Here is a 121,896-nt window from a genome sequence, read left to right on the forward strand (position 1 = left end):
GGGAAGCAATGATGGAAGCAGCTGTAAAAGAAGGGATGTGTCCAAAAGGAATCTTTTCTCTTCAGAAATGGGTTGTTCTCAAAAAGTATTTGAAAACCTTGCAGCACACTGGATTTAACCCGTCCCAGAAACGCCTAACGGTCTATACAAAACAGTGGACTTCTTGGGGCTATAGCAGGTCACATAATATCAGTCCCCTCCACTCTGAATGAGGCAAGTTAGAGAAAAAAGCCTGGATGATGCAAATGCCAGAAATTTACCCTCTGGTTGCTAAGTGCCAAAACAAGTGACAGGGTGAATGTCTAAATTCATCCTTTCTATCCTGTATTAAGCCCATATGCATATATGCAACATACACTACCCACTAGCCAACTGGAAGTCAACTCACTGTCAATATAGGTGAAAAGGTTTGGAAGAACCATCTATCTAAAGACTGCAAGAATAGCCATGGCTTGCATAGTCAGTGTACAATTTGCTTTGCTTTCAGGAATACAGCCTACTGGAATCATTCATCAGAAACAAATTAGTCTGGGTTTTGCAAGCCTTTATCTTGACTGAAGATTAAAAGAGTTTACAATATAGTCAAGTCAGCCAATCAATATTCTCCCCTGTGATTCACCTTCACAGAATTGCATAATTCTCACCTAGATTCACCATCTCCTGGAAAGCAAGGATTCCTTTTTCACCTGGAAGGCGTATCTATTAGTGTAGCATCCACAATGGGGGAATAAAGGCAAGCCAGAAACCATAAAGCACTATCTCATATTAACAGTCTCCTGTGGTTCAGAGGCCAAGTACTGAGCATTTCCATTGCATTAAATGAATCAAATATTCACAAGTCACAACAGCTACGGAGGAAATCAGCCAACACACTGGTAAATACACAATTGGCATTGCATACCACCAGCTATACTGCAGCTTCCCGCCTTCGTACCTATGGTCTGTGCCTCTAGGAGGCACTATCGAACTACAGTCCAGGGCACCTAAGGCATTTAGAAAAGCAGCCACAGACATAAATCCTCTTTTCACACGTTGTTGTTCATTTGCTCTCTATGAGGAGATGATTTATTTCTGTGGTAGGGAGCTACTCAAAGGAAAGCCTCAAAACATCCTAACAAGGATAAGTGTGACATATGTGTTATGTCAGCCACTACCCATTAGAAGGCCTATTTCCTAGAACTGACATAGATGCAAGCATTTTCTGTAAAACAGTCAAAGTGCTGACACCTATTCTGATATTATGGAGGTCATTGTGAACTAGGAAATGCAACTTCCACAGATCTTCTTGTTTAGTCTAAATTTTCTGAACATTTTTTATGAAACATGTCATGTCAAGATACATCATGTCATGTACGTGATACACATATCATGTGATATACATTCTCCATCTCAGTACTCTGGGCCAAGCTTTTCTTCTCAGTCTTGATTCTTCATGACATTCAGCCAATACAGCCATTAAAAGGATCCCCATGGACAGTAATTCTCTTTCGACAGTGAATCCGTACTGCTCATCCTCTGCAAGCCAGCATTCTGGTGAGGGGCAGAATAAGACCTCTTCCCCTCAGATAGTATGGGTGGTAAAGCTCCATCTTGGCTCAGTTGAACGAAGCTGGTGCAGAACTGGAGTAACATAATGGTGAGTCAGGCTCACTATGCTTGCCCATGGAGTATTTCATTGTGTTCTTTTTCTTTGTGGTTCATGCACATAATCTAAAAGGTCATTCTACACTGAAAGCAGTTGTTTTGCCTTTTCTAATGGAAAAACAATTTCCCATCTCACAATCCATGACAATAAAAATAAGAACAACAAAACCCCACCCACATGAAAGAACCAGCCAGCAAGAACATCACATTGCACAACATCTCCCCATCTCATAGAGGCCAACCCTTTCCAATTCTCCCTAGATATCTGTTCAAGAAGCTGGGCTATAAAGCATGCCCTGAAGGTGAACAGCTCCAAGAGTTCTTGGTCCTTTGCTTGATCCAAGCAATTACTGTGACTCATTGTTCTTATTTCATGAGTGACTTTTGTTTAAGGTCAATATGACAATGAGGTTGTCATGCTTGGACAGTAAATGATACATAGAAAACAGATGTTAACAGGTGTCCACATGCTACTCCCAGTTGCCGCTGGACTTACATGTTTACTGAACGTTATGGTGCAGACAAAATTGGACTCTGAGATAATTAATTTGTCTTTAAAAGTTCCTCTTCAGAACTGTTCTGTTGGAACTCTACTTTTATTGAACTGGTGGCAGTCAATAAAACTTCATGTGTTTTTTTTTAAAGTCAAATATGCATAAAACATATAATTTAACTGAAAATTAGAAATATCTCAACTGAAAAAAAACAGTGTTTCTCAATAGCTTTTAACAGACATTTGGTTTTGACAGTTCTCTTGTGATTTTTCTTCTCTTTTGCTTTGGTTTTTAATCAAAAGTGAGTCCACAAACTCTCAAAAGGGAAAAGATATTATTATCTGGAGATGAGATGGAAAGTAAAAAAAGGTCCAATTTTTTATCAGCTTGGGAGCAAAACTTCAATATGTTCTCACTTCTTCCTCCCCAAACCTTCCATTTACAACACTAACAGGGCTGACGTACAGCACTAGCAGTAAAGCTTAAATCTCTTTGGCGAAAGGCTTTGGGTCTTTATCAAAACACTGTCAAAGCCAGCACTACGTACTGTGAGGCAGAGAGCCCAAGGTGAAGTCCAAACACAGCATGGAGATCACTCTGCACCAGAGGTCTGAATTGCTGCTTGTTCAGACAGAATTCTGCAGTCCCTTCATGGCATGTCTCCCTCCCTTTCCTCCATCGGGGAATGCTTTGCCATGACACAAATCAAACTCCTGAGCTCTTCATTGCAAATCAAAAATTAAGACAGCTTAAGGCATATAATTTGGGTTATGATTTGCAATATTCATTAAGAGAACAGCCAATTCTGCCAAAGAAAAAAATGCCCTGAGGTACAATAATGAATACAGGGTTTGTTACAGCAACAAGACTGATGGTCTCATCCATAATGATTTGACAGTGGCTGCCTTTATATGGTACCTTGTTTTGATTTTCATATCAATAATTATATTATGTGCCTCAAAATATTTGGCTGGCTGGCTGACTCGATGCATGTTAAAACCATCCTGTCTGTGGATATGCATTGGAATAGGAACTATTACAGGATCACATAACAGATGTCAGGAGCAGTAATGATTCGTCAAAATTTTGTGCTACACCAGGGCCAGGGAGCACTCTCTGTGGTCCCTTCTGCCCTTAGAAATTATGACTTGAATATGTGAACTGAGCCTCCCAATGCCAAATGAATGCACTAGAGCAAAAACTCCTCTTTGTGCGTTTCTCCAACAGCTTCCCCAAGACACAGAGTCAACACCTGAATTAGAGCTCGCTGCATGGTGTCACCTTGTCACCTAATACAAAGTAGAGAAAGAATTTCTGCTGCACAATATCCTGGCAATTCCTGGCTAGTATGGTCATGCTGGGTTTTAACTTTCAAATAAATTGCACTTATCTTTTGGCTGTGAGGGTTCGCATGGCTGCCCATTCCAGGAATGTTGCAAGTCCTTTCCAACCATGAAGATTCCATGATTCTGTGATTTACTACTTCATGTGGGGCCTCAAGTACATATCAGCCAGCCTTTAACTAGGTCAACCTGTCTAAAACACTACCATGGATTTGCGTGGCTTTTTCACCTCTTGGTATTAAATGGATTCAAACATCTTGGGGGACTAATGGATATTTCTCTAATTTAATTTGAAATTATGATAAACTGTTCCTTCATATACAGAGCTACAGAATCTCACTGTGAGTTAACGTGCAAGGAAAATTTAAAACAAACATTATAAAGAAAGTCTGTCCTTCCTTCTCTGCTTTCCTTACTTCCTAGACTCCAACCTATAGTCTCAGAACAGCTTCTTTTGATTGGTTTTTCAGTATTTACCACGTGTTTTATCTGCTAGTTCTAGGACAAAAGCACAGGTTTGTGTAGTACCAGCTTTTAAGTATTTCCTGACCTAAGTGCAAAATGTAAATTTGCAAAACGGGCCACACCTAAATCATTATGTTATTTGCTCTTCTCTTGCAAGAACTGTTTCTTCTTAAAATTGTCAAATTTGCCAGACCAACAATTCTAATTCTCTTCACATTTCATGGGGGAGCCATAAAGTGAATGGGAAAGAAGGAAAATGATCTCTGCCTACTTTACAAGACATCTTTTAAGGTATTTTCAAAAATGTCTTCCACATTTACAGCAGAAGTACTCTGAATATGCAGCCACATGCTGCATGTTCTGGCATCTCCATTAAAACAAATACAAGTAATTACACAGCTCAGCACAGTGTACATGGTCATTTGTGTTTGCCTGAGGTTGTTATCAAGAAGACTTGTGGGCGTTTGGCATTCTGCAGCATCTGAGCTACCTTGTACAAGTCACTACCTGACATGCTTCCAACAGCCGCTGTGCACGCATGGGCTGCTTCACAGGACACGGGCAGGGGGAGCACACTTTAGGCTCACAGAGGTACCTTGGAGTGGGCTGAGCAAAGGCTGGGTTTACATTGTAACCATGCAACACTGAGCTGATATATTGGGAGAAGATATCATTTGACTGGAATTTACCTCATTCCTCTCTACAGTAAAAGCAGCAGCCAGGGAGGAGATTACTCTCAGGATCACCAGTAGATCCCTGTTCTGGCACCAATGGCATCAACTACTTGGGGCACAAGGCAGAGACACACATTAGCTCTAATGGGCTTCTCTCCAGGACTTCTCTGGATACATCATTCAGCTGGTGGACCAACAATCAGATATCTTTTAATATAAACTTATTGCTAGTTCTAAAGTTTGTCTGAGTTCTGATTTCCAGAGTAATTTTACAACATAAGGCTTGAAGAGTTGGTGTTTTCTTAAAGGACAGTTTGTGGATCACATATTAAGAAATGGTTTATAGCCATTCAAGTCAGGATTCTTTCCACCTTTTTTAAAAAAAAAAAAAAAAAAAAAAAAAAAGACACATGGCTTTTTGCAAATTCACAAGCTTCTGCCATAGTCTCTCTGATCCAAATTGCTACTACTCCTCCAGTATATTTTCCACTGCCTATCCCCCACTTCTCCCTGTACCCTAAGGTCAAATTATACAAATGAATGTCTTGAGTTTTATGACATGGACATTGTTGAGAAATGTCACCCAAAGTCCCATTAAGTTTTTCTTGCTTCAAGTTCCCTTACAAACTTGAAACACAGTCTAAGTTTCTCAAAAGCTCTGCTAAGATACGAGGATCCTCCAAATAAATTCTAATGCCTAATAAGGCAAAGCCAATACAATATATGGATTTGTAAAGAGAATTGTGGAAGTCATGACTTTACAATGATCATTTAATTATTTATTTTTTCATTATCTTTAGTTCTGGAAGGGTCTGGTTGAGCATGTAGAGGCAATAAAGCTTTTCATTTAAACTCCTTAACATACAAAAATTGTCAATTGCCATGGATGAAGTCTTAGGAGCCTGATTCACTAGACCTTAATGTTCAAAGGAAATGAAAGGTCCTGAGCCCAGAAAGATTAAAAGCAAAGAAAATCCTAAGCCAGCACCCTCCTCTGAAACTACAGAAGACCAAAGGACATATCACCTTGTCAATATTTGCAGGGCTACATGTAACCACCTGACTTTGTTGTGCAAATCAATGATATAAATTCACAACCCCTAGCAGACAGATGCATTGAAATAACTGTTTACACACATACCTATATATACACCTACTGGGGGGGGGAGGAGGGGCGGAATCAGGCTAGCAGAGCTACCAGGGGTTTCGGTACACAGTTAGAAAGAAACTAAATGTCATACAGAAGTTATAACTGAACCTTGACTTGTTCAGAGGCACAATGCTGCTGAATTGAGCACTTGTGCTACCTACTGTAGCCCTCTTATTACCATGTTTTTAAATGTGGTTTTCTTTAAAAGGCAGTTTAACTTCCTGGAAGGACTTTCCATTCCAGCCATTATTCAGTGAGTAGCCCCACTGAAATCAGCTTGATTTGTATTTGCAAAACTCAGAGCAAGACCATGTTTCAGTAGTGAAATTAAGAAATACCTGCACAGAGAACCTGATCCTGCTTGCCTCCTGGACGGAAACAGCTTAGTTAGGAACAATGAAACCACTAATACAGCAGAGGCAAGAAGTTCTCACCTGAGAGGATTAGTAAGAAGTCACAGGAAAAAAAAGTTTAGAAAATCCATTCCTAATGCCCAAGGTATGAGACTATTGTATAATGTCATCAAGACCATTAAGAGTAGCAATCAAAGACACTTGATATGCTCTAATTGAATTGCAGATTACTGGTTGCAATTGGCAGTCTGTTATATAAGTCAGGAAAGAAGGCCATAAAAGTTATCTCTGATCTTAAATACAGCTGAGCCCTATCAAAGTATTATGTGCAGCTCTTTTTCTCACACTCCTTAGTAGCAACAGAAAACACATTTCAGCTTACCTCTATATCTCTTGAGCAATTTGCATCAATTCCTACCTATCTACCTCATTGAAACCACTGCCTCCTTCCACCCTTCAGACTACACAAGTAAATAGTCTAAGTAGTAGCTGGCTACAGGTGAGATATCTTCCAGGATGCAGATGGACTGCAGTGGTAGTCTTAGTATTGAAGTAAATTTTAAGAGTTAAGTTGCATGTACCATTCTTGATGGTCATTATTACTTTAATATTGTATTCTGGAGTTAATCAGTTAATATTCTGTCTGGTCACTGCCAGCTAGGGATGTCTGAATATCAGAGAAAAGATGTGTCATTCTTCCAGGACGAAGGTCACGAGGTTTTGGGTTGGGGGATTTTTGGGTTGGTGGGATGTTTTAATTTTTTGAGACAAACAAATTTGACCCATCATATAAACACAATTAAATCAATAATAAGTAATAGCAATTCTTTTCCTCGTTAGCTCTTCACTGTGATGTTTTCCGGGATACTCCACTTCACTGCATTAGGGCAATTTTGTTGTTTTTCCAATTCCAAAGCAGAACAATAATGACGGTAGCATCCAGAAAAGTTTCTTATAATTGCCTAAATCATATAACACCTTACCAGGATGTGAGGAAAACAGCCAAAGAATTTCATATTACAAAACTGGGCATATGATCTGATATAGCAATTTTGAGCACATTTTCAGACTAGTCAGAGTTTACAAGCTTTCCCAACTCCAGTTTAGCCAAAAGTCTTTCATGGACCATCTGGTTCTAATGATACAAACCTAGAATATTTGGTGTCCTTTTCACTATGCTACATTAAATTAAAGCTTAAAACATCAGTAAAGTAAAATCCATTCTTTTTATATTATGTTTTTTAAATTAAACGTTAAGTATTTTGGATAAGTAAACGTGTTTATTTTTGTAAAACTGTACTGAATATACTATATAATACAGTCAGCGGAATCTTTAGTTCAGTTTCTCTTGCATACTCCTGGTCCACAGCCCACTGAGGCAAAGGGAAGTGTTTCCACTGACATCAGTGGGCTCCAAATGAGGCTCCTACTGTGAGTGACACCACATCCTTACTCATCCCAAAACACGTATGAGGTTTCAATACTTCTCCCATGAGAAAAGGTTCAAATTATGCTTACAGTAGCTCTTCCTAAATTAAGTAATAAAAGGACCCAATTGTGCATTCCATGCCCACTTGGTAACTCAATTGAAATTCAGTGAAATCAAAATATTAAGGATGTGATAAGAGGTTTTATAGTGGAAAGGCATTGTGAACTATATAGTCTTTGTATGCACTGTAGCTAGCTATAAAATAGGCTTTTTGGGTGCAACTTTCACAAGTGCCTGCAAGACTTTATCTTCCAGCAGTTGTTGAAAAGCAATGGAGTTTTGAAAATCCCACTCTAAATGTAGCTCATCACTTCTGAACTCAGCCACAGCAGGTTCCAATTCCTTGCACTTCACCACTAGTCTTAGACATTTGTTCTGCATGTGGAAACAGATCGAGATTTTGGAAGACGTAGGTCCAAAGAGGTCAAACCAATCTGGAAGTTGGAGCAACCATGAAGGTCAACCAGCCACTGCCTCAAGAAGCTGACACCTTCCATGCATCAGCTAGGGTCAACCAACAGCAAATATGATGTCTTACTTCTAAAATCAGTTTATGTTTTACTGTAGCAAGTGGCCATCATCTTTTTCCTGTGTGTTTTGTCTGTCTTTGTACTTCCTATCACTATAACCCTCATTGCGAAGTTTCATCCATCTTGTAGCAAACCAATAGTAAATATCCCACTGAGGTTAAACGAGATACCGCTATTATCCGAAGGGGACATCACAGCCTGTTGCGTTCTATACGCTTCCGCGAATCCAAATATGCTAGTAAGGTAGTCTTCATTTTGTTTCTCCTTTCTTTCTGCCATTTTCTTCTCTCTCCATGGTAGCTTCCATGTTATTATTACAAAATAGTTAAAACGTGTAGTTCCAACCCTGAATTCCTTACAAAGCCCCCTAAACAGGAGTTTTTCTGCAGTAAGAAAGGACTGAGAGAGGACTGCATGAATTGGCCCATACGGAGTTACATGCTAACTGTTGTTATTGTTCTCAGAGAGTGCATTTAAGGTTTTGGGAACAAACAATAAAACGAACAGCTGAACAATTTTAATCATGGCCCAGTTCCTAGTTACAATTATTTTTAAGCTGTCTCACCATTAGCTAGACTCTGATTTTTTTTTTCCCCAATGAAAAAACATTATGTAAAACTTAAAGAAATACTGTTTTTAAATGACAGTAAAAGAAAAAAGATTCTCAGATGTGACATGCTATGACTTCTGTTCTTAGATCAGCATTTGTGTATGAGTTACACATAATTTTTTTAATGTTCCATTCTCTATATATTTCATATACAAGCCAATTCTCTAGGTAAATATACTTTCCCAGATAATCTAACAGAGTGGCCTCTGAACTCTATGAGTGGACAGAGAATATCAGATTTTGACCACAGACATGTCTGAGCAAAACTAGAATGCATGCTCATATGAAAGCATATTTCATGCATTCTGTATTTCAAAACGTTACAGCAGGGACACATCAAATCAGAGTAAGATGACAGCTCACACAAGCAAATGAGAACGGGAGAATAAAATGGCACAAGGATGTGAAGACATTTGGAGAGACTACTGACCAAGAATATCCTTTTAAGATCCCTTCTTCATTCATTCAAGGCCTGATTCAATTACTTCCACTGGAGTCAACAGGAAGACTTGTGGTCTTCAGTGTCTGTTATTGTGGCTCATTACTTGTTTTACAGTAGCACACTGAAGATTCAATTAAGCTCAAGCACTGTAATACCAGGTGCTATACAAACACCCACAGTGTCATAATCCCTTTTTACCAGAGCTTGCATCAAGCAAGACCTTGAATCACACAGGGGGAAAAAAAAAAAAAATAGGCAAACAAAACATGGGAAAGAATCCAAAAGGAGCCCAAGGGTTACAAAAACAGTCAGTGGCAAAGCAAGGAAGACTTTGGTTGCCTGACTATACCCAGTGTCCCATCTATTAAACCATTCTGCCTGCTGATGGACTTTAGGCCAAACCTGCACTGTACAGTATGAATGATAAGTGAGTGAATGAAGTAAAAAACCTACCTGCTAAATACAATGAACAGCTGTCACTGCCACAGTGTTTCTACTCCTTGAAGATTACAGGCACTGCAGTAAAACTACTTTGTGTGCAGAAGGCAGGAACCACCAGTGCTCCACTTGCAACTCTTGTTTTTAATAAAAATTCTGCAGGAAAATGTCATAAACAGAAACACAGATTCACTCCAGAGGTTACCCATTTTCCCTCCTCCCACACTACGGCAGGCTCGGTTATAACCATGTCTTTCCTAACAGATGTTTGTCTCATCTGTTGATGGATGCTCCAAGCTATCATTAGGCAATCTCTTCCAGCATTTCACCTCCCCTGCCATTAGCACTGTTTTCCTTACTTCTAATCAGAACCGTTCTTGCTACAGCTTATGCTATTAGTTCTTCTACCACATCCTCTCTTTTTTAGGCTGATCAAACCAAACACATCAAATCTCTCCTTTTAAACCATCTTGTTGACTAACATTCAGCTTGACATACACTGTAACCTTAGTGCTTTTTCTACAATGTTCTTATTTCTGTTGTCTACCCTGCATTTACACAGCTTATTCCTGTCTAAGTACAATAACTTGCACTTGTCTATCAACAGCCCTTGAACTTTATTTCTAAATATGATTTTGAATTCTAATTATTTTCTTTAGTATATAGAGTTACTGTCAACTGCAAATTTTATAAGCCTGTTCAACACCGTCATGAAGGACACTACTGAAAATCCTGAATACTGGGATGCCTCAACAGATACTCATTCAACACATCAAAGAATGACTAAAAAGTACTATTTAGACACAAGTTAGTAAGTCCATTTGCACCCACTCTACACTAGTTTAATTGAGAACTTTTGCCTTGATTTATTATTGGAATGTCATATAAAGCAATGTCAAAGATCTTACTAAAATCAGGACAGACTTGCTAATTCTTCTGTATCCAGAGCCTGCTGCTCTGTTGTGGATTGGCTTGACACGGTTCGACAACTGACACAATTTGTTTCTGACTGTTACTGATATGTTGGGTGTTGAATATTCAACTCTTCACCTACCTGTTTAAAATCAGGTTGTTTGTCATTTGTCCCAGAATTTTGTGGGGAAATTTATTTATATTGATCAGTCTTTTCTTTCTAACTGTTCTTTTTCCTCCTTTCTAAAGGTAGTCACTACCTTGTTCCCTATCTTCAATGAGTTATCAATTACTAATTATTCTGAGACTGTTTTTTTAAAATATCTCTAAAGGTGGTACATAAATTCCAGGCAATATGAAACAATTAACTTAGTTAAATACCATGCAGTTAAAATCTGTACCTTAATGAAAGTACACAGGGGAGCATGAAGGCTCATTTTGCAATTTCCTGAGTTCTTTCAGTGTTTTACTTTGCAACGTTAATTGCCCCTTCAATAAAACCTTTTCTCCTTTTTTTAAATAATTGGGGGAATTGACTGGTTGTTTTTAGCAACATGTGTTATTGCCTAGGAACAAAGACATACAGATTTGGTCTTACGGCTACGAGGAATAAATGTCCTGTTTGGATTCTCTGATGACTAAAAAGGGATGAGTTCACATCTTCACTTTCCAAACAGTATAGCACCAGGCAGAAATAGCAGCTGAATTCTTTAAGCAGAGTAGATGCATCAGTGAAATGCTACGTCTAAACCAATTAAACCTATTATTCTGCAGAGCTAGTTATCCCAGTCAGAAAACAATGTCATAAGCATCAATGCTTTCAGATGGGGAATAAAATGCTTCAAAGATAGTTCAGGGTTTTTTTCTGCATAGTGCTGCAGAGCCAGATCAGATTCAAAAATGGCAGTTCCTTCCACTACTGCCTTTCCCCACCAAGATAAGAAAATGCAACGCCAAGGTTCATCTAAGTATATTCTTGAAGACATGAAAATGTTGCTTAGACACTTGTATACAGCCTTGACACCAGATTAGTACTAAATTACATAACTGTCCAAAAATTTTGAGTCCAAAAATTCGTACTTACCTTGTTAACACAACCCATAAATTGAAACTGGAAAAAGAATAAGTAGAGATAGTCATAGTCATTCTGATCCTCATTGTGTACTCCATTAGGTCCTTTTTCACTCAACATTCAATGTGGAGAGAGTAATTTGACAGGTCACTTCTTATTTCTTAGTGACTTTACATTCCCAAGAATTTTAAGAAACAAAACCACAGTTTGTTGTGAAAACATAAATTATTGTCATACTGTATAGTAAGAATACTGAATGGGAACTGCCTCATTTGCTATATTTTTTTTTTTAAACTGTTGATAAACACATGTCTAATGATTCTAAGTTCTGTGAATCTTCTGCCCACTAACCACAAACTTTCAATGCAAGGTCCAAACTTTTTAACAGCATCCCTGTAAGTACAGTTGTTTTCAAAATAAGAGATCATGGAATAAACTCTGGGCAGGAGGACAAACCTATAAACAACTCAGACAGTTCTTTATACAAAGATTGGTTGGAATATCAAACAAGCTGCCAGAAGTTATGCAGCCAGCAGTTAAAGTGACTTGTGTACATTAATTCAAGAAAAAGTTGGATTATGCTTTGGAAAAGAAGGAAATACTACAGTGAAGCAGCCACTAACTTCTTTTTTTTTTGTAGTTGGAATTATGGTTAGACTGTTTCACATCGTTAACAAATATTACAATGACAAATATTAAAACTACAGTTACCAAACTTTCTCCTTTCATTTTCTGTAACCTGCAAGAAAGTTTCCCATGGTTATACCAGACTGACCACTGGGTTCCCTTTGCAGGACTACCTTTATAACTTTACTTGCTGAAATAAACATGTCTTTTTTTGGCTTAAGAATGCCTAGCAGCGCTTTAAAAAGAAATTGAAGCCTGAAAAAGAGATGAGGAAGACAAGATCAAATAAGACATCTTAACGAGTACACAGATGACTAGATAATTCAACGGATACCTGGAGAACAGAAAAATTGAAACAAAAAATATCTTCACCTGTTACATGTTTCTGTCATGTCCAACCCTTTTGTGGTCATCAGGACTTATTACACATCAGGAAAAATAATCAGATACAGGAGAAATAGTTCAGGGAAAAGCAAAACATGAAAAGTCAAATGCAAATTCATTTTTCACCGAACTTTTGTGTCATAATAAAACTGATAAAAAATTGTTTTCATTGGAGGAAAAGTGATTGCTACAGTTTGCCAGAAAACTAAAACACCAAGATAATCACCAAGACTGAGCAGCTGGGATTATTTAGTCCATGTAGCAGAAGGCTGGGGGAATTTTACCCGTGTATATAAATACCTGCTGGGAGGTTGCAAAGAAGAGACAGTCTCTCCTTCTTGGTGTCCAGTGAAAGCGCAAGCAGCAACAGGCACAAACTGAAATACTGCCAATCCATTTAAAGATAAGAAAAAAGCTTCTTACTGTGACAGGGGTAGAGCACTGGAACAGGTTGTCTAGAGAGGATTAGGAGTCTCCACTATTGCAGATATTCAAAACACAACTGGACACTGCCCCACACAACCTCCCGTACTTGACCCTGCTTTGAGCAAGGAGCTTGGGCTACATGATGTCTAGAGGTCCCTTTTAACCTCAGCCATTCTGTGATTCGCTGCTCCAGGTAAAGCTCTCATGAAATTTAAATTATCTTACATCTTTCAAAAGTGTTTTGCTTTCCTCAAAATCTAGTAAAAAGGAAGATGAAGATGCGGAAAGCAGAACCCTTCTTACTACATGCACACCAATTAGTAAATGACCCAGAATCAGAACAGGACAAAGTCTGTCATGTAGCTGTAGTGCTATATCATCAGAAGATGTTCCACATGCTGGAGATAAAAGCTAAGAGGTTTAAATTAAGACACGGAGTAGATTTACTAGAAAGCTTTTGTTTTCTTGATCCAGGCATTTATCATCATTTTAGACTAACAGCTGAAGTTCATCTTTTGTAATGATAAATTATGGCTGGATGAAACTTGTCTGGGCCTGCCCTTTATTTCATTCTTAGTTGCATTCCCTTGGTCTTTGAGGAACAAGTAGTCAAATTAGGATGTTACAAAATGGTTTGCAAGAAAGCAGGGCTATTTCTGTAAACAATGGGAAAGTCCAGTTGTTGAATATCTATGTATGAGAGAGGAAACGAAAATGGGGCTATTTGACCAAAAAACATCACAAGTCATACCAAAGGGTCTTCACAGTGATGGTGATGCCACAAGTGACAGTTGTGATCTACCCTGGCATGAGGTAAACAATTATACGTTGAAGTTCCAGGGAGTAGAAGATTCACAGTAACTCACTCATGATGCTACCAGAAACCAAGTCTTGGAAGAAAGTAAAGATCAAATACTAAACCGCAGACAAAGTTCATGGAGGAAGACAGCATTTCGAAAAGAGAAAGCCTGAGATAATATCTGTAAGCAATGCTAGTGATAAGGAAGAAAGGGAGAAGAATTGTGCCTGTACATATTTATCATTGCCAAATAGGCTGAAAAAACCCAACATCACTACTATGGTATTTTCTTCACTAGATCTAAAGGACAGCAGCAGTGGAATCTGCTGTTTGTGTTAAAGTGTCAGGAGGGGAAAGAACAAAGACATGGAAACATCTGCTTTTAGAAGCCACTTGAAAAATAATTATGCAATAGCCTGTGAAAAACATCTGTTAAAAAAGCTGCTGTCCACCCATCACATAGAAAGAAGACACTTAAGGAAAATATAAGCAAGACCAGGAGAAGATCGCGGCTCATTTTTCTCTTGGAACACCCATTACCCCAAATCTAAACTGAAACCCAAGGGTAAGTTTAGCAAGAGAAATATATGATGGAAGCAAGCAGGATGATATACCACTGCCAAACAGATGGTACAACCTGCTGTTGCATAATCAATACAAATTGAACCAGAAACCATGCTTAGCGTGTGTACTCTTTCTGAATACAAAAAAATTGCCTCCTGAGAATTCTCAGCCCTCCCATTCACAGAAACTAAGACCTCGCAATTAGTCATGGAGCTCTGTTCTACACCAGCGAGGCTATTCCAGCAAAGAGCCTCCCTGCCCATCATGCGGAGGAACACGAGTTTTCTGTAAATCTCATCACACCACATCTCATCTTGTTATACATGATGGGTTCAACATCCAAACCTTCCAGGTGGACTAGTGAGTCCAATGCAGTGTTGCGTCAGCACAATGCTACCTGAATCCTAAAGAACGCTCTCTCCTTATCACTTTGATGTGTTGTACACGCTTAATAGTTTATTCAGTACTGGTTTAAATGTCCTGATGTAGGTGATTTTATTTAAAACATTTCAACCAGCAATTGAGATAGTGTGCATGTGCTGTTCCTGTGGTCCTGCTGATGAGCAGAAACTGGATGAAGGACAACGTTTAACCTTGTTAAATGTTATACCCTGTGCCTACACCTTTAGCCAAAGTAAAGGAAGAGTTCACGTTTTAATTAAGAAGGCTTACATGAGCAAAAACACAACACCTGACACTTTCCATCTTCTGTATTGAATACTGAGCACAGCTAACTTCATCTACAGATCCAATGGCATATTACTGACGAGATTCTACATTGCATGTCATAGAAAGAGGCTGGATGTGACACCACTGCCTCTCCTGTATCCTCAAATTCAGTTGCATAAGAAATTCTGCTCTTCCTACCAAAAGAAATTCCCCTCGCGCCTCAGAACAGACCGCTAAAATTCATTGCCACATGTTGCTGTATTTGCTTCAGAAGTGGATATTTGGCAGTAGGAAGCAAAGCACTTCCTATAAATACAATATGGTTTGTAAAATGCTTTGAGATCATCAGTGGTAAGGGACAAGCTAGAGTACTGTAAGAGGATATTCTTTTTATATCAATAAAACAGTGATTCCAAAATATAGTCACCTTGCTGCTTAAGCTGTCAGAAGATAATAGACTAAAGGGGGTAGAGGCGGTGGATTTAAACATGCCCAAAATAACTGTAAACCAGATTTTAAATTCATTGAAATTCACAGGAATTGTATTCTCAAAACAATGGCTTCTCAGAAGCATCATCGCAATGTTTGCTCTGCTTATTTTTGTAAATAAAGAATTTTTTATGGAACATTTTAGCCTCTATTAGTCTCAGTTCTTCCCTGAACTATCAACAGTGATTAATGCAGATGGTTTAATGAATGTTTTCTTTTCTCTGTATATTTTTTTAAAGGATCATTAAATGAGCCCAAAAACTCAATGCCAATCTTCAGGGTTTGGTAAAAGCCATCCGTGTTTTGCTGCCTAAAAGCATTTACAGATGAGGAGTAAAACTTACTGAGTATGACAGATTTAGGTATTTGTCAAGGAGTGGGAGGGCAGGTGGGAGAAATCTATGAGCGTGTGCTCCTGTCCTCAAGTGTTTCCTTGAAATCCACAGACTCTCAGTAGTGTTTCAAAACAAGATCAGTGAGCCAAACCTTAAACCTTCACTTGCATATAGAGGATCTCTCATTTAATTCCCATGGAAGAATACATGTTTTGGAGATCCGGGACAGCAATTTATGAAAATACAGCTACACAGCAAGAGCTTTTTATAATTCCCCAGGTTAAAATGACATAGAGGAAGAGGTCTGCCTATCACTGCACTTCAAATTCACTGGCAAGGACAGAAGACATTGAACTATATTGCTCTCTGAATATTTTGCTCAATTAAAGACTGCAAAATTTGGCTCAAATAAACCATCTTCAAATTCCTGTCTCCTGCAGCTGGAATGCAGTGAAGCCACCAGAATGAAGACCAAGCTAAATATTTTAACTGAGCAAGATACATTCTGGTTTTGTGCTCCAAACTACGTGGAAGTCTATATTATGAAATGGGATTATAGGATTAGAGCAGGTTTGCCTTTGGCATCCGGAAAGTGTGGCAATTGGCTTCAGTATAGAATTTCCCCAGCTAACATAGGTCACATGGGTCAGACCAATTTCCACGTCGGTGCAGGACCCGCATACACATAGAAATGCCATATGGTTGCTACCTGACTGTAAATGATGGAGTAATAGTTCATTACAATGCTGCCACTAACTTCTAGTGCTAGTTAATTTAACACTTAGTGTAATCAAAACCTTGGGTACTGTGTAATCTGAATTAAAAACAGAAATTGCCCTCTCTAGTGACTATTACCAGTTCCTTTGGATGGGGGTGAAGAAATAACTATGCTTACTAATGCCTTTTTTTTGGGGGGATTGGGGGGGAAGAAACTAGTAAAGGAAATTCAAGGGTCTTGCAAGGTATGAAGGCTCACCTATACAGAGAAGCTACTTTGGATTAAGGTAGAGTATGAATTTAAATGTAAATCTTCCTGATTAACCCCTGATGAGATAGCAACTTCTGGTATCATTTGTCTTGCAGTCTTACCTGAGAATCTGTGCGGGAAATTAATCCAGGACAATCTATCAGGAGGAGCCACTCTGAAATAATTTCCTATGAGAAAATCCCTGGGACTGATTGTTCAAATGCTGTTAGGCTGTACACTGAAGTCCTCTTCTATACCTGATCTAGGCTGTCACCTACATCAGTTGCTCAGTTCCACTGGACTCTTCTCCCCAAGGTCTACTAGTGAAGGAACAAAAGTGTGATGGATGTTACCCTGAGCAGAGGGTCATACCAATGTTTTCATCCAGCAGCATTGTCTTTGCAGTTCATAGCTGAACCTCATGCACATGGGCTAACACAATTCCTAGAAGACACTCAAGTAAAAGCATTAACTACTTTCTCACATGTCAACAAGATGCAATCAACACATCAGTGACAGAAATTGTGTAATATCTAACATACTGAGCAGGGATTGCTCCTGTCCAGCAAATGGACTTTGGCCCATGCTATAAATCAGTGCAAGCAGTGAAAACCCTGGAAAATCTTGGCCTCTTTGGAAGGAACATAAGATTTAATCTGGTATTCAGACATTTGGGTGAGGAAAATACAATCCCTTGCTCTTTTGAAATGTGTAAAGCTGTGCAGATAAGGCAATAAGCCACGTGTATTATGTCACATACTAAAAGCAACACCTGATCGTTAAATGTACATCTTCTGGGTCTCAAAAAATTATTTTAAGTTAATCAGCCTTCAATTGATATTATGCCCATTTCCACTCAGAAATCTTGCAGGATTTTCCAGCTTGTTCAGGTATGCTCCAAAATCATCCACTTTATAGCTCATCACCTAAAGAACAATGGCTTTGTCACCAAATTTTCTCATTACATTTTTGCTACTAGCCACCACACAGATTAATTTAGACGTTTTTGCTACAAATCCAGCTGCAATAAACAAAAATATGTAGTTCCTTGTCTGGGGAACTAAAGATGTGAACATAAATTTTTCATAACACTTAGAATTTTGTGGAAACTATTACAGGGTAGAATAAAACCGTATGTACGAATGGAGCCTTGCCAGGACACTTTTGTTCCCCAAGTTGACAGGTAAAATTTAAAATAACAGCATTCAGAATTCAAAGACAAAATTTGAATCTCAGTGCAGTTTTTGAAACACTTTTGCTATTGTTTCCTAGTTCCACGCACCATTTTAAGCCTCTTTCCACTGATAATGCATGAGAACAGTACTTCTCTGGATATTCTAAGTAACCTGATTACTGAATTTTAGTTTATTTGTACATCATGAACTGAGTCTTGCCAATGGGAAGGTAAAAACATTAAGAACTCACCGTTTTCTTCCCTCAAAATTCTCCCTCTAGTCCTTTTTCTTTTTCATTAAGGCTGAAATAGAGCTTGCAAAAACAAAAGCACAAGCCTCTGCAATTTGAAATAGAGCAGTAACTGTATTCAGTTGTACCAGTACCAAAGTCTTGTCCTCTGTGGACTACACATTATCTAGCATCACAGGTCTGCAAGAGCAGAATTATAATGAGCTAGTTTTATCAGATCTTCTACACTTCATAGCTATAGCAGTTCATTTCATAATACTTGTGTTATTGCCATACCTGCACACTGCTATCATGTGTGCTATAGATCTGTTTCAGAAAGCAACCAACTCTTGATTTAATGGTGGAAAATGCACCACAAATCTAGGTAAATTGCTCCTTCACTTTTAATTACTATTGACATTAGCATTCTAGGATGTTTGTCTGGTGGACAGAGGAAATAACATCTTTAACACAGATAAATTCACAAAGCTCATTTGTCAGAGACTTATGTTTTAGAAACTCTAAGATCGCTTTGTCTATGTTAGTTCAACCCTTCCGACTTCACTGTGAAAATAATGATTATAGGATTGGACACAGTGTTTCATTAGTGGTCTCCCTGATGCCACATCCAAAGGCAACATAATCATCTTATTCTATTTGATAAATCCCTTTACATTTATCCAAGCACCAGTTTTAGCCCTTTCAGTAACACCACCACAGGGGATGCTCATGTTGAATTAGTTATATACTTTTTATTCTGAATATTATTCAAGAACATTTAATAGCGAGTTCTATCTTCTAAGCATAGCAACATTTGTTGTATTTACATATATGACCCTTAGTTTACTTATATTGATCTATAATGTTCAGAAGTGCGCATTTATCAAGCCTTACGGTTGTGCATATACCTAAACTATCTCCATTATCATCACAGTTCCTTATATTAACGGCAGCACAATGTGACCAGATCCATGCTCCGCAGACCTGCACAATGGCTTGGCTAGCATTTTAAAGACAGAATGTGGAGGAAAATCTAACACAACTGCAATTATAAGTCATATTTTCTTCTCTGTCCTTTTTTATTCTGTCTTCAAATTCTACCAGCTGTAACATATTTTATTCCAAAGCCTTGATAAAGAAATTGAAAGCCAGGCTGCACTATAAATGCTCTCCTCAGGGAAGAATTCCATAATTCCTTTTTATGACCTACCAGCTAACCAGTTTTTAATTCATACAATATGGACTACACTGATTTTGCATGGTGCTAATCTTTTTTAAATCAGAATGCCATGTGTAACTCAGTCAAGTGCCTCACAGAAGCCTGAGTACATCATGGTAACCATCAGTTAAATCCACTATGTTATTCATTCGCCCCATCAATGGAAATCCATTCTGTGTAGCTCAATACTATAGAAATTCAAACTGTATTGCGATTTTCTCTTTCCAGCAAGCAGCAGCGTACAGTGTGAAGAAGAGAGGAGCTCTGGACATACACTTCCACACCCTGCCCTCTGACCCAAGGGACCAGCCACAATACATTTCTTTGCCATACAGCAGCAATTCTCACTTCTTCATGGCTACAGACAGTTGTCATAACCAATACGATTATCAAGTACGCGGCTGGGCTGCAGTGGACTCTTTCAGCGGTTGCAGTGGATTAAGTTCATGCTGTTTGCTGTCACAGCCATTTTTAGATCACTGTGTCTGGTGGACACTGTATACTAGGAGCAGCAGCAGCCTGTCTGATGATATTATACTCTCAGAATATGTCGAAGAAAGGTTCCGTTATTTTACTACATACAAGCACTGTTGTTACCTTCCTAGTACTACTTATTAAATCTTAGCACTACCAGCACCATCTCAGTACTACCCTGCCTCCTTCCTGACTGCCTTTTTTTGGTTTTGTACTAACTAAAACCTCAGGAAGCTCATGGATTGCATAAATAATGCTTTTAAAAAATTATTTCCAACAGACATAAAAAATGTCCAACAGACAAAAAAAATATAGGCTTGAAACGTGTTACCTTCTAACCTTTATGGCATCTGTCCACTTTCCTCTCTACTTGTCTGTGGAAGAAAGACAGGCACCAGAGCAGATATTTTTATGAAGGATTTTTTCCCAGACATAGTTGTGCCAGCTTCTCTCCTAAACAACTGAAAATAGGCTCAGTTCTATAAAATACCAGCATTCACAACAGTGAAAATATAATAAGCTGAGGCTGACCATAATAATGCAGAGCAAACTCATCAGGCACTTCATCACACAAGACACATAGTAAAGTTCTGTTTCTAAAAATTAGTTGAAGTGTGATGGCAATTTGTATCTCCCAATTTATTCTAGAAAAACCTAATATACTACAGCATATATTCCTGCAAAATTATCCATGCTGAGCACTATGGATTGCAAGACTTTACACTTGTCCTTGTTGAACATCATAAGATGGTTCTTAGCCCACTATGCTGGTTATCCAGGTCTTACTGCAGGGTGTTCTCATTTCCGAAGTGTCTACTTCCCCACTCAGTTTGGTATCATCAGCAAACTTCAGCAGCGAACACTTGATCCCATCATCCAGATCACTTATGAAGTTACCAAACAGCGCTGGGCCCAATATCGATCCCTGGGAGACCCCACTTGTGACCAGTTGCCAGTTTGAAAAAGAGCTATTTACCACCACCCTCTGGGTGTGGCCTGCCAGCCAGTTCCCCACCCGCTGCACAGGACACTTGTGTAGACCATAACACATCAGTTTCTCTAGAAGGAGGCTGTGGAGAACCATATCGAAAGACTCAGAGAAATCCAAGGACAAATCCTTTATCCACCAGGGAAGCTTCCCACAGAAGCCCTCCCAACTGAGCTCTAAGCGAGCTGAAGTTTGCTCTTCTAAAATCTGAAACCTTTGTCTTAGTACTAATGTTCAGAGTGCTCAGCAGAATCCCAAACACCACAATATTGTGATCAGGGTGCAGGTACTGCAGCCAAGGCTGTCACTAACCGAGATACTACAAAGCAGGTTTTCTTGGTTTGTGAGTAGCAAGTCCAGCAGTGCTTCATTCCTGGCTGGCACATTTAACAATTGTATGAGGAAGCAGTCCTCTATGCAGTCCAAGAATGGATTGATGGATGACACATGAGCTGCTGTATTTTCTTCCAACAGATGTCTGGGTAGTTGAAGTCACCCATAAGAACCAGCTTCTGTTGACCCAAAGCTTGCTTAAGTGACGCAAATATTGCTTCATTGGCCTCACTGTCTTGGTTTGGAAGTCAGCAGCAGAGGCCTACTGTAAGATCAGCCTTGGAGACAAACCCTCTGATCTTGACCTAGAGGTATTCAATAGGGCTTCCACACTTGCTGAAACTGACCTCTATACATTCAAGGTTGGCCTTAACATAGAGTGCGACAACTCCTCCTGTTCCTCCCTGCCTGTATTTAAGAAACAGCCTATAGCCTTTGCAATCCTCCCACCATGTAGTTGTCCCACCATGATTCAGTTATTCCTGTCATAACTTTCTGACTGGGCACGGAGCACCAGTTCCTCCCGTTCATTCCCTAAGCTGCATGCATTTGTATAGACACACTTGATGTGGATGCGGGTATAGCAATTGTTTCATACCACCATACCTCCAAGAATGGATTGGAAGCACAGAGGATCATTTCATTACATTTTAAAAGACCAGAAGATGTGGCCAAAGAGAAGGGATTCACTGCCTTTTCTTTTTCTTTTTTTTTTTTTTAAGCCAGTAGAATACTGCAAGCTAAATATAAACCATATTGTAAGTGTATTGATAGGAGATCCCCAAGCCTTGATCAGGGAATTAATTTGTTCCTTCATCTGGCTGGTGGAGCAAAATATTGCATCAAAACTACATTTCTCTTCAACTATCTCATGTCTACAGCAGAAAGAAACCATAAAAAGAGGAGGCCTCTTTGCAGACACTTGGAAGTTAAAAAAACAGGAGATGGAAATGAAAGTAAGAGGTAATGGATTTATAAGTTTTTTGCCAATGTTGAAATCAGCAAATCTGATGGGATCCTCCAGTTCCAGTCTGATATTATTTAAGTTAGCATTAATAAAGAGTAATTCAACCACTTCCAATAAACACACCTGAATATAATCAACAGGATCAAGACAAATTCAGAGACAGGCAGCATGCTAAAAGAATCTCTTACAACTGCTTTTAACTGGTTGAATTATTCAACCCTGGTATGGATAGACAATGTGGTCTACAATAGACATTGTTAGAAATATAGAGTACATATCTCTAATAAATAATAAATGAAGTTGGAAATCCTATTACATTACAGGAACAAACGAGAGGCCTCCATTTTGAATGAAAATGAAGATCATGTTTTGTGAATTCCATACGACCAGTACATAGGTGACAAGTTGATGTGTAGCAACTACATTTAAATTCCAAAAAGGGATGTAGGTTGCAGGACAATTAGTTTATGACTACCACCTTACTTTAGAAAGGGAAAAGATAGCTCAGTGTTCAGCTCCACAAAGACAACAGCACTGTGGAGCATGTGCATTAGCAGAACGTTGGGTTCTCAGCCATCTAAGCAGCCTCAGCAGTGCAAAGTCTCTGTGTCTCCGCACAGGGTGTTTGAATCACTCCCTTGGATTTAGGTACCTAGATTCTGCCTAAATTTTGCTTTAGGCATCTAAGTGCTTTTTTGGATCTCACTCTAAATTCTTACTTAACATAGAACCTTTTCCAAATACTCCATTAATTTCTCCAGCAATTATCAGAAGACCGTGAGATTATTTTACTAATCAACAAAATAAAGAAAGTATTAAATTGCTTTTCTGGTTTTAAACGAACTATGAAAGAAAACACATCTGCGAAGTAAACTTAAAACATGGGGTTGTGTGATTAAAGCACTTTGTAATAAAATATATTTGTAGTGACTTCTGAGACCCTACTGCTGCAGATCATAAAATCTATTGCTTAATTGTTATCAACAAATTTATAAATATACCTCATTAACCAGTTACTATGCATACACCTCACTTGTCCACATGAAGAAACAGAAACACTGCACAAAACTCCAAATCTTTGCAATGCCCTACACACTACTGGGAGATTACTCAGCATCTGCATGAAAACACACTCCCTCTGCAAGACAACACAGGATTAAATAAACACTGTATGATCTAGAAACAGCAGGACATCTAATCCAGGCAAGTATAATGACTTTGTTGTGTTTTCTTGGGAAAGACAAATACTCTCCTTCCCCCTTTCACAACCCCAGGATGGAGATAACCAGTATCATTTCACAGGGCTGGTGTAATGCTCATAAATTTTAACTAAATCTGCATGTTGGAATAAGAAGGAATCCATACCCATACGGTTTAATCAGGCCATTCTCCCCTTCTCTTCACTATGTAAAATAAGAGAACTCAAAAGGAAATTGCAACTCATCACCCTTACAGGAAGTATCTCTTATTCCTCCTGGCAGACTTTTAGTACTCAAGCTGAAAGATGTGGGTTCTACTTTCATCTTCTTTTGATTTATATAATGATCCTGTTTGTTTGTGTTGAGCCCAGATTCTTTATGAGTTCAGTATACTGTCAACAACAACAGGACTCTCAGTTAGGCTTTGTGGATGCCGATGCTGAGTTGCAATTGAATTTATATGGCTCTGAAGACTGTCTGAACCACAACCTTCAGATTCATGACCAAACTTAGGATGGAATTAGACTCGTGTTCTGTCCCAGAGCCATTCTTCTTCTGCAAGTGTTTAATTCACTTAAAGCTCCAAGGATAATGTCCCACAGGAGGGATGGAGATTTCACTTCTCTCAACAGCAGAACAAATCTATTACTGGGAGACACATGCCCCTTGGAGTTGAAAAAGGATAGATATACACACAGTATCAGTCCATGTTTCTGACCTTTTCAAGAAATGTATCAGATATCCAACCTCTATGTCATATCTCTAACCACAAAATTAAATTACAATGTTAGCATTTCGCATCAGTACTCTATACAAAAAAAAAAAAAAAAACATAAAAGGTAAACTTGGAGCAGAAAAAATTAAGGTCACATGCAAGATCTGTAAAAAGTGTCCTCTTAGAGGAAAATATCCATTAACTCTTTATTAGTCATGGCTCAGACTCACTTTTTAGGATAAAGTTCTGTAAATGCAGAAAACAACTGAAAAAAATACCACAAATCAGGGAAGTCCTTGAAGCAGCTCTTGAAAACATACAACATCCAGGTACAGACCTCAGGAACTATGGCCATAACTGCTAACATAGCTAAACTGTTGCTTGTACTAACTACAACAGAAGACTTTCAAAGACCCCTATACTCTCAGAACACCTACAGCCCCATCAGGAGGCTCTACCAGCATTATAAATAAAATTACCATTGTAATTTAACCTAGCGATAAAGTCGTGGCAAAGTTCACTGTGATGATATTAATGGCTGTGGATACATTTGTTAAAAGAGGAACACAAAATACCTTTCAAGAGCAGGTGCAATATCAGCAAATGGAATTCTACGCTCTTCCAGATTGCAGCACCTGAATACAAAAAAAGCTCTTGTTTAGCTCTTTTGCTAAAGAGCATTTCAAGCACAGGTTCAATGTCTTCAAGCACAGCTTTCATATGGCTTCCCCTAAGTTGGGGGCCACCTCCCACATAATTCAATAGCATCAAGAGCTAGATCTTCAAAATGAAAAGAAAGGTTTATTTCTTACGTTACAAAATGCTTCAGTTATCATAGGATGATCATGTCCATGTGAAACGAAAAGTTTTATCTCCATTCCACATTCAGCTCTGGCACATCTCTAACATGCTGCATTTACTCTCAGCTTCTAAAATGTATTATTTTTTAAGATGAGGGGTGTGGGGGAAGCAGATAAACAGGGCAGGCAAGGCTAAATTAAGATCACAAAACCACGCCACATTTTCAGCAACTAGCTGATCTCCTATGAAACAGGATTTCAAACTTTCTTTGGATTCCTTAATAAACAAATTCCCAGGAGCTTCCTGTGTATGATGATAGCCAACTTTCCTTTTTTTTTTTTTTGATGATTCTTCAGAAAGGGCACAAACTGATTCCTTGGAGAGATAGCGCTTTTTATCTACTGGGACTGTAAACAAATTGATCCAGATGTTTTTCTTTAGAACTCTCCAGACATAGTAAATTATTCCTTACTACATCAACACTTCATTTCCTCTGTTTGCAACTAGCATCTCAAAACAGACCACTTTTCAAAAGACAAATAATTGAAATGTTGAATTAGCATTAACAGGATCATTTGGAGACTTTCTTAAATAAAATCTGTCCTCTATATATGGATGCATTTGGTGCCATAGAACAGTTTCCAAGAAGGATCAACATCAAATATATTAAGAACATATTTGTATCTTTTTCCTAAACCACTGAAAATTTATCAAAGAAATCTTAAGAATTTAATTTTTCCTTTCTTTTGTTACATGATTTACCATAATTATCTTTAAAAAAAAAACCCTAGACTTGTGGGACAGTAATGGATTCCAAAGTCTGAGTTAAAAAATCAGTCAACTAGTCTATCCCATTAGGATGCAAAGTGGGAAAAAATAAGAAAGAGAGGGAATAGGTCTATGGACTAGGTAAAAGGATATTTGACAATATAGGCACATATACATTCAAAAATTAATGAAGAAGAAAGAAACCTGCTCCCTGTGTTTCTTCGTGGCATGCCCAATAGGCTATTCTTCAGAAATGCATATATAGATTTTTTTTCTCATTTCATTTTTTTAAAAAACAATAGCAAAAAGTGTTAATTTACTTTAAAGATATAAGGGACTTTCAGAAATAAGAACAAGACAAATATATTACCCGTAAAAAGGCACTATCAAATATATCCCACTGAATATACTGTATCAAAACACATTTTAGCTGGTTTCCCTTTCTTTAGATGTTTTTCTTCTATTTTACAATGATATGACCAGTTTCTCCATAGCATTGAAGTAATTTTTCCTAATTACAGGCTTTCTGAAGGTTACATGCTGACAAATATAGCAACCAGCTTTCCATTCTATGCTTCCTGAATTAGAATATTTGCTTTAAAATGAAATCATTGGTAGCTTTCCAGTTAACTATAAGGACAGCAGGATCAACTGAGTGCACAGTAACAGATTACGAAGCAGGTGGCTTGAGGCTAAATCTAAACAGTTTCCTCACATAGCTTTGTAAAGTGGGGTGCAGATCACTCCTAATGAGTGTTAAGGGCTGTCTGGTCACTTAGTTGTATACAAGGTCTAGACAGGTCAAGGTCTAAGGATCAGAGCTTCTAATTACATTCTATTAAATACTCGTTAGTTGTAAAAGATGTCACCAGGAGACCCACCAGAGCTATAGTGTCTAATTATTAAATAGTAGTGCCCTTATAAGACCCTCCGGACTTGAAAAATTATAAGATACTGAAAGAGAAAAAGAGACAGCCAAAAAAGAGGTGAATCTGAGGACACAGCTGAAAATTGAGGTCATTGTTCTATATCACATTCCTCATGTAAAAAAGGAATTTGAAACTCATCGTCTATTGAATCAGTCGGTATTTGGCAGCATCAGTTCTAATGTTGAGTTAAACCGTTTAGGAGGCAGATTTGGAGAGCCTTTCATTTCAAAATGAGCAAATAATGAAATACACTTATTTCATAACCTGTATTTGTTACAAACACAACTGACTGAGATGTTGCTCATTCCCTAAAAGCTAATAAAAAGGCGAAATTAATATGACCAAAGCCAACATTTTTTTACTTCCTTTAAATAAAAGCCTCGTATAAAAGCTCTTGTGGTTTGGTGATACTGTGCTGTTGCTGACTGGCAGGGCAGGATTTGGCAATGCAACCCCCTGAAGACTGTTGTTGTGCTGTTTTTCTCCCGGTACTCATACTGGGAGAACACACCAAATCAGACAGCTAAAAGGGGAGAGTACCTGGTAAGCATGAATTCTGCAATGACAGGTTTCAAACCAGCAACAATCCAAGCGAGTTGTAAAGAGATAACAGGCTCAAGCTTTGGCTAATGAACAGGGCCACCCACATGCACACACCCAAGAATGCTTGCACTCAGCTGCGTCATAAGAAAAGGTAATGTTCATGTCTCGGGTCAAGGAATGCAGTGCTAAGGACTGATCTTGCCCAGCTGGGAGGATGATCTTAGGAGCCAGAAAGATGGTCCCCCAGGTCAGGCGACAAATTCCTGAGGTTCCCTTTAAAAGCAGCACAGCAGTGCTGGAATAACTCCTAAGTATTCTGACATTTCCCTTCTTGTCTGTCTTTCTCTTTGAGCACCCCAAAACATGGAACTGTTCAGACCTCCTAGATCTATGAAACATTTTGGAGAATGAAAGATTCCAGGTTTTATCATGAATTCTCTGATGCTTCTCAGCCTCCTGACAGCCCTCAAATTACCTGGACTGCAGCCTTCCTTGCAATGCCTTGGCTTTGCTGTTCCCAGTATGCCTGGAAACAATTAATGCATTAGCACCAAAAAAAAAAAGAAAAAGGAATTAATCATCCTTTTCTGAACCTCAAAAGATTCAAATTTTGGACAGGCCTTTATGGAGATGGGGTAAGATCTGAACTGAGTTACCCCTTCTTAGCTGACGGAAAGTCTTGCTATTTATTTCCCTTCTTACCAGACGGCAGCCACAATAAGTTGTGGGGCTGCATGTATCAGTCTTTCTTCCCTTACCTCTGTCCCCTACAGCACCCTGGGTAGAAGCTGAAAAAGTGCACCACCTTCTACTCACACTCTCCCTTTCTCCCTCCCAGGATGCAGACTGTCCAGTCAAGAACCCCCTCTTTGTCATCATCTTTTGATGGACCTTTTTGGCCCCAAACCTCAACATACCAATGCCAACAGGAACCTGCAACTTCTTTTACCTCAGTCATAAACTGATTACCTTCCTTCTGCCACCCAGGTGAATCTCAGAACCTCACAGATGTCTTCAGTTCCCTCTAATTCTATCTATACAGAGAAACACCTTTTGGTCCAATTCCCTTCCCTTGCCACAGTTAACCCACTCACTCCCACATCTTTCAGACACAATGCAGTGCTTCATCCTCCCTGGGACTCACAACTACTCCTCCTGCCGTGCCAACCCCCCACCAACCTGAGGGCATCCCTAAGCACATACTAGGGCTGAAAGAGTCCTTAAACTCAAAATCTGAGGATACCCTCACTTCTGACAAGTCTCTGCCTCCTCCTCCCTGTCCCTTCTGTTTCTGGTCCTTGATAAGCAGAAGCCGAGGTTGTAGGGAAAGCCTGTAAAAGCAACTCATGCTAGCAGTGCACCAAACGCTGCCTTTGCTCTACAAAATCAATCTGTAGATGCTTCTCGGGGCCAGAATATTTAATAAACTCAAACGGTGCCCATGGCAGGCAGACAGTAAAATAGGCATGGAAAGATGGGGTTCAGTCACACCTAGTGTCAGGAAGAGGTAGCTCAACATCAAGCAGCTCAGCCACTCTGCAGGCCTCCATGTCCTGCAATTCCAGAATGACCAGATGGCCCTGATTCTGACTACACCTTCTTCTCATTTTTCGTCCCTTTAACAGATTTCCATTTCTGTCCCAAAACACTCCTGTATTTCTTTTTTTACCCTTAAAAACACAAGGCCTGGCTCTTCAATATGCCAATTAAGCAAGAACAGAGGGGAAATGACACATCAGGAGTAAAATGGAGTGCTCAATTCTCTGGCTCACTAATTAGGATTTATGTACTGGAAAAATCCAATTCCTGGCACCGGTGAGTTAATAAAGAAATGAAAAAATGTCTGGAAAATTGGAAAAACTGGTATAATTGTCTAAGAAAACTAGCACATCTGGTCATTTCCCCACACATTGTTATTAGCACCACAATTATTTCAGCAGGAGGCAAGCTGGGAAGAAGTAATACAGGACCAATGAAGAAAAGCAGTAGCAGGACAACCTACAATTCAGACACTGACTCCTGAAAGAAAGCAGACCTGCTGCTAAACAGACACCTCTACTTTAACATGCACTGCTTAAAACTGTGATTTATAGTGTTTAAACTGGAGATAATTATTTCCACTAGGGGTATCGCAACTGCAAAATTACCTGGTGCCTTCTGTGCAGTCATTTACATTGATACATAAATTGCTAATATTCTGATATTTACATGCTTTTTCTAGTGGTAGGAAGGGAAATATGAAGTGCAAGGCAAGAGAAAACAGATCTCCAGACAACAATTCATCCAGCATGCGTGTGTATATGAAGAGGATTCACTTGCATGCTCTTGAGACTCAAATGCTAACCATAAAGATTTCCCAGAGCATACCACTGAATCTGGTAAGCTACTTGTCCTTCTTTCATAATTGTTTTTATGAGGAAGGCAGGAAAAAAATATCCCAGGAAGAATGCCAGTAACAGTTGCGCTTTGTTGATTCTCCTTTGAGTTCTTTGCTTTTAGATTTTTGCATGGTAATATTTTATGATATGAACATTTTGACAGTTTAATGGGGTTCTCTTGCTTCTTCTGCAGCATAATCCTTCAGGAATCTTATACAGAATGAGCCTCTTGCTAACATATCAATTACTAAGACTTTTTCCTTTTTTAAAATGTGCATAAAAATTGCATAAAAATTATCAGCCATGCTTCACTAGTAAAGTATGTTAATTTGCATTGTAGCTAAATTGGACAAGATCCAGTAAGAGATTTAGATACTTCAGTGCTAGGCAGTATAACATCCATCTTTCAGTACCTCAGATCCCACAGGAAAATTCAAAAAGGGAATGGAGTGCCAGGCTCTCTAATTAATTCATAGGTTAAGTTAGTGTCTCAGAATTCAATCCAAAGCAGGCAACATACCATGCAAGCACCTGATAGCAACGTATTCAGGAGGCAACCACCTAGAACTGGCCACAGGCAAATGTTACGAAGAAGAGTATGCCCTAAAACCTGCTCATTCAGGGAGGTAGTTTGAGCCCAGAAGTCTCTACTCACATTACATATCTGCCTCTGCAAAAAAATAAGCACGGTTCATGCTTTTCTATTAAAAACAGGTTGAGAAATTAGATGGATTCCTGTCTTCATATAATCACCCAGTGGTTGCCCAGGCAGTAAAGGATCTCATTTCTTCCCTTCGCTCCAGGGAGCTCAAAGTCACATCCTCAAAAAAGTTTCCTACTTGTAAGTATGCTCAATGCCTCAAACACAGTCAGGAAGCTCTGAGCCAAAACCAGACATCAAAAACTGAAGCACAGCAAGATCAGTAGGTATCTTACTTGTAAGTAAGGAGGCATCCCTTTTTTCCTTTCTACCAGGAGTTTTTCTGTACTGTATCAAGCAGCAATTTCATGCAAAATGGACAATGCATCCTGGGAGCAGCGAGAAGAAACACAGGCCTTTCTGTGTAATCTGAGTGTCCAAGGTGTCATTTTTTCCTCATTTACACGCTTTTCCTCTGACAAAGTGAATAGTCAACTACTGCCTACACATTGGTAAAGCTTCATGGAGTTAAGATGAAGAATGCTCTGCAACACAAACCAAGAATTGTTTACAGCCTAGAAGCTAGGTATAACTCAGTCAGTGGAAGATGCAGGATTTCATCCCATTAGATAGAGGGGACTGAACCGTTATCACTCTTCCTGCTCAAGTATCTCAACCAGCAGGCTGGATGGAACCCCTTGCGGTGGCTTTTAGAAATAAATCAGCAGCTGCCACTCCATTGCTCTGTGAAATGATTGAATTTCTCAGCATGCAAACACCCCTGATAGATTAAGTCCATTGTGAAATTCACAAACCTGCCAGCTTTGCCCTTTCCCACACTGATGTATCATCAAACTCTTTAATTTAAACAACTTCTTAAATGTCTTCTGACACAACTCAAATACCAACTACTTTATTTCAAACTATGCTGCTTCAACACGTTTGTTTTTATTTCTTGAAATTAACAAACCATCCTTCCCTACCTTAAAAAAGTGGTCAACAAAACCCAACTATATTCATCTCAACCATGTCAAAATTTCGAAGTTAAGCATACCAGCGAGACATGGGGGGAGGGGAGAAGGGAAGGCACTTTGACTAATGGACTTGCTGTGCTTCAACTTGGAATGAAAAAAAGCATCTCAGCAAGTCCATACGAAACATATTTATTTGCTGCTTACAGTTAGAGGATGTTATGTTCTCAAGTTCTCATGCACATACAAAACTGATCTACTTTTTTATCTTCTGCACTGGTATGTGAAGACATAAACATAGGAATGCTCTAGTCCTATGTGATTTAGATATTGAGCTGCTTTGCCTTGTCCATATTAAGGTGCATGTACAAAAGACAACACTCAGGCTCCTGGGGAATGTGTAGACAAAAGAGTCAGCGACTGTTGATCCCTGCATTGTGGTGAGTCAAAGTTGGATAGCAGAAGCCCCCTGTTGTTACTGCTTCTTCTACCCACCTTGTCTTTAAATCAATGCCCACAGTGGCAGAGATGATCAAATTGTCCATGAAGCAATTCCTCAATTGTGATTACCTACAATCTGGCATGTTCAGGCACCTGGAAATTTCTGACCACTTCCTTTGCCAGTGACCTTTGGCTCCTCAGCAGAAGCTAGCTATGCACTTTAGCCATTCCTGCCAGATGGACAGCAACTTCCATGAGAAAAGTAGAGCACAGGGGTCAGCTGGAGGTGTCTATCATTTCAACATCTCAGTTTAATCTGTCTGTGTTCATAAATCAATGCCCATGAAATGTAGTAACCTCCAGTTTCAGCTGGGGGCAGAGGGGAGGAAAGAGTTCAAGATCTTTTTTGACTTGGACAATTCTTACCTAAATCCTACTTTAGGAACCTCAGCCCTTTTCTTATCATATATAGCTTATTTTAATTACACTGGATTTGATTTTTTTAATCTTAATAAAGATCATGAAACCATATAGCAGCACTTACCTTAATGTCTGCAGTGCTTATAAATTAACCTTTGGTCTGAGACATAATACAGTGAGTTTTGGAGTCCTGAGGCATTAATTACATGGCAGTTATGCTGCAATTAATTTGAAACTAGGCTCTTTGAGATGTATGTACTAAAGACCTATGCCATTAGAGAGTACCCATACAGCTGAATCACCACATTTTACAAGGGATCTTTTTGTAGTTTGGCCTCCACTGGTGACTGCTACCCCGTTCAGTGTTTACAGACTCTCATCAGCTCATACTGAAAAAACAGCAGTGGCAACAGTAAAAAATGCACTTTGCCCTGCATTACCCACCCTACCATGCCCCACTCTCATCCACGACTGATTATTGGCCAAGATCTCCAAAATCGATCATTGATATCCTCTTCCTCAGAGGTGCAACTGAAAATACCTTTTTTATTTTCCACCCCTTTGGTAACCTGTGAAAAGGAGATGCTTTACAGGGGCAAGATACCGGTATCTAGAATGTTTTTTATTTGTATCACCAAAATCAAACCAGAGTACCTAACGGACACCATTTGGAATGATCAGATTTGCTTTTCCCCCTTAATATCATTTTTTTACTGTCTATACTTCAGGTGCCAACAAAGGCTAATAGGGCTGTGTCACCCTCACACACAAACAGAATCAAATACCACTTCTCTGACACACAGGAAGAATAACTTGTGAATAATTTTACATGCTCGTATCTCAGTGCACTTTGACAAAAAATAGTGTAAGTGTTCTCATCCATACTTTACCTAACAAGGAACTGAAGTACAAAAGGGTCCCAGGGCACATTACATGCAGAGCTGGAAGCACAAGGAACAGCTCCCCTCTAAATATTAGCCCTCCTTGTACGTTTTTCTTTCCCCTTACTTTTCTCCCTTTGTATTAGAAATTCTACTGTCAATGACTCTCATGATTGACCACATGATATTACAAAAGTCAAGAGAGTGAAAACTAAACAACTGGGGAAAAGAAACTGCAAAATGAGACTATCCTAAAGTCTTTGTTTCTTTTTTTTTATTTTAAATTACTCTTTATTTTCAGCAACTAACACAGGCTTTGATTAAGATTTTCTTTGTTAAAGAATCAACATTTTCACTCCTGCTGTTCTGTTGAGAAAGAAATCAATACCTATCCTCTGAGATATCCAGGAAATCACCGGAAAAACCAGAACAGAGCAGACTTAGCATTTCTTAAATTTCTAAGTAAAAATCAAACAGGAAAAAAAAAACATTCAACATTCTTTATAGAACATAAAGCAGCAAAAAAGACTTATGCCAAAGCTTAAAAAAAAAATAAAAAATCTTTCAAATCTTCCTAAAAAAAAAAAGGGGGGGGGAGGGGGAGCATCATTAAGCTGGAATCCATGGAAAGAGTGTTGTTGCGCTTTGGGGTTTTTTTGGTTTGGACTATTTTTTTTAAGAGCTAAAAGAAATTTCAAGGCTTACACTTGCCTTGGAGCCTCATTGCCAATTTTTGTGGTTTTACAACCACAGCCTCTTATTGCCTTTTCTTTTTTTTTTTTCTCCCCCTCCCCCCCCCCCTTTTTTTTGGAGAGAGAGGGAGGAGTTGTTTGTTTGTTTTTCTAAAGTATTTCTCTCTTTCCCATTGTCATTTATGATACCCACACACTAAACAAGGGAAACTAACACCAAAGGGCATGCAGAGAAACTGCCTATTCAAACCAAATGGCATTTTCCCTTCTTCATCACCAAAGTCTAAAGGCTCTACCCGGCAAGACTGCTAAAGTGACAGGGAGATTTCACCTCTTTTCCCAACCTGAGACCCAAGTCCTGCAGGACCTTAACTCCTCCACCAGTTTCTTTTCTATCCCATAGGCTAAGACAGCAGCTGTGCCCAGTATGAAGGAGTTAAAGCCAGTAGTCAAACTCAGCCTTTGGGCAGGGCATGCTCTGCCAGTAGCAAAGGTCTGAGCGTTCGTGTTTCAGTGCAGTTATGCCTGGGACGAGCAGGCCTCAAGTGTTTAGCCCTGTCTGTCTCATGGAGTCCACAAAGAGCAGACAAGACAAACACAAGGGCCTTTTTAGGAGGACTCCAACACCTTGTGGTGGTATGGACTGTGAAATAAGGGAGATGTCTATGAGGGTATTTTATGGGCTGCCACATTGAAGCCAGAGGCACTGCAAGGCTGGCCTCTTGGACATGCTAAGTGAAAGACTCTTCCTGGGCACCACGCCAACACAAAATCCAGACTTAAGTATTGACAGTGGTCCTGCCTGCAGAGATTCTCTATAATATGTAGATGGAATGACCACACACCTGTCCAGTCATATTTTCTGCCATATCCAGTCTTGTTTTCCCCATGTTACTGATGCTGCGTCATTGCCAAGAAGGAATTCTACACAAAATGCATAAAAATGCACAAGACAAACAGGCTGAGGGCAAAAAATAAGAGTATTCATCCCTCCTTCCTTTTATTTCACCTGCAGTTGGGCTATTACTACAGGTACATGACATCTACTATGAAGGGGAATGTGTAAATTATCATTGTCATATTAGAAGTATTTTGTCCACTATTGGCTGGTACTGAGTAAAACCAAAGCCATTTCTGCATGCACAAGTCTTCTCTGGATCCAACTTGAAAAGCTTTACTATGAGGGCAGTCAAGGGAAAGCCAGGTTCTGACAGTGACATTGTGAGCTCCTTCATCTACTGTCCTGGGTAATTTCAACATTTATGAGTTTTATTCTTAAAAACCTCTGTGAAAAAAGAGCAAAGATTTGGGTTTTTCTGATTGCTGCAGGCCCCTCCTAATTTGTCATACTGTGGTTTATGTTACAGTGGGGGGAAAGAGCACATCCTTTGCTGATTTTTACGCTTATGATTTCGTAATCTTGTTTGAAGTTTTAAATAAATAACAGCTTCTTAACAGTAGCTTGAAATAAACAGTGAGTTTGTCCCTGGCCTGTGTACAGTATTTCTTGGGTTTAATGGTGGGGTTTGGCAAGGGGAGGGAGGTGAGAGCAAGATGTTTCCCTCTGACATTCTTGCACACTGCTAGAAAATCTAGTCTTATATGCCCAACATCCCCAAGATTGCAGGGACTACTCCCTTTTATTTCCTGATCATCTCACTGGACCCAAAGCAGGTAAGAGGGGAGACAGACCTAGAAAATAGGCTTTAGAGATGTATCTACTTCAGTCGTGAGACCTACCTGGACTCATTGCCTGGAATCTCTTTGGATTATGGACCTCCAAGACATCCATCCTTCCCAAATGCCAGTATAGGGACAATGTGATTCCATACCACGTTGTGTGGATTGCCTGTGATTCAGACTTGCGTGACAGTCTACACTCTTCTTGCAAGCAACATACCACAAGGGAAAATCTGAGTTGTTGCTGGTTTCTAGTGACTAATTTTTGACAACACCAATAAAGTATTTTGCAGTTTGTTGGAGTTTCTTTCCTAAGTATTTGACTCTTTACAGTTTAAAGTAAATTCTAACACTTTCCACCACAGAAGGCATTCAGGCAAATTCAACTGATGTTCACCACATCACAAACTGATAACCAGCAGGGGTGTTAGTTTCCTTCTGTATTGTAAGGACTTCTCATGCTTTCCATAGCTAACTCAAGGTGGGAATCTCAGAATAGCAGTTTACAAAGAATTAGTTGTTTTAAGACTTGCTGTTTACTTCTTAAGCCCATGAAAAAATTTATTGCTCTAATAAAAATTGAGTGAGAATAAATAAAAGGAGCTTTAAATTAAAGGAGCTTAGGTTTTACAAGTCTGTTATAAACCAGAAAAGATGCAAAGGCTTTGTAAGTCCTCAGGAAAGGGTGTTTTTCTTTTGTGTTTTACAGTATTTTTAAAGTTTCTTAAATATAAGCGATCTGGTTTACTCTCCAACATTATACTTTTTGTTCCACAGTTTGGAAAAACAAATTCCCTTTTTAGTCTTTGATTTTCCTGACAACAGGAAAATACAGACAGTGAATTTAAGATTCATGTTCCTGAAGAGGTATACATGTTGTTATGATCTCAAGTATGCTACTGCTTGGAAGCTTGACTATGCATGTTATGACTGCATGTTGAAACAGTGACATTCTTATGAATTTTCCTCTAAAAATCAGGACTTTTTTTTTTTTCCCCCCTAAAAACGAGGATTCACTAAAAGTGAAAGAGGTTGACTTGCAGCAGTTTACCCAGAACATAAGTTAATTATCGCAGCATTGAAAATCTATAAATAGGCATTTCAGAAGAGAAAAATAAGAACCATACTCTCCCCATTTCTGTCTCCCATTGCCACCCATTCCCATCTTCTGTAACATCTCGCCATCTGTATTCAAGCTCCTGTTTTGCTCCCTCTGTTCAGAAAACCAAGCTCTCAACTTATCAGCCTGTAGTGGAGTGACTACATCACTGGACAAGGGAAGAGCTATGGATGTCGTCTATCTGGACTTCTGTAAGGCCTTTGACATAGTCCCCCACAATATCCTTCTCTCTAAATTGGAGAGATACGGATTTGATGGGTGGACTGTTCAGTGGATGAGTAATTGGTTGGATGGTCACATCCAGAGGGTAGTGGTCAATGGCTCAATGTCCAGATGGAGATCAGTGACAAGTGGTGTACCTCAGGGGTCCATATTGGGACCGGTACTATTTCATATCTTTATCAATGACATAGACAGTGGGATCGCATGCACCCTCAGCAAGTTTGTGGATGACACCAAGCTGAGTGGCACAGTTGACACCCCTGAGGGATGGGATGCCATCCAGAGGGACCTGGACAGGCTCAAGAAGTGGGCCTGTATGAACCTCATGAGGTTCAACAAGGCCAAGTGCAGGGTCCTGCACCTGGGTCAGGGCAACCCCCAGTATCAATACATGGTGGGGGATGAAGGGATTGAGAGCATCCCTGGGAGTACTGGTGGATGAAAAACTAGACATGAGCTGACAATGTATGCTTGCAGCCCAGAAGGCCAACCGTACCCCGGGCTGCATCAAAAGAAGCATGGCCAGCAGGTTGAGGGAGGTGATTCTGCCCCTCTACTCCACTCTGATGAGACACCACCTGAGTACTGCATCCAGTTCTGGGGCCCCCAACATAAGAAGGACATGGACCTGCTGGAGCGGGTCCAGAGGAGGGCCACAAAAATCATCAGAGGGCTGGAGCACCTCTCCTGTGAGGACAGGCTGAGAGAGTTGGGGTTGTTCAGCCTGGAGAAGAGAAGACCCCAAGGAGACCTTATAGCAGACTTTCAGTGCTTAAAGGGGGCCTACAGGAAAGATGGGGAGAAAATTTTTAGCAGGGTCTGTTGCGGCAGGACAAGGGGTAGTTGCTTAAAACTAAAAGAGGGAAGATTTAGACTACATATAAGGAAGAAATTTTTTACAATGAGGGTGGTGAAACACTGGAACACTGGAGAAGTGGCACATGCCTCATCCCTGGAAACATTCAAGGTTAGGGTGGATGGGGCTCTGGGCAACCCGATCCACATCCCTGCTCATTGCAGGGGAGGTTGGACTAGATGACCTTTAAAGGTCCTTTCCAGCCCAAACTATTCTATGGTTCTATTCTATGATACTATGACTCTAGCTTACGTTTTCTGTCTTTTGTTTCCTCACCTCAGCATCCTTTGTTCATCCCTTCTGTTCTCAGTATCTCACCTACACGTTTCTTGTGGAACTGCCTTTGCATTTTAAGCTCATGAGTCAGTTCTCTCTTAACACCAGAGAGGTTTTATGCCCACGTTTTTTCTGGGTGGTGCAAAACCACTAAACCTGGGCATGGAAGCATCTATTACTTACAAAAACACAAAGTTCATCTGCAGGTAACATTCCTATTATAAAGTCATGGAGTTCTGTTCTGCAGTAAGGAATGAGAAAACATGGAGTGAAATTGTCATCTCCGAACTTTAAGACTGGGACATTTTTCTAGATTCACTGAAGTGTAGTCTGATCTTACAGTTTACTTTTGTTCTTTTTATGGTTGTTCATCAGCTGAATACTAGTTCTCTGCAATCATGCAAAGGACTACGTAATCCTAATTGTACTCTGCTTTTTTTAGATTTTGAATATTTAGCTACATTTTTTGCAGGATTTCTCCAGCAGCTCCTGCTGCAGCTGTGAGTAGTCCCACTACCTCTCTTTCCCAGGTGTTCTAGAATTTCAGATAGATGTGTCTCACAGAACCCACAACTCAATCGTCAGAGACTTAATCAGTGTGCTTCCACAGTCCTTTTATACTTTTTTAATGCATGACCTAAAACCTTAGCGCTGAAGATAAGCCACATAATACAAGTGTTCAGTGACATACTTATCTATCACCTCTCCAACAGAAGCTGAGGCAGCAGATGATTACTGGGGTTTTCTCTAGGCTGATGGCTTCTGCTGGATATGTGCTCAGAATCAGTGAGGACTAGCACTCTGACATTTCCTAACATACTGTGGCTTATCTAACCTTGCTTCATGCTTAGGAACACTAGTCAGTGATGAAGATGCATTTGCACTGGGCATTGTGGCAACATAAGCAAAACCCACATCACTCTGCTCCAATGAAATTACATTATGGACATAGAAAGAATGAGAAACAAACACCAAAGGCAGTAACACAACACCAGGTAATCCCACCTGTAGTAAACTACCACTAGCAACCTAGTTTTTGCCAAGGTTTCTTTTAGCTATCATCAAAAAAACAAAAAAAAAAAAAAAAGAGAGAGAGTTTTTAGGGTCTACAGCAAGACTACAGATTTGTTTAGTGGCTGGTTACAGGAAATTCTTTTCAAGCATTAGAAGCAGCAGAAAGGAAAGCACAAAGGTAATTGCTTGAAATCAAAAACAAGAAATGAAGGTTGGCATCAGTAGCCAACTGGAAGGTCAGCTTGGATATAGCATCTGAACAGTGAGACAGAGGCTGAAAAGGCTGCAAAACCAAAGAAAAGTAGTTTGCATTTGCTAGGACAGATCTGGATGAATGTGGATTGATGAGAATGGCTTATCTTAGAGAAGTTCTATAAAAAAAGCATCAAGATCCTAGAGTCATCCAAGATGACTTAGAATAAAGTTTCTGTTGAATATGATTTTCCAGGTCAAAGGGCTGAACAGTAGGCAAGATGGTGATCAAGCAAGGACGATACTGGGAAAGATCTGGGTGAGAAGTTAAAAAGCTCCAGTTTGGCCATAGTGGACTTATGGCTAATACTACTCAGGAATTGTTATATGCAGACTAACATGTTTGTTATCAGCTCTGCTAGAGGAAAATAGGTATGTTATTTGTCCTGAAAAAAATCAGAAGTTAAATTCAACGGTGCATAAGGTATAGGTCCTTCTAATTTCAGTCTGTTAGTTTATAAGACTCTTTTGCCTTTGTTGTAAAGAATATAACTTCTATTATTCTCACCATCGTTACTTTCATTTCATGACAATATCAAAAGGAAACCAAAAAGATGAAGTCTGCTGAAAAGAATAGCCAGTGGACTCAGTAAGGGGGATTTTGCAAACAAGAAGCATGGCATAAATTGGCAGAGCTCCACTGATTCTAAGGGAAACCTGCCAAGCTGTGTCCAAACATCAACTTCTTTCCATGTTTCCAAATAAATGAAGTGTTTCTGACCCATAGGTTAACTCTGATCTTTGCAGTAGTCATAAAAATGATTGATACCCTGGCTTTTTCTATGTCTAGATATGTATGACGATTCAGAGAACTGTATTACAGATGATAAGTAGACAGCCGGATAGTATCTGGAGAAAACTGACAGTTCCAGAAGCTTTCAATGGCTTCTGTTCTTTTTCTCTCTTCAAAATACCTGCCAGGATGTATGGTAGAGAGCAGAAGCTACTTACAGTAATGGGCAAAGATGGTATATCATCTGGGAAAAATCTAGGGGGGTTTCCCTCTTTAACATTTACAGCTTCAGAGATCAAAAAGTGCTCCATATAAACAGAAGAGAAGCAATTACAGTATACTTGATTCTGACGTTGGTGTCTCTCCAAAAAGAAGTAAAGCTTGTTTTTCTTGCAGTGTTGGCATTTTGAAGCTATTACCTTGTGAATGATCAATGGAGCAATGGGGAACAAAAAATGAGAGATTTTTTTTTACCCTTTGTATATTGAACAGAGAGTATGTTTCCCTTCCATTTACTTCAATTTATTTAAATAATAGGGTTCTCCTACTCAGATAATCCAACTGAACAATGTGTTAACTGAAAAGTAAGTTTCATTCACCTCTCAGAATTAATGACCTAGTCCACAGTATATCATGCAGTGGTTTGAGTGGTTTGGAAGAAACACAGTTGAACTATACATTACTAGCCAAACATGAAAAGCTGTCAAAAGCATCTACCAAACGATAAATATTATGACAGGGTGCTTTGCAAGGATTTATGAGCATGGTGAATCTGATACTCCATAATCCTGCATGTTCCACAGTTGTCTACATCTGTGCAAAAAGATTGTAAAATATACAGATAACATCACTTTGCACTGATGCCAATTACTATACAGAATGTAAAGCAGCAAAAAATCAAGCCTTCTGTCTCCCAGTCACCCAATGTGGATGACCAGTGGTGTTTACTCATAGACTGCTCTCCCTAAAACTTTAATATATTTGTAAGAGAACTATATGAAAAACACATTCCCTGATGGCATTATACTTTAAAAGGCTCAAAAACAAATAAATTAATTTAGTATGTTATGAAAGAATTAAACAATACCAACATATTTTCACTGTTCCCATGAGGACTACTTTTTTCTTATGGGCCTGCTCTTTGCCTCTTTCCAAATTTCAAGAAGGCCCCAGAGACTGGCAAGATAAACCTGCTAGTCATTTACGTGAATGACAATTGCCATTTCTGAGCTTACGGCTGGTAGAGGCCACCTTCCTAAAAAGGAAAATGCAGAGTGACATTTCTTCTGACACCGAGTCCTCTGGGAATTAACTACAAACACATTTCCACCTTGTTTTAATATGGCTTTAACAATCAGAAGCAAAGCTTTAATCTTTTTAAAAATATATTTCCTTAATAAAATTAAGATTCTTTTGTGATTGTTCTGGCATTTAAAATAATAGCAGCAACTAAAAAAGAACTATTTAGATCATCCTACAAGATTTTAAAGGGTTTTGTTCCACAGAATCATGCAAGATAATAAAATGTGACTGTATTACTTCTAAACCAATGTGGTGACATATCACTTAGTTAAAAGAACTGGCGTATTTAGGGATAAATTCTTAATCAGAAATTGTAAGATACACCAGATAACATGATGCATCTTCTTATTTGTGTTCCCAGAAACACCTGTCTGTTTCTGTGGTCCAGAAAGGGAGTTTTCAATGAGCTGCTCTTGGCCCCTATGTGAACACCCTCATCCCAAATTCCAGAGGCCCACAGTGCTACTGGAGAAGAGACCTATTTGTCTTAAGACATATTGAAACAATTCTTACAAATTCTGATGCCACCGGAGTCAACAGCAAAACCATCATTGACTTTAACAGGGCCAGGTTTTGTCTCTTTAAAGTCTCTTTACTGCATAGTAACTTTCCCTGCTCATGATCATAATGGCCAACATACTAGGGAGTTCACCCATCTATGAGTGGAATTCTAACATTTTCCATTGTATGCATTACTTGAAACAGGGGTAATTAGACTTAAAATGGGAAGAAACAGTTGGGTTTGTATAGAAGACTCAGCAACATGTGCAGAAGGGTGTGTGAGTCAACAAGGGAAGTATGTTACACCATGATTCCCCCTCCCTTATCTACTCAGCCTGTATACATCAACCAAGTGTCACAGTGGCATTCCATAAGTACATAGTGAAATGTAAATTATCTTATGGAAATGCTGGTTGCAAACAGATTTGTACTTTGTTCTCTAATTCACTTAACTTTGCCTGTTGCGTTGAGAAGATAGCCTTGACATGATAGTTAAACTTTTACTCAGTGTGATTCTGGTAAATAAAGGGCCTGATACAATTTAGGTTTTTTTAACTGGAGATAACGTCAGAGCTACATTTGTAATATACTCTTTTACAAACTAATCACAGAACCACAGGAAATGTACTGTTCATTATTCATGGCATACTGAAACTATGAATACTACATTTTCTTATTTTGATTAGAGACAACAGTTGCTTTTGTAACCAAATACGAATCACAATTGTAGGACAGAGGTGGGAAAGGGAAGCAATACTGGGAAAGTATATTAGTATGATTTGATACATATGTCCTGTAGCTGTTATGAACAGCACTGGTAACAAGTTTTAATGTGATTAATACGTTTTTAAAGGGCTTTTGGCTTTCCGTTGTACTGAATATACAATAATTATCAGAACTAAGTACATGAGTAGAAAGAATATCATCACATGAAGACCTGGATTTCTACAATTTCAATTTGAAACATCATTACAAGATTATGTCAGTAATAGCAGCAACTGAATTTCCTATGCAATAAGATGTATATGATGCAGTTAGAAGTAAAACAAAAGCAAATGTTTATATTTGTGATTATACAAAACACCAAAATAGGAATATTTAAATTTAGAACAAAAATTATGTACTTTGAATCACTAAAGGACTTCTCTTCGCAAAAGTAACTCCTACCTTTATAAAAAAAACATGGTAAAATCAGCTTATTTCTGCACATTAGCAGCTGAGCTCACCTGAGCTTGCAGGTTTTACTTCTTAGATTCTGTCTTTTGAGACTGCATAGATGTCAGGCCTCAGGTACCATTTACAGCACTGGAGAACGCACGGAACAAAAATCAGTAATCCATGTATGTATTTGCAAATATGAAAGAACAAAGAAATACAGAATATTTACACCAGATGGGCACAGGGGAAGAAACTGAATGTATTAAAGTACATCAGAGTGCCAACTCCTCTCCCAAACATTCCTTCACTACAGCAACAGTAACAGAAGAATAGAGAAAGCGCTCTGACTGCAGATGAAGAAAAGGCAGAAAATTGGTTATGCTTCAAAAATATTAACATTTTTCACTGGACATAACATAAGTAATGTGTGCCATATTCTTGAACACATACTTCTCAGGCACTGCAGGTTATTTCTTGCCCAGAGGAAAGAGGAATCGTAATCAATGCAACAGTATGGTAATCCATAAATTAGTAACATCTGAGCACGAACAACTTGATAAACACAGAACCAAGGGGTGTTATGGAGCCAGGAAAACCTCTGCATTTGAAAAAAACATGCAAGACACTGCCCTTCAAAAAAAAACTTGTAAAAACTTTTTTAAACTGTGTGATACACCAAAGCTGCAAGAATTTCTTAGAAATGGACCTTCTGAGTGTTTTGCACCTGGGAACACTAGCAGCTATAAATCTGTCTAGATACCTACATGTCTACCTTATGGATAGGTTCTGCATTGTTGCAAAAGATGGTATAAAGCATTGCACAAATGTCTATGAAATAAATTTTAATAATAAAAGTAAGGGCTTCTATCTGAAAATTTTGGAAATCAGGATAGCTTTGGCACTTCTGAACCATGAAATAAGTTAGCATCAGAACACCTAATGGAGTTCTACTGATTCATATCTTACTAGTTTTTACAGGTTTTGAAATGCTTTAGTTGTTAAAAAATTGCTGTCTACATTAAACAGAAACACTATAAAGTCAATAAGTGAATACTGGTTGATACCAGCATTTATGTCACATCCCGAAGAGTTTTGCACCAGTCTAATAAGCCAGCCTCTAAGTAGACAAAATCTATATTGATAAAATAATAAATGAAAAAAATGGGCAATACGGTGTTGAATCTAGTGACCTGAGCAGGTAAATCCCAATTAAGAAAAAGTTTATCACCAGATTTGACAAGATGGTGGTTACTGAGAATGGAATTAAATGTTCGGGCATTCACTGGAAGACCGTTTTTTTCCAACAGTGGCTACATTTTTGTTGTTAATTCAACAATCCAACCACAGAAAAAGTAAACAATTTAAAGTATTCTTTTGAAAAAAAGCCATCAGCGAAGAGAGATGTACTAATTATTGCAGTTTTCTGCCTCATCCATAGATGTGGCTGCATGATTGAATCCAGCCCAGCGTAAGGAAGAATAAAGAGTGCAAAGGAAAGACACGCAGGAGAGCTGGGCTTGGCTTCACGCCCACCATCATCACAGTCAAACTCCATTTCCAAGATCCACCACAAGACTTTCCTCTTAAGCTTCCTCTGGGTCACAATGACCTTTGTTAAATGCTACAACAAGTGATAAAAATGAAGACTGGGAGTACATTTGTTGCACAGTTTAAATTGAAAGGAACCAGGGGATCTGAACCAGATTGCAGTTAAACGTAATATATTGCTCAGCTACATTCCTCTTCGTTCCAGATGCATGATTTGTTACTAGTTATAACAGAATGCAAGCTGTATTTTGTAGAGACTAAAACCAACACATTACAGAATGCAGAAGCACCATCTATCAATTTTCTAAAAGGAAATTGCACCTGCCTGCAAACTTGTCCTCATTCGACTGAGCCCTCTCAGTAGCACAATGGTTTAATGCAACAGCCCTTCACATTTGAAGGGTGTGGTTCAGCTCTGGCTTCACAGAAATGAGTTTAACAGTCTAAATTTAGCAGGTTGTGAAAGTTTATCCATATAAAAAAAAAAAAGGACAGAAAGAAAGAAAAACCCTCTTCACATATCTGCGTACATCAGTGTAATTCACAGACTGTGCTCTGCCACTTCCCCGAGACTGACCTACATCATTTTTGTGCTTTCAGTCTTGCAGTTCCCTCAGTCAAAGTGGGCAGCATACCCACTGCTTTTCACCAACACTATCCTTCCCACACTTTCAGGAACATTGACCCCTGAATTGTTAAAAAGGAGCACAGGAGTTTAGCCATGTAGCTACAGCCCCAAGTACTGGCCCTGACCACTACAAAAGCAAACAGTCATTTAAAGTTAGTCTGTTAAAATGTTCCAGTTTATCTTCAAGCAAAAATGTAAAGCAAAGCTTTGTTTTTATTTGCTCTTTCCAAAAGACAAAGATAACGGATGCAGTAAAAAGAATGGGACTGCAAAAGGAAACAAGGTCTGCCATTCACAACATCACAACACCAGGAAAAGGAAGACAGGTGACAGCGCAAAAACTGGTTTCAGTTATGATTACTGTAGAATTTTCATTCTTATCTGGTCTCAGTTTCTGAATTTTTTTGAGGATTTAACAGAGTCCTCACCCAAGCAAAATTTCTGTGGGGTTCAGTGACATTTTTGTGAGAGTAACATTACATAAAACAAGGAAGAGCTGCATAGGCAGATGACTATACTCTGGCAGCTGGGTTACACTCAGAGCTGTCTGCTGAAATGAATGGAGCTATTTACACAGCGAGGAACTGTTCAGAAACCTGTGTTGGCGTATTACTCTGCATCCCCAAGTAAACTTCAAACGTACCCATGCTGTCTCCAAATCACAGCAGGAACTACCTGCAACACCATCACAGCTCAGATCCTATCCGTCACAACTGCCCTCCCATTCTGTGCAGTGCTCACACCAGGACAGCACCTTCTATTTTGTGCCCCAGCATGTTGCCACTTTGCAGGGAGAAGCACTGCATGCAAAAAATTCACAGGAACTCAGCAGCAGTCACTGCCTCCTGCAGAGTCAAGAGACTGGCGAACAGCAGGGCTCGCCAAGCAGGGCTCTTGCAGCAACCTACCTGTCCCTTTCTAGAGAGGTGAAGGAGCAGACTGGTTCACGAGGAAATGTGGAGCCCGATTTTGAATTCCCGTTTTTCTTCAGGATGTGTCATTTTCCAAATGCTTCGCTGTGGAAAGAAACAGACAGCTGATCACATATTAGGTCAATAATTGTGCAGGAAGACTGTTGTGGAGCTACTTATTGGGGACAAGCCCCAAAGAGGGCTGCCGGAGGAAACGACATGGGATTGCTTACATCCTACATGGGGCAGATGCTTAAATGGGAACTAGAGAAAGAGACAGTAACTCTGAGAGAATGTGTAAGTCTGTCTTAACCACCAGAGATCAGCTGACTGATGGCATCATGTATTGGTATGAGGCAAGGTCGCCCAACTCTCACCAAACAAAAATCTCAGCAGGAACACACACGCAGGAACCCCTACGTTGAAGAACAAGACACCATGTCCCATTAAGATCCCACGGGGGCAGAAGTTGCTGCATTATATAATGGTGAGTTTGGCTCCTACCTCTCTGCATGGTAGGGATTCTCAGCTCCCAAGGAGTTCACAACTTGGAGGAGCTGTGAGATGTTGCCTCTGGACATGGGTGTGGCTTTAGTACTGCCATAATTTCCTGGCTCTTCTGTTTCTGTTGTCCATGTCAAGTGTTTTGAAGTGGCACTGTTACTTATTTCTAAGTGCAGTTGCCACTGATGCTGAACAGTGATCCATTGTTCCTATTGTTGCTTCCGCACTCAGTGGTTCATAAAAACAATGCTTAAGATGCAACTTCAGCACAGGGAGTCCCAAAACTGCTGACTGTCAGAAGCTGGGAAAGTATACAAGCAGGAAGAATCACTCTGTACTTGCCCTGCTTCTTACACTTCTCCATAAGCATCTTCTGCTGGCTGCTACCAGGAACAAGGTGCTGGGACCTTTGGTACAAGCGTGTATTGCATGTGTTGCTCCCCTTACACTCTTCCTTTGCCATTTCCCTGATCAATAGTTAAGGTCCAGTTATTTCGACTGACAATGCCAACATCCTTTCTACTGTTGCTTAAAAACTGCTGTCAAAGTGTAACACTTTGATTTTCCATGTCAATGTACTTTCCAGATTGTACTGCGCTGACTGAAGTAACCACACCACGGGCGTGAAGCAATCTTTGCTTAACAACAAAGAAAAGCCTGAAATAAATATTGGAACATATTGATACACTCTGTTTTGGACATAACTACCTCAAAAAAAAAAAAAAGAAAAAAGTGAGAAAAAGAAAATCTGCATTCTGTCACCTGGTCCTCATGAAGATCTACAATTTCAACAATAACAAACGGAATCTTTGAAGAAGGGGAGAATTAGGGAAGATGAGATTTAAATTTCACCAGCATTTTTCAGCTTTTGATAAAATGCTAAATGGATGTTTATTTAAGCAAAATTTTTTTCCATTTTGAAATCCTAATTTTACCAGCTGTTTTATTTTTCCCCAAAGGAAAATGAGATAAATGTTTCAAAAAACATAAGAAAGTGGCATTGTTTTCTACCAACAGAATTCCCCATTTCATTAAGAAATTCTGAATCAAAGGGTTTTGTTTTTTTTAAAAAAAAGAGAAAAATTCAGAAATTGTATATTTAAAAAAGAAGTAAACAAGCATTTTTTCCAAGACCCTTTACTCGTAAAAAAGTAATGACATACTGTATGTGGAATGGAATAAGTATTCCGCATATTCATACATGCTCATATATGCTGTGCTGAAGCACAGCAACTCTGAATTTTAAACATATGGCAGAAGAGTATGCAGATTCCAAAGTGAAATAAAGCTCACTGAAATGACCCGTTGATTTTGAAGGGAGAGACTTAAGATGAGAAAAATCAATGCCCACCGGACTCAAACATGCACACCAGACAACATGAAAACTATGGGAAAAAGCCTGCATGGTTTCCAAAGGGAACTGTTCTTTAAGCTATTTAATAAAACAATTGTTCAGCAGATGCTTGCATTTCTCTTGAGTAAAGAGTTACTCCCAAAGGAAATCAAGTTCAATAGGATTCAAAATATTTGTGGATTTATATGTTTTGGACAAACAGAGGTATGAGTTTCCCAAAGAATGGGTAACTTACCTATAAGGAACAACTCATGAAATCTGCTCTATCATTTGTTATCACAACAGATTATGACATTTGATTATACAGTATATTCAAATGCTTTGTCATTGTAATTTCAATAATGTAACTGTAAACTGCAAATGCCACACCAAATTGACTGAAAAAGAAAGCTACCTATATTACTCATAAACTAGAAAAGAATGTTCATTTAAAAAATACGTTAAATTAATGACAAACTAAATCTTTAAACTTATGTAAAGAAGGAATTCATAAATAATCTACATCCATATATGATGTTTTTAAACAATAAACTTTGTAAAACAGATACTTCCAAACAGATATTACATTCACGATTATATTACTGAAGTTGTCTCTGCATCTTTAAACACTTGGAGAGGTTTGTTTCTGGAAAACAATTCAAATCATACGTCATACCACAGTTTTGGATAAACAACAATCAAAACAGACCAGAAGAGCAATCATGAAAGGGCTAAACAACAGAGAGAAACGATAATGATGAAATGTTGATTTGCCCCTGTGTGGCAGATTAAGGAACCTGTACAGCGCGGATGTCACATTTTTTTAGCAATGCATGTACCCAAATTTGCTTTTGGCAAACATTGCTTAACTGCTGCTGTTTTTCATGAAGTCAATGAAGACTGAGTTAGATAATGAGCTGGCATGCACTTTTGAAATGTTTACTGTGTTCCTTAAAGTAAGGGGAACATGCTGGTTCTTAAACTAATTTGTTTTTTGTTGTTGGCATCCCCCACCTCTCCCCTACTACTCTGTTCTCCGCATCTTTGGAATAAACAGAAAATGACTGAATCTTTTGATACTTTTTTTTTTCCAAATGGCAAACAACTGAGCCATGTCAAGAGCCATGTTAATCTCATGTGTTCACTCTGTTGTTAACAACGAAGGAAGGGGGCTGGGGAGGACAAAATAAAATCTGTCTGCTCTGGCCTAAATGCAGGACATGAACAAGGAGACGTTCCACAAACAATGTAGTCTTTTTCTTCTGGTGGGGGGAGGTGAAGGGGAAGATGATGGTAGCAGCACTTTTGTGGAAGGAGAAGCTGCACCCATCTTGCTAGTCAATACAGCATTCAGAAAGCTTACACGGTGGGAAGAATTTCCCACCCATTGTTAACTAGGAACTTGATTTGAAAACGCAGTTTTTAATTAAAATTGGCACTTCCAAGCTTCCTGCTGGCATCCACCATCTTGCTAAACACTGAGCTCATTTGTGGTTCCAGCAGTTTGCAAACGCACCCTCAGAGGTGACAAACCAATTCCCATAGTGCCACCCCGACTCAGTCCTTAGTCCCCATCCTATCATGAGCAAATGGGAAATTTACTCCAGTAAGACAAAGCAAGGACTGTAAGTTTTAGCCTCATTTGGCTATAATCGGCAGATCCCAGTCTTTATTACTTTTAAGGCATTATTAACGGACCAGAATTCTTCAGAAATGTTCAGAGGAAAACAGGGTCAGTTATTTTCGAGGCTTCTACATGCTTCACTTCACTCACATATCCACAACCATCATTATGGCTAGAGATCCCACTGCTTAGCTTAAATTTTGTTCTCTTACAACTTATGCTCCCAGGAAATATTCAAAGATAGGCATTCTAAAATACTACCAAGAACAACAAAAATTTCTAGATAGATAAGATAAAGAATTTGTCTGTTTCATGTGAAAGGACAAAATGGCTAGTTTGTTTTGTTGATTTAATGAATATATCAGCATTTGCAATGCATTCTGACTTAAGGGATCTCAAACGAAAAGCCTAGTTACAGCTCTGTTAAAGAAACCAGCAAAATATCTTCATTGAGTAAGAAATCACATCTCATTACGCAGTACCTTCTTCTAAACAGTCCTTTGGAAAAAAAAAGAAAAATTACCTATTTTTTCTAGCTTTGCATATTCCAAGATCTTGAAGGACAAGCTGGGAGGGTGATTTTTTCTGTTTGGTTTTTTTGTTTTGTTTTGTTTTTTTTTAATTTTATTTGGACTGATGTCTTTACAACATCTAACATTGTTAAGTTCACTACAAAGGATTTCATTTCATCTTACAGTAGAAGCAAAATATTATGCAAATTGAATAAAGGACTTCACAAGACTATCCAGTTCATGTGAACACTAGCTAGCAAAGCAAGCTGTTGTTGGCTTTTGAAAAATCTGTCAACAATTAAGTTCATCAAAAGGAAATTCATAAACCGATTTAGCAGAAATGTCTCACAAAGCCTGAATGCTGTAAGGTACATTCATGTATTCAGTTCAGTTAAAGTTCTATTCATGAATTAAAGTAATTACCAAAGACTCATATATTTGTACTAAAAGCTTGCTGAATGTACAAATCCAAATATAGAAAGAACCTCAAGATATCTAAATTACTGCAATTTGGTGTCATTTACAGAATGATCTTCCAGTGGGAATAAATCAGTGTTCCAAGCCTTCTCATATTATTCTGAGAAATACCATCTTTCAAAAACTAGCACAAAAAAATGAAAGATATTTAACACCTACGCTCAGTGTCCATTTACCAACTTACATATTATGTACTTCTGAAAAAGATCTTTGTTACTGCATTTAGAACATCCTAGATTGTTTACTTAAGCCAGAGGAGAAGATCTTAATTCTACAGAGCATGAGAGTTCCTCAATCCTGACACCAAAGCAGGTAAGTCAACAAAAGAATCTGTCTGCACTGCAGACTGTCCATGTCCCAAAATCCTGTAACAGGGTACACAGAGCCCTGCGAAAAAAGTGATTCTTTTGTTTCGTGATTTTTCCAAACCATGGTTAGCAATCTAGAGAAGTCTCTCCAGGAAATTACAGGCTTCATTATGGAAATTCTCCCTTCACTGCCTGTTAATTTGATTAGCAGACTGCAGTTTATTCAGAATTTTGCACGTATACACCACTTGACCAGATTTGACTCATCACACATGCCCTGTGTTGAAGACTATTCTGGCTTCTTCCAGTAATGAATTTGTGTTGATTTTGTAAGATCCTGTTCATGACCTTAAAGCTAGTTCATAGGGTCAGACCCTTCATTTTTCTTGTTCAGCTATTACTTTCTGCCACTGCTTTTTCATTATTCAACCTCCAGTCTTACAGGAACAGGACTTGGCTGATACTTATTTGCGAAATTCTTTGCCTTCTGATCTCAGGAATTTTGAAACTCTGTGCTTCAGAGTGTCTGATTAAATTTGAATTAGGATTCTGTCCTTAATCTAGTGTGCGGCAAATGTTTCAGCTTTAGTCTGAGACAGTTTATAAGAACAGCAACAAATAAATTTACATTGTATTGGAAGAAATTGATTGGGCAACAACTGCTATGCTCTCTTTCCACATTTCTAGATGACACTTACCCAGTGGCTACTGTTTGTTTCCTTTCACATATGAGCACAGTGCAGATATTGCCAGAAAAAGTTAATGTTGAAATAAATTTAAGGTTCCAAAACCATACTAGAAATTTTAAAACACAGTAGTGATTGTACCATTATTCCCCAAATAAATTGTCCTATACTTAACTATAAAGTATTTGGGGCTCAATTTAAAAAGAAATCCAAATATTAAGGTAAAAGTTGTGTGTGAAACAAGCAACAAGCAGTTTCCACCCCATCCTGTAGAGATACTACATATTAGTTGTACAGCTATGATTAATCATAATATTGTTCATCGTTCCACATCAGATTCAGTGATTTTTATGGACATCTGTTTTCTTTCACATTTACCACATACATAGATGTAGTGTCACTATTACAGATTTGACTCATCCAAAAACATCACAAGTCAACCACTAAATCAGTGAGGAATACGCAGCCCATTAGAAGCCATGGATAATATAAGATCCATATGGCCTTGGGGAAAATTACTGAATTTGCCAGGCCATCAAGCTCCTTGCATACTGCCTTGCTGGAGATGAGGTGGTGCTTGGCAAGCAAGCCTTTTGAACAGTGGGCATCCACAAAGCTCATGGAAGCTGGTGGACATAACTATCTTCTACTCAGCCTAAACTAGGGATTAAGAAAATACTCCTTTTGTTTAGCAATAAATATAACAATAGAAGCTACAGGCTAAATCACGAATCAGCGTGACAAGGCTGGAGGCGGAGCTGGGCCATGCAGCCTGAGGGATCTTCCCCAGAGTCAAATGCAAAAGTGGGAGTTGGACTTTGCTTGTTACAACAACTACTACTTGTCAGAAGCAAAAAACATTCAGGAGCACAAGACGACAGTCCAGAGATTGGTCCACAGAGGCTAGTGAAAACAGCAGTATGGCCCTCAAAGAAAAGCAGAAAGCTTTTTGGCCAAAGTGCTGGCTGCTGGAACTGAACGAAGAAACATTTGAGGGTGTTCAGAGAAATTAAGACTAGAGGAATATTATTTTAGTGAAATAGGACTGTATCAAGGACATATCTGAGAGTTATCACAATCTATCTCCTCCCTGCAGTAGCAACCTGTGAGGCCCACACACTGAGTAGTTACTGGGGCTAAGGGGGAATAATTAGGAAGATAAGATCCCAGAGGTCTTTCCAGTAAAGTTTATAGTGTCAGCAGGGCAGAGATGTGTCCCTGACACACTTTCCTCTAGATGACCTCTTAGCGTGTTAAGTAAGGCATTCCCCAAGGAGTAGAGTTACACAACCGCACCTGCTGTGACTTAAAACAAAGGATGGAGAGGATCTCTCAAACCCATTCAGGAGAGGGGAGAGTACACTCATCGCCAGGCAGGCACTGAAGAAGGCCTCAGCCATTTTAATGGTGCGTAGATGACACAGCTGTACAAGCATCCGAAAATGTGAGATTTAGACATCAAGCTGCACTCAGAATTTGCCCAAGAGAGAACAAACCTGTGCCAAGGCTAAGGGAGGAGGAGCCACTCTGATCTTATCTGGCAATCAGACTACCGCTGATCCCAGCTGTGAATGCGGACACTATGGCTACCTTGCCAGCCATGACAGGGCCACACTATGTCAGAGCCAGAGGTATAGCCAATGGAGCTCCTGCCACACTGCCAGTGGTTCTCTTCTGCCATGAGAGAGGGCCTGGGCTCAAGAAAGGACCACCAAAGACACAGGGAATTCATATTTGACTGCTCCTGCCACCCTTCTCTTCCCATGATACCTCTCCATACCACACTTCTTGACCCAAAAACGTTCTCACAAGGGGGAAGAGGACTCGGCACCAAGCATATGCTCTGATTGGGATTGCTCATCAGGGTTCAAACCTAAATTGTCAGAAGTGGGAACTCCACCCTTGAAGTACTCTTCTCTCCAGAGAGAGAACATGGTTATTACCAGCTCTGAGGCAACCTGCTGGCACATAGCAGCATGAGGCACCTGTGTACATTCCACTTTGGGGCATCATATCCCCCACATCTCTCCATCAGTCTAGCTCTTATTTTGCAGTTTGTGCTTGATGCAATTGAAAGACTCCGACTGACTTCACTAGGTTTACATCAGATACCTAATGGAAATTCATATTGGAGAATGATCGACTAAAGGCTGCAGGATTTATCATGTAATTTTTTGAGGGAATGGACAGTTGCTGCCTGCTTCATACCAAAATGCACACCAGAGGTGCTTAAAGTAACAAACCAACTTCTAGCTCCAAACCCCTATTTTATCTCTGAATTTACTTATCTTAACCCAAGTGATAGACAGAAAGCTTAGCTTGAATTTCTTTTCTTTATAGCTTTTCCTACTGACTTTCTCTGAATTTCTCTACTATGCATAGAATCATCATAGAACATGTTGGGTTGGAAGGGACCTTTAAAGGTCATGTAGTCCAGCCCCCCTGGTCTCTCTATCTGCCCCCAGTCAGAGTAGAGAGCTGGATACCTAATTTTAAGTTGTTACCTTTGCGATGCTTTAGTGCCATAAGTTTCTTTCCAAATGAGTTAGGTTAATATACTTATATTAGTACAACAGTATGCAATTTTTACAAAGCACCTATTTGACATTTAAGCTGTGTGCAATTGTTGGCAGCCTACTGACATAGCAGAGAAACCAGATTTGCAGAAAACTCTCTCCTCCTGCAAATTTTCTAAGAAATATCTCATATTGAGTACATTAAAAAAAAAAAAAAAAGCTCTGAACATCTTCTAAAAGCTTAGCACTTACGGAGGAAAGGCAAAACAGATTGGAGTAACTAAAGAACACAGAGAAGGCAAGTGATTTGTGCTAAAGCAGTCAGGAAATCACAAGCCTAGAAAGAGCATGAAGAAAACTGGCTGTGCTCTGCCAGTGCTACTGAACAATACCCCACTGCACAGCTTTTTAAACAGTTTTTAACATTTAGCCCTTTTTAAACATGTAATTGTGCTGTGGATACTAATTTCCCCAGATCCAAGTATAATAATTCTTCTAAATATTTGGTCCATCTCTATTGTAAGCTCTTCTTAAGACAGCTACAAAATATTGCTAATATTTTTGAGTTAATAGTGTGTTTAGAAGGTCATGTCAGGTTATTGCTGGGAGGATTAAAAGATTTTCTTTCCTCCAGAGCCCTTTGTTATAAGAAACCAAGGAAATTTAAAACAGGATTTATTCCTTCGAACCGGGACAAACCAACAGAGTACCGTGGCAAGAGCATGAAGCAAGAGCACTCTGGGCCAGGAAACTTACAAAGAAAGCTTTCTTCAAACTCAAAAGTTAAGCTGAAATTTTAAAACTCTTAACGGTTCTACATTACGGGCAGCAAAAGACAACTGGTTTTGCAGTCATTCACACTTCCAAGTCTTCTTTCAAAATATCATGGTACAATATCTGGTAGGCTGTCACCAACACAGGTAGACGTTTTCTGGCACATATAAGCTTCATTTGGTACTTGTCAAGCCAAGCCCTGCTGCCTGCTTCCACTGTCACCGGCAGGAAGAAAGGACAGCGATGAGCATCAGCAATGACTGCAAGGTGGCTCAGCAGAGAAACAGGAAAGACAGGCAGGAAGGAAGAAGAGAAAAAGGAAAACCCAGGAAAGTTTGGTCTCAGATGTCAAAACAAATCTACTGACAGATATAATGAATTTTCCCAACAGATGTTACTTAGAAACAAACGAGACTCTCAAGACTTAGGATCATGCCTGTAGGAAGTTTTAAGTCAAGTCTGCATCTTTATATGTCTTGTCATTATGTTAGTCAACTGCTAATATAGAGTAATGATGAGATCAGGCTGAATGGTAGGTCAAGTGAAGTGGACGTGCCCTCTGACGACTTAGTTTAAAATTGGAACGCATCAGTATTATGAAGTGATGGTGGATGTCCCAAAGTTCATTGCTCAGAATGTAACTTCTTTGGAATACATCAAAACACGGTAAATCCAAACCCCTAACAAGGCGTTAGGTATCATGGTGTTTTCTGCCCTTAATCTTTCAGACTGATCTCTCAAATGCACACAGCTTAGAACAGCTTTCTACACGCACCTTATCCTGAAAAAAATTCTACTTAGATTTTTTTTTTTATCTCTCTCATTAAAGTGACCTTAGCATGGCATTCACTTCTAAACATTGCATCAAACTAGCTTTTTGAGCAAATGAAAGCAAGAGCATTGATCACATGCTCAAATTCTGCTGGAACTGGGCCTACAAATATTCTGACCATTTCCAAATGCATGTGTCATGCCATAATGGATATCCTGAAAAAGAACTGATGCAACAGTACCGACAGAAATATTTACATATATTTTTAAAAGACTTCATCAACAGGTGGCTTTCATCTACTACACAATATTGCTAGCTTAGCTACTGCAACATTGTGAACAGATGTTTTTAAGTATCATCAATAGGATTACTCTAGAATTTACTCATCATAAATCAGCATACTGCAATGTCCTTTCTGGTGGGCAGTTAGTTAATATATCCTGCTTCCATCAGTTCATCTATATAATAGTTCACATGAGGATGAGTGAGCTCACTTCTATTTGAGATGACAGCTTGATGCTGCATTTCAAGGCTTAGCCTAACTTGCCCTTCCTTGAGGTCAGGCAGCAACCAGCCCCAGAAAACATGTTTGTTAGATGTGACTGAAAACAGTTTAGCACTTGCATTAAAGTAATAATTAAACATGAACAGTGTGCCTTGATGTTGTTTAAATGAATGACACATTCCATGCCCAGAGGAGTTTTCAGCCCAGTTCTGTGACAGACAAAACATAATAATTGATCCAAGAAGAAATTAATGAAAAGAGTGCCAGGAGGTTAAGTAGGCTATCATTCTGATTGAACCATATTTTATGGTGTTACTCATATAACATACCTCGACAAAGAGGGTGGAGCTCAGTCTGATCCAGCACGCCTCCACTAAAAAAGCTGGCACAAAATATCAGATGGGTTTGTTCACAGCTTCCTCTTGAGAGCTGTTACATAATCTGCAAACAAGAAAAAGAGACAGAAGTGGAAAATAACTAGATACAAATTTCAAGGAAAAAAAAAATATTTACATGCATCTACCTTAGTAATTCTAACCTGGACAGAAAAAGGAAACTTGAGTTTCCCCTCAGCTACATAAACTCTCTAATTTAAAATAGCTTTTCACAGCAGATTTTTTTTTTCACAGTTTATATCAGCTAGACATTTCCCAGAAATGCAGAGCAATTGATATTGTTGACATCTCTACCCAGAAGTTTCTCGTCTCTCTCTAAATCATAATGCTGAGCACAGAACGCTAAGCCAAGTGACCCTAGATACACACCACACACAAAAAAACCACTGGGGAGTAAGCGAGCACTTAGAGAAATCTAACTGTTTTTTGGGTGCCTAAGAGGAACCATCTCCTCTTCTATAAGAGCTGAAAGCAGCTGCAAAGACAGAACTGGAAGGGACACCCTAGGATGCCCAATTAGGAGACCAGAGCGCACTTCACATCATGCAGTACTTAAAATGTGAAGGGGAAAGGCGGAGCAGAGGGGCAGGGCCCACATCAGCGTTCAGTGGCCATGTCCTAATGCCTCATTGTACGAGTCTGTGCAAAAGCAGGCAGCAGAGGCTCCACAGATGCAAACACCCAGGACAGACTGTACACCCCTCTCCTGCCGCAGGGCAGGGAGCCTGTCCTCCTCCACCTCCCCCTAGACACCCCAGGAAAACAAACCCATGCTGCTGCAAGCAATCCCCGCACCAGGGAACATTATGCCTTTCTCAAAGGTGCAAGGCATGAAGGCCTGGATACACCAAGTAATCCCTGAACTCAGGAACATTATGCCTTTCTCAGAGATGCAAGGCATGAAGGCCTGGATACACCACACCAAGGAACTGTGTCTGGATAGAAGGGCCTAAACACAAATTTTCACCTGCTGAATCTCCAGATAGGCTTCTGCTTAGCACAGTTCCAGTTGCCACAGGAGAGATTCAGCACATCTCACTTTGGGGGTCCGGTACATAATCTGCAGCTGAGGCAGCCCCCTTGGCTGCCGACAGGCAACAGAGAGGAGCAGGCCATTTCAGGCCACACTTCCTCCAGCCTGTTTGAGACATCTGTTTCCAGAAATGCTCTGTACCATGGAAGAGTGTCCATTTCTCCAGTTAGAGTTATAAACAGAGCCATATTTAGCTAACTGAATCCCAGCCTCTGATGGCTTCATTTCCGAGTGACATTCCTGAGGTGCCGGCTTCCAGGTATACTCAGAACAGGCTTCCCCACTCTTAACAGCACTTCCCAGTTTAGCATCTGTCAAATGGTTCCTCATTACGCATGGATTTTAGGCATTTAATTCAGAAGACTGTACTAGAAGGCCTACATTCAGCACTATAAATATAAGTCTTGTGCATCTAAGCTAGATTCGGAAGGGCACCTGGCCACAGAGGCTCTGCCTTGTACCTGGCCTGTGCCACGCGAGGGGAGACTAGTTCGAATGGACAAGAAGAGATGGCTCAGCCTCTGACAGCTGATGAGGTTACTGTGCCTGAGTGTCCCCCTCACCCTCCCTGCACTGATATTTGAGCTGTTCGTAAACCAGCTGCTGAACCACTGGAGTTATTTAGCACTTTAGGGTGGGGTAAACAGCTAGAGGTGATAACCACACTAGCTGTCTCAAGCTGGCAGCAACACATAAATCAATCAGAGGCCTCAGGCACACTGAAATGGGATAGGCAGACAGCAGCAAACTAAGCAGGAATCCACTTAAGCTAGCCAGTAGGAAACACAAAGACAAGTGCAGTATAAGATCACAAACACACACACATGCACACACAGACATGCACACACACTCTTACAAACTGGCTTGGAGACTGTACTCTGTAACCCAAGTGTCAGGACATTCATCAGTCTCAGCCGCAGTTTCCTGTTCTTCCTCTGCTGAGAGATTTTAACCTACATCTTCCAGCAGAATGTCAGCTACCAACTGCCACAGCAGGTTCCCGCTGTCCTGCCCGCCACCCATACACACACACCTTTTTATTTTCTTTCTTTTTAAAAAAAACTATTCCACTTTCTAGTTGCCTGTTAGTCTCAATGGATAGAGACCTTTCTCTCCTTCCTCTGTAGTAAATATCCTAAAACAGATTCTCCAGAAATCATCCTATTTCTTACCCTCTGAATACTGCATAGGGAAAATACAGCAGGAACATCAGTAGGAGGGCGCCACATACAAAAACCCCAGCCCTGGCTAGTGTTGCAGCACTCTCCTGAGTAAAAGATTTTTTTCATCCACCAAAACAGGCAAAAGATCTGAATCGAAATCTCCTGTCTGAAAGGTAAGAAAGAACCTTAATGAATGGTTGATTCAACACCACACACCAGGCCTTTTTCCCATGAAATTGTACATATTCTCTACACACTTTGCTGTAACCACAAGTGAGACAGGAAAGAAAGGGGATGAGAATACTTTTCTCTCAGTTTTAAGATGTGGGCTACAGACCCAGGGATTGATGTGGTCAGGACTCAGGCAGGTGGCACAAACTCAGAAACAGACTGATGGGTCCTGTGGGAATTTCACTAGCAGAAACTAGCCCAGAAAGAACTGGGATAGCGAGAGAGAAGGTTGGTGGGAAGACAGAGGAATGCCAGTGACACCTAGAGACATCCTTAAGCTCCAAAGAGTCATTTAAATGTAATTCCTCCCATTAATCTAGCCCACTAGCTCTGGTGGTTCAATTGCCTGCACAAAGAATTGTGCTATGCTGCCAGAAAGCTGCATATCTATGGGAACAGGTGGAGAATTTCAGCCATCACCTCTGCGCTGAGCACTTATTTTCTTGGGATGAAAGCAGCAGCTGCAATGGGCAGGAAACGAAAATACCATGCCTGTTCATACATTCTTTTCATACAGTTTGGAGAACGCTTGCCCTCTTCATTATGCTAAGCACTGGCAGATAATACAACTTCCCTCTATAACCATATGCACTGTGTATACGGATTGCGTCCAACATTAACCTACAGAGCCATTCTAAGTAAAAACACATTAAAGAGAACTGTACTTAAAAATAGAGTTGTAATCATGTACTGTACTCAGTGTGCTTAAATAGCGCACGTAATACAGTTCAGTATAATAACCACTCACTACTCAGGTTTCTAACACGAAGGAAGATACAGAATGGAATTACATTTCGGCCTGGAACTAACTCTGGAGTACAGCCAGTCCCATACGATCCATAAAAATTCTTGTGTCAAAATGATGTGTCCTGTTGTCTTGATGCCTTGATCAAGGTTTCAGAGTTTTTCATTTTTTCGACATCCTCCACGTTAACAAACTTACACTGAACATATGTTAACCTAACGGCACCACCACTAGAGCTCTGCTCAGGAATCTATTCCTTTGTGATTTTTTTCATCAGCATATGCAGTAGCGCATGGTGTCCCTGTATAGCTAGAACCCTTCTGTATAAATTAGTCACTTGAAAAGGTAGTGAAAATGCAAACATCATTGCAAAAATTTCCCTTTCACCTGCAACCACCTTACCATGTTACATTCTTATAAACCACTGATGAACTGAATACAATAAAGTAACAGTAATACATAGCCCTCTTGTAAATAATCCTGAATTACAGAGTCCTCAATAATCATATAGGTCTTCGGAAATTAAATTAGCATGCTCTTGTTATATACTTAAACTTCCTGGTTTTCATTCAGGTTTCCCATCTGAACTGAAATGAGATAATCAATTTCTGTAGTTATTCAAGGATTTTTTTTTTTTATTAATTTCCTGTTTCCTTCAGTTATTTGCATGGAAGAATCAGAATGGCAGTATGCCAGAGATATGGAATAAAGGTAAAACGAACAAGTGTCCTGTATTTGCATAAAGTCTCTCCTAATCTTCTGATAAGCCACTGAAATAATGAGAAAAACCAATCCACATTATAACATGGTAAAACCTTCTTAAGATTATTAAGTAACCTCTGCCCTCCTGGTGGGATACAGGTTCCTCCTTCCTTCAGCTGTAAGCTCCAGCCAGCAGATGGTTAGTGCTTTCGATCAAAAAAGCAGTGAAGTGCACCTGACAAGGGAGGATTGTTACCAGAGGATGCGCGCAATGACATACCTGCTTTCCCCTGGCTGGTGCACCAGCCAGGGAGGATTTGATCCAGCAAGACAGGAATGCATGGTTAGAGACCTCCAGTTGTTAGAGACTGAATACATATGAGGGCTAAGATTTTTGAAGCCAAATTCCTATTAAAAACAATAGAAATTTGGGTGTACAAATCCCTTAGTCTCTGTCCAGCCAAAGCAATTCCTCTCCCCCCGGCCTCTAGCTGCTACCCATTGGTTAGCACGGCTGGTACAACTTTTTAAAAGGATTTGTTGCACAAAGAGAGAGACTTATTAAAAACAGAAAAGAATGTGTTGTGCCTCTGTAGCCAGGATCATAGTTTAAAAATCTGTGGGCCGGATTTTTCTGAATGCTAAAAAGATACAAACCAGTTATAAACCCACATGAACCACCTAAGCTCAAGTATATGACTGTTTTTCCATCTCCAGTGATTCAAAGGAGGTATGTTTACTACTGCAACTGGCACAGCACACTTCCAGAAGAGACAAAAAAAAAAAAATGTTTTCATTAATATTTTTGCCCTTTTAAACACTTTTCTTCACCATTTATTGGTTCAGAGACTATGATTCACTTTAGGATAACTTAATATAAAACCAAAATATTTTCATCTTATTTTACAGTGATTGTCTTTTGCAATAAATACCCACCGAATTACCAGGCCAACACTCATGAGATCCCTCTTCTGCCTTCCCATTTCACTCTATAGGTGGACTGACTAAAATACAAGGAGGATAGTTACCTTTTTTTGAGCTAACAATGTGCAATTCTCGTCTCTGTCCAAGGTGAATTTCACCCCAGGAGGACCAGCAGCTTAGTGCATATTTGTGACCAGACCCCAAACTACTTGTACAACTAGCTCTTCTATTAGTTTCTATTTAAGTAATGTGACTTCAGTTAGATATTTGTGCATTTGCCAGGAATGAAGGGGGGAGAAATAAAGCAGCCCTTTAAAAACTTTCTCAAAGCAGCTGGAGGACAAATCAGCTGACGAGCATGTTTATTGCTCTTAAATAATTTGGGAAGCAAAGAGGGGCCATTTCAGCGTTGAGAAACCTGTTACTGAGTAGAAGAGACTCTAGGTAAATTGCCGTGTTTTCTTTTTCTTTTTGTCTGCTTCGTTGAGGACTATCACAGCAAGATTTTTATTATTTTCCTGTTACAATTCTTTCTGAGATGAACAGAGACATCCATTGTCAATCCAGCATCCTAGGGTGTTAGCTGCCTGCCTGCCAGAAAGCCAAATCCATGATATTACAGACATACTGCCAAACTTCAGCTAGTGATCTAGCCATTGCCCAATGCTGTTCGTGAGCACTAATAAAACTGTCACGTGTGACTCAGACCAGACCGACCAGAAGTGACCACTGGCACTAGGGAAGGGCTGGGGGAACCAAGGACACAGGTAGTATTCTGGCCAACCTTCCTAGTGGAGGTGAAAAATAAATCATGTCAGACCGTTCTATTTTGTTCCATGTTTATGGCCCACAGGTGAAGGGAGAAACAGAAGATAGGATCTCGAGTTTAGTAAGATTGTGACAAATGCTGCATAACACGCCCCCAACACTTTCATCAGTAAACTAGTAGAAGAAAGTTCTGCAGAACACATTGCTTTATCATTCTTGGATGAAAACTGTATTGTTATTACTTTATTTTGAAAAGATTGACTAAAGCCCAGTTAGAAGTAGAATGATGGAATATCAAGGTAGACTTTAAATTTACAGGGCATCCGGCTGTGAAGAGCAGAAGGACCTTCACAGGACAAGTTCAAAGGGTTGTCAACTAATCATTGGCTGTGAAATCAGTGGGATGAAATTAAAAGACAAGTTCTGCACCTCAGCAGGAAAATCAAATACACAATTACAAAGTAGAGAAAAGCAAGTCAGCTGAAGAACTGCAGAAAGATCTTAGACACAACCATGTCCAAGCTGAGCTAGCAGTATGATTCTCTTGCAAATACGGCATTTTATGAGATGTAATTAGTTCACACTCCTTGGCACTAGTGATGCCTCAAATCAAAAATACAGTCCAGTTTTGAATGATATGTTTCAAGATTTATGCAGACAATCTGAAGAGTCCAGAGAAGAGCAACAAAAAAAACCAACCCCACACCAGGTTGGAATATACGATCTAGGAAGAAAAGCTGAAAGATTTGGGTTTGTTTAGTCTAGAAAGGAGACTGAGGGAAGACATAAGTCTTCAAATATGCAAGATTCTGTTATAAATATGACAGTGATCAACTGTTCTTCATGTCTAGCAAGGTTAGAAGAATAGTTCCGTTTACCGTGTGGCAAAAGAAGATTTGTTAGCTATTAGAACAAAATAACTAACAAAAACAGCCACTGGAATAGCTCACCGGGGCTGGTCATGGAATCCTCATCACTGGAGTCCATTATGGAAAGGTTTGACAAATCCCTGTCAAAAATAGTCCTTGGCTTGGCTGCAAAAGAGAGATGGACTGGTCGCCTGAGCTCCTTCCCATTCCTACACTTCTATGATTTACTAGGGAATATGCAGTTTCTTGCAAAACCCACTGTTTTTAGGGGTTTAACAAGTCACACTGACTAATATACTGCATGCAAAAACCTCTATCCTGATGCCAAATATTTCAAACTCTATTTAAAACTTTACCACTGTAAAAACTGTTATGCTCTAGCAGGAAAATCCAGGAAGTAGTACTCTGCAATATTATGGTATCAAGGGAGAAGCCAAGTCATTTCAAAAGACCTTTCAAAATCTCATGTGTGACCACAGGACAAGGTCAGAAAAGGCCAATGACATTTCTCCGTCAGAAGGTAAGAAAACACCAACACAGTTGGGGTTGTTACAGTCTGACAAAAACCAATGCACAGCAGTGGCTGAAGACTACATGGAAATTGATTCAACACACTGTTACAGAACTCTCTGGTGTCCAGCACATCTTGAGTATAAAAACTAACATCTCACAAGCTGATACATTTCAGAAGCTTTCACCCTGAAGCTACCTGGGGATGCTTATAACTGATGAACCTGGTGAATTTATTGAGCACATCAGACATTTAATAAGTAAGGAATCCCTGAATACTTAGAGCGTCGCATTAGAAAAGTGACTACTTATTGTCTGGAGCAAACTATAATCAGTTCTTTGCACGAGGGCATAGAAAGCACTTGTGGATTGTGAGCCGCGCCCAAAGAGCCCATTACAGACCCATCGACAAAGGCATTGCTTCATACCGTGTGTGACACATCTACTACAAAGAACCCAACTCCTGTTCAGACCTTACATGCCATTGAGCAAAAACAAGAAAAAAGAAAGGAAGACTACTCCAAAAATTGACAAGAATGAGAAGATACGTTAGAGGCAGCAGTACTACTGGCTATGGCAGGAAATACCGTTGGAAGCAGTAAGCGTGGTGATGCCACTTAACTGATGAAAGCATCAAGCCTAGCAAAGGCCTGCGTAGACACAATAGCATACTGTTAAATTCTATGACAAAAATCCAGTCAAGCTAAAATCTTTAACACTTGAGAGACATTATCATCTTGACAAAAGAGCCACTGGAATAGCTCTGCTGATCTGACACGGCATAATTCAAAAAAGTACTTAAGCTCCCAAAGTCTCACAAACTTCAATGGTATCCAGGCAATTGGTGAATGCCATCTTGGTCAGAAAGATTCTCCTGAGTTATTTCCCTTCAGGAGCATTTCACAAAAGCATCTGAAGACAGCCTGGAAGAATGTGAACTACCTGCAAGGACGATTCATAAACCAATAGCCAAGGGACTTGAAGAAGCTCAGTTTTCTTGCTAAAATGTTTAATGCAAGTTTCTGCAAAACATCTTTCTGTTTTAGGACATTTCTATATACAGATTCTGTTTTTCAGACGTCCCATTCCTGCATTCCTTGCAAACCCAAAACACCCGCTGACATCATTAGGCAATGTATTGGCATCAGAAACACGGGACTAAGCCAACAGAGGTTGTGGGTAGCCAAAACTGCTGGAGACAGTTCGTCCCGGTTCGGTCAAACTAACTTTTGAAATCACAGCTGGTTCACAAATTGTGAACCTCCTAGGGTCCTAGCAGACCCCACTCGCCGTTACTGCTAGCAGCTCTTTGAGAAGCTTATCCACCCATACTCAGCGCAGATGGTCACGCTTCTTCCCTCCTCAGCCCTCACAAGCTAGGACCCAGAAGTCCCTTCTCCTATGCTTCGGGAAGCAGCTATTCCCACTTCCTGGCCCAGCCCCACTCCTATGCTCTCTGGCCCCACTCCCGGAACCAATTCATATGCAATGGGCTACACATCCTGCTGGTGGAGAAGGGCTAGGAGGGACTGTCTTGAAAAGATTTAACATCTTATTAATGAATACAATACGAACTTCAAAGTCCTATTGGGGAGCAGTATTTGTGTAATGGCAAGAAAGAAAAACAAATGTATCTTGAATCCTGACACTACTAAAGGCAGCAGAGGGAAACACCCAGGGAGCCAGGATTTCAACCAACAGTTCATTTGAGTACCCATTCTTGTAGTGGATGGAAGGAATCTGCTTGAGAGAAATGCAGTAAAGGGAGATGGACGGAAAACAGAGATCACAAAGGCAAAGTGCAAGGGTTTAAAAAAAGCCAGAGTGAATTATAACAAAAGCAGCTAAACCAAACTTAAACCGATGTTAGTTAATGTGGGGAAAAAACATTATTAGTATTAGCTAAATAGGCCTCCTATCCTGTAAAGAGTCAATGAGCACTTCATTTTCTGCTATTTGTACTTTGTTTAAAGAACCTTTTTCATACTTTTACAAGCCACACTTATGACCACCATATAACCCAATGTATATAAAGTGCAGGGAAGCTGCAGATTCAGGACTAACTCTGCTCTCAATCTGGCAAAAGAATTTTGACCATTAGCTTGCAGGGGAGGGAGCAAATCCAGCCTGTGAAGTGAAAGTCTGTTCTTCACATAATCGGGCTCAGTTGCCCCCACGCAGCTGACAAACTCTTGGAAAGGTTAGCCACCTCTCTGGTCCTGAACATGTTCTCATCTCCTACATTTTGACAAAACCCGATTCTTGGATTTAACAGGTCTCATCCAACTATTTACTGCTGAAGGTTGGGGATGTGTGACCCCTGGGACAATCCCTGAGGAAAATGCAGAATCTCAAACGCAAGACTGTTCAGAAAATCCCTTCCATATACGGGTACCACTGTAAGGCAAAAATCCTTTTCCTTTACTATAATAGAGCTGGCAGTTCAAGATTCGATTGTAGAGTTGCTTTCTCTGGGCGCAGTAATATACCAGTCTTGAGTGCAGCACACTCCTATCCAGTGAAGCAGGCAGATAGAACCATGATTTTTGTTTTATTTACTTTTCAGGCAATGATATTATACAGGGAGAAAAGAGAAAAAGATAGGCCAATATCAGTATGACTAATATCTTTAAATTAGTCAGTTACAGGTCCGAGTTTTCTTTCTGCAAAACTGCTACTGAAATCCAAGGGCCAATTCTTGGTAATATCTTTTGTTTTCCCAGACAGCATATCACTGGCACAAACCCTTTGCCATTCTTCCTCCCAGCCTCCTCAGATATTGGATGATGTTCACAGATTGAACCCACTGGACTATGGACATCATCCACTGGGAGAAACCCCATTTTGTAGTTTTCCTCCTACCTGACTGCTCTGCAGTTCAGTATCTTCTTCCACTAACTCTCTCCTCTACCTCCTCTTAAGAACATTAGTTTTCCTCTTTCAGTAGAGCCAGTGTACAGATATTCCAAAAAAAGAAGCCAAGAGCTCTAAACACTCTCCAAATTTCTTCATTGTAGTGTTTGGCACATAAGGAAAACAACTTTTGACACGATGAGTGTTTCTCATTATGTTGGCAAGAAAAGATTTGAAACTACATTTCCCATCAGGCATCACAACTTGCTTTTGATGGTTCTGAAGCCACTACATTACTCTACCCATGTCAATAATCATTATTACAGGTGGATCAAAAATAAATTAATCACCTGAAAACTAAGTAAATATAAAATCTCCACACACACAAAAAAAAAAATCAGCAGAAGAATTATCATACTTCGGCAGCCTTGTTTTCTATGAATACATTTTATGCTTGGTTTCTCATTTCCAGAATATGTCTTTTTCTTCATTGCTATATTCACTTGCAACTAAGGAATGTGAAATAGTTCTTCAAGCCTCCTTGAAGTCTACAATGAATTGTGCAGCCAGACAAGGTTGTTTCAAGCTTAGCTTTTAACTTTACATTGGCTTTGGGGGGAAAAAAAAAAAACAAAAACAAACGATAGAAGAAAACACTGTTTGGTTCTGGTGATTAATTTCACAGAATTTCCAGGAACATGTAAGCCACATATCAAAACTTTGTAACTTAAAGTCCCATTTTGGGATCTGGAAGAGTCTGCAGTTAACATTCATTGGAATTACAATACTTCATCATGCAGTGGAATCTGTTTTCAATGGCATCAAAATGTGGGTTTAGTTTAACAGCACTTTTACACAGATTAAGGCAAAAAGTTCAGGACATATTTGATAGTCAGAGAAGAATGTTTTTTGAATGAAGCAATAAAAATAAAATTTCAAAACCTCCTTTGACAGCAGATGGGGTTCACCTTTTGCATCCTTGACCAAATCTGAAGGAATTCAGTTGATGCCAATGGAATGAAACTGCTGTAGAAACACTTGGGGCAGTTCTACCCCGTTTGAAATCAGCAGCAAAACTCCCACTGACTGCAGATCCCATACGTATAGCTCACAGGCACAGCACTGCTCTTGGTTGGCCTACTAACCTTTGTGACTTAACACATGCTACGCTTCCCGTTTGTAGTCTCTGAGGTAAGCCCTCTGTGCTGTTGAAGGTTCCTGGCCTAAGGTATCATTTTCTTTGTTTACTGTCTGGCTGCATAGATGTCTGGCACAGATTTCAAAGTACAGTAGCTCAAAAATATGCTCGGTGCATATGTGCATAAACCCTGTAATGCGTTGCATCACACATCCTGCATCCGAAACTAAAATCACGTACCTAGTGCTCTCTGTATTATTCATGGTTTGCATGAAGCAGGTAATAAAATGCAGCCGTATCAGTAGCACGGCTTAGTAGTTTAGCATCATTGACTAAAGTGGATTTATTCCAGAATGACATTAAGTAAATGAGTTCAGGATCTTTTTCTTTATGTGTCCAAAAAAGAAACACACAAAATACTCTGAGAGATCAGCACGGTTCACCTAATACAGTTTCCATCTGTGCCAACATTCACAGCACATACAAGAAATGCTATACTGTACAGTTACTGAATTACATTTCCTCCAGTTTTGCAGGGCTTGGCACAGTCAAATGCTCCAAACAAATTCAAAAGCACGTTAAAAAGTACCAACTTGGTCTCAATAAAACAAGTGTCTCAAAGCAATAAGAAAAATATTCTATAAGCTTTCAGGGAGGTCGCTTACTGTATTGGCTGGACTGGATTGTACTGAACTTGCTGAAGTCAAGCATTTAAGAGCAATATTTAATTTATGTAACCTAGTGATAGAGAATCACAGATAAACTGCCCAAGTGAACCACGACAGCAATGGGAAAACACAGTGAGTTAGATTCCAGCCCACATTTTATATATCCTTCTCTGTCCAGCTTCAGTGGAACATTATAATTACTCCTGCCACCACATACATAGTTTGTCCCTTTTTCAGGTTTTATGGCTGATTTTGTACTCCAGCCCTTCTAAAAGGGCTGAAGGAGCCATGGCACAGCAGCAGTACTGGAGTCACAGTGAATCCTGAGTTGTGATAGACCCTTGGGACTAGTGTTCTTGCTCACACCTTGAATTTCTCACAGATCACGGGCGTCAGCAATTTAGACACAGACTTGTTTGTTCCAAGCTAAACTGGACAAACAGAGAAACATCAAGGCCTTGGGAGGAATAAGCGATTCCTCCTTTACTCTGGACAGGAGGTGCTGCTCTAACAGGAGAAATCTGACCAACAAGGCTGAAATCTGGCTTTCATCCACTCCTAGTGTAATCAAAATCATTATAGAGTATAAACAGTTGAATAAATTTCTTCCAAGTCAATTAATATCAACATCCTTGATCTTCAAGTATTACCTCATCACAGGTTATTATTACTGTCATTCAAGGACAGGCAAAAAACTGGTGTAACTTTCCATAATCTCTACTACGCATCTCAAGTTTGACAGAAATGCAGTACGTGTTTGTGAGTGGACAAGCATGGATTTCTGCAGGTAGGCGGGTTAATCATGTTCAGTTTCCCATATTTTTTGATCAGCTGATCCTAGAGGGGATTTTTAAAGCTTACAGTCCAATTCTTGCTCCAAAACATAGCCAGTTTGCCCTCACTGTTTGGCAAGAAACGTTAACAGTTTCTTTCAAGAATATATGTTAGTAACTGCCAAATGACAGTTGTAATGACCCTGATGCATTTCTACCCTTAGGGCTTTTTTATTTAGAATGCAGTTGCCGCCCAAGCAGAAAAAAAATCATTCTTTGCCATGAACTCTCCCATCACCCTGAGCTTTCTCCACCACCACCAGCACTATACCTTGTGAGAGTAAAGTAAGAAGCCACCTCCTGCCTAATGAAGAGCTACTCCCACCTGGGATTATAGACACCAGAGCATGCATTAAGGGCTTGAAACAGAGCCTGCTGAAATCCAAAGAGTCTTTCCATCAACTTCAACAGGCTTTTGTTATATCCTGAGTGTCTATTTTTATGCATTCACTCATTTCTTCCCTTGTTTATTTAAAGAACCATTTCTCCGAAATCCAGGCAGAAAGATTCTAATATTTTTGGTATTGTAACAGGGCGATGCTTTAATCATAAATTAAATTAAGAATTGCCACTGTCTGCAGCCAAAAGAAAGAAGCTAACTCTGACATAGCACCTGTGCACCGCTTCTCTGGCTCAGCATTGACCTTGGTTGACAGGAACATGTGCCTGAAAATTGCACCCAAGAGGAAACTCATCACAACATGAACAGTCACAGTAGAATGATAAACACCCACACTGCACAAGAAAGCTGCCAAACCCTCACAGCAGCCAGGACTCTAACTGCATCTGGAAGGAAACATGCATGTACCAAAAGAATGTACACATGAGTACGTACATTATGTGTTTACACACTCTCTCTTGCTCTACTGTGTACCTAGAGCTCCATGTTTCATTTTGTAATAAAATGCGTGCATAAAAATATCTTTCTGCTCCCTTACGACAGAGACAACTGAGATTATCAGGTTCCCTGTATGCAATCACAACAGAAGGTTATGATGTCTTGCAGTGATTTAATCCTACTGATCCATCAACATACATTTTTCCTCTTAACAAGATAACTGATGTGTTTAGCTTTGAGTAGCTTGGATTTCCTTTTAATAATTTATGATTACATGCTCCCACAACATCATCAAAGCTGTGAGAAGGCCATAAAAAACACATTCGGCAAGAAACTAGTCTAACTGTGTTTCCTCTTAACTAATGGAAAAAACAATGGGTTTTAAATGTTACATGGGATGATTTTCTTGCACATGTGGTCTTACGCAAGATTCCTGCTGTGGAAGTCTAAGGTTGGCAGACATCTTCAAAGACAAACTGAAGAGCCAAAACAGTCTATGGGCTCGAATCTGTTCACAGGCACAGGTGCTTGCACAAGGAGAACACAATGCATTCGTGCAGAAATCACTTAAACCATGAAAGATCAGATAACACTCAGTGTTAACACTCACAGAGTATGGCTTTCTGCAAGCGTTTGAAATGGTGAACTGGTATGCCAACAAAGACCGAAAAAAATTCTTGCTTTCTTCTATCATCTTTCATCTAAAACATTTGCTATATCCTGCCATCTCTAGACATCCATAGACCAAGATCTGTGAAATGCAAGTCATGGAGGCAATGAAAGGACCTGAAGGTGCTCGGTTCCTCAGCATGAGAAGTACACTTGTAGCAACACAAGCAAGATTGCAAGAAATTCATTTTTTCTGTGCCTCCACATCAATCACAGAAGATCCGTATCACTCATGCATGAAGGAGACAAGGAAAGGAGTTGCATCTCTTGTGAAATGTATGGATGCTCAGAGTTCAAGGATAGATGTACTTGCAATCTGCCTGTAAAAATGTCTGATAAAACACCGTTAATTTTGAAGGCCAAATCTGACACCTCTTAGGTAGCTTTCACACTGCAAGTGCCAGCTCTGCTTAAGATGTGTGAAACCCTCGGTGTGGCTAGAAAAAGCTGTGGATCAGCTCGAGCAGCAGATCCTGCAGGGTGCTGAGCCACTCCAGTTCCTTTGCAATCACTGGTGGGGTGCATTCTTGCTCTCACCCATATGTGTGCACTGCAGCATTCCGTCATGTAAATAAGGGAAGAAACAGTGGTGAGGATGCATGGTTTTGTTTTTGTTTCAAAGACTGTCTGTGCCTGCAGACTTGCCAAAGCCAGATGCTGTAACTCTGCATAGTGTTACTCTGCAAGATGGGCCAGAATCTTCCAGACGCTGGGTGTGGTGGGTGCGAGGCCGCTTCATTAGCTGTTTGAAGCTGCGTGGGTAGTTTCCATTGTGGTCTAGCAGCCATGCAGGACGCACCCAAAAAAGCTGGGTAAACTGCATACAGGAATTAGCCCACGCTAAATTCCACGCTTCCACAGCTGGATTGCTACCCGTACCCCAATGAGCTAGCTGAAAGCGAGGTAGGTACATCTCCAGCGAGAGGAAACAGCTTAAATATTCCAACAGGAGACCCTTTTTTCTGCATTCTGCAGCACAGAACGCCACCCTGATGCTGGAGAACAAGGTATGAAATGGCTCCCTTGAAATAAAGGTGACTTCAGTGAGGAATCAGGAGGCAGATCTGCTCAACCAAGTGTCCCAAAGTGGGAAAACACCAAGCTTCTATGGTTTCAACCACCAAGCTGGAAGTCCTGGAAACCTTGACCTTAAAAGGAGTGACTTCCCACTAAGGGTACAGAAAACATGGAAATCCCAGTAGTTTCCAGCATTTCCAGATCACCTACCAGTAAATGCCAACTGAGAGCTTGGAAGCTCTGCAGCGGACTTTCAGGCAGCCCATAGAGCAGAGCTGCCAAAGCACCACCAATCCCATACAGCCCCGCAACTGCTCTACGGAGCAAATAGTCAGTCACCTGTCAAATGCCATTTTCAGTGAGAAGCTGCAGGGACCAAGGAGCACATTTATTTCAGAAATAAAATGTTTGTTGTTTCCAGAATGAAATTGTCTCAAAATTTCTGGTTGGCAGGAAAATTTCTTTTTATTTCCCAGATCAATTTGGATTAGAACCCCACACAAAAAAATTAAAGAAAACAAGATTTTCCATGAACCAGAAATTTTGTTCTTCAGCCAGCTTCTATTGGTAAAAAGTGGAAGGGAGAAAAGGAGGGAGGAATTCTGTTAACCAGTATGAGAGACCTTTATATTTCCAGACTTGTTTTCATGTAGTCAGAGATGCTGATACCAGAAGGAACAACCGTGATTTCTTATCTAAACTTTTATATGAGCTCAGATCAAATTACCAAGGTTTAACAAGTTACCACATGCCAGATGAACCAAGCAGTCTTTGCACATCCTCAGCCCTTAACTAGCGCAAGACAATGTGATTTAACATAATCATTTTTGTAACAGGCTAAATCAAGTTTCATTGCCTTAAATATGCCACAGCCTAAATGTGTACACACTTACCTCATTTGATAGAGTCATAGAATAGTTTGGGTTGGAAGGAACCTGTAAAGGTCATCTAGTCCAACCCCCCTGCAATGAGCAGGGACATCTTCAACTAGATCAGGTTGCTCAGAGTCCCGTCCAACCTGACCTGGAATGTTTCCAGGGATGGGGCATCTACATCTGGACAACCTGTTCCAGTGTTTCACCACCTTCATTGTAAAAAATATCTTCCTTATGTAAGTCTAAATCTTCCCTCTTTTAGTTTAAAGCCGTTACCCCTTGTCCTATCACAACAGTTTCTCCCCATCTTCCATATAGGCCCCCTTTTTCACCTGTAGAATCATAGAATATCTCAAGTTGGAAGGGACTCGACACATAGTAGCAATTTGGATATATCTGTAAGAAAAGAGGCAATAATTGACTTACAGGTCTGTTACTTTGCTGCTGCACTGAAATGCCATTAGGAGCACCACAAGACCAAGGGTCACAACTCTTTTACACAACAAGCAGGAGCAACAGCTGTTACTCTAGCAGTTACTAATTAACTGACCTAATTAACTAATAATTAATTAACTACTAATACTATTTACCCAACTGTTTCAGACTGAGCTTACGCCTGAGTCTTATGAGAAATCTCTCCCAACCACAAAATGTGCCACAGATCACTATCTGAGCATATCACTCCTTTTCATGTAAGGATGTGCTGCTATGCCCAGTTTACAGATTCAGAAGGAAACCACATTAACTAGTCTAAAAGTCATGCGGGAAATCTGTGGTGTAACAAAGTCTCAAACACAACAGACCCCTACATCCCTTTTACACGGTCATACTTCCTCAATGATCTATCCTCTGAGACTACAGTCTGTCTCCGTTTCCTAAGTTAGCTGTCAGGAGTATTAGCTTATGATCTTTGAGAATAATGAGACTGCTCCTATTGCTATCATCCTATTGTTATCAAGTAGTGCTTTGCAACTAATTTAAACAGGAACAGGCTCGTTAGCTTCAGAAATTTAAAGATACCACAATGCTTTCCTCATATTGCAAATAGAGCAGTAGGTTAGTTAGTAGTTAGAGGATCTATCTATCTATCTAATAACAGAAATGTATATATTTACAATATGTATGTTGTTGAAACAACAGCAGGCCTAAGTTTTACTTCTGTAGTCATGGAACGACCTACAGACCAATGAAACGTTCTGCACCTAACTTCTGCCTTGTTTACTTTCTCAAGGTCTCTGTTAACTTACCTCTTAGTCCATAACATTGCAAGTCTGACACAGATTTCAAACTGCTACCATTTAAAAGGAAAAAATAGCCTACATCTAGGGAAATTATTCTATTATTTTACCCTAAAATAGAGACTGGGGGCAAAAGGTACATGTTTTAACACTGAGGTCAATATACAGGAGCACTAGCTGACCCTCCTACAGGACTGTCAAACTTAAGAATCAAATATCCCAGCATTTGTCATGATTAAGGATGTACACTCTTCCCAGCATTTGCTGCAGTTCTCTCAAGTCATGAGACAGCAAACTTTACATCTGCAACATGCCTGATAGAAGTGTTGTTTTTAAAGCTTGAAAATGTTTTAGCACTAAATATTAAGTCACTCAGAGATTGGAATATGTATGGGATCAATTTTTCACCACATTTCATCAGTCTTTTATACTGTGAAAACCAGTGGGGTTACTCTGGCATAAAACCAGTGCAATGGAATGGAGACTCATGCCTGTGGTCACTAACGTGACCTAGTTGTATATACAAAAGGATATGGGGGAAAAAATATTAAGAAAGGGTGTCAAAGCCCAAACATGTTCTAAAATGACTTTCCAGTGTGACACTAAGTAAAAACAACATTGTTTTTTGATAAACACTTCGGTAGCATTTGTTGGAGATGGTCTAGTGTCTCACTTTTCACTCGTCATTGGGACTACAGAATTTATGTCCAAATCAGTAACAGAAAGTTGCACCACCTTGCCACCAAACTGTGGCTGTGCCTGCAGCAGGCCAAACTGTTTGTGTGGCACAAAGAGGTCACGTGCCGTCCAAAGTCACAGATTGAAGCAGATTCCAGCAAAAAGTCTGACATCATTCTAACTGTTAGGCTGTGCTGTCTCCATTTCAATTCTCTCTCAGACAGTTTCTTCCTGAATCCAAGACTATCTTTTGAGTTTTGCCCTTGGTTTATGTTCTCATAATAATTACACACAGTAAATGTCAGAAAAGATTCATGAAGGCCATGAGAAGATAGGCCAAGCAGTACAGAAGACATTTCTGTGCTAGACAAAGCTATGAGACACAACTCATGAAGGACTGTAGTCCGGAGAAAAAATGGCAGGTAAAGTCACAGCCTTCACTGAGAAAATTCATTTAAATCAACCAAACATAAGAAGGTGCATACTGCTGTTTGCTCCTTTGAGTTTGTTTTTCTCAGTTTAGAATCAGATCTGCCTTTGAGCTCTTGCTGCCAAACTCCTGACAAGTTTCATTTTGAAAACTGACAACAACGAGGAAGCTTTTAACTGTTTTTATATTAATCTACTTCAAACTCATTTTTATCTAGCTAGAGGCAGGGTTTAATCAATTACAGGTTCTTTCTCTAAAGCAGGCCTCAGCTCAACTTAACCACAGTTTACACTGTGGCCTACATTACAAAATTCAAATGGCATTTAACTTTTCAAGGTCGTTCTTTAGAGCGGTAACACTGAGCTTTACATGATACACAGACAAGGATTTAGGAAATGCCAGCTAGTTACTTCTGAAAGGATTCACTGCTGGGCTCCACCACCACTAATGGAAAACTGAAGAATGCACTTAGCCAGAACGATGTCAGAATTAGGATTTCTCACTACCATCACACACACACACACCCCAAAAAAAAAAACAAAAAAACAAAAAAAAAAAAGCCAAACTCTTTCATGCTTACTGGGAAGCTCCTGGAAGAGCCCAATATTGCATTCCCTGCAAACCCCCAAATTCCCTTGGATTTCACTGACAATTTTGAGTTGCACAAGCATAATTCCCTCTCCAACTAGTAACTTCTGCCAGAGCCACAAAAGGCATGACTCTCCTACAACTGCTAGCCAGAGGATTTAGCCTTTTTGAGCTCAAATTGTCAAGCTATCCTCTAGCTCTGGTAGTTCCAGGTTCAATTCCTGGTAATGATTAGGACAACAGTTACTTCATGAAGAACACAGAATCCATCTCCAAGTACTTCAAAAATTCTTAATATAGAGGAACACCTTTAGTTTTATTTTAGTAGGCATAAATATATACCCACATACTATCTCAAGATATGATGGGGGGGGGAAACGTTGAAAATTGATTTGTAATAGGAGATGCAGATTAATAATAAATGGTTACATAACACAAAATGGCACATAACATTAGGAATCCTTAACTGCAATAAAAAACAGATGTCACTGTGTCTATAACAACCCTGCAAAATTCTCCTTGTCTGTTACCTCTGGGATTTTTCTTTTACGTATACACTTACATGTTAAAACTTGCAATTTCCATGGTAAAGACCAGTCAAGGAGCTTTTATGTCTGAGCTTTTGAGGTTTGATAATAATTTTCTAAAGTTGCCTAGGATAGAACACATGAGAACTGCAAGCAGCTGACTCAAAGAATCACATAATATTATCTGTGTATGTATTTACAGCTTGTGTTTAGGAGGAAAAACACATTCAGTGAGAGAATGACATCTTTTCGAGGATTTAAACAAAAACACAGAAAAATCAGAGCGGAATTGAGGCTTACAAGCAGGAAGATATACAGCGATAATTGCATAACAACCTCCTGGCAAGGCTTTCTCTCTGCCACCCTTAAAAGACATACTGAAAAAAAAATACAAGAGGTCGCTCCTAGACATGAAACAAATGCTGATAGAAAAAAATGCAGTGACTATTACCCTGTAACACAACGGGATTAATTATTTTCTCTAAACCTTTTCTCTAAATTTGGAGTTTTTCTTGTATTCTGGTACTACAAAAATCTTTACTGTACTTCAAGTTATTATATTAACCAAATATATCTGATTTTCTGCATTGACTTGAGGAAGCTCACTGTATGAGCACATATTCTTTTCCACACTGTAGCCTAACACAGAAACTGCTTAAAATCCCAACTCTGAAAAAAACTCTGAAAAAGCTTAATTTGAAATTCCCCTGCAGTCAGAGGGACATGCTTATCCATATTTATGTTTGGCAGCTCAGGACCCAAAAGAGGTACAGCAGGTTCCTCTCTCCCTGCGCACATTGAGGTCTTTTCAAACCCCACCAATCATTAAGGAAAATCCAGCTCTCAGCTAAATACAATGCTTAAAATAATTTGAAGTGCACAGTGTAGACAGCCCCCATCCTGTGAACATATTTTCCACCAAAGGGCACCAGAAGTCTTCGAAACATTGAAAAGAAGTAGAGAATTTCCTTCCCTTTGGAAACAATGAAGAGCACTCCATGTGTTAACTTGGACTCACACTATCAGTTGCTTTTTCCTACCTCCACAAAATGCATTAAAAATTGTATTAAGGGCTTAATATCATTTTGTAGGTCCATGCAAACCCCTGCATTCCTGTAGTGGCCAACTTCTACAGACACAGAAATTAACAAATCTCAGCATGGAAAGTGGTTACAAGCCTTGTTGTCGGGAGCAGTAAAAGTCTACATATTTACTTTTTTAATCAAGCTGAAAATGATAATCTAAAGCAATAGGATGACTTGACTTCTGTCTGCATAGAGAAGAAAGTGCAAGCTGTTGCAGAAAAAAATAACATTTACCGATGATATACGAATTTTAAGAGAGACAAGTGTGAACAAACAAAAGCTGTTTCATCAAATTCTGTAATAGAGATATGCAAAGGAAATGCCAATATGCATTACATTAGTAAGATGCAGTTACTGGCAGGTAGTTAACCCTTTCAAAATCAGTGATGCTGAAAACCACGAGGCTGGATTTCCTCATTTCCCTACACAGTACATTCTGTTTGGTCTGTCATGGGAAAATCCCCTTTGTTTTAGTCAACTTCAAAGTTTATTTTGGTGCAAAATTCCCCACAGATACAGTGATGTGACCACCTGACCTGAGCCGTAGTGTGGTAACACCCATACATACTACTCTTCCTCCTACAGCATCTTTTGCAATGTATGCTGTTCGCATGCCAAAAGTTCTTTCACCGATAGACTGTTTATTGGGAAATTAGGTAAACTGGCCAACTATGTGAGCCAATTAAAGGTAAAACACTGATAAAAGCCGAAGAACAGACAAGCAGCGGTTTATAACAAGAGCGAGCAAGCTAGATGGAGTGAAAGAGCAGGAAAAAAAAAGATTAAAATGGTTTCTGTAAATTAAACCAGTTCAATTTAATTAGTGTACGTATACATAATGTATTTACATTTCACCATGATAATCATGGGATCCGTCAAGAAGCAGTACCCCCAAACAGTCCAACGGGTTTGTACAGGGCTCTGCTGAGCAGACTGCCCAGGAAAGGTCTCACCCGAGACCCCTACCAGAACCTGCAGGCAGCTTGTACCGCACTCCCTGGCAGAGCATCTCACAGAGTGAGATGACAGCTGGGCATGGTTTTGTGGAGTCTAGCAAGGCCCACACAGGGCAGTTGTGTGCCTACATCCCTTTGCAGACCCCTCTGCTAGAATTTTACTCAAGTTTACACGGGCCATCTGCGTTAACAGCCCAAGTGACAACGCCAGTGCACCACCGCCCACTGCACCAGTGACTGAACAGCGACACCGTCTCGCTCTTCGACCACCTTCTGCCACAGCTCTCTCCACTGTAAGCCACTGATTTGGAAATAAAAATGCATGCGGAGCCATTTCTCATGGGAAGCGGAATTAAACATGCTGGGCACCAAGCTGATAGGGAGCAGGGGTCTGAGAGGCAGATGCCCGAGCAGGAGCAAATCTGGTACTGGTAAGAGCGCCAGTGCCTCCAGTAGATTTTGAAAAGCTTACATATTGCATGGTTCCTTAGCTACTCCACACTGTGCTTCTGTACGCTGCACTATATAATCTCCCAGTGCAGTAGGTGGGCTGGCTATTTTTAAAGTGCTTTGGATGAGTTTAGGCTGATTAGCATGCCTCTTTGATTTTCTTCCTTTTCGCAAAAGAGACTGAGTTTTGACTCAGAAATAAATACGTCTGGCAAAAGAAAACAAAGTCAGGCTTTATATAAAATTTACACTGAACATAAAATTAAGTCTAAGTACAAGACAAACCATTTTGATAAGTGGTTAATAAGTTAATAAAGATACTATTCATCAACCTACTGGAGTTGAACATTATAGTGATTTATAATTCTCTGGAATGTTTTTTACTGGTGTATTTATAACTGCTTACACCACATGGTTGTCACATGGCTAACAAGCTCTGCAGGAGCTGTTTGTTATTTGGGAAAAGCATATTAATGAAATCTTAACATAAAGTGAGTGGCCAGACAATATATTATCAGATATTATATTTTATAATCCATCCATGAACTAAAGTATTTACCAGACCATTCTTTAAATAACTGTTAGCATATTAAGTCAGCAGCAGTGATTCATGCATATTAAATAAACAAGAAAGTAAAGGTTTGCAATGGAAAACTCTTCTATTGCTGTCAAAAGTAGAACCCAGCGAGCTGCAACGCACTAATAAATACATGCTGCTGAATCCATTCTCAGGTTAAAGAGTTTGAAACTCAGCCTCAGAAAGCGCTTGGATAACAAAGTCTCTCATTAATTCTTCCTGGCAGAGGTAAGAGGAGGATGTTGTTTGCACTATCTGTGCCCTTTGTTGAGCAGCTGGCAGCAATGCTGCTCTTCCCTAGGCCTCTGCCCCAGCAGTAAGGAAGAGCTCACCACTCTTCCCAAAGGCAGGCACTCAGTATTCAGATGGCACTGACTGAGCTGCTGCAAAAAGGGTTATGAACTCTTGCACTTCCACCACTCAATTTCAAAGAGACTTTTAGTGCCAAGAGTCTTCCACAAAAGCTTGTTTGCAGATTAGGAAAATGAATAGGAAAATAATGCAGTTGCTCCTGTGTCAAAATTTAACTGAACTCTACATATATCCCCAAGGTCCTACAATTCACATCCAAATATAGACTTAGACACATAGGAATAAGGCAATTTTAATACAAAGGGAATTTCTAGAAGAGCATTGTTTGAGCTTTATTGACTACTTAGAAAGACAAGCTAAATGGCCAACTTATCCTGGAAAGCATCAGACCCTTCTTCACAACTGACTGTGAAGGTTAGTAGGACACAAGACTGAATCAATATATAAGACTGGATCTATATAAGAGGGCACATCTATACTGCATGTGCCCTCTGGGTCTGAACTGGGGGCTTGACCCAACAGACTTACCATTCCTGTGTACAGATTCAGATGCTTACCTTCCTCCTTGTCTCTCCCTCTCATCTTTTGAGACCTAACACTAGCTGTATTAACACTTTTCCCGAGTTTCATCTAGATGGCGTGACTTTGAACTGGAACAGAGCAGAGGAGACTTGCTTGCACAGCGACCCCCAACATTTACCCATACGGCAACAATTAACAGCGACTCCTGTCACCACCTCTTTGCACTGAATAGAGATCCCTGAACAAACACACCCTTGTACACTAGCTCTCCGCAGGCCCCAAGAACCGTGGGAGGCTGCAGAATCATCAGTAAGAAAACCCGCAGCCCAGAGTCTAACATGAACTGTGTGGACTGGCAGTAAGTTACAGCACAAGCCCAACTGAAGTTTAAGCAAAGTGCAGCTGCAGACAACCCCTCTGTTCTGTTTCTGGATCAGATAATGAGTTGTTTGTGATTTGGGACACTTTTGTTCATTTTGCATCTTTTTCTGAGACACACTTTGTCTGACCTGCATGTACTTCCAAAAGTATATCTGGACCAGGACTATGTCTCACTGTGAGTGCTACATCAGCAATTTAGTGCACTGCAGAGCTCTGGAGTCCTCAGCACAAGGACATGGACCTGTTGGAGTGGGTCCAGAGGAGGGCCACAAAGATGATCAGAGGGCTGGAGCACCTATGCTATGAGGACAGGCTGAGAGAGTTGGGGTTGTTCAGCCTGGAGAAGAGAAGGCTCCAGGGAGACCTTATAGTGGCCTTCCAGTACCTAAAGGGGGCCTAGAGGAAGGATGGGGAGGGACTCTTTATCAGGGGGTGTAACGATAGGATGAGGGGTAACGGTTTCAAACTGAAAGAGGGGAGATTTAGATTAGCTATTAGGAAGAAATTCTTTACTGTGAGGGTGGTGAGACACTGGAACAGGTTGCTCAGTGAGGTTGTGGATGCCCCATCCCTGGAGGTGTTCAAGACCAGGCTGGATGGAGCTTTGAGCAGCCTGGTCTAGTGGGAGGTGTCCCTGCCCACGGCAGGGGGGTTGGAAATAGACGATCCTTAAGGTCCCTTTTAACCTGAACCATTCTATGATTCTGTGATTCTTTTTAACTTCAAATTTGCCCTTGCGCTTGGAATCCTATAGTATGTACTTGAGAGCATCACTGGTACGTGGAAAGCAGTTTTTCACCTGGTAGACCCAAGGGTGGTGTTGCAGGGTACCATCTAAAGCATCCCATTTGCAACATGAATAGTCCAGCCCTACTTCTCCTCTACACACACATGGTGCACCCCTAATACCTGCAGCCGCTGCAAACCTTGCTGCTGGTAAAGATGCAATGCTGACCCACAGTCCTAGAACCATGAGGGATCGTGTCCAGTCAAATGCTGGTCTTGCTCTCTTTGCATCACAAATACACTCTATGTGTTTATACAGCACTTTTATATAACTGTAGCATTTTGCAAAGTTGTAAAGTCCTCTAGGACCACAGAAAATCTCTGGAGAAATGGCAAAAGAGCAGGAATGGGAGGTAGAAAAATAGAAAAATTACTAGCGGTGGTGTGTGAACTTCATGAACCTATTAGAGAAACCCCAGATGCAAAATGCAATGTAGAGCTAAATTCCAGCACCCATTACTCACCCTGCTTTTGCAACATGAGTAAGTCATGCACGGAATAAGATACTGCCCTGCATGAGACATCCAGTATAACCTGGACCACACTGCATGAAGGATTTTCTGTCCCAAAACCAAAGAGAAAAAGAAAGAGTGAAAAAGAAGGTAGAAAAATATGACAATGTGAAAGTTCTAGCTCAACATATTATCAGAAAGACAAAGTATGAGTTGCAGTTACATACATATACCCTGAATTCTGAATTCAGAGTAGATACACATACTGTGTTCTTGTCAGGCATTTGCCTAAGGGTAGATGATTTCACTGGACATTAAGTACCTTCGGAGGGGGGTCAAATATTTTTTCTTTATCGTCTTTAAACTTACTGGAATTTATTTCCAACTTTGTTCTAGCTCCAGCTTAGTTTTGTCCAAGATTCTCTCTAAGTGTACCCTACCCAATGTGTGGGCTAGGCAGTCTTTAGAAATAGGAAAGAAACAAATGAGGAAATTCCCTCTCACTTTTTCATTCTCTCCTTAATTTTTCAGTCTTTTGCTGTTGCACATAGATTGCAAGTTGCATTCCCACTAAGAAATGCAGGGCAGCTTCAATAAGGGGTAATTCAATCAAACGCCAATCTTTGAACACTGCTTTCTGCATGGTCAGTGGGCCAGTCTCTTCCTGTCCCATTCCATCACCAGTTACTCCATTGTGAGCCTCAAATTTCCTATCTTCCTTCTCTGCTCACCAAACACCCTCTCCTTTCCTTTTTTCCTCTTTCGCTTGCTTCTTTTGCTCCTATATACACAAGGACACACCTCTGCGCTATCATACTCCACGTCTCAGTAACAAAGCGGACTTTTTGTATTAAAACTAAAAAGCTAAGTAACTGTGAGTAACGATAAAGAAGAAGGTAGGACTTCAAGAACAATGCACCAAGGAAGCAAAAACCTCTGTACGCAGCTAATGTAATCTCTCTGTGGTGGCCAGAAGTGAACGCTTAAGAAAAAAATGTGAAAACACATTATTTGGAGCAATCTCTAACCTGATAAGGTCTTAAAATTTCCATCAATTAGTGGTTTGGGGATTTCCTGCGTGGCAGCTGGCATCCAGACTACCATACTCCCTACCCATATAATCGTGTAATTTTTCAGTGCCCTCTCCTTTTTGTCTTTATGAGAAACAGTGATTAATTGTTGTTTGAATCTTTTTACGATTTATATGCGGTGCTTCCACTAGCATGCTGGATGACTGCTGACGTGCTACATCCAGTCCATGTGGCCATAAAATTTTGTTTCCCGGCCAGTCAGTAATCACAAGCTGGTATTATCTTCCACAATAAAAACAAAACAACTCTCATTATATCACATCTGTTTTCTAGCTTCCAGCAAGTGTTTGAGGGCAACGCTGGAACCATCCACGTTTCTCAAAATACGTTTTCCAATTCGTCGCTCTGTAGTGCCGGTGCAAATTAACTCGTATGTTTTTGGATTTAAGCCTGACAGCGAATGGCAGCCCCTGATTTTCCACAGCCCAGAGTACACACGTTCACAAATGGTTGTAATACTTATAATAACGCTTTGTTAAAGGGCAAGTCCAAAAAGAGGGTTAATGTTGCCTTAAGAAGATCAGATGAACAAGGAAGTCACTGTAGTAGTTTTAGCCTACTTTTCAAGAGTTACTGGACAACATGTGATTTATTTATAAGCAGAACAGAGCTCGTGTATAACTCAGGAAACATGATTTTCAAGAAATTTCAACAAATTTGAATAAAACCCCTTAGGGTCCTTTCAGGTTTTGTTGACAATTTTTCAAGAATTTGTGTAGTTTCTGCAGCTGCATATCATAGGATTTCCAGAACGGGTTGACTCAGACACACCCAAGTATTCTTGTAGGGTTCTGTTAGTTACAAGGCGCTCTGTAAAAACAGACAGTTATGATTTGGCTATACTCATTACTTTGTTTTAATTGCCTTAACATACTTTCATGTATCTTGGCCTTGATATTGCTGGGCTTCCTAGCAACATGAAAAACCCAATGAGTCCCATTGATCTCAGCAAATTTTGCATCAAGTTAAACACACAAGAACACCATCAAGAGCAACGGCAAAATCTAAACTGGAACTAGACCGATGATACGGTCTCTCTCTATCCTTGTAATTTTCTGCAACAGTACTACCTTCCAGTGGGTGAAATTCTGATTTCACTGACATCACTGGCTAACCTTCAACAGAAGATTTCACCGATAAGGTTTCACTGATACATGTGCCTTCCAAGTTAATGCACTTATGCTGTTACTTCTAATTTGAGAGCAAACTGCCTAGAAAAATTGTCAGAATGTTCTTCCTTAAAAACAATTATCGAAAGAAAGATGCGAGGGCTAGAGAATACTAAATATATTAACTCAAAAGCTTAAGTGGTCAGCTCCAATTCTTCGTATATCTGATGCAATTTTCTTAATGGTTGCAGCATAGTTCTAAATTACTAACAGGGCATTTGTCTTTTTCATTTCTTTTCTTTCCTTCTTTTTCCTTTAAATTTGCAGCTGCAAATCAATGCGAACTCATTCAGCGATTACCCAGGAGAAAACTTCTATTTTGTAAAGTGAACATTGTGCTTTCGGGACCTCTCTTGAAAACTTTTAACAATGTTCCACCCTTGGGCCTTTCCATCCTCCAATCCTTAGCTTGAAAGCTTGCATTCTCACTAGCCGTCCCTTTTTTAAATATGCTTTTGTAAAACTGCATTGAAGTGAAAAATGTTCACGAAGAGCTCTGGTTTATTATTTTAAATAGCAAAGGTAGCTCTCCTGCCTTGATCCTGGCATCTTATAGCTTTTTATTATTTTTTTTTCATTTTGGCCAAAAATAGCAATAAAATAGACCAATTCCCAGTTTCCTATGTTACAGCCAACAAACTGATTACATTATTACTGGATAACATCACCTCTTTGGAATTAGGCTGCTAGCTGAGGTCTTATTATAGTAGTGAATTCACACCGCCACGGTTAGCAATGTCAGCATTTCTATTATAATAGTCTCTTCCTCCTCCTACTCTCTTTTCTCAAAGGACTGAAATTTGGACTTAAAAATGAACTTAAGGTTGAAGCACTGACAACATAATCCCTGTCCATAAATCCACGGCTTATCATTTTAGCACATTTCTGACAAGTAGCTTTGGAGTATTTTTAAGTACAGGCCCAGGCATGCCTTCTTCCTATATCCAAAACTTGAGGGAGTATCCAGAGAACGTTAGCACTCATTCCCATTACTTTTGTGGCTTGAGTTTCTTAATAAATGAGCTATATATAATATCTTAATTTTAGGGAGCCCCTGCTTTTAAAACTGTGCATCCAGCCGACAGGGTGGACTGGAAGATGTAGGTTGCCACAGCTTCGCTTCAGAAACCTGTTTCAGAATAAGGGTGTCATGCACAAAGCACGTTTCTCAAAGACACTGCAGTGCAAAGGATCTGAGATGGCTCCACCTGGGACCTCTGCTCAGCAGTGGGAGAACCGTTGCACGCTCACCATGAAGACATCTGCCATACGTTCTAGCTGGGACGTGCCACGAGGGCTCCATGGAAACCACATCCAGCTAAAACCCTGCAGCTTGTTTGCTGAACAGGGCAAACCATCAGCACCGCGCCACACCGGTGCTCCCTGGCACTCTGACTCCGGGTCGCTTTCCAGCTCTCAGCCCCCCTTTCCACCCACTCCCCGCCGTTCCGCTGGTTCTTGCCTCCGTTTGCCCTTGCCCGGATGAATGCAGGCGACGCCCCCCGGGGTACATCGCCGGGGCGGGCGCCCAGCCGGGCTGAGCCCCGCCGGGCCAAGCTGGGGGCCAGGGCCGGAGGTCGGCCGCGGCCCGCCCGCCCAAACCATCCCCTGAGCGCAGCCCCTCCGGCCACATGCCCCGGGGCAGGGATACGAGGGACGGCCACCCCCTCCCGGACCCGACGGTCACTTACGTTGGGGGACGGGTGCCGCCGGAGCGCTGCCGGCCGCGGGGCCGGACCCCGGCCCGCCTCCGACGGGGGTGCCGGCCCGCAAAGACGGGGTGGGGGACCTCCCGTTCGGTGTCGAAAGGGGGGATATTTGCCGGAAAACCGGGCGTTTACTCCCCAGTTTGCAGGAGCAGAGGGGGCCGGTGGGGGGGTTGGGGGGGTGGGGGTGTGCCGTGCCCGGGGAAAGGGGGGCGAGGAGCGGGCGCGCCGTGCCCGCTCCCCGCTTGACCGGCGGATCGGCTCACCGGCGGCTGCCGCGGGCCCGCCGTGAGTCACCCCCCGGCCGCGGCAGCGTCAGCCCCGCCGCGGCGTTGGCAGCCAGACGAGCCGCGGCGCGGAGCCGCCGCTGTCCTCGGATGAACCCGGCGGGGCTGCCAGCGCCAGCCGAGTGCGCGCAAGGCGAGAGCCGGGGCTCTGCCGGCGCGGCGGCGTGCGACACCCCTTCGGTGGGGATGGCGGAGACGGGGCGGGGGGCGGGAGCGGGGGGGGGCGAGCCCCTCGGCGGCCGGGCCGGAAAGGTAAGCGTGGGACAGGGAAGGTGCGGCGGGGGCAGGGTCACAAAAAGGACGAGGGGGAAGGGGGGGAGGCGCTGCCCCCCCCCCTCAGGCCGCCTTGACCCCAGGAGGCGGCTGCGGCGGCCCGGGGCGTGGGGAGGGGTCGGCGCCCCGGGGAGGCGGGAGGGGGGGCGAGAACCGCTCCGCGCAAGGAGAAGATGGGGGGGGGTGGGTGTCGCTCCCGGCAGCGGGGATGCTCATCGGTGCGAATGGCAAACACACACCCCCCTCGCCGGGGCCTGCCCTGTTAAAAAAATAAAACAACAGCATCCTCTGCCCCGCGGTGCAAAGATCCGGCTCCTCTTGGGAGAAAGGTGTATCGTTGCCCTACAGCCTTATCGCCCCGCTCCTGGCCGCGGGGAGCGGCAGGACACCGGGGCAGCTGCAGGCGATGTCTCGAAAGCCGCGGGCAGGGTCACGGTCGCCTCCGCTCTCCGCGGCGACCGGCGCCGCTGCCGCGCTCCCATCGGCGTGTCCCCGAGGTGGCGCAACCCGGGGGAGGGGGGAGAGGCTCATCGCCAGCGTCTTCCATTGTTCCCCACCTGTCATCTTTAGTTTTGTCTTTATTTCTTTGCTGTCCGCCCTCCCCAACCCCGACAGCTGGAGCGGGCGAGTCCCTAAGGAGGGGGCAGGTTGCCCACGCGAAAGCATGGAAAGTTTGAACCCCGGGAAGACACCTTCTGCCCCTTGTCCCGACCTGCCCCAGCGCCGCGCTTCTCCCGGGGCTTTCGGCAAGCCCCGGCTACCGGGCTGGCGTCCGCCGGGGGCTGCGCCGCACCCCCAGCCTGCGCCCTACGGAGCGGGGGCGGTGGGGAGGGGACGCCGCGCTCCCCCCGAGGAGCCGCGCTGGGAGGGGGGATGCCGCCGGGGAAGCGCTCGGCATCAGGGAGAGGCGACCCGGGAAAGGGCTTTTAAGGAAATTCTTCTTCGGGGGGGGGGGGGGGGGGGAGGGAGGGAGCCCCTCTTTGCCCCGGGAGGGGCACACGCAGAGCAGATTGTCGCGGTTGCAGCAGGTGCCTCCGGGCCCCTTCGCTTCTTCCCCGCTCCGTCCCTGAGAACAGCGCCCGAGAGAGCCCAGAGACAACACCTTAATAGCAGTAATAATTAAAAACAACAACAAAAACCCCCTTCTGCCTGGCCTTAATGATCCTTTACACACATTCCCCGCCCGCTCCCTCCCCCGTCCCCCCAGTGAAGGGCACTGATTATTCGCACTCCTCTGCTTGCCGAGAGCGCAGCCTGATGAAAGGACTTTATCCTCGAGTGACTCCATCGCTTGCTCCTCCTCCCCCGTCTTCCTCCTCCTCCTCCCCCCAGCCCGCCGGCCGCCTCGCTTCGCTCTCAGCCCTAATTGGGCTCTTGCTAATATGATTAAAGCCCAGTTAAATGTTTCTTGATAAATCTTGTCAAGAGAGGATCCCCCCCTTCCCCTCCCCTCTCTCTGTTGGTTGTCAGAAGCCCGGTTACAGACAGGACATGCCCGGCTCCTGCTGTTCATACTCTGGTGGGAAGTTGGCATTTCACAATTGTTCCTTTAACAGGGTTGTTTTGGAGCCGCTCCTGGGGATTGTTCCTCTTCAGGCCTGGCTTGCTGATAAGAACCGCCCGTGGCTTTTATGTAACACGTTAGGATTTGGTCCTGGTCCCAAAATCGCGCTGTTTCTTTAGCCTTTTATTTCATTCCCCGCGCCCCCACTCTCCCCGCTCCCGCTGGTGAGCTCTTAGTAGCCTGTTCCCGGAAAGGCTCTTGCTCGGTGCGAGCCGGCCAGGCGCGATCGCCCCTGTCAAAGCCGCGCAGGTCCCGGCGGAGCTGCGCGGGGGCGGAAGGTGCGCGGCGGGGCGGTTCTCCCGCGGCGGGCATCGCTGCGGAGCGGTGTCCCGGCCACCGCCGCCCACCACACCTCCCTCTCCCCGGGAAAAGCCCCGCGTCCTCGGCTTCTCTCCCCGCTGCCGGAGCCCTCGGGAGAGGCTCTCCCGTTGCTGCGCGCCGTTATGCGTGGCGCAAGTTTTGCGGCAGCGCTCACGGAGCGCTCCCTCTCACCTTCTGTTTTCTTGTGATTTCCCTGTAATTGGGCTCGGGGGGGGGGGTTCAACCCCACCCCGCCCCCGTTATCACTTGGGGAATATGGTTGAATTCGTAGGAATTAGGAACCAGCCGACGGTGGTGGAGGGCGAGGGTGGTCCCCCGGGGCCGGCCGCGGGCTGGGAGCGCTGCGCCCGGGCTGGCGGTGCGGCTCGGCTCGGCTCGGCTCGCCCCGCCGTTTTGGGGTGGCTCGTTAGTGGTGCTGTTGGCTCGCTCGCTTTTTGGTTTTCAGTTTTCTTTGGGGGTGCTGAGTTTCGGCCAGGGCTTTTCGAGGGCGTTTGGTGGTTGTTGCTTCAGCCTCACCGGGCTTGGGGGCTGGGTGGGGGTGTAGCTGTTGGAGGAGGGGGACTCGAGGGGGGCTCTTTGCTGCCCCGTCGAGCCGAGTGTAGCCACGGACTGATAACTCTTCGGTCCGGGGATGGAGGTGGCATTTCCCGATGGCCCACCGGGCCCCGTGCTCCATCCCGCTGCAGGGGGCAGAGAGCTGCTGCCCCACCGCGTTTCCACGGGGGACACGCACTGCCTTCACCCGTGGGGAGCGGGAGCACAGGCCGCGGCGGGACACGGGCCGCCTGCCTCTGTCCCCCACCCCGGGGAGGGGGAAGTGCTCCCGAATCCCTCCCGCTCGCCACCGTTTCAATCCCGCGGGCTGCTCCTCTTCGTGCCCGGGGCTCGCCCGGGGACAGGCGGTGGCGCGCTGCCCGCCCGCCCTCGGGGCCGCCGGTGCGGGGCCGGGACGGCCTGCGGGGGACAGCGGGGGAAGGTGGTCAAAACCGAACAAACGAAAAATCACCCCCAGCCCTGGGGAGCGCAGCTCCCGCAAAGGCGCCTGTTCCCTGGGCCGGGGGGGAACCCGAGCCAAGGGGCAAAACGGAGATCGGCCTCCCCGCCGAGCCCTGATGCTGCCCGGCCGCTCCGCGCTGCCTCCCGGCGGCGGGAGCCCGGGGGAGAGGGGCTGAGCCCCGGGGGAGCGGGGCGGGGGGCCGCGGGCTGAACCCCGGCGGGGCGGGCCAGGGACCTGCATCCCGGGGCGGGGAGGGGGGGATTCTCCGCGCTGGTTCGCCTCAGCGGAGCGTCGCCCCCCTCGGGCGAGGTCTCAACCGTGGTTTGAGGGTGGTTCCCCTCTCCCCTCCCCTTTCCCCCCTCCCTCCCCTGTCCCCGTCGCCCCCCGCCCCGTGTGGGGGGAACTGGGTTTGTGCGAGACCACAAGAGCTGCGGCCCCTTCGGCCCGGGGCTGTTGATTTACCCGAGGAGAGTCCCAAAGAAGCAGCTGTTTGTGCTCTAGCTGGAACGCTGGAGGCTTTCTAAGAATGGCGCTTTTCTTACTCGTTTTTTTTTTTTTTAATTTTATTTTATTTTTATTGGTACATCGAACCAGCCTACAGCATTGCTGGCGTCTTTCCACCAGGTGCCTGGGGCTCAGAGGAAAATTCAAATGAATCTTAAAATTATGAGACAGTTTCCCTCCCCTCCTCCCAAATAAAATAATTATAAGAGAAAGAATTGGTACAAACTGGCCAGGAAGGGATTCAAGCTGGAAACAGAAAAGCACCTTCAGCCCACTAGAGTGTTGAGGACACAGAAAGGCCTTCCACTGGCGGGAAGGAATCAAAGCAGCTGGAAGATGGAATTTGACTGGTTTGTGAACCAGCTTCTGAGATGTGGTTACCACCCACAGCAAGGGACTTGACCCTGTGATCCAAAACATCCCTTCTAATCCTCTTCCTATAAAATAATAATTTGCCTTTCTATGCACCAAAAGAACCTCCAAGCATGTTGCACACGTTAAACTATTCTGCTTCACAGCACCCTTGTAGGTACCAGTCCTTATTCGGATTCTACAGCAGAGTTTGCTCCAGGGGTCTCACTTGGAGCTCCTGTCACCACCCAGCACTTCTCTGCTCACTGAGGTCCCAAATGAGACCGATGCTGGGAGAAACTGTGTGAAGGCTACCTGTAAATACAAGGGGCTGCTTTGCACGGTCCAGGAAATAGCAATTTTGGATGTTGTTTTAAAGCTAAGTATACAGCATCAGGAAACATACCTGGAACTGGAGGTTTTAGGTTTTAGACTCTCAGTGTTTGGCTATTATAATTATTTAACTAAGCTCCATTTGGTCTTGATAAGTAACCCCTGTTACTTTTAAAAGAATCTTGCTGAACTTACTGAAACATTTCCTGCTCACCTGACTTACAAAAGCAACTGTTTTTTTTCTGAATAAACGGGGAGGACTGGCCGATCCTCATGCTTTTGATGTAGACAGAAAAACCTAGACTCAAATCTACTTGCTTTTCTTATGCAAATCTTCTCACAGGATTAGAAGGGAAAGTAAACAGCAGTCCAACCTTAAGATCTTTTTCTTTTTAGAGGCAGCCTGTTGTATGAATCTGAAACAGAAACTGTTTTCATTTGAAGATCAGATAGAAGTTATCTAGTGAAGCTGATGAACAGGGGCAGAATAATCTGTTTGCATTTTTGGGAAATGGATAGCTCTGGTTTTGTTTCAAGGCAAGTAACTTTTAAATAATATTTAACGAAATAATTGACCTTGATGTTTAAACTACAACTTCCTTCACGTCATTAAGCCCACGGTTTTTTTAAAAAAATGTTTAGTATCTCAACTCTGGCGTTCATTCTGCTAATCTCATAATAACATTTGTTTCTTGTGGAATTTTGTTTGATGAACTCATCGGGGAAAGAGGAGGGAAAGAGTTCAGAACAACACAAGCTTTGCAGCTCATTTATATTCTTTTCTCCCTGAAAAATAGCAAAAAAAAACATATGCAGAATGACTTTTCAGGAATAATTTCTCAGACGGAAGGAACAAGGAGAAGCTTTGTACAGCTGAACCATAAGCCTTGGAACAAACTGAGTTCTTTTAACATATATTCTGACTTTTAAAATACATTGCAATCCTTGACTACAAAAAATGATTTTGTGGAATTTTTCCTCTTGATAATTAGGGTCTGAGTCTGCTTTTGAAATGTGAGAGAAATGGAACTAACTCCATAAAGTGTGTCTATCACATAAAGCTTTTAGGACAGCCTGATTCACACTGTATCCTCCTCTTTGTTCAACTGACACATTTCCAACTGCAGAAAGAGGCACATATCTGGGGGCTGCCATTATCTAAGCTAAATATGTACATTTTGGATTAGTTCTATTTTATTTGAATACTCACAACTTCTGCTTGGGGATCTTAAGCATGAAAGGATTGCAGAGATATGCATTTTATTAGCTATCCATCAGTCTTTATACATGGACAAAGGTGCATAAACATACACATTTACTAGTCTCTCTGCTCTGCAAGAGTTCAGAAAATTACATGGAAAATTATTTCAAATAAAAACAAACAAGCAACCAAACAACATACACATTGCCGTGCAAGAAAGCAGGCAAACAAACAGGGTGGGGGGAAGTAAAAGCAATAAATGAGCATGCAGAGTTTAGCCTAATTTTTATTTGGCTGCAAATGAAAAATTTTGTGGCAGCAGTGGATTTTTTTTTTTTAAAGTTACATGATCCTTGAATTACAAAACAGTGGTATATACCTAAACACTGCTGTGTACCCTGCACGTCATGTACTCATACACAGATGAAAGCTCTTCCTCTGTCCCTCCTGGCACATATTTTTTCTCTCCAATGAGTTCCTACTTTCAATATGTGGATGTATGAGGAATGGGGTTAGTTTACTCCCCACAAAGGACACGTAGCTAACATTTCCACTGATTAACAATATTTGAATTCCCTCCCCAGTGCACAAACAGTCAGCTCAATAATGATTGCAGGCCCGGGATGTAGAGAACATGGTGGTGTTACACAACCCGAGATGTGACGTTATCTGGCAATCGGAGCAGGGTCACGCTGATCATGGCACAATACAAATTCTGTGTCAGGCATCGTGTTGATGCAGGTTGTCTCAACTTCACCCAAATGTCAAGCAGTGCAGGCAAGCACAAATTGGGTGGCAGAGTCATCTCCCATCTCAGCGTTATCCTCTGCCTCTTCCTCCCCTATGGCAAAACTGGCATCTTGGAGCATCCCAGTGCAGTCCCTTAAGCTTCGGTACAGCTCCTCAGCCCCGCATGCTAGGCACCAGCTGACTGCCCGGCTAACCAGCTGTGTCTGACACAGGGACAGCACCCACATCAGGAGAGATGATGTGTGTTTGCAGGAGAGAGCGCTACAGGGCAGTTTCTCTTGCCCCCTTACTACAATCCCATGCTTGTGGCTCAACACCAGCAAGTGAAGGGAGGAGGCACCCCCATCCCTGTGGGGCTGTCGTGCAGTTCCCCTGACCACACAGGCTTCCTCCGTGCCCTCCAAGCTGTATTTTCACCACTTACATGCTTACACAACTACTGTTCTTCAGTTTTACAGGGAACCAGAACATGGCACCTGGGGATGGCAGTTCTTGACCTGAGATGCTACAACAGAGTAGCAGTTGTCATTCACATGTAGTTACTTGCAGAAGCTGCTGGGCCTATTTTTTTCTTCTTTTTTTTAATTATGAGCTACAGGGAAATCACAGTACAGTAACTCTTCATGGTGAATTGGGTGCTGTCACTACTATAAGTCACATCAAGACCTATGACCTGTGTGTTTTGCAGCATGCAGCTGACACCCAGCCAATACGTCTTTTCCCGACAACTGAACACAGCCTGCAACATACTGGCAGTGACAGGAGGTGGCATTTCAGTCACACTGGGTAGACATGCTCATACCATCTTCTGCTACTCTGATGGTGATTTGTGCGGAACCCACCTGGCGTATTGCCTCAGCCCAGGGACTAAACTGCATCTCCTCAGCACAGACTTTACGCAGGGAAATGTGCAAAACCGGGCTTCTCTCTGAGAATGAGTACCCTCTCTCCCCTGTTCCCCTGAGGACAATTTACCTTGAGATTGTGCCAGACCTTGGGAAATTCCCTCACCTCAATACTCGTATCAATTGCCCTCACACCAGTATAGGGAGCCACGGACAATGACTGTCCTAAATTTCATCATTCGCCGGTTGTCTTGCTTTAGCATCTTCTGTCCTAAAAACCTCTTGTTATCAGGTATGGTTATTTTTTGTATCCTCTGCTGAACCGGTATGGAGCATTTTTGCACACTGCAAAACAGCCACTCAATATTTCCCCCTGTATAGCAGTGCCAAATTCAGTGGTTCTTATGGAGATTGCATCAGTCAAGTTGTAAAGCTCTTCGGGGTCTGTAGGTAACATGTTATGCAAATGCCTCGGTCTACTGCTGCTTCCCTGAGTTTAAACAATATCTGTCTCGATACATTTCCTTACCCTTTTCTCCAGACATACCTCTGGCTCCGTGAGAGAGCCCTGGGGAAGCTGAAACCACGATGAAGGCGCTAGCGGTGTGAATGCATAGAGGATTAAGACTGCTAGCCGCTGCAGCATGTCACTTCTGCCTGCGACTTACTAAAGCAGAAAAGTCTTGTGGCTGACATGTCCTCCACTTCACTGGGTTACGTGACACATGCCAGAAAATGTGTCAACCCACTCCCCGTCTCCTCGGCATTATTAGCCCAGGGAAGGAAACACAGCCAAAGAACACGCACACAACTTTGACGGGTTCTGCCTAATCCACCCACATAATGACATTTCTTATGCTAAGTGCCAGAGCGGTGTAGGGAGGCCACTGCCTGTACCAGCTGCTGGCAAGTCAAAGTTAGTTTCATGGTTCTGCTTAAGAGATAGCCTGACGTTACATTAAGTCTTTGTCTCCTGTGGTGAAGCGCTCAGAGAATGACATCAAAAGCCTCCCTAATTCACCCCCCGGGTCATTTGATTATAGGCCTGGCACAGAGCCGTGCTGCCCCAGGAGACCATGACTCACGACGACACCCATGACTATCCTCTTATTCCACGGAAGGAAGTAATGTGCTTTGAGCATAAAACAACCGGGAGTAGATTACATCCTTCCTCGTGTCAGCTTAGCCCTGCTGGCTGTCGGGGCAGGCAGTGGAGAGGCGAGGGCAGCCTCTCATTTCCCAGCCTTGCTCCTCCCCACCCCAACCTCAGGGAAGCCGTTCCTCCCCATGCTGGGACACGCCGTGCGGGCAAACCACACGAGAGGGTTTTGCTCAGCCAGGCGAGGAAGAAGATGCTCTGGCTCTCTTCTGCGATGTGGTACAGTTACGTCACATGGTGAAACATCCACCTCTCCTCCAACGGGACAGGCGTATCCGATCATGAGGATGGTGTGTGTTCTCCATCCCTTGGCATTTGTCCTGGTAATTAGTCTATCTGTTTCTGATTTATTTATTTCCATGCAGTCTTCTGCACCCTTGCTCCCTCGCTTGGGCACATGGGGCAAACCACAGACTTGCCCTTAAACTACACAGAGAAATAAAATCAGAAACAGACTAACCACAAGAATCAATAGCAAGGGGCAGAAGGCACGTGACTGGATACTGCAGTTCCCTTCGGAGATCTATCAGCCTCGAAATGTGATGTAACTGGGCTCACGTACCATATCTGCAAAGGGGGTAACAGATCCCTCTTCATAACCCGACACACAGGGTAAAACTATGCCAGCTCAGAGAAGCCAAGGCACGTGTAAAAATCGTTTCTAAAGAAGAAAAAGAAGTCGGGTTTGTGTTCGCAGAGCTAATGCAATCGCCTTCGACTCTGACGTGACTCCTCTTGGTGTTATTGTTGCTTCCCAGAATTTAGGCTTGAGTTTGGCAGAAGTCAAGAAGCAAAGGCATACGCAGAACCACTTAGAGAATCAGTGTGTCTGTGTGCATGGGCCAGTTCTTTCCTGAATAAATACCAGTCACTGGGCTGCTGGGTAAAGTGGGAATATAAGATGGCAGTCAGACACATGTAGGCTCATACCCACGAGGCAGGCTATTTAAGGCTGCAGTTTACCTTTTTTCCTACAAATAAACACAACCGGATAATTAGCCACACCTCCCAGTGCCATTAAAATACATGTATTATATTCCATAACTGTTCCTCGTTTGTCTCCCAAAAGTAGCATTGTTGCCTGGGAGGGAGTATCAAGACATTAATCAAAAATACATGAGCAGTACAAGAAATAAGGACAAGCAGATGAGTATAAATAGCTTCCTGCATATCCAGAATACAGGAGCAGCTTGAAAATATTGTGATTAGGAGTTGATACACTCCATCCAGCCACACAGACAGCGTGCACAGCTGTCATTCCTGTACTGAGCGTCTTATTTGACACCCTGTGGTTCCGCAGCCCTCCGTCAGGTGAACAAAGTGAAGTTATCGTTCATGTGATAGATCAGACAATAGAGAAACCCTCCAGACAGAAACCTCTACTTGTTTCTGGCTAGAAAAAGTAAATCTTTCCTTCTTTTGGAATCCACAGAAATACAGATATGAAAGCAGGACGTGGCTAAATGAGAGAAGATAAGGTATTGCTCCTGCAAGCAGAACATCCTGTCTTCAAGATGGGTGAGTACTTCCAAACTTTCCAAATGTTTCACTGCCCTCCAGATAGATCATAGATTTGCCCCCGTCTCGTTCCCAGATACTTTCCAGCATTTTAAGCCATAATAGAAGCAAGTATAGAGCAGAAGTTTGTCTTGAAAAAAGAGATGAGACAAATAAAGGAAAAAGAAAAATCCCTGAGGAAGTCCTAAATTCCGTAGTCAACCTCCTGGACATTGCCACAGAATTTTGCATATCTCCATGAAGACTTGGCTGATTCTGGTTGATCATTAGCAGAACTTGGTGCAGCTGTATAAACAGCAGATTTCTACACCTCCAGGCCTTCATTCATTTCCTCCAGTGAGGTTTTTAATTTGACTGGCAGCTGGCCTATCTGGGCAGCTGATAAGAGAAGAAAAAAAAAATCACCCTTCAGTCTTTACATCTCCGCTGCCTTTCCTCTGGTTCTCACGATAGAAGCGTACAAAGAATTGAAGCGCTCTCAATACATTTGTAGCCAAATATTTACCCTAAGTGAGGTGGATTATATTTGCTTACCGTATCCATTGCCATGCTGGCATGCGTTCAAGACCATCTAACTCCTTGGAGTACTATTGAATACTTTGAAAAAACCCCAAAACTTTGTTTATGATAAACTGTTAGCCAATGAGCGCACATTCGGCATTGTCCAGGGTATACTAGCTCTTGAGCTCACACGCCTGGCCTTTGGGATGGCGCTTGGTCTGCCTTCACAAACACAGCATCGGGGACGGCCCTGGGATGTGGCCAACTTACCTTAGCCTTTTGCAGGATTATTAAGAGCATTTTGGAACTCTCCCAAGCGTTTCACCCGGAGAAAACGTAACTAAACAATGTTCAGAGGAAACGTATTCTTTTAGGAAATACAACTTGGTCTTAATCAGCTTGCTTTTTTGTGAGCGTACTTATTTTGACAACATTTTTAATGGAGACAAATTCAAATTATATTTACATTATATTAACATTTACATTCAATAATATTTAAAGTATTGTTTTCCATAAAGTGAAAACATTTAAGTGCTCCTTGTTTCATTTAATTTCGTTTTGAACTTTACAGCATTCATATGTTTAACATTTTTCCTATTAAATTTACTATTTTAATGTCATTATAATTTTTAGGCTTTCTGGTGTGAGAATAATTTGACATTTATGGAACACTTCCGTCATGCCAAATATATTTTCTCCGAGTTTTCAATCCATGAAAACTTTAGCACCTTCACTGTTTTCCCAAGTGTTGGAATTTCCCATAAAATGGAAATGCTGTTTCCTGACCAGCTCTGCTACAATTTCATGCTCTAGCAAAAAGAAAGGGGGGGAGGGTGTCACAAATACACAACCGTAAACTTGTCAGGATACGTTTCTCATTGTTGGCTCATATGTTGCCCTCTTTTGGTAGCTTTTGTACTGTACTACATATAAAAATCAACAACTGCTGTAGCAACCCAGCATCCAAAGGGGACTGAGTGCTGAATGCTAGAACTAAGTAACTGTATGAGGAGAGCAATAGGTTGTGAGTTAGGCACTTGAACCAGCTTATAGGGACATCCTAACAGGAGAGGAAAAGCACTAGGGAACGAACGAAGCAGTGCAATATGAAACTGGACTCTAAAGGGCAACGAGAAAGAAGAAAAAGGAGAAGGATCTGTAGATACTCACTCGTGAATAATTTAACCCCATATCCCGGCTTCCATCCTGTGATGACAAACATGACTTTCAAGTATTTGTTCGGACAAGATTTGTAAAGGGAAGCCATACCCTAATCATCATTCCCTTGGTCTTTCCCTGTTGCTTTTTTCATAATCTGTGCAGGTATTCTGTAAAATTCTTACGGGTATTGGCTAGTCAAGCCCAGAAGAGTGCCTGCTAACTTTCCAAGACTAAAACCCTGCCAAAGTCAACACTCTTATTTTCACTATTAAATTTCTGAAAGATGAAATTAAATATTACATGTTCTTTTACACAGTGATTTGCTAATACTAATTATACAATCGTGTGATACTAATGCACTATAAGTCTAGAATCATTATTTAGGCGAAACACTGAAGTGTTAATTTTTTCCAGAAGAGAGTTGTTTTCTACTATTTCTGAGCAAAATTAAAAAACAAAACCAAACCTCAGTCCGTAGCAATGTTTAAAAGAGTCTAAGGATCTGGGTGTTCACCTTCTCTTGACTTTCAAAAATAATCAAGTACTAACTCCCCCAAAATGCCATTCTTCGAGAACAAACTGCTCTCTACTTCAGATAATTCTCAGTTATAAACACAATAAATGGTTACACAGAAGAGATATTCCCACTGTTATCTGTGATCCCAGTTCAGCATTTCACAGCCCTATTCTTTAAAGATTAATTTTCCTTGGTTTGAAAATCAGCATCAGGAATTCAGCCTCACGAGAACTCTTTTATGAACAGTCGCAGAGATGATTTCAGAGCTCAGAAGGGAACCGTTCCTCCCACCTTGAATTGTGGAGCTTTTGTGGCGACTCCATATGATCGGGAATTCTTGGGGTAGGGAAGAACTCCCAGCCTTGCAGTGTAAAGATGTAAAGCTGTGCTTTATAGGCATTCTCCGGTGCTATATTCAAATCTATCCTAGACCCCCCAGCAATATGAACTCCCTTTGAAACACCATCTGACAGCCTTCCAATTTTCACCTTAAAAAAATACACCCAAAAGGCATGAGTTTGCTGCTTTCTTCCCTTTCAGTTAAATAACACTGGTTGGTTTAAGCCTCTGCAGACCTTTGTTCTATGCATAAGAATGCAGCAGCCCAGCTTTATGGAAACACACGACTGCCTGCTGATTTCCAGGCAGCCAATATGCACCTTTCAGTGGCCAAGGGCTCGTAGACTTTTGTCACGTTTTGCAGGTTTAACCGAGCCCTTTCTGCTCCAGTCTAACAAAGCGCTAACATGTGCGCCCTTTAAGCTGATATGTAGTTTCTTTGTTAAAGCCACCTCGTAGGGCCATAAAGGGAGCAGTAAATCAGCAGCACAGCTCATGCACTTTAAGTTAAGTTTATGCTTAATGAGATGCTGGGTTTCAGCCTCAGTCTTTCTCCCAAAGTGATTTTTCCAGCCTTTGAATTGTTGTGGGATTCCTTCCAGCTCCTTCCAGTCAGTCAGCGGCTGGCAATATTGAACACAGACTTGAATGTAGTAACACAGAACTTTGCATGTGAACTATTACCTCCCTGCTTCGTGACACGCCTGTATGTGCATAGGCTTTATCACTACGGAAATTCATATCTTATTCCCGTCTGATATGCTGTCCACTATACCTTGAAAGTCTATCGGCAGTATTCATGGCCAGAACATGTACATTCAAATATATCTTCTTATATTTTTTTTTCCTTTTTTCTTTTTTTTAATGAGTTGTTTGGGGTATTTTGTATCCAGCTTTCTAATATCTGCCGGGCCTTTGATATCATTCATCTGCTGTGTCCTGTTTGCATTCCTTCCTGGTTTAGTATCATCAGCACATTTCGCTATTGTGCTGTTTACCTCTGCTTTGAGATTACCGTAGAGATATTAAATAGAGTGATGTCTGTCAAAAGTCCCTGCCGTGACCTACAAGACATTTCTACAAGCTACGATAACACAGCAATTGATCGTTGCCCTTTGTTTACATTCTTTCTCCCATTTCAGTCTACACAGCAGTCTTCCCCGCCAAAACAATTAAAGTTCTTTCTCTCCACATGAATACCTGAAACAGTAGCAAATTACATATTCAGTGCTCCCTATATCCACCCTCCTACAGACCCACCCAGGCTGTTTATCTCTTGGTTCACTCGCTGTGCATTCTCCCTTGCTCGCTGAGTGCCAACTCGGAGCATGCCTACCGTAGCCGGCAGCCTTGGTCCCTGAATCTATAACGTGCAGAATGTATGATGTTGCATACTAACCCGAAAGGTATATTTAATAAGCTTTATCCTGTCCAAGCCCATACCACTTGCTGCTCCTGATACTGTCTGCCTCAGTGTTTCCTTGGGATTAGTGGATGATTTAGCTGTGTGAAATAAGAATTTGGCCTAAAATGTTTAAGACATTTTCCTTGATTTATGAATTTTGAGGCCATTAACTCATCCCGTCTAACCTCCTCTGTGTCACAGACTGTAGCATTGCCCCATTCCCCGTACGCTGAGCCAAAAAATTTCTGTTTGGCTGACACGTATTTTCCAGAAAGGGATCCAGTTTTGATATGGATGCTATCGTTTTCTTGGGCAGTTTGTTTCATCAGTTCATCACGCTTACTGCTACAAATCCAAGCCTCATTGCTTCCTTAAATTTGCTTGGCTTACATTTCCACCCACTGATTCTTGTAATACGTTCATCTGATGCAAGACACTTTTTTTCTTGTTGTGAAGGTAATTATACACTGTGATCCAGCCATCTCGTTTTGATAAAGGAAACAAAGCATATTTTCCAATCTACAAGCAGTTCTTACGCCTTTTCTCCCACCCTTTTTTAGATTTCTAGCACCCACAGCACTGTAGCACACCACTGCCATATAGTCAGCGTCGCATTCAACTCGTATGTCCCTGCTAACTCGTCCAAAGACGACTTTAATCCTCTTTCGCACCATCAGACCGAGTCCTGTCTCCAGTTGCTTCCCCACAACGATACCCAAGCCTTTTCAAGCACCACCCTTGGGATACAATTTCTAGCGCATCAACACAGCCACTGTTAGCCACAATCCATCTCGTCTGCCGAGGTCCCGCTCGCCGAATTTGGGCTGCCGCATCTTCATAATTTATTTATCATCCCACCAAGCTGAATTTCTTCCCTAATTTACCCAGCGTTGTTTTACTAGGGATGTACTTGTCTCTCAATCGTTAAGGACAGATTTGTAGCCTGCCAGGCATAACACCCATTTCTGCAGACGGACTCCAGAGCTTTCATTCGGAGCTGACAGCTGCTTTTTGACATCTATCAGTTAGTCAGTTCTTAATCCACTCAGCAGTCACTCAATAGCTATTGTACAGCGCTCATTTTTTTCAAAGTGCTTAAACAGAGAAGGCAAACAAGTGTATTTGAGTGCTGAAAAAACAGACTTAGAGCCTAAATCCTGCAGTGTTAAAGAGCCTAATCCCCACTGGTGCCTAAACACTTACAAGCATGCAGACTTATGTTTTAGGTCTGCAGTTATGAAACCTCATGCTTTGTATATTTTTCTGTTGGTATTAGTTTCTCTTATCTATGAAAGACAAAACTTAGACACCACGGCAGATAGATGGACCGCATATTTTCTTCTCTAGTCACACACACACAGAACTTTCCTTTTGTTTCTTTGCATCTCCACAGGTAACTATTACTTTTCAAAAATTATTGGCAATGGCAGTGTAAATCTGTTCAATAATACTTGTAGTATCACTGGGTGCGGATTATGCAGCTTTGGTGTCTTTCATCCATATATTCAAATATCCTAAGTATTCCCTCATCTGTTTCTATCAATAGGCTTTATTTATTTGTGTCACAGTGTTTCTTTCTTGTTAATTGCTTCAAGTTATTTTATGTAATTAAAGACAGATGGTAAAGCAAAGTTCAGTATCTCATCCATTTGTTAATCAGTGGCTTATGCAGCTCTATAAATGTAGCAGGGATGTTATGATTTTGTGTTTTTGTGTGCTGTACTTTAAATTAAATACTGGGACCAATTCCTAGTTACGCTGAAGCCAATGACAAAAACTGCCATTGACCAGGATCTCGCAGTGGGAGACCGTGGATGGGGAAAGCTGCGAGCCAGCTCAGGGTGGTGTTTATGCTTTACAGAGGCACACAGCTTGCCCGCTCTTAGACCCAGGTCTTACCTTTGCATCAATGGCTTCCACCACGTGTGGGTGGGAAAGGAGCGGCCAGGTGAGGGCCTTAACGAAGGGGTTTGTTCTCCTAACTTTGCGGGAACCCATCTCTGGTCCCAGCATTCTTTGGGTTTATTCTATTTTGGGGGAATGATTTTTTTTTCCATATGCAAGGGAGCAAAACATCTGTTTTCATTAAGGACATCTTGTTCTTCAGATTAGAGAAAATCACCAAGAAAGGGAGAACAAATAAAAGTCTCCAGAGGAGAAAGAGGCCCACCACGTGCTCCCCCTGGGTAGCCATCTTGAACTGATTCACAGCGTTGCCTGCAGCCGGCAGCCTGCGCGCAGCCCCGGCCGCCCCGGCTCCCTCCCTCCTGCACAGTCCGTGCCCCGCTCGCTTCATACCCAACCTCTTCACGGGCTTATTTTACCCCAGCTATTTCATTCCTCCCGCTCTATCTGTAGAGTGCTCTCCTCGCTCTGAAACCCATTGGCAGGCTGTAGCCTACTGTATTATTTTGATGCCCTTATCTTTTTTCTTTCAGAAAAAGAAGAGTAATGGCATCCTTGCTGGTTTGCCCATCTGCCCGCTTTGCTCACGCGCCACCACGAGCAGCGAGCGTGCCCTTCACACGGCCATCGGTGGCCGCAATGGGTTTCTGACCAACTTGCTTCTCATCTGCTTGCTCCCATCTTTCAGTCCAAGAAGCAATTTGGCTTTATCTGTTTTGACTCAGTACTAGCCTGCTCCTATTGTTTCTCACATTCTTGCGTTTCCACCAGAATATGTGACTGACAGAAATGCAATTCCTCAATTAGACTACAAGGGGTGTGCTGGGAATCGCAAGTCAGCCTAAGGATTTATGTGCTACACCAAATTATCGTAACTGACACAATGCTTCCAGCAAGCAAGTTTGGAAATATCAGAATCTCCCCCATCCCCTCTCCAAGCCCCCCCCTTTCCTTGGGAAGGCCAAATTAGAGAGAAAAAGGATTTCTCATCGCTACCATGAGTCATCCTCACTGGCTGGTGAGGTCAGCGACAAGGGTTACTGGGTTTGGACTATAGAGAAAATGGATCCTACTAAATGACAGCACAGTTAGAGCAACATGAAAGAAGAAGAGGAATGCAGAAGCCACCAAGGCCCCTAAGCCACAGGCGGAAGGGAAGTGGAGACCGACTCATGCTTCTCAGAAGAATGAGCAGAGACAGGTGGCATGGGACACTTTGCTCTTTTATTCACCTACCTTTTGGCCCCTAACATAAGCTTTTATTTTTTCCCCCCATGAACGTTCACAAAAACAACAAATTCACCTATTTTACTCAGCCTAGGATGGGAATTTTACAAGCATTAGCACCACTTCGCATTCTCAGGAACACGCAGTGAGGCATATTTGAAAATTAATGGGTAATTCCTGCCAAGTAGGTGTCATACATAATTCCTTATTTAAAATACAGATATTCAACGTTAAGCACATGTTTAAATCCCAATGAAGACAATGCAATTTAAGCAAACTGTAATTCGGCATGTTCTTGGTTGAGTGCTTCAATCAGGTCACAATCAAGGAGGATTACTCACACCAGCACTCTGGCAGTGGATTGTAGGATGGCACTTAGATTGCTAAGGCTACTACAGCAGGTGCTTTTTTCCTTTTTTTTTTCCTTTTTTTTTTCCTTTTTTTTATCCTTTTTTTTTTTTTGGATTTCCTGTAAAACAAATTTCATCCTTCAGGAAACCAGCTGTATTTGGCACCTATTGTAAGAAATGACAGTTGAAAAATCCCAAACTACTTTAACCACAGAGAAAAAAAAAATCTTCTAATGTTGATGTTGAAACACAGCTTTCAGTTTTAAAGGTTGATTGTTCTTTTTTGTTTGTTTTTTTTTTTTAATTGTTAAGTGCTAAAGCAGCGAGCAGACACACTTTACAGTATTGCATTGGGCTCTTTTTCAGTAGGTTGGCTCCTGGTAACAGCAGGTTCAGAAATGCCAGTTCTACTTAAGAATTTTATTTTAAAGATACATTTCACAGTTTATTCATGGCACCCTGAGAAATTTAAATTGCTGGACTGAGCAAATGGGTACAGTTTCTTTTCTATTGATTCCCAAGTAATGGCTTTAACTAATTGTTTCGGCAATTCATGATTGAGCTACTATGCCTGTTGAAATCAATTTCTTGTTTTAGACCAGTCACCTAGAGTGGGCTCCCGGAGTTGTGTCTATTTCTTTACCCAGGGTTTAACTGTATTTTATTTTCCTTTGTAATTTTGTATTGCATCAGTTTAAAAATGGCCAAAGATTATTCTCGCCTCAAGAATTTCAGTGACAAATCCTTTTAGTAGTCCCAGTTGTAACGGACAGACAATTGCCATCATAAACTCTGCATAAGTAGCATTGTGAAATCTGTGATTTATAAGCATATGCCACAGCAAAAAATATTTTGATAACCCATGCTTGTCCCTGCCATGGCCAGCTCTCTGTCTCAGAAAGAAAACACGAGTGAAACAGTTTTCTGCCTTCTAGATTTAGTGGGAAAATAGCGCCTTCAACAGCAAAGTCTTTTCTGAACACCAGCTCTAGAAATGCCACACCGTGGGTGGCTGAATTTTACTTTGGGCTATTTCTCTGCCAACCTGAGGCACACACTAAATGCAGTTTCAGAGGAGCAAAACGTAGCCTAACCTTTTGACTCATCGTGTGTTTACAATTATTAATCAAATGCAGAGTATGTATTATACTACTATAGCTAGCACTTGTTATCTTGTATCCTTTATAAGCTTTTCAGATTAAAAAAAACAGATTGGGTGTTCTATTAAGCGATGAAATAATAGATCATATCTTTATTTTATTATTTAGAGAATATCATTAGAGAAGTAGATCGTTTTAGCTGTCCTTCGCAGTATGCTGATCATTAGCTGTTGCAGGGCATGTTACCAGCAGCAAGTCTTCTGAATGACATGTACACTGACGCCGTCACTTCCGAAAACAGCATTACAACTCATTAGAGCCCTTTCTGCGTTCTCACAATGAGATAAATACACCTCAGTCACTTGGCGAAGTCAGATGTTTGCTTTACCAACAGGTTTTAAAGCATGACATAGCCTAGAGATTCCTAAAGAGTTTCAGACTACAGACAGCATCTTCGTAAATTTTGTCACCGAGACTCACCCCTGCCTTCTGATCGCACGGGCCACCTGCTGGCTTTGGTGACTGAATAACAGCCCTGAGGCAAGTACAACTGTTAACATTTAAAAGTGCTACTGGGAAATATTTAGTACATTTTTAGCTACTTGTAACACCATTAAGCTGTCGGAGGGGAAAAAAAAAAAGAAAGAAAAAAAAAAGGCGATGCTATCTGACCAGCCAGTTCCTCTACAGACCTCCAGCAGACACTCCCCAGGTCTTTGGTGAGCTACGGATCACAGTTTGAAATCCACTGCAATATAGAAATGACCTAATCCTTAGAGCAGCTGAAAGTTCTTCACACCTGTATTTTATTTTTTTTTACAGTAAGTGACAGATCTGGCTTCAGTTGCACGATAAAGAAAGACGTATAATTTTGACTGAGAGACATTTAACTAAACCACCAATATATTCCCTTAATTCAAAGCAGGAATAAGGGGAACATCTCCAAATCCAAAGAATGTATTATATCATCAACTCCTTGTTTTTAAGTGGTTCCAAATCATCACAAAGATTGTGTAAGAGCAGCTGATTCCCAATATAGATATCCTTTTCTTGGGCACTAAGTCATGCCAAGACCCTGGCTGAAATTTTACAAGGAGCGTCTCAGATTGTACTTTAAATAATAGTTATTAGTCATAAGGATTGGCTACCTTTCTTTTTCTTTGAAAAGAAGCTATAAATGTACCATCGTTTATTCGTTTCTGAAATCATCATGCTGTCCTCCAAAGGAGTTGGGTTAAATTTACAAAATTTAGGAGCGTATGCTGTGGGGCATGCATTTAAGGTGCCCCTACTCCTAAACTCAATCTTTAGAGTGTGTGTCCCATCAGTTGTAAATTCTATAAGTGTGTTCAGCCAGCAGTATGCACTTCAGTCTTTTCTGCAAATTCCTGAAGGTGGGATTTCCTCTTCATTTATTTAAAACAACTTCTATTTTGAATAAAAATAATGTCATAATTGCTTTTAGTCTTGCATCGGTGTAGCAGTTCCAAGGTCCAGTCATTAGCTGGGACTCCAAGTTAATAAGTGCTGCGTGGACAGAGAGGAAGAAAATTTTCCCTACCCCAAAGGGTTTGTAATGTAAACTCCTAATTTAAAATTCATTAATTTTACACATCACCTTACATAACAATCACAATGCCGTAAAAGAGTGAACACATGCTTGTAATTAAAGCCATGGCAGTCTCATCCCATTGTATGAAAAATAGCTCTATCATAATGGTCCTGAGTTCATGCCAGAATAGCAGCTAATCATGGGAGAAAGATGATCTAACACTTACAGAACATGAAAATAGAAATGAAACGTTCTGGTTCCAGCCTATTTTCTCTAGACTTGCTGGGTGATCTTGTGCGTGCTACTTAAGCTTTCAGTCTCTCAACTTACCCATCTGCAGAACAGCAATAACAGTATTTATCTGACTCAGAAGTTTTGTAAGAATAACTCCATAAATCATTAAGTCTCTTACGTAGTCTTAACAAGCTTTCTATGCAGCACCCGTCATAGATACTCTTGAGAAGCACGCATGGACTACCGATTTGAGCCCCATAATACCTCCAAAAATTAGAGTTCAGGGAATATGTGGCAGGAGCAAAAAGATCCATTGTGGTCAAACCGTTTCTAATTCTGTGCTCTTTGTATTTCGCCTCTAATATGCGATAAGGATAAATTTAATTAAAGGCATTTTGTAATTTCTCGCTTTGTAACAGTTCAGCAAATATATATTCAGAAAGTCAGACCAAGATTGTCTAGGTAAGATTTGTGGAGCAACTCCTTTGATTCTTAATCTGTACATTGTTTTATTTAAAAACATCAAATTCTTTGTAAATTAACAGGGTCACAGTAATACCTCACAAGGAGAGAAATTCTGGTAAATGCTACCGTGGATGACTTTTAATCTGAAAAAAATGCAGGAATAATGCTCAGTAGTCACGGCATCGCTGCGTGCTTGTACCTAGCAATGGAAATGCTGATACCGGATCATCAAGGTCAGTAGTCCCATTCATTGACAAAACCATTCATGACATGAGAATGAATGGAGTGTCTTGAAAGTTAGCAGTCTCTGATTCTCTGAGCAAATTTCACAGTTCGGGACAGAGCCAGTCTATCGGTGGCATACTTTCAGCATGTAATCATCTGTAAAGTCACGTCCTAACGGATATAATGAGGTCCCATTCATTATTTGCCAAAGAAGTGCAGCAGTTTAAACCTTACTCTCCTCTGCTGGAAAATTAAGTGTTTGAAATTTGGACCTGATCCTACCTTCACTGAAGTCACTGATAAGACACCACCTGATTTCAGGGGAGCCGCCGCAGACTTTTGGTAACGCAGAGGTCGCATTAAATTCACTTATCCCTCTCTCGCAGAGTGGAAAGCAGGTCATGGGTCTGATGTTTGCAGCAATAATGAGGAGGCTTTAGAAACTAAATGGGATGTAGCTGATGATTTTAGCACAAATTGAACTGAAGTACTAATGACTTACCAAGCATTATTCTTATCTGTTGCACAACCAGCACATGACGATGTCCAGAAATAGTGTAACATCATACTTCGGTAAAAGGTTCAAGGGCTGATACTCCATTCACTCGCACTGACATCAATCAGGAGGCAACTTCACTGAAGTAATTGAATTACATAAGACTAAAATTAGTGAGGGGGAGAATTAGGCCTGAAAAGGACCTCCCCAAGCAGTGAAAGGGAAGAAGGTGTCACCTGCCCCCGGCCCCGTCCATCCGAGACGAGGGCAGCCCTGACCGGCTGCGCTTGCCGGAGCCCAACCCCGGCGGGGACGGCAGCAGCCCCCTCCAGTCACATACCCCGCGGCAGCTTGGCTCGGGGCGAAAAAAAAGCTGGGGTCTGGGATCAGAGACAAACTGAGCAGGTGGGGCCACCCCAAAGGAAGCCACAGGGAAGATCAGGTCCTTCAATTTTACTGGGACGCCAACTCATCTCAGTCAGTCCCAGGCCAAGGGGCAGGGCTGCTCTGAGCCAGGTTGCCTCACCAGGGGGCTGAAATGCAGGTTGTGGTGAATATCCTGGAGATATTGTCTCTTTTGGACACTCGGCCTATCTCCCTGACAAACACAGCCACCCTCAGCAGAGGGGCATTGGCTGCTTCTGGCACCGGCTCCTAATTCCCTGTGTGCAGTGCAGGGTATTGACACAAGTTTTTCTTCAGTGTGTTACCGCAGATTACTCATACACATTATTTAACCTTTGGTGAAAATGCAGATTTCTCAGTCCAGTATCAGCTCCACTCCTCCTTCGGTGAGCTGCATTCCCCTCTGTGGCCCTTGGTGAAACGTGCAGCGTGTATATTGCCCTGCCAAATCCCCCTTACTGCCCACCCAGCTCCTGCTACGAGGTCCCCTCCGGGACATCATCTGACACTAAGTCAGGGAGACCTGATCTGACACCAGGAACTGAAAACTCATCTTTGAGCCAGACTCTGAGGTCAACAGAGCCATGTCCTACCCTATTCAATGAGTGCTTCTGCCTTCTGAGCTCAGACAGACTAAAAGTATCGTTGTCCAGCCCTTTTATATAGTTTTACGTAAACCCAGTATCTTGTTCTATTGAGACAGCCACGGTATTTCAGAGCCAGTAGCATGTTCAGCAGAAGACCCTTAACTCATTCTTCCTTTTATACATAGCAAACACCGGTACTTCTATAGTTGTGGGCATCTTCTTTTACGTACGAAAATCTAAAATTAAAGATGAACTGTTCCTCTGCAAAACCTTAGCGTTCGTTATAATGAACAACTCTGATTTGTAAGGTTAAGGGATCATTTTGAATAAACATTTTGAATAAACTGGTCGTCAGTATTATATCTTTAAGCAGTATTTTAGCTACTTTATAACTATCTGCAAATCGGCACCTCAAATGGCTCAGAACAATTGACTAAATTGAAGATTTAAACTAAATCAATGCTCAACAGAATTGCAGCCTTATTTCTGAATGCTGAACCACACTGCAGAAAGCTTTGTTAGAAAGCAGAGAGAATGCTGTTTTTCAGCTAGAACATGCGTGTGCTTATAAAGGCACAACATTATTCACAACTAAAGTTGCAGATGGAATACAACATTGTCAATACTGAAAATCTCATATAGTACTTCAGGTTAGGAACAATAAACTTTGCATTTTTTTTACAATACCTTACACCTGAGAAGCTTTAAATACATTACAATAATTAAGTCTGATAACATCACTGTGATATATGTCTCCATTTACAGATGGGTAAACTGAGACTGAAAGTGGTTCTTTGTGCCAATTTGTGCCTTACCCAATCAATCAAGGAACAAAACAGCACAGAACTTATGATGTCCTGGCTTCCACTTCACTGGTCAAACTTTTACCAAATCACGCCTCATGCCAAGAAGACCTCATGCTAACAACCTCATTGTATTTGAGAGTGGGACCCAGGGCTTTCAACTCCATTATTGCAGTAACACTTTATCGCTTGTGTCCGTGCCTATTATTTTAGCATATACAATTATTTTTATGGCAAAATAAAATAAGTTCAGGAATTCACATATTTTAATTTTAATTATTAATCATATTGTTTTCCAAGCACCTCAATTAAAATACCATTGAAAGTCTTTCTCTCATTTGTCAAAAGTCCCAGTAAGTTTATACCCCTTTTATGTGGTACTGGATTATTTACTCTTCATTTTCTACGTGGAACAAGCCCTGACTAGTAACTAGATGGCAGACATGACATGTCCAAATCCCAGAAACCTGCTCATTTGACTTCATTGGTCTATTGAGGGTTTGGCTTTTTTCCTGATCTTGCACATGTTAGCTCCATGTTTCTGCGAACTCATCAGCCAGCCTGCCTGAGCTAGTCACAGGCAGGATTAGGAAAATTAGGCATCCGCAGATGTTAGGCTACCAAAAATGAATACCAATGCTGTGAAAGTATTTCAGGGGCTTTCATTCTGTGAGAGACTCGGGGACTTCTGCCCCTGCTCCAGTGCAGAACCTGCCTTTTAAGACCTTTCTCTTTTCTCAGAGCAGCTGGGGCAGTTTCTGAACCAGGGCCAGGGCTGATGCTCAGCTGGGAGGTGGCAGGATCTCAGCAGAGGCCAGGTGTGGGGATACTCCTGCACGATATCTTATCGGCTTGAAAAGAAATTGCAGGATTCACAGGAGTTAGCAGCAGCGTGGCTAATGAGGACAGAGCAGCCTGATCCGTGGAAGTGTTGAGCAACCACAACTCCCATTTACTTCATCACTTTTGTAGATCAGACCCTCAGGGTTGTTTGCTTTTTGGAATAAGCCAGTTGTGGTCTATACCAGTCCGTCCTCTTGGCAGTAATGGCCCAAGGCATTCCTTGCTGGCTCTGACCAGCCGTAATCAGCATGGCTCCTGATCACAGTTATTTTTAGCGTATCGAATACGGAGGGAGACTAAAGGCCCAGTTTTTGCAAAGTGACTGAAATGCCTCTTGCTCAAAGCATTTCCCTCTCCAGGCTCAGTAGACTGTTGTTTTTGACCAGCTACGGCTCCCCATCTTGCCACCGGGCAGGCTGTGCTTGGGAGAAAAGAATCAGTTGGATTATAAAAGCTGTAGAGGATTTGTTTATTTTATCACTTCGTTTATCTTTTCAGCGTTATTGTTCTGTCAAGTAATCGAGAGATGAAGAAGCGCTACATCACAATTACACTTTGCTTTGACTCACACAAACCAAGAAAGATGGGTGAATGGTGGCTGTCATGCGCTGCACCCATTCCCACTGCTGTCCCTTGGAAGGAGCCTTTGTTCATTTTTCCTCATTTCTGGCTGCTCAACAGGAAGGGCCAAAGAAGTGGGAATGTTCTTTGAGGTGATCTTCTGCATTGTTTTCTCTTTTGCGTCAGTAGAAAGAAAAGTAACTAAGCAACACAATATAGGGGTTTTTTCCTCTGACTTACAAAATGCTAGTGTGGTTTGTTTTTTTCCCACAGACTTTCCTACACCCTACATCACTGCCATTGATTTATCTGTTTCACTGTGCGAAAAGCTCATCCTCTACTAGCCTGATTCGCTGAGATACCATGTACCGCACCATTCATACGCTCTCCCAAAAAGTTTACTTGTGGGGCTTTCATAAGGTGGGAAAATAACCTGGCTAAGACAGCTGTAACTGATTGATTTAAAAAAAAAAAAAAAAAAAGAGTTTTCTAAAAAATCTTCCTGAGACTTCTTGAGAAAAGTTTAAACTTTTCTACAAAAAATGAGACACGGAGGGATCTACCCAACCAAATCCAATTGGACTGCAACTTGGCTGCCCATCTGGGTACACATTCTTCCCTTATCCGATTTAGAGTATAGATGTAGGCAGGAGGCTGCCACTCAACTCTTTTAGTTTCTGGCTGTTTTGCAAAGCTTCTCTGCCACCCTCCAGCCCTCTTTCCCCATTTTCTGATGATCTGTACTCTCTCCCCACTGGCATCTCCTCCCCGGGTCTAGCTCTAAAAACGTAGCTCTTATAATATCCTGACCAGCTCTCTGTATCTGTACAGCGACAAGGAAGACCTGGCTATCGGAGGACTATGGGTAACACGCATTGAACTTAGCTCAGAGCCTCATTAGTTCCTCAGATGGCTCTTCAAGGGTATTTGTTTGGGATGGGCTGGGAACGTATCTCAACCAAAGGTAACTCCCATTCGCTGGGAGATGGAGGAGGTGGTGCCAGTAACATTACTGGGTTCAGAAATACAACACAGCTTGTCATAACAAGTTGCTCTGGCAACATCTGTTAACAGACCACAGAACTATGTAGCACTTAAGCCAGATATGGCCATAATGTAGTTTTTTGCACTGAGCTGTAGCTATTTGTACCTTTCCCAGACAGCAACATATATTATTTGCTCCTGGCCTCAGAAAACCCTACCATTTCTTTCAGGGAACATTTGCGTTTCTCTGGCATTAGGCTACAATGCCATGCCAGGTACATCTCAGGAAGAGCCTTTTTGGGAGACGTCAAGCTCAGAATTACATCAAATTCCTTCAGACGCTCCTGGCAATGCTCAGCCAGCAGCAGAGCCTCATCCAGATATCAATGCTTCTAAATCAATGGAGCTAATTTCTTACAGGAGCTCCTCCCAGCTTCACCATTACTCCAAATCCTTAACAACATAGCATCCAGTTTCATATACTCTATCCAGTATTGGGGAAGCTCGCCTGGCACCAGCAGGCAAGACTATAGAAAAGCAATTTTGGCTTATGAGCTCATCAGTGTTACCATTTTGACATCTTACAGTCGCTGACGGGTTTGCACGGACCCACCTAGTCTTCTACAAAGCAGCGAGGTCATATCAACACGGCTACTCCACCACAAATGTAGTCTCTAAAGAGGGGTAGGTGGTAGGGAAGGAGACAAGGACTCCTGTTTTCTTGTGCACCGTCGGCATCCCGTCGCGAGTCACAGTTCTTTTATGCTTTTAGCATTTTGCACGAGCAATGCATGAAAGAGGTGGGTGCAAAGACAATTTCCAGAGTGAAAATTACTTGAGAGTATTTCTTTGGGGATAAGGGAGCCCTTCTGGGTGTCTATAGAGACAAAAGTCAAAAGAGGTTAATGCATGCCACAGCTGTGCCATACCCTTCCTCTGGCTCTAGTAAGCCTGGTGGGTTTTTCCACCGAAACGGCAAGGGATTTTCCTATCAGAAGGCAGTTGGTATCAGCAGATCTCACGGCTTATCTAGATGTCGCATCTCTTCCAATTTAAATGCTACATCAGTGCTTATTAAGCCTGCATTGCAAAGAAATAAAACTAAAGAAAACATTCTGGAGGGTGCTCTGGATTCTATTAAAGGATTGAATTTCTCACTTTATTACACTTTTTCCATATGGCTGAAACCTGGAGCTGCATACTACTCTGAATACGCTCGTATACTCCTAGTGGTATAATCCCAGATGGTGACAAATGACCCCATTCCAACAGCAACGTATAGATCTTTATGAGACCGACGCTCAGCCGTGCTCTTGGGATATTCCCTCCAAACAACGAATGACTGGCAGATAACATAATGTTTAACTTCTGCCTTCACTTTTGTATACGCTTTATGGCTAACACTGCAGAGCTACGCATTTGTTAAGCACTCAGCCTTGTAGCAGCGTACAGATGACATGAGATATTCCCTCAGCCACCACCAAAGGATCTCCTTTGGCCCGCGAAGGTCAGCTGTGGTGCACGGACTGTGTCATTATCTGTGTGTAAGGATACGCTCTGGCACGCTAGAATTGAGCTGATAACGTCTTACCCCTGCTCGGGCCCTTCAGCTGCCTCTTGGGGAAGTGAGAAGGGCTGCCAAGCTCAAGATGTGCTGCATCCTGCAATTTGGCTTTCCCGAGAAGAACAACCCCTCCCCCCAAACTCACCCACGCAGTTCTTTACCCCAAGAAGAGGTCATCACACAAAAAGTAGATAGGAGGGATAGAGACTGCACACTTGACTATAACTGCAAAAGAGACAAGTCCAGAGTCCTCTTGAGATGTTGTGTAAAGAGAAAGCAATCTGGGCTGTCTCCATTTTTACAGAAAGACCTCTGTGCTTTTGTGGACTCCATGGCCTGCCAGATGGAGACGGCTCCAAGTAACACTGAGCTCTCATTGCCGCAGAAAACCAAGGAGAACTATAACCCCAAGTACTGCAGGTGTAGGAGGGAATACTTGCTCAGATGATGATTCATGTCAGCATCTGAATAAATAAGGTCAGACAGCCAGAGATTATTCCAGTGAAGGGGAGTTGATTTGTTTGGGGGGCAGAAAGGAGGGGCTGTTTGTTTGTTTCGTATCATTATACTGAAACCCTGCCCTGCTCTGAGCTTTTTTTTTCCCAAGAATTAGTTCTCATTTCTTTTAATTAAGACCTTGGTTCAGCAAAACATATAGCTGGGTGTAGCCTACCTGAACTGGAATGGCTGATTCAGAAAGCAGAAATCCTAAGGTTAGCATACACTGCGTAGCCAGTGTTATGTCGCCTTTACAAACATATCTGCAGCAGTTCTTTTAAGGAAGACGTCTCCGCTACAGACAATTAAAAATAAAAAACTACTTGCCTCAGAGGGGTGAGAAAGGATTAATTAGTTAGTGCTCGTGCAGCACTGTGAAGATACAAATCGTGGGACTGTGTTATTAGTAAGCAGAAGATGCCAACAGGAAGCAGCATTGTTAAAGGCACGAGGACTAACAATGGTTTTGTTCTCACATTTGTAAATGATTCTTCTGCTATTGAAAGGTGTTGGCCTTTCAGCCTAGGAGACTGAAATCCTCTTTCTTCACCCAAAAGAGCCTTCATGGGCTGTGCATACTTTCTCACACTCCCTCACCAGCGTTCCTCACCATTAGCTTATAGATGCTAGACAGTAGTCCATTCTCCATAGCCCTTTTATTGCTTGGCCTCTGCTTCAGCTGCCAAGAAGGGTGCCATTTAGACTCAATTGTTACGGTAGCTTTTACGATCTAGACATGGTGTCTAGGATCGGAGACTTCCTAACAATTTTGCATATGCTGCTGCGCTGCCATCAGAAGAGAAGGGCTCCCGGTTGCCAACAATGTGGGCAGAATTCAAAGCAGTGACCTGCAGATGAAAGGCGCCCCATCCCAAAATGGGCCAGCTAAGCCATCCAGCCCCCGAATGCCAGCTCTTCACTGAATGAAACTGTATTGTGTTGTGGTGCTCAGAAAGCGGGGGGGGGGGGGCGGGAAGCTCAGTTTTAAAATATCTGTGGACAACGGCTGTCTAGAGCTGGGGCTGCAGACATTCAGACCTTGCTTACGTAATATTTCTATCATGCACCGTTCTCCCATCCAACTCCCCACCCCATGCCAAGGTGCTGGACGGAGGTCTTGTTCTTATTTATGCGGCATGAATACAAAATCAGAGAGAGTGGCAGAAACTTTCCACGGAAAGGTATGGTGCCTTTGGCATGCCGGGGGAAACAGCAGAGCAAGAACAGCTTGCAAATTAGGGGGAAGAGAAGGATTAAAGAAATTGGAATAACTATATCCAAGCATTTCCTTAAAAAGCGGGATGACTGCAGCCCTTTAAACCCAAGAGTCACAGAGCAAAATATGCCACAGCAGAGCAAAGCATCTTTTCTCCTTGTGTTTGCTATATTGCTCGCTTTGACAAGCAAAATCCTCTTTTTTGCCTTTGTCCTCAGCTCCCGCCACACATACAACCCTTGCCCTCCCTCCCCGCCAAACAGAGGCCAGCTGAGGAAGGTGATTTTGTCACCTGGAGTTAATTTATGCCAGTCTCCGCTGTGCTGTGCCGCTGTGCCGGGGTGGGACCTTTTCAGATGTCGGGATGATAGGAGGAAGAACAATGAAGCAGCAGAGTATGTGTGGCGGGTGGCCGAGTCATCCTATCACCATGTATTTGTGTAGTTTCTTTTAGTGCCATCCAATCTTTCCTTCTGTCCCTAAATGGCCTGTGTTGAAAATGTCCCTGCTTACAGTTGCTCAACTGGAATGAGGACAAATTGTTTGCAGTGGCCCCCTTCCAAATGCTTGTGCTGTAACTTTTGTCTTGACTAGTCTCTGGAGATATCTCTAGAGTGAATTTCCTATGACTCGTTTGCACTACCCCAAAGTCACGCCGGTTTTTCTTCCTCTACTCTTTCAACTTTGTAGCAGGAATCTTGTTTAAAACAGCCCCGTCGCAGAAAAAGCCAGGGCGGGCAGTGCCTTAATGCTGTTATGTCACAAGTTCCCCAGTGAATTAAAAGCGAGGGGGCTGGGTCTCGAGGGTGCCTGAGGTTACAACGTGGTGCTAGCAGGCGAGGAGACCCACAAGCAGAAAAAGCACAGCCACACCAAGCAGCTTTGAGTTCTCAAGTACCGGTGGTGTTAGGACTGCGTTGCCCTCCACGCCAATACATCATCCGCTTTTGTAGGGAGAAATGCCTGGCCTCTTGGACCTCCAGACAGCTTGGATTCGGCACTGAAGGGGTGGTGAAGGTACTCTTCCCCCTCACATTCACATGTGAATTAGTCCAGGATGAGACAGCAGCAAAAAAAAAAAAAAAAAAAAAAAAGAGTTAGCAGAGCCTGAAGAACTAAGCCAAGAAAGGAAGGGTTTGTAGTTCCAAAAACCATTGGATGAAGTTTTGCACGTAGACTCATTAATAGACATTACAGAAGAAAAGGTTCATTCCCCCCCGGCTTAGATGCATGACCTATTAGACATATACATATCAATAATATTTGCCAAGGATAACTAAATTTGAAGACTGTTGTTTGCTTGGTTTTAATGGATGTTAAGTATTAGTTACTCGTCAAAAGTACAACCTGCTTTTAGAAAAGACATACAGAGCTAATGCTGTGAGATGGTCTCTTTCAACTCCACGACAGCAGAAAAACCTGCCTGCGTAAAGCATCTCCCCTTTTTTTTCTCACACTTTGTAGAAGATGATCTGAGCATCCTCAGAGTGAGGGGGAGTGAAGACTGGAGATGAGATGGCTGTGGTTCCTCACGGAGCCGCTGGGTGTACAAGGGCCACGATGGAGAGCAAGGTGGGCTCCCATCGGTCCTTCCTGCCCTCTGACTGGAAGTAATCAGCCAGCACACAGACCACCTGCAGGTCCCCCAGGGGGGACATTTCCCAGCTCAGCCTTCCCAGGGCTCCCAAGTCACAGGGAGCCCTCCCACGCCACCCCCTTCAATGCCTCCCAGCACCTTTCGCTTTATGTCAAGGGCAACAGAAGTGGGGAGGAAAAAAGAGGGATGGAGCTTAGTGAAGGCATCTTGCAGTTATGGTCATGGGGTTGTTTAGTTTGCACGTGGGGTCGCGCATCACATCGCAATGGCATCTCCTGCTCTGTGACTGTTTTCTAGTCTCTTGACTAAGAGGCAATCTCCACAGCAGACATACCCCTGTATCTCTGAGATAATGTTACTGGTTAGAAGCGGACAGAGCACGGCCAGACAGGGCATTCCAGACATCAAGGGTTGCTTGGTGTTTTCAGGCTTAGCAAATATAAGGATTTTGTATGACTTTGCCATTATTCTGGGGATTTAAAATCTTTGCCACTAGCACTCTTTTTTTTTTTTTTCTTTTTTCTTTTTTTTTTTTTTGTGTTTAACCCAAGCAGTGTCGTACTGTGCCTCTGCCTTCCAGTTAGTCAGCAAATGATTTCTTACATTGCATTCAGGATCTCACAAAACACTAAGACTACTTTGTTTTTCATTAGCACTAGAGGGGAAAAATAAACAGGCTGGGCTCATGGTTTATAATTGCATATGTAATTACCACTTTAAGACCACTATTAGCAATACAAATTAGCTCAATGCCCTTTATACCATCTCTGCAGAGCCTCTCAGAGCGCACGTAAGCCGTCTCATTGTTGTCCATCAGGCAGCCAGATTCTAATCTTGGATGTGCCGAAAACAGCGTGATGTACCTCTCAAAATTATGTGCTCCGCTTGCAAACACAGTGACCAATATTTGGAGCCATCCCTTAACATTCACCATGAAGCTGGAAGCAGAATCTGTCCAGGCCATCTTTCGGGCCAAATCCAGCTGGTAACCATTGTGTACCAGAGCAACTTTTCGTGGAGTTACTCCTGGTTTGCTCTGTTTTCAGCATCTCAAAGAATCCATGGGAAGAGGTCTGCTGACACCGGGAGGGCAGAGTTTGCGGTTGGCACAATCAGTTTCTTCCATATAAGTAGCAAGGAAGATGAGGAGCATATTGTCAATAAAACGCAGAAGTTATTTACAATTCAACTTCTAAAAGCTGCCATAAAGTAGTGAATAGCAGTGAATAAGTTCAAAGCCATTCTACTCTGTTTGGTTACTACTTTATTCTCCCAGAGCTCATATTTTCAAAGGGACAAAGCAGAGACACTCAGAGGAGAGGAAGTCTGATTCTAAGAAGTTGTAAAAAGAAATGCGTGGCCACAGATCAGGCAATAATTTTACGTTTCACATGTTTTCTGACCCTACGAAGAGCAGCTTTAAACTGTTGCTCTCCCTGATTTTAGCGGAGGCTGAAGACGACTCCACAGTTTACAAAATAGGGGGTGGGCGTGAATCCTGAAAAAGTAGATCCGTAACAAAATGTTGATCACTGAGGCCAGAAGGACCCCTTGCCTACCCCTCTGCCTGCGGCAGGATTGATTTAATTATTCTATAACTGTTCCTGTAGATGGGTGTCTGGCCTTGAATGACTCCAACGACAGTGATTGTCCAACGGCTCTTGGCAGCTTGTCCAACTGCCGAACAGTTCTTCTACAGTTTTGCCTAATATTTAACCTAAAACTTCCCTTCTGCTTCAGCCAATTATTATTTGTCCCATCCTTGTTGACTAATGAGAATAATTGATCCTTGTCCTCTTTATAACATTCCTTTATGTCTCCCGTTATTATGTTCCCCACACTCTTCTTTGCCTTTAGGCTAAAGGTGCCAAGTTATCTTAACCTTTCCTCTTAGATCTGAATGCCAAACTTCTTACCATCTTTCTTCCACTCCTCTAAATTCTTCAATTTGTCCACGTTTTTTCATACAGAACTGAATGCAGTTACTCCAGTTATGCTTTAACCAGTGCCAAGCAGAGCGCAATAATTACTTCAGTAACCTTACTGACCCCATCTAATAACAAAGGCAAAATGCAGCATGTAATTAAAATCTAAAAAAATAACTATTTTTAAAAGCTAATTGCCTTAACAATCAGAACATTCTACAGCTCAGAGAACACACACTAAAGAATTTAAAGGTTATTGTTCATTCAAAACATCTTCTGCAATTATATTCCGTATATTGTATTCCGGGCTATGTGCAGTTTTACTCCTATTAGGGACGGTCTGTACTGCATCTCTCACACTCCCTCCCCCTCTTTTTATTTCCTGCAGATTTAACTCCTAACAACGGCTCCATGGGGCCCTGTCTACACTAGGGATATTCACTAAGGACTTCCCACTGCTGAGAGCACTTCTCCAGCTCCACCAGTATGGCACAGCAGAGAGCTCCCATTCATGCTTTTAATCCTTTAGGCTGTTCCTACATCTTCCAGCCTCACTCATGTCAGTGGAGCAGAGCCAACGGTGAGGCATTTTTAGAAAGTTTCCTTTACAGGGACGATGTTTTCGTCTCCTTTGCCAAGTCCGTGGTGCCCTACCTTGAACAATCCCCTTCTCTCTGTTGGCTGGCTGGTCTCTTAAAAGCTCCTCTGTCCTCTTCACGTTCATCAACACCGTATATGCCCACCACGGTTCGTAACTGCACGGACTCCTGCTTTTCAGTCGCTATCTCTTCAGGAATGGAAATCCTCGTCACAACCCAGCACAAACGATTCAACTTTACTATCATTTGGCTGACAACAGCCATTCTTGGAAAAAGGCTACATGAATTTCTGGAATCCCCCAAAATAAACAAATTTGGATCCATTAACAGGAATAGCAAACTCAGACTGCAAACCCACTTGACTAAGCAGAGGCATTTAATTAAATTCGATTACGCAGATAAGCAGAGATATGACTGTTGTTAGTAGACGTAATAGTTTCTATTCTTGTTGCCCCATAGCACCTTAATTAAATTACAATTGTTCTGTTGGAAAACACATCTGTGAACGCCTCCAGGTAGAAAACACAGGAAAATATTGCTAGCAAAATAAAAATCAGATTAGTAGTGCAATATTGCACGGCAGATAGGACAAAACGGAATTGGATTAAAATTGCATCAGGGAAGATTCGGGGTTGACGTAAGGAAAACCTAACTGCGAAGCATTGGAGTATGTCATCTGGGGAAGGAGTGGGGTTTCCCATATTGGATTAGCTTCTAGCACAATTTAAATGAACAGCTGACAGGAATGATACAGACATAATTGGTCCTACCTTGATCCACACTGATGACTGAGGATCTGTTGAGGACTCTTTCACCCCTGTTTTTCTGTGACTGCACTTTACTTTAAATTTCTAAAGAATGAAGTAAACTCCTGCTCTCATTTACATTCATCTGAGCCTCTTAGATTCTATAAAGGTTGCATATTTACAAATGAGATCAGAATTTGGCTTCCTATAGTAACACATTGCAACATGCCAGCAATTGCTCCATAACAACGAAAGAGCAAAGTACCTTGTTATATAGGTCTTGTCCCTCAACCAATGCATACAAGGCAAAATAATCCGCGCTTTTTATAGCGAGACCTCATCCAAGCGTGTGTGTAAAACCTTCTCGTATGGCTAAGTAAAGTAACACCTCCACACATCCTCCACCTAGAGAAGAGGTAGATCTGGAGAACCCAATGAAATCAAATAGAAATACCATGTGCAAATTTATAGTGTGTAACCAGGCATTGGCTGGAGTCCAGGCAAACACGAAATTACAAGACCTAGTACGCTTGCATTGTTCTGTGGTAGTTAGGTGTTTTCTTCCTTCTTTATTTATTACAATGTTCTGGAGAGAGATTAAATTTAATGGCTTAGTATTTAGTTTTTTCCACTTACCTTGAAATAAGATTTGCACACGTTTTTGTTACTAGATTAAAAAGCTGCCAAGTGGCTTTTTAAACAATTCTCAAGTTGTTCATGGCCTCTTACATAGGAATTACTTCCCTGAAGCCACATTAGGAACTGATCGCCTGTCCCACACCAGTACAGCTTTACCCTCTTTGTCCAGAAGCAGAAAGGCACTTCTGCTTAAAACATGCCAGGACACAAAATCCCTGTTGTATTCCACGAGAAAGTTCTGCAATAAGACTCAATTTAAAGCCTATTTAGGTCAGTGAAAAGCTTGCCATCGACTCGGTGAGTTTTGGGACAGGCCCTTAAAATATAGGTCTTAAGGACAGGAAAGCCTCCGTGTTCACAGTAGTTCTTAGGGAAATCACTGAGGTCAGCAGAGGCTGATTGACTTCAGCAGATCACTGAGGTCAGCAGATGCTCAGCGGGACAAGAATTTTGTGCTGATCCAAAGCTATCAGAGAAATAAGAAGGTGGGAAGCCCGAAGCAAGTGTGTCCTCTCCACGTGTCATTCACCTGCAGGGTGTCAGCGCCGCAGCGACGGGAAAAGCCAAGCAGACATCCCTGCGCTTTGCAAGTGACTAAAGAGGTCAGCACTCCCACATCGTGTAGAAACGGTTGCATGATGTGGTTTCTGTTTTTAAAATAAATTTAAGATTCCGTCCCTTAATTCACACAAAAGCTAACAAAATATGATGGTTTTTTTAATGATATACAAATCAATATTATAAAAAAAACCTAAGTAAATATTTCCCTTGGCAAGAAAATATAAAATCTCTCATTCTTGTAACGCGCAAGTTTTACATTTACACAGCGTAGTGTCCCACAATACCATAATGTGTTAGTACCATGAAACATTTTTAGCTGCGATGTCTTAAACAAAGCTTGAGTTACTGTCTGCAGTGCCCTTGAGCTATATGTCATAGTCTTCACAAGACTGAAAGAAAACACACAGAGCAGTGAGCAGTAACCACATTAAGGTTTAATGCTTATAAACACAGAAGGTTTAACACTTGGCAAGCCAAAATTCCCCTATGACCTGAAGACATGCAGATCGTGACCTGAGAATTAAGCGCCGTCTTAAGCAGTCAAGCTGTCTCCCTAAAGAAAAGACAAAAATAGCAAAAGACTAGCTGAGCCATTGGGTCGGCATATGTCAGGTGCGTCCAAGCCCAATTCAGAGTCGATCTGTAGCCATGTGGGGACAAGCCTGACCTAGCCCAGCCTTTCCAGGCAGGGCTTCCTAAGAAGAAGGATTTTCAGAGGCACTCAAGACCCGTTGTCCCCAGTGACCCCCCAGGGAACAGGAACATTTAAGCTATCACGCAACCAAAAAACACCACAAGAGAAAATTTCACTTTGTCCCGCAAGAAAGAGGAAGCTCCTGGTATTAGATGGAGGGAGAGAGACAAAGTTAAATTCCTTTCCCCTGCATATTCCTAGCCACAAAGATGCCCTCTTACCCTCCCTGTCTCCCTCCAAGGGCTCCTACCAAAAGCAGGTGCCCCCATCCTGAAAAGCCTGGTGACAGAGGAGAAATTAAAATGTGAAACAAAGGTTTTGAACTAAATGTTTAAGGAGAGATAGGTAGGTCTTTGTTTAAAGAAAGGCCTGCAAGGCAGAGAAGTTGGTTTGGGAAAGACGAAGGTCATCAAAGCAACAGCTCCAAACATCAGAGATGAAGAGGAGGGAGGCATGCGGGGAGAAGAGGGGAGTGTGAAACAGCTGCCTGGGGGAGATTAAAAGGGATGCTCAGCATGCTCAAAACACTCTAATTTTGCCATAGTAGATCTGCTTGTGCCAAATTCCCACACAAAAAAATCTCAAGGACATGAGACCGACCCGGGTATCACATGTTTACTTCTCTTGCTCTCTTCGCTGCAAGCTGTGTTTAGCTTGTAAATAGACAAGGTTTCTATTCGCAAGTATTTATTGTATTCCTTACAAGATATTTTTAAAAGCTGATCAATACGAAGCTTATCCGTGAAGTTGCTATACAATTCCTGCTGGATTCAAATTGGACATTTCTCCGTTTACTGATAAATTGCCAAATGCTGTTACAAGGAACACTTAACTGTAATGAAATTTTATTCCCCAGGTGCTTATTACAGAGACATGTATATACACATATATGTGTGTGTATATATATATATATGTTAAATTAGGCAACATAAGACATGCTCAGAAAGCAGAATTTCCAATCTGGAGGGAATCCTGTTATTTCAACTTTCATTTCCATCCTAAAACAAGCCAAGAAATCAAAATATCAATGAAATAAATTGGTGGAACTCAGAGATCAGAATAAT

General features: G+C 41.7%; 2 long non-coding RNA genes across 2 annotated transcripts; one reads left to right on the forward strand and one right to left on the reverse strand.

Annotated features, from left to right (window-relative positions):
* Window positions 1-42,822: 42,822 nt before the first annotated feature.
* Window positions 42,823-85,157, reverse strand: LOC128909595 (uncharacterized). Its single transcript, XR_008466424.1, has 4 exons — window positions 85,016-85,157; window positions 56,181-56,292; window positions 45,838-45,945; window positions 42,823-42,900 (listed from the first exon to the last, which is right to left on the reverse strand). It is a non-coding gene; the product is annotated as an uncharacterized LOC128909595 (long non-coding RNA).
* A 391-nt stretch (window positions 85,158-85,548) lies between these two features.
* Window positions 85,549-118,257, forward strand: LOC128909006 (uncharacterized). Its single transcript, XR_008466178.1, has 3 exons — window positions 85,549-85,569; window positions 95,048-95,133; window positions 117,982-118,257. It is a non-coding gene; the product is annotated as an uncharacterized LOC128909006 (long non-coding RNA).
* Window positions 118,258-121,896: the final 3,639 nt, after the last annotated feature.

The sequence above is a fragment of the Rissa tridactyla genome, chromosome 4 (genome assembly GCF_028500815.1).
Source record: "Rissa tridactyla isolate bRisTri1 chromosome 4, bRisTri1.patW.cur.20221130, whole genome shotgun sequence".
Classification (NCBI taxonomy): domain Eukaryota; kingdom Metazoa; phylum Chordata; class Aves; order Charadriiformes; family Laridae; genus Rissa; species Rissa tridactyla.